The sequence below is a fragment of the Hypanus sabinus genome, chromosome 18 (genome assembly GCF_030144855.1).
Source record: "Hypanus sabinus isolate sHypSab1 chromosome 18, sHypSab1.hap1, whole genome shotgun sequence".
Lineage (NCBI taxonomy): Eukaryota > Metazoa > Chordata > Chondrichthyes > Myliobatiformes > Dasyatidae > Hypanus > Hypanus sabinus.
This window is the reverse complement of record NC_082723.1, coordinates 13,204,203-13,337,032: the sequence shown is the minus strand read 5'-3', so window position 1 is coordinate 13,337,032 and position 132,830 is coordinate 13,204,203. Positions and strand designations below refer to the sequence as shown.

The 132,830-nt window shown below is 38.8% G+C and overlaps 2 protein-coding genes across 5 annotated transcripts; both read right to left on the bottom strand.

Moving 5' to 3' along the window:
• Positions 1-11,424: 11,424 nt before the first annotated feature.
• On the bottom strand, positions 11,425-81,100 carry LOC132407334 (nucleus accumbens-associated protein 2-like). Of its 3 annotated transcripts, XM_059993677.1 has the most exons (7): positions 80,980-81,088; positions 44,832-44,914; positions 29,891-30,802; positions 20,787-20,963; positions 15,315-15,420; positions 15,107-15,204; positions 11,425-13,847 (listed from the first exon to the last, which is right to left on the bottom strand). In XM_059993677.1, exons 3-7 carry the CDS (start codon positions 30,744-30,746, stop codon positions 13,354-13,356), a joined length of 1,731 nt encoding a protein of 576 aa, XP_059849660.1. In that variant the 5' UTR covers positions 30,747-30,802; positions 44,832-44,914; positions 80,980-81,088; the 3' UTR covers positions 11,425-13,353. The 3 variants fall into 3 exon arrangements, with proteins under 3 accessions (XP_059849660.1, XP_059849661.1, XP_059849663.1); XM_059993678.1 differs by lacking the exon at positions 44,832-44,914 and having other exon boundaries at positions 80,980-81,100; XM_059993680.1 differs by lacking the exons at positions 44,832-44,914; positions 80,980-81,088 and adding an exon at positions 34,600-34,881.
• Positions 81,101-116,885: 35,785 nt separating this feature from the next.
• On the bottom strand, positions 116,886-126,609 carry LOC132407333 (transmembrane protein 250). Of its 2 annotated transcripts, XM_059993676.1 has the most exons (3): positions 126,472-126,603; positions 125,832-125,952; positions 116,886-117,546 (listed from the first exon to the last, which is right to left on the bottom strand). In XM_059993676.1, exon 3 carries the CDS (start codon positions 117,421-117,423, stop codon positions 117,004-117,006), a length of 420 nt encoding a protein of 139 aa, XP_059849659.1. In that variant the 5' UTR covers positions 117,424-117,546; positions 125,832-125,952; positions 126,472-126,603; the 3' UTR covers positions 116,886-117,003. The 2 variants fall into 2 exon arrangements, with proteins under 2 accessions (XP_059849659.1, XP_059849658.1); XM_059993675.1 differs by lacking the exon at positions 125,832-125,952 and having other exon boundaries at positions 126,472-126,609.
• Positions 126,610-132,830: the final 6,221 nt, after the last annotated feature.

Sequence of the window (132,830 nt, the reverse complement as noted above, 5' to 3'; positions counted from 1 at the left end):
GGAAGCAATCCCTGTTTTGGCCAAAATTTATCCATTAGCTGAAAGTACAACTGTTATTATCTCATTATCTGACGGAGACACAAGAGACGGGAGATGCTGAAGTCTGAAGCAACACAAAGTACTGGAGGAGTCAGAAGGCCAGGCAGTGTCTGTGGAATGAAATGGATAACCAACCAGAAATATCAACTTCCTTTCATTGGTGTTGCTTCACCCGCTGAGTTCCCCCAGCATTTTGAGTGTTAAAACACTACGATGGACATAAATCACAGACATCTGCAGATCGACAGCACTTCTCCCTATAGATGCTGCCTGGCCTGCTGTATTCCACCAGCATTTTGTGGTGTTGCTTGAATTTCCAGCATCTGCAGATTTCCTCGTGTTTGTATAACACCTTCAATCCTGCTTTCATCACACTTTTTTGATTTTGTCCCCATGTTATACTTAAACTCTTCCTACTGACAGCAATTTTGCCCTATCATCTGCCTATCTTTCTTCACAGTCTAATTAGACTCTACACCTAATTACACCCACTGCCCACTCCTCAGCTATATCAGCCTGTAACCACCATTGTTGTAATGTGCTGTTATGAGAGTTACTGTCATGTTCCTTTCAGCTTCTCCCCTGACTTTTCTCACTAACAAGGTATTTCGACCACCAAACCACTGCTCATAGGATGTTTTGTTTTTCACACCATTCTCTGTAAACTCTGAAATTGTGTGAAAATCCCACATCAACAACATCTCTGATACTCAAACCACCCCATCTGGCACCAATAATCATTCCACTCTGAGGTCACTTGGATCCCATTTCTTCCCCATTCTAAAGTTAGGTCTGAACAACAACTGAACCTCTTGACCATGCCTGCATGCTTTTATGTTGTTGCCATATGATTTGTTGATTAGATGTTTGCATTAATAAGCAGGTCTGCATGTATATCTAACAATAGACAATAGACGGTGTGGGAGTAGGCCATTTGGCCCTTCTAGCCAGCACCGCCATTCACTGTGATCATGGCTGATCATACACAATCAGTACCTCGTTCCTGCCCTCTCCCCATATCCCTTGACCCCACTATCTATAAGAGCTCTATCTAACTCTGTCTTGAATGCATCCAGAGACTTAGCCTCCACTGCCTTCTGGGACAAAGCATTCCACATATCCACCACTCTCTGGGTGAAAAAGTTTTTCCGCATCTCTGTTCTAAATGGCCTATCCTTTATTCTTAAACTGTGGCCTCTAGTTCTGGACTCGCCCATCAGCGGGAACATGCTTCCTGCCTCCAACGTGTCCAATCCCTTAATCTTATATGTTTCAATCAGATCCCCTCTCATCCTTCTAAAACAAAGTGGCCATTAGTTGTTGTATCCATCAGCAAGCCAGAGAATGATATTAGTTTGATACCCTGACGTGCACCTTTTAATACCATAGAATTCCACTTTCCATCAAGCTCTTTGACTTCATTGCAAAGAGGATTTTGCTCATTTGTGATATAGCCACTTTGCTTCTTGGTCTATGAAAGTTTTCTTTGAACATAGTTTGTAATTTGATCAGAGATTTTGCCCTGAAGCCTGAAGGTATTAGTTCCCAGCTGATCAGGGAGCAGGGGGTGGAGGCAGTTTGTAAATTACTGACGCCAGTATTGTCTGTTGGTGCAATCAAGACAGCTTTAGACTCAGTCCAGAGAATGAAGTAAACTGCTCAATAAGTATGACTGGTGGAAAAAGACTTATTTCCAAAACAAAAGCATTTCTCTTGATCTGCAGATGTCTGTGATTTATATCCATCGTAGTGCTTTAACACTCAAAATGCTTTAGACTCAGTCCAGAGAATGAAGTAAACTGCTCAATAAGTTTGACTGGTGGAAAAAGACTTATTTCCAAAACAAAAGCATTTCTCTTGTCAGGACTAACTGAAAGGAAAGATAGTAAGAGATTTGAAAGTAGGAGGGGGAGGGGAAAATGCGAAATGATAGAAGACCGGAGGGGTTGGGGTGAAGCTGAGAGCCAGAAAAGTGATTGGCAAAAGGGATACAGAGCTGGAGAAGGGAAAGGATCATGGGACAGGAGGCCTAGGGAGAAAGAAAGAGGGAGGGGAGCACCAGAGGTAGATGGAGAACAGGCAGAGTGATGGGCAGAAAGAGAAAAAAAAGGGGGGAATTAAATATATCAGGGATGGGGTAAGAAGGGGAGGAGGGGCATTAACGGAAGACATGCCATCAGGTTGGAGGAACAACACTTTATATACCAGCTGGGTAACCTCCATTTTGGGTTGAACTTACTGATTCTCTCTCACCCTGTGGGTATCTATCTGGTCTTTCTTATTGGCATTTCATGAACTGGGAGAAAGAAGAGCATGTCACTGTAAGGTTAGGTTGAGAGTACGTGGGCAGTGGGCGAATCAGCCCTCTTGTGCTTTTTGATTTCGTCACTTGAGATTCAGTTTCACACAACCCTGCCACTTTGATCTGGCCCATGCCTTCATTAACCAGGTCCAACGCTTGCCTTTGTATGATCTTGCCCCTCCTGTCACAGGACATCTGCCCATCACTCTGCCTGTTCTCCATCTCCCTCTGGTGCTTGAGTCTTTGTGCAGACTTCCCTGAAGGTTAACTTGCAAGTTGAGGCAAATGCAATATTAGCATTCATTTCCAGAAGACTACAACGTAAGAGCAAGAATGTGATGCCAAAGCATTATAAAGCTGAGGTCAGACCTCTCGGAGTATTGTGAGCAGTTTTGGGCCCCTTATCTAAGAGGAGACGTGCTGGCATTAGAGAGGGCCCAGAGGTTCATTTGAACGATTCCAGGATCAAAAGGGTGAGGAGTGTATGATGCCCCTGGGCCTGTACTGATTGGAGTTTAGAAGAATGAGAGGGGAGCTCATTGACAAATACTGAAAGGCCTCGATGGAGTGGCCGTGGAGAGGATGTTTCCTATAGTTGGTAAGCCTAGGAATGGAGGGTACAGCCTCAGAGTATGGGGATGTTGAGTATATTTAAGCAGAGATTGATAGGTTCTTGCTTAGCCAGGGTGTCATAGGTTACAGGGAAAAGGCAGGAGAATGAGATTGAGAGGGATAATACATCAGCCATGATCGAATGGTGGAGCAACTTGATGGGCCAAGTGGTCTTATTCTGCTCCCAGGTCTTAACAGTTTTATGGTGTGCAGAAGAGCATTTTTGAATGCACAACACATTGAACTTTGAAGTGGATGGGTTACAGCTGCAGAAGACCATGAACAAACACTCAGTGGCCACTTCATTCCGTACAGGAGATATCTACTAAAGTGGCCACTGTGTGTAGAAACAATCAGTTGAAACACATCTTTTAATAAAAATCATATATTTTAGGAATGCATTGCTCCATGGCTTTGAAGTGTTTGACTATAATTTATTTCCCTTATAAAATTAAATAATGTATCACATCTTTCATCACTTTAAAGTTTGTTTTACCATATTTAAGGTGTTGAGTTACACTAACAGCATTTATTATCTCTGAATTCTTTGGAACATGGACAATTGACGTCAGCAAGAGTACATAACAGGAGATGGTAATATTACGGGGGAATGATATTTTGCCCTCACCCCTACCTCTCCACATTCACACGTCAATTTTCCATTCAAGGACATTGTGTATTCAGATGATGAAATCCTGACCAATATTTCTTAAACCCATGCAACAATTGGGAGATCCTGTACACATTTTTTTTTTAAATAAGGGATAAAGCTGCTATACTCATTAGGAGTTTGAGGAGATTTGATACATTATCAAATTTCTGCTGATGTACTGTGGAGAGGATTCTAAATTGGTTGCATTGCAACGTGGTACAGAGGCTCCAATGCACAGGAACACGTAAAACAGAGGGTCGTTTACTTAGTCACCTCCATCATTGGCACTAACCTCCCCACCAGAGGACATCTTCAAAAGGCAGCATCCATCGTTAAGGACCCTAGGATATGTTCTCTTCAGGTGGTGGTACAGGAGCCTGACACTCAACTTTTTAGTAACAGCTTCTACCCCTCCATCATCAGATTTCTGAACATTCTACATGAATTTTGCCTAGCCCCAGTTCCTCCAGCATTGTGTTGCTCACAATTTTGCTCTTCTTTGACACTTTTTTACATTTCTTGTATTTTTATGTATTGCAATGCTGCTACAAAGCAATGAACTTCAAGACATATCTGTGATAATTAACCTGATTCTGAAAGCCTGCCCTCCACAGTGCAGTCACCTATTGGAAAGCAGGTTTAACAGTTCCTACTCCATTAACTGATATAAACTAATTAACGGGTTAAGAATTCAGCATGGGCAGAACTTCATTTCCATAGCTTCATTCCAAACTATGGTCTGATTTACTCTCTGAATATCACTGACACCATTTCAGTTCTATTACTCTGGGAATTTTACTTGCAGATTACATATATCTCAAACACTGCAGTGCGGTTTCACATGGCTGATAAAGCACTTTTAACTTCAAAGCAGAGGGGAAGATCCAAATAGATATCCCTCAAATGTGCCATAAGTACAGACCTGGCAGACTGACTTAGTGAAGTTATAATTTTGCGGCTTTATTTAAATAACGATCTTGCTCTGATCAAATCCAACCATCTGATATACAATCTTTAATCTTAAAGCAATTGAAAAGGAGATTAAACTACCGTGAAAGGTGATACTGAATGTAAAAGTAGGCTTGGAACTCAACTAATTTTAATGTTAAATCTGCCATGCCATTGTTCCTTCGTGCTGTGACCTGGACACTTGCCAGTCTGTATCACTGAAACAACCCATCACATACAGCTCTCACTTGATTTGCATTATACATGACATTTGCATAGCTATCAGGTGCAGAGATATTTATAAACCACATAATAGCAACATGCTGCAGGTGACAGACATCTGATATAAGCAGATGGTGAAAATATCCAGCGAGTCAGGCAGCATCAGCGAAGAAAGGAACTAATGAATTTTATAGGTCAATAACCTTTCAGCAGAACTATAAATTACACAAGACCCATTTTAGACGAGGAAGGGGCTGAGGAAAGAACAAACAGAAACACCTGCAATGAGACAAAAGATGAAGGAGACTGATGCCGAACAGGATGGTAGTCCAACATGAAAGGCAATGATAACAGGTAAAGAACCAGAAGTACACAAAATCACGAGGAGCATAGCTAAGGTGGATAATCATTCTTCTCCCAAGGATAGGACAGACTAAAGAGGGGACAGATTTAAGGCTGGGGAAAGATTTATAAGGGGTCTGTGTAGTAGGTATATGAGATGGGTACAATTACAATGTTTAAGAGACATTTAGACAGGTATGTGGATGGAAAATGCTCAGAGGGATATTGGCCTATCACTGGTGAACAGGAGTAGCCCAGGTAGACAACCTGGCATGGATAAATTAAGCTGAAGGAGGTGTCCATGCAATATAACTCTAACTTTAAGGTCTGTTAAAAGAACAGCAGAATCATAATGAGACTGTTTTCAGCGTTTGAAGATCAATTAGAGCTCTCACCCAATTGCTCTTCAGTTATGTGCATTTTTTGTTCAGGCTTGGCTCTGAACTTCTTTGGTGCCTCCTGATTCACAATAACTCCTGTAATTACATACAAAAACATGTACTAATCTCAGTGTCCCTTAAGAACTGTTTGTATTTTTTTTTAAAAACCTTTAATCTTTGTAAATATAATCTGGCACTTTCACATCTTACTGAGTTGCCACTTTCACGTTCCATTTAACCAATATGTGAGAGTACCTCTTTCCATGTGCTAGGCCATACACTGGAGATGGGGCATGGTGTGTAACATGCAGCAAGTAGTAAATTTATTTGAATAGCAGTCCATTTAAAGAGCAGTCACTGAACAGTATAATTAAGTCTGATTGACAGGTATGCCCACTCATCTTCTGACCAAATACAGCTTTTCATTTTTAAAAAAAAGTGGTGGATTCTGGCAATCGAGAATGAAATGCTGGGAAGGTGCCACACCTATTGAGAGAAACAGTTCACATCTTGATCATGGTGTGGTCTATAGATTGGGTGTTCAACAGACTAGTCAGCATACTATTCATAAAGTTTAAAAAGTACTCTAAATGTAGAGACTACAAATCAGAAGTCATAAATAGAAGTTCTAAAAATGATAAGCTCTTGACACTATCAGAAACAGAAGAGGAACTTAAGCAGAGTATTTTCTTTCATAATCTGTGTCCCTGCAATGTTATCTGTTTGAATATCTAAATGTGGCTTGGGGGTTAATTTTCCTCTGGTTATATTGCAATGATACATTTTGGGATATTTTACCACACCAAAATCAAAATTATAACAAATTGCTGTGTGAAGAATTGTAGAAAAACATTGTGGCCAATATGCATAAACACAAATAAATCACAGAATAAATATGTTCAAAGATTAGTAGTGTTTTCTTCTTCAACTTCCCTGGATCTACTTGAGTGGAAGTAGGGATTTAGCTTGAAGTCTTTTTCTATTTCCAACAGTTCAGTACTTAATATTGCAGTGGAACATTATTCTGAATTCTACCCATGTCTTTGGCATGCACTTATTGATTCAGAGATGGTGTTACCACTGATCCAAGGTCAACATTTAGTCCGTTCTAAAATTGTAGGCACTTTGTGGAAGGAAATAAAGCACCTCCAATTTTAAAAAGATTTGCAAAAACACAATGAAACTGCAAAGACTTCTTCCCCTTTGAAATCCATGCACCAATTTATAATAATCTCATGCTGAATCTGTAAAGATTAGATAAAAACAAACAGCCCAACAGTATGACAGTGACAAAAACAGTTTTCAAGTGTGTTACTTTTATTGAACACGTTAAATCTTGGCCAAATCTAGAAACAGTCCCAGAATTTAACAGTCATCTTGCTGGAGTAACAGTCGCAACAGTGCCATTTTCAGTAAGGCAGCTCTACCTAGACAATCTTTACTAGAACTCAAAGGTGCAAATGTGTTGAAATGGCTCAGACATTTTACAGTGTAATTTAAAAATAACTATTTTTCACAAACCCGCAGGTCAGGCAAATTGCATTTGTGCACAATGAATACCTTTCCCATCTTTAACCAGAGAAGTGTACAGAAACAAAACATTTCTTCCACTGTGACAAGCTTGTTAAAACAAGCTTGAAGCTTTTATTGTTTGCTTTGGTGCAAAGGGGTTTCTCTAATTATCTTGCTATTAAAGCTGCATTTTGTATTTGGATAGATCTGCTTCACAACTTCGAGGCAGGGTGAGCAAAATGAAAATAGATTTGCACAAATGCTTTCGGAAGTTTTTCAGGAATTGGGAAATGTTCCATAAAAATTGAACCCTCTTCCAAACAGTAGCACAAAATAGAAATAAAATTTCAGAATATTAAACAATGGTTTGTTTTAAAGCCTTTTCTACAAAACAGTACTTCTCATAGTCCTTTAGTATTGCACTGGAGTGTCAAAATGTTACAACAGACTATAGTTTTGTTGCCGCTCAGTTTTTTAAGTATTTTGTTTGACTGCTTTCTTGTGGCATTGCTCAGTCAGATATTGCACTATGGGCAGCAAAGAGGTTTTGGACCAGTCTGTTGAAACATACCTATAGAAGACATGTTCTGAGACCATGAGGAGTTATGATTGATTCCCAAATAGAAAAGTTAATCATATTTTTGCCGATATGATGAACATTTTCATACCAACACATTTTTATACAGGTGTATTATTACGGTCATTTAAATAAAAGAAAAAAGCAAGTTTTCAAATCAAACTTACTTTGATTAGAGGGATTGACTGCAGCATAAGGACAAAGTATTACTCAATTCACAAGGGGCAGTTATTAAACAAATGAACTGGTTTGGTTGGAGGTGTGGTGACAGGCGGCGCCCGAGTATAAACACCAGCTTAGTATTAAATAAAAACAGCTCGCAGCCTACTTCTCTACCCCATGCACCTTAAAGATTTTGGAAATTATTACTTTCCTGAATTGTTCCTTAAAATTGTTCATATTAATGATATGGCAGTTTTTCCAACTATTCTTTGCGGAACATGGAATAAGATGCATGTTTGCTAATGGACTGCATTCAATTACTCACTCAGCTATGACAGTAGGCTTGCCTTGTGTCCACATGACAGGGAGGAACAACTAGGTTAATGATGAGTGAGGATTCCTGCTGAACTCACTTCAGCAGAGAAATGATACCAGGTGGTAACAAGGATGCACCTGGAGCTTTTGATATTCAGCTCCGCACATGGATATTGGCCGTGTGAGAAGAGGCTAGCTGCCCAGAGAGGGTCAAAAGGGAGAAAAACTGTCAAATAATTCAACAGCAAACTAATCTAAGTGATTAGATTTCACAGCATATCTTCTCCTAACCATTCTAAGTCCTTCTTATTCAGCAGATCTGGAGATTTCTTAAGTTTGTCATCTTAGAAGTTTCCCTGCTCCAATGCATTTGAAAGCCACATTGAACAGATTTATGGTCACAATTTCAAGCTTTCACATCCTGACCATTCAATTAACAATTCTGACAAAATCCTTGGGACACCAATTATTTCTTTAAATCTATAGTACATTTGAAACTTTCAAATCAGTAATATTTCAGAGTTTCAAAGTCAAAAGCATCTGTACCTTGTACCTTTGAAATAGTAAAATAGAAGAATCACTAAAAAGTTTGTGTTTCACACATTAGTGATGTGAATGAAAACTAACTGCAGTCTGATGCCTGCTAACATCCAGTACAGAATTCCAGCAGTTAAGGAATTGGACCAATTTAAGGTCCAATTAGAGCAGTCAAAAATATGAAAGGTAATTTCAAAATATTAAAAAAATCTTTGTGAGTAGTGTTTCTTGATGCCAAATGAAATGGTATCATGCATACATATTCTCAAAAGGCTAGAAGTTCCCAACTGCTTGTAGGAATATAATGGTTCCCTAATGGAAGTTACTGACAAATGATGGAAACAGACCTAGGCTTGATAATTGATATAGGCAAAATTGCTATCCTACTAAAGTTAAAGATTCCTGGAAGACAAAGTCCTTAGATACAGTATATATGTGGGTTATCATCTAACACATGCATTTAATAATTTCATAAATGTCATCTACGATTTTTACTTTTTAAAAAAAATTGTAGAGCAAAAAGAGAAGCCTAAAACTGTGCACAACATTGCACCTTCCTGACAAACCAGCATGTGAAATATGATAAACTTTAGATTAAAGATATTAGTTGGTTCACATGCTTCACAAGTGCATGCAGAAAAAGCACCCTTTTTCACAGCATGTGAAAATACTTCTCTTCTGAATCAGACTTGTGAAATTTGAGTGGCGAATTCAGAAAACTAAGAGGGACAAGTTTTAGATCCTGTAAATGTCAGAATCAAAGAAGTCTTTCAACAGAATACTGACAGCAGCATTAGTCTAGTGGTAGGACAGTTAGAAAATGCTAGTTCAGGTGATTCACAATAAACTTTCTCCTAATTTTTGTTATCTTTTGAAGTCCACAGAATGCTCTTTGCTTCTTCATTCTTCATCTGCCACGTCACTCCTGCCTCCATTCCTTCCAAAATTTTATCCTTAGTATTTTATGCCAGAAATTTGAAACTGTTCAGATTTAATTTTCATCCATGATTACTGTAGTTTAATTAGTGTAATTTCACTGATTCTCTGCAGGTAACTGAAGAATTCTTATTAAAAATCAGTTTTCTTACACTTGGGATTCAAGGATACAAAAACCTTCATGTCAAAACTCAAGTCACTAAATTTAGAGCTGCATTAATTCCACTTCAATTGTTGCTTTTCTTCATCAGGCTAAAATGACTGTAGGTTAACATCTTTCCAAAACATTTCAGTATAACCACCAAAATACTTCAGTGCTATCAAATGTATTGTGATACTGATACATTTTCAAACCACCTACACCACAATTCATTCTTACTAAGTGGTACTTGTTTTGACATTTTAAATTAGTATTTCAAATTACTTGCTGTTTATGGATCAAATGATCATATCCATTCAGTCCCAACATAGTGAGGCACCATTTAAATTCAAAGCTTTTGACAACGGGAATTTCTTGGAGACAAAAGTGCTTGTAAACTATTGAGTTACATAAAAGCTCCATCCAAACCAGGACACTTTCCTTTTTCAAAATGTAATACAAGACTGCTTGCCTCAGGTTAGTAAAAGGAGGCACGTTTATAACAAAATAATTACTTTGAAAAAAGCACTTCTCTGAAAATTTCCCCAGTGAATATGTGATTATTAAGCCCAGAAGGATAAAGTATGGGGCCAAATCACCTTCCTGAACAGTGTAGCCAGAAATGACAAACTAACTGTCTTCAGCAGTTCATGCATTTTTCGGAAATACATCTTTTATGAGTTGATTTCTATTATCTCATTGCTATTCAGTATTACAGAAAACTTCAAGATTGTCAAAACAAAAGTCAAAGCAATAACAATTCCAACAAATTATCTTTTGGAAATGTGAAGGTGCCTTGTTGATCCTAGTGGTTGCACAGGCACTGTGCAAATCTGAAATTGGAAAGTACGTACTTTGTAGTTTGGAGACAATTTGTTCCTCCAGATGAAACAGCTCTTCCTTTTCCATTGAACTGAATGCAAGCACAAAGGATTAAGGCATTACATTTACTTTGAGATTTTCAGTGTCTATACTTGGTGATGTTTCTGACAAAATTTCAGACAAAGTGATATTTCTGACAAATCATTTATCCATTTTTTTTTAAATGACAAGTTCCACAAATATTATCTCCAGAGATTAAAGTTTTGTTTTTGTGCTGGGCAATTCGGCTCAAGGTTAAGGCCAGCAATTTAGTCTGAAACATGTATTTTTCATGCTGGGATTGTGGTGATGCTTGCAGGTTGGCAAGGAGAAAGGGGAGAATTTAAAGAAATGAGTTGCATCAGCTTTAGAATTATCAACATCTTATAAAAGGAACTGTGATTGTTAAACCACTGTATTGATGGCAGGAAGCTGATGTGAAATGGATAACAAACAATTCCAACAAGTTCAAAGGAAAAGTTCCGCATTGTTGAGTGCAAGTTCCTCTCTTTTGAGATTATGCAAATGGTTTATTTCAAAAGCAATTTGCTACTTGACTATTAAATTCAACTTGGCTGGAAACAAACTCTCAATTCCAAGCTTGTGCACTCATCCTATGCAAATAGGAGAAGGGTGTATAGTTGAATTGTTTACCCACAGACTTTCCAAATGGAACCTTCAGGGCTTCTCTGCAGCTCATTTAATTCAGACTTACTGTCCATTCACAATCACCGAATCAACAGTGCATACCCGGTGCTATCCCAAGTAGAAATAGTATCATTTTGAAAGATGAACACCAGAACAGAGGACTGGATAGCTTAATCACCCCAGGCAATTGAAGTGACAGAGCAGGAAGATATACGTCCCTTCTTCGATCTCTACTCCTAAGGGTGGGGGAGGGGTGTGGTGGGGCAAAAGAGAAGGGTAAGAGAAGAACTGGAGGCTGTGGCAGATTCTGACAGTTTGAAATGGAAGGATGAAACACTAGCTCAGTCTTTCCTCTCAAAAAGAGTGGCATTAAAAGTATAACATTTTTTGGAGCAGTGTTGTAGCAGCTACTGATTGTTTTTCCTTTGAACAGAAGTGCTCAGTAAGATAGGCTGAGTAACACTGAAAAGGGCAACAGCTTTTAAAGTAACAAATGATCACATGCAGTGATTTTAAGTATTTTACAGGAAAGGAACAGAGAAGCGAAGAAAATAAACTGGCCTGCCCCATGACTTTGAGTGATCTAACAACATGAACCTGGAGGGAGGAGGATCTTATTATATGTCAATGTACCACAAGCAAGAAAACCTGTGTTCTGAAGACATTTCAAGCAGTGATATCATTGCTATCCCCTTATGGAGAAATGCCAAAATCTTGTTTCAGTAATGCAAACAAAAACTATGAATTAATCAACTTGGTTTTTAGAAATAAAAGCAGAGAGGCTATGAAATATCACTATTTTAAGAAGATATTGGATTGATGAGAACTTTTGATAATTTACCATGTACAATAAAGTGCATTAAAACAGTGTAACCCAACATACAGTATTCAAGCTGTAAGGGTTATGTAGCCAAACTTTCAAATGGCACTTCTGCAATCTTTTGTTCGGGGAATGATCAGTTTCATCAAAAGAAAAACAAAATTATTTTCCACTAAGTGCATTTAGCCAACAGTCATATTAACAGCATTGTTTGTGCCAGTGCTACTTAAACAAAGTGAGGAGCTATTTGGAAAATTCACACATTGGTGAACAAATCTATATTTATACATAAATACTGTTAAGTCACTTAAATACTATGGGTGCTCTTTTACAATTAACAAAACAATCAGCAAAATATGATGAGATAATTCTTTCTCGGGAGGAAAAGTAAATCAAATGTCTAAGGCACATGGTTCCACATGTTTACAATCTAAGTAACATTTTATGACAATCTATGTCTTAAGCATGATCAATGTTCAGTCTTATCACATCATGCAAACACCCTACACAACTGATTCGTATGCTCTTTTTAAGATTCTGTTTGGCCTTCTTCCCCATCTCCCCCAATCAACCCCAAAAGCAAGTACCTCCTGAATTCAAGGAATGAGTGAAGGATTAAAGCCCAACCCGTGTTCCTGAAACAGCTGCCCTCCGAGAGGGTAAAAATGACCATAACGTTACCAGCAATCAGTGGAATCTTCAAGATTCATTCAGAGCCAAATGTCATTCAGTCATTCTTCTTACAGCATCACTTATAGCTATATATATATATATATATATTTATATATAAGTGTCTGAAAAAAATATAATCAGTCAGATTATACTAAATATTTGAACTCCAGCTAGCTAAGCTAGTGCACACTGTGGTAGTAACCTTGGCTGTCATCATTTTTGAAAGAGCAGATATTGACACATGGATGACAACATTATTTTCTTTCAAATTCTACTTTTCAATCCCATCACAGTTAGTGTGTTTTTAGGAGGTCAGTTCCATGTAAGAGTTTGTTAATGGACTAACAGTGATAAAACAATTAGGATCAGATATATATATATATCAGCAATAAGGGTAATTTTCAAATCACCCTGCTGCTCCATAATTATGGTCTTCAGTGAAGAGAGATTACATACTTGTGTCACCCCGATGAGTTGAATTAGAAACATCCATTTCACTGTTAAAAAGGTGTCTTCATTCCTTCATGGCAACTTGTATACAGGTAAGGTAAAAGTCATGTCTTCAGGCAACAGGTACAGGTCAGTGGCTTAATAACACTGCCAAATGTTGAGAGGGTTAGTATGCATGCAAGCCATTTCAATTAACATGATGCGCTTTCTTTTGACAGTGAAAACATTCACACGGTCCCAGCGTATGCTCCATCCAGTTTTCGCATTGCCGTTTCAGATCTATTATTGGAAGAAGCTTCATCTTGATCAAAAGTGGAACCTGTGTTGGGTGTGTCAGAGGCCAAATTATTAGTGCCATTGGCTTCTCTTATTACTGTCTCCGCCATTTCAGTCTGTTCACAGGACTGGTTCGAACTGGGGGACTCCACATCTATGCTTACAGGGTTTGTTCTTTCACTGAGTACAGTCCCAGGATCACTACGTTTTTCAGCTTGACTACTTTGCTCAAATGCCAGTCCAGTTCCATACAGCTCCGGGTCCAAGCTGTCTCCACCACCAGCATCTCCAATAACAGTGCGGTACACTTCCATCCCATCAGGCAGCATCGATTTAATCTTGGGCAACCAGCGCTTACGAACTCTTCGAGCATTAGTGCACATATCAGCAGCAATCACATTCATCTCGCTTTCTTTGAAATTGGGAGCAAAATTCTGACAATATACTGTTAAAACAGTAAAGGAATAGTGAATAAAAACGTAAAATATTGTCCACTAAAAACACTCTGTCTGCAGAGAATCAGCAGTTTAGTTTAATACAAAATACCTAAACTTGCAGGATTTTTAAAGTATGATTAAGGAAGCAATTTAACACTAGAAAAATAAAAATTGTTTTAAATGCAGTATTCATTTGTTTGCGAACTCCGAACCCATACTATAACTCCTTAATACTTGCTAATGGGCTCCGAGTCAAAAGATGGCTTTCTAGTACATAAAAATCACGTTTACTCAGTTCATTAGACGGCATCTTATCCACAAACTTAATAGTATCATTAGACAGGCATTCCATAGATAGAAAAGTATCCACTCTTTAAGGCGAAATACAAGAACTGTAAGCTGGTTAGCCAGACTTCAGTGGTTGATAAGATTTTAAAGTCTATTATTAAGGATGAAGTTTTGGGGTAGGTGGACACACATGATAAAATAGGCTGAAGTTATATCATTTCCTTAAGGGAAGGTCTTGGCTGACAAATCTGCTTGAACTATTTGAGAAAATAACAGGCAGGGTAAACAAAGGAGTCAGTGGATGTGGTTTACTTGGATTTTCAGAAGGCCTTTGACAAGGCTGCTACACATGACGCTACTAAAAATAGATAGGAGATCATGGTTTTGCAGGAATGGTATTAGCATAGATAGAAGATTGACTGACTGGCAAAAGACAGAGTGGGAATAAAGGGGGCCTTTTCTGGTTGACTGCTGGTGTTCTGGGGTTGACATTGGGGCTACCACTTTTCACATGTTAATGACCTGGATGGTGGAATCGATAGCTTTGTGACAGCTTGTGGATGTAGTGTTGAGGAAGCAGCGAGTTTGCAGAGAACTTTGTCAGACTGGGAGAATTAGCAAAGAATACAGTGTAGGAGTATATTGTCACACACTTTGATGGCAGGAATAAAGGTGAAGACTATTTTTTAAATGCAGAGAAAATTTAGAAATCAGAGGTGCAAAGAGACATGGGAGTCCTCGTGTTACTGTAGTCAAACCTACAGACCTTAAAAGTAGTCGTAGAAGAACATTGAAGCATCTACAACAAAAGAATAATATCTAATTCTAGTTCTTTAAGTCAATATTAATGTAAATTATATATTAAAATGAAAATATATTATGTAAATTATACTACAGCTCCAGCTTTGAGTACATTTTCTGCCTTCATTTTTAAGAATATTAATTTCATTTTAATAATAAAATATTGATTGGAACTTACACTTTACTGCATTCAAGACCCTGCTATCCAAAGGCTTTCTACTGGGGTCACTAGTGGAGGAGCGAATTCCAGTGCCACAGCTATTTGCCAATGTGTTGCTGCAAAATAATGAAAACCAACTCATTATCCTTAAAAGACCCAAAGTGTACTGGCTAAGCAAACACGGAAAGGTTAAACCAGATGGCATGGTCAGGAATCTGTTACTCACCGATCAAAGAATGAAGCAAGTAGGCGGCGGAGGAGAACCTTGTGTTTGACCCCAGCACACAGGTGACAGTTCATCAGTTGACCTCGGGTGATATAAACTCCAGAACCTGCCAAAGGAAAAATGTATTAAATCACTGTAATCCACTTTACTTGTGGTTCAATTGTTCCAGAAACAACTGACACAGATAATGTTCTACTGAAATGAAAGATTATCAGGATGTTTCATGGTATTCTATAGGAGAACTAATTACCTCAAATTAACTAAAATTTCTCTTTTTCTTTAAAAAAAAACAAGAAAACTCATCTAGGCACCTCTAAATTGTAGACAGTCAGACGACAAACCATACAATTCCCTTGAAAAATGATAACTGGGATAATGAGAGTTAGGAGTGGTATTCCCAAAGTAATAAGGCAGAATACGCTCCACCCTCATCCAACCTGAATTTAATCCCCTTCTGAATCTGTTCTATGAGGTCAAGCCTCAAAATAGATAATGAAAAGGTTACCCAATATCCACCATCATCACTTGCCTCAGGTAAAGTTAGCTACATAGGAGTCAAGGGCGCAGGAGCTGGGAGTGCCTCATGAATACCACAAACATCCAAATCAACATCCTGCATCCAGTGATTACTGAGGGCCGGTCACCTATGAAATACGGTCACTAACAATGTTTCATTGTGATTGTTACATCGCTGATTTAAAATCAACAGCAAGTGCCTCTTATTAAAATCTAAACTTGCATCACTATAATTATATAACTAATTATATAATTAAAAAGCCCTGCAAACCATTATGCACATCTACATGAAAAGCAGCTTGCATCAAAGATCTTCACCACCCAGGCCATGCTCTTTTATTGCTGCTACCATCAGGTAGAAGGTATAGATGCCTCAGGACTCTCACCACCAGGTTCAAGAACAATTACTACCCCTCAACCACCAGGCTCTTGAAGAGGATAACTATACTCATTCCCATAACCACTGATCTTACATTTTATCTTGTTATTTCATTGTCTCATTATTTATTGCTATTTATTTATATTTGCATTTGCACTGCCTGTTGTTCTGTTGTCTACAATTACTGTTCTATACATTTGATAAGTATGCCTGCAGGAAAAAGAATCTCAGGGTTGTATGTGGTGACATGTATATGCTCTGATAATAAATTTTACTTTTAACTTTGAACTAACTCTTAGTTGATTCTTAAAAGATAGCTCAACTATTTCTGTCCCCACAAAATACAGAAAGGGGTGGAGTAGCAAGGGATAAAGGAGAGAAGGGAGGTGTAAGAAACAAATGGAAGTAGAGTACAATGCATCACCATATCCAACGCCCCACAGACTAACATAACAAGTAATGAGCAAAATAATTGGCAGCCTGGCATCAGGAATCTGGGATGGGAGCTGGTCTTGGTCTTGGAAGTTGGGGGAAGAATGCAGGATGCAAATACATGTCCTGGACGAGACTCAAATAAGGACTACAATTTGGATGCACGTAAAAAAGCAGATAGGAATGCACAAGATAGTTCATTGTTAAGGCTGGCATCAAAAAATGCACATCCATTTGAAGGGTATCCAAGCTCTAGCAGTTGGTATGCTGAGCAATGACACAGAGCTCCATTCTGGATGTGATACATACTGTGGTAGGGACCAGGGAGTGTCATTCCCTTCACTCAGCACTTACTGGCTCAGAGGCCATATCACATCTTTCCTTCTGTGCATTCTTGCACTAACACAGCTGGATATCTGCCTAATCTGCAAGGGAAAGCTTTGAAGTAACAGCAATATGTCACAAGATAGCAGTTCAATGCCAGTCATAACTAAGTGGAAATGTGGATGTCACAAGAGCAACTTGTGGCTGTCTTGAAGCATACAGACGCTGCACATTAACAGGCTGTTTTCCAGAAACAAGCAGGGATATGCCACACAAGATAAATAACCTCCCATTATAGGAGGTATGCCAAATGGAAACTAGTCCCTTCTGCAGAACACATTTCTTCCACCCTCCTATCCCTTTCATCATAACCAGTGCCAACATTGGGAACTAGAGACAACAGGGAGTCAACAGGATTGGCACAGAAGCTGGAGCTAAGCAAGACTGCCAGTGCTTTTGATGCAATATTGTCCACCTTAACCCAAGAGATCACTTAAATGTGGCTCAGACATTAACAACAAATAGTTACAATACGAGCCATTGTAAACCTGTTACTACTTGATTTTAGAAAGACGAGGTATAAATAAGTAAAGGTTATCAATAAACAAAAGAAATTCTGTGGATGCTGGAAATCCAAGCATCACACGGAAAATGCTGGAGGAACTCAGCAGGCCAGGCAGCATCTATGGAAAAGAGTACAGTTGGTGTTTCGGGTTGAAACCCTTTGGCAGGACTGGAGAAAAAAAGCTGAGGAGTAGATTTTAAAAAGTCAGGACCCATGAGTCAATAGCATGAATCAAGTGTTCTCATTATGTTCCCTGTAAGTATTTGTTTGAGTAGACAAAGACCTAGTCAGTAATTGGATGGGATTTCACCTTGAAAAATCTGCAGCATCAAGGGCCTAGTGTTAAACATCTGCTCAGGATTAAATCTGACAGAGACTACTGTACACGTTTCCTGAATAACTTAGCAAACGTATATTCCAGAAAAAGGTGTGTGGTGTCATTTGCAGCATTTCCACCTTAAGACCAGATTGCAGTAATGAGAATTCAGCATGTATGAAGGACCAGGCAGGGAAGGCCAAATAGTTTTGGTTGGTTGTTCCACTGAAACATTATGTCAAATGGCTTAGATAGTCTGCTCTAGAACCTATCACCTTTTCCTGAGGACTTAAAGACATTCACTGCACACCACTGCTCAAGAACAGCAGCATTTCTTTAAAGGAATTCCAAAAGTGCTCTAAGCAAGAAATGTTGAAGAATTGTGAATCAGTAACTATGAAGCAATCTGAGTCAGCTTTTTAAAATTGAAATTATTTGTGACTTTTAGAAGTTGATGCTCCCATGCTCCCACTAACTTTTCCCTTCTTGTTGCTGGGGCTGTGGTTTGGTAAGTTATCTAAGCAACTATTACATTCTGCAGATAATATACATTGCATCACTGAGAACTAGTTGGCTTCTTTCAACATGCATGCCTTACAAATTATCTTTCAATCAAGAGAAATGTTCAGACCTGGAATAAATGAAAGAGAATGTATGCAATTCCACAATCGCAACAACTAGAAAACATTCCATTTAGCAAGTCCTTTACATGGTACTGGTGGGTGGAGGTCAGTTGAATCATGAGTTGACCTATTTGTTATTTACATGCAAATATAAAAATCTATTGTTGTAACTTGGTTTGCTAATTTAAAATATGTTAACAGGCTTAACAACCATTTAAAAATGTAAACAAGATAACACAACATTGCAATTTAGATTAAATTAATAACCTATTCACTGCACATTTTCTTCCCCCCCAAAAAAAACTTTGTTAAAAATTGCAATATTTCAAGAAGCTTCCCTCAACTTGATGTGTCTGAAAAACATGTTTTTTTCTATTAATTTTTATGACTTGGCATGTATGCTTTGTAGTATTTTTCCTTTATGTGGAATGCTTAACATCCACCAGGTCATAAATTTTGTGTGTTGCTTGAAATTCCATTACTGTTGAGGGAGCCAATAGAGAAAACAAATGTAAAGCCTTTTTTAAGCTTAGAAATTTCACTATTGAAATCCATATCCATACAAGTAAAGCAAGATAAAAGTTAAGAGGATTAAAGTGAAAGATCTGCCTGCAATTGAAAGTGTGCTGCCCCAGAAATTCCTTGAAGTAAAATCTCATCAACTGGATATTTAATAAACATCTACTACATCTATTCAAGCATGATAGTTCAGATTTTTAAAAACTGCTAAATACCAACAATGATCTCTGCTGCACCTTTCAACTAGCTAAAATACAAGGGGATTTAAAACTTACTGTACTCAGGCAACTGATTTAAATGACAAAAAAACAAATTATTGTGTAACATTTAAAAATAATTATTGCAACACACTTCTATAACATGTTTAAAATAATTATATTAAAATGATTTTTGCACAACACACTCTAGTCTGAAATGTTTTGATGCACTAAGATTGCTTGGAATCAAGAGGCACAAGAGATCTAGACAAATATGCCCATGAACTTGCAGGTGCTTGCTAATTAGTATAAAAAGATACAAGTAGCAATTATTCCAGCTTTCAAATGTTCATTTTGCTAGAGGAACCTTTTAAACTCAAAACAAAGTCAAACATTTTCATTTGCTTTTTTAACACCTCTGATGGATTATAATTTAATCAACTGAAACAAAAAAGGAGGAGCACATATACCACACTAGGGTGATACCGATCTATACTTGTATTGCACATGAACGATAATATTTCTTAATTCATCTCATCTTGAGTGGAATACAGGCTAGGATTCTCATCTCCACTTGGTAGAAACACCTGTCCCTTGAAATACTCATTGGTAAAAGAAAGTTATGAATTTTTTAAAAAAAAGTTAACCACCCAGTGTACAAAGGTCGAAGAGTTGCCCAGGATTCTTAGAACTTTGTATTCTTAGAACTTTGTATTCTTTGTGCAAACAAGAAATAGTTATTTATAGTTCTAGGAACCTTGTGCTGAAACTACAATGATAAAATTTACAAGACAAACTCCACAAAATATTCAGAAAAAGCTTCATAAGTTTGGATTAAACAGTTTGAAAGAATAACTTGCATTCATATCATAATTTTAATACGGAAAAGAATACCCTATGGATACTCAGATTTAGACCCTACGCCATAAGGAGACAAGTACGGGCAATTGAAATTCAAGTCAATGAGGTAGGTGCAGCTTATGCAGGGCAGGCAGAAAAATATGTTGATTTCTGAAAAGAGTTCTAAACCACACCTTTTGGCAACAGAAGGCATGGTTGTCAAAATACACTGAAGAAAAAAAACAAAGGACAAGGTTGAAAGAGCGATGAGAATTTAGAATCATTGTGCTCTTTTAGGGCAAGGACTTTGATAGGCAATGGAGACCTGTGTGGATTCAAATAGAATGAAATCAGCCCTCTGCAGCCAAAGAGAACTGCAAGTAGGACTGAGATGTTGAACCAAGCTGGTGAAAGTTTAGGCCACATAAATGACCAACTCAATTCCGGATTGGATCGAAAATCACTGCCTTCAAGTTAGAGGGGGAAAAGATCCAGGACAAATTTCTGATCAACGCAGACCTTGCAATCACCATTTATTTGCTCTCTCCCTCATTTGGAACTCTCAGAAGTTTATGGCAGTTCGGAACAAAAACAAAAAACAAAAGGACTCATTTGATAAAGCTAACTGATTACAGGAATGACTGTAACATAAACAAACTTCCCAAAACTTAATTAGCAGCCTAATGATAGCTTATTTTTCAATAATTTACTGAGCCCTGTACCTTCTTCACAATTGACCAATCAAGGTTTTACATTCTTACCTGAGACGAGTTCTAGTTTCTCACCAGGGTCACCCTCCGAGTACAGCTTTGGGTGACATCTGTAACCAATCTGACTGATGAGGCTAGCAGGAAGTGCAACTAAATCACGACGAACAAGCACACAAGAGCGATTTTCTACCGTCATGTGGTTTGTTAACTGTCCAACTTTCTCTTGCGCTAAAAGAAATAGAAATAAGCTGCAGAGTTAAAACTACAATACATGACAATAAAGCAGATAGGACGTTCAATTTGTTCCACAAGTGGAATGGATGTAGGAGCATATTTAAGTTTATTTTTCAATCACCTTGGAATACAAGAATTTTAAATGAACTGGAAAAGAGATACTCTTCAAGAAATTCTTAACAATAATTTGTAGTTAAATCCATTTGAAACTAATGATTAGGTGTAAGCTATTCTTTGTTTGATGATGGCATTCAACTTTATGTTCCATTGAGTCACAGCCTGTCATTCACAAATAATTTTATGATAAGCTTAAAGTTCAGGTTGAACACCTCTTGCTCAGCTATGTTCTGTCAATGCTAAAAATGTACTAAGCTTAGTCTGCCAAACCAATAAATAGTTAGCTGAAGTCAGAGATTCCCAACCTGGGGTCCTTTGGTTAATGATAGATGTTCGTGGCATAAAAATGGTTGAGAATCCCTAGCTCAAGTGAACAATCCACTGACCACATTCATTCATCAGGAATTCTAGAACTGATTTTGTGAAATTACTGTAGATGTTTAGACACAAATGAGCTGATTATTGAAAGACCAAAGTGACAAATATTGCATAAAGTTATTTTGTGATGCTTATAGCACAGGAAACATTCAGCTATGTTTCTATTACCTGTACTGTATGCAGCTCCCACAGCTTATTCTATCCACTTCACGTACTTTTCCCGTAAAATCAAATTCAATTTTGTTTTGGCAGTAGTGGATATATATTTCAATTCCTTCCATTAAGGAATTTGATTTACTTTCACCCACCCAAACATTTCTAATGTTGTTAATATGCTTGACAAAACTCCTTGGGACAATTCCCTAACTGAGATGGTGATTAGAAGCTTGGTGAAAGAGATGGATTTTAAAGCAGCACTAAGAGGAGAGGGAAAATGAAATGGAGGGAGAGAGTTCCAGTTCTCTCAGCCTAGACTACTGGAAATTACAGGAGCATAGGGTGTCAGAAACACAGGAAGGAAAACACAAATTTAAGCAGTAAGCAACTGGAGAGTTGTAAAGATACTGCAAATAAGGTATGGGTAAAAATGTGAACAAAGGTGAGCATTTCAGAATTGCATTGCTAAATTGGATCAAATGCTAACAAATCAAGGGGAAATGGATGGAGACCATACAAAGTAGGATAGAGGCCACAGACAACTAATGTGATCATGTTTAATGATGGCAGCTGAAGGGCCAGCAAGAAAACCTTGGAATAGTTAAATCTCACAAAAGCTAAAGCCTGGATAAAAACTTCAACAGATTGGAGAGTTAAGGACAGTGGAAGGGATTAAGGAGGTGATTACAGAATTGTAATAGTAGTAAAATGGAATAAGATTAGAAATTTAGCTCATGATCAGATAAAGTTTGAAAAATATGCCTTGAAATTGACTAGGAAGCCACTCACTTTGGACAAATAATAAAACACACACAAGAAAAAACCCTGGAAGGTTGTGGGAGCTGGGAACATTTTGTCTAGAAGTAAGAAGTATTACAGATATAGACAAGCATATCTATTGTCTTGACGTACATCTGAAATGCCATGGACCAAAAGCTGGAAAGGAGAATTAAACTGGATTACAATTCTGTCCTTAAGCCAATTTTTAAACCATGCTCCTTTAACACATTTAATTCAGTCCTTAATTCTGCTGACCAGCTTTTTATGGATTTATGTCAGTGCTTTTTGAAATTTACCCACAGGTGACATCTACCATATTCCCTCAGTAACCTTCTGTTATTCTCAAAAATTCATGTCAGTCAAATGTAATCCCCTTACAATTATACTGCTTCTTTTTTGACTGAAACATCTCCACAACTATATATTTAATTGACTGATTTATATATTTTTCTGGAAAAAGCAAATGCAGCATGCTGTCTCTGGGGAATTAGAAGACTACAGTAAAATCATTCTGCAATCTCCATCTTTACTTGCCTCAACAACTCAAGCACCCAATCTAGACTAATTGACTTTATCAGGTGCACAACTGCCTAACAACTTTTGACTTCATTCCTTGCTTTTCCTTCCTGAGCTTCTATTGAGATTATGGCATTGTTCTCTTTATTGACAAATAGAGTCCCAAAATATATTTTCCAGCTTTGCCTAAATTAGCTCATTTTTTCCTATTATCCACTTACTGCATACTGCAACCGTAATACTACTAATTTTGAACAAAAACTTGAAATAGAGGACTTTCATTAATAAGTTGCTATTTTTAAGCTTTTAGAAAGGGAGAAAAGTCCTTTATTTATTTTGGTCATTACCTTTTGATTAAATCCAGGGATGGCAACTAGCACTTCCAAATAAATAGCTTTAAGAAATTATGTGGTTCCCAATCTAATATTTTGCTTCTAAAACCCAATGGGATCCAAAGTGGCCATATACAATGCCAGCTCTGTGGGGGCTAGCACATGTAACGCTTAGGATAACTTCATCCTCTTAGAATACAAATCTCTCACACTGGCTTTTGAAGAGCTATTAGAAAAAAAAAGTACAGGCACAGCAAATTCCTTTTAATTACCATTCTTGCCACAACATTGCCAGTGCCAGATGCTAATAATTTACCACTCCAATGATTTCAATGGATTTACAAAATAACCTTGAAATTCTGCAGCAAGTTAACTGTGGATTGATGAAAACTTCATTATGTCCAGTTTTTTGACTGACCTAGAATTCACTGGAACAGTGATTAAAGAAAAAGATTAAATAAAGCTCATGCATTTTCTGGTGCATCAAGACCTAGCAATCCACAGCAATGAAAAGATGCCCGTGAATTAGAAATATTTTTTTTCTATTTATCCAGCTTGATTACAAATCACCATTGTTTACACCAAATTTGATTGGTTTATATCAAAATTGTTCTGGGTAGATATTAGATCTTAGAATTCATCATTGGCCTTCCTTTGTCATTGGCTGGGAGCAAACAGCTAGTTCTGAAACTTGCTGAGAATTGAAGGCACTCCCAATTATCCAAGTTACTTCTTATTCTGCTCCAGTCTATGAACATCAAACTTAAAATGAAAATTTTAGAGCTTAATAAAATGCATGTTTCCTTTATAATTTTTGATTATTTCCCAACAATTGGTTCTGATATTTTACTATGGTCAAATGGAGGATTAAAGGAAAAGGAAAGCAGCAAGATGGAACAGAGAACATAGGTCAAAAACATGTTAACTACCAAATTGTTGTGTCAAATTGATGAGAGAGTGTCTCAACTTTTACCTGTATCTCAATCTCTATTTGCATGAGACTGCAGAAATATTTGTTTTATTTAGACCACGTAATTTGGATTATATTTTTAGCCATTATACAAGAAAGTTATGTTTTAATCAGAACATGCAGTTAGTCTGGATGCATTGCAAAGAGATGTCTGATTAACTTTTTATTTCAATGACAGATTATAAAGTCAGGACTGGAAGTTTGTTAAAAGTTTTATACAAATGATTACCATTTTTGAAATTTGCTATTAATTCTAAAATCCACAGCAGCTCATTCAGTATGAAATACTGAAGTGCACAGAAATTGGCAGTACTTGCACAATTTGAACCAAAAATGTCATTGCATTTAATAAATTGCCTCTTTAGGTCAGGCTTTTCTAAGTTTTTGCCTGACACTTACTAGATCAATATCAAAGTGTTTATTTGGATTTTAAGGTGGTAATCAATTTAATAACCATCTTTCTGTGTGGCTCTAAGTCAAAGCAAATACAGTTAGGGACCGTATACTCATTTGGTTTGATGGTTAAGCAGAAAGCAAAAAGTGGGATTCAACTGAGTTTTCAGGTTGGTAGGCTGCAGTTGGTTGGATACCACAGGATCAGTGCTTGGGGCTTAGCTTTTCATAACGTATAGACATGAAAATCTCACCCCCTCTCAATTGAGATACCAAAGTACTGGCATGTGAACTGAAGTTTTGATGGACTTTGGGTCAAGTACTCTTTGGGGCTTTGCTGTTTCTGCTGGTGGGGGGGGGGGGCACCTTTGCTTTTGCTGCTGCTTTGTGCAAAAGGAAGGGGGAGGGGTCTTGATAAGTTTCTATCATTCATTCAATGAGGCTTCTTGTTTCATAGATGTCTGAAGAGTACAAACTTCAGGTTGTATACTGTATACATACTCTGATATTAAATGAACCTTTGAATTTGAAGAGTAAGTGATCACAAAGAAGATGGAATATAATGTAGAAAAAGTGGGGCAACCCAGATTGATGTACATTAGAAAACTGAAGTATTTGTTAGATGAGAAAGATTGGCTAGCAGTGATGCTAAAAACAAGCTTACTTGCTGTAAGACAGCTGCTGTAAACCAACAAGACAGATATCTCTTATTTTAAGAGGATATGAATACTAGGCCAAGCTTTATTGCAAATGTATGGAACTCATTGACATCCTACTTGGGCCAGCATGTGCAGTTTTGGTTAACTTGACTAAGAAATGATGGCATTGCCAAAGAATATGCATAGCCAAGAATCACTATATCTGTTCCAGGGATGGTAAATTTGCTGAAAGGTTTGACAGGCTAGATGCAGTACATCTCCTCTGCCTGAGGAGTCTTTTAACAGGGAGGACAATTTCAGAATAAGGGGTAGGAAAAAAAAAGGACTATTCTAGTTGGCTGCTGGTGATTTGTGGTGTTCTGCACTGAATGGCATTGGGACCATTTTGTTTTACATTATATATCAATGATTTGGATGATGGAATTGAAGGCTTTGTGGCCAAGTTTGCAAACAATAGAAAAATAGGTGGAGGGGCATTTAGTGTTCGGAAAGTAGGGAGTTTGCAGAAGGATTTTGTTTGGGAGAATGGGCAAAGAAGTGGCAGATGGAATGTAGGGAAGTGTATAGTCATGCACTTTGGTAGAAGGAAAAAAGGTACAGATTATTTTCTAAATGAGAAGAAAAATTATAAAATTAAAGGTCCAAAGGGATTTGGGAGTCCTCATGCAATATTCCCTAAAGGTTAACTTGGAGGTTGAGTTAGCGGTAAGGAAGGCAAACGCAATGTTAGCATTCATTTTGAGCGGATTAGTATACAAGAGCAAGGACGTAATGCTGAGGCTTTATGCTGAGACTGCAAGTAGAGTATTGAGAATAGTTTTGGGCTCATTATCAAAGAATAGATGTGCTGTCTTTGGATAGGGTTCAGAGGAGGTTCCCAAGAATGATTCTGGGAATAAAAGGGTTAACATTTGAGGGGCATTTGATGGCTCTGGGCCTGTACTTGCTAGAGTTTATAAGAATTTGGAGGGAGGGGGAGAGAATCTCATTAAAGCCTATCGAATATTGAAAGGCATAGAGCGGATGTGGAGAGGATGTTGCCTATAGTGGGTGAGTCTAAGACAAGAGGGCATAGCCTCAGAATATAGGGACATCCATTCAGAACAGAGATGAGAGGAGATTTCTTTAGTCAGAGGGTGGTAAATGTGTGGAATTCATGGATACAGATGGTTGCAGTGGCTAAGTCTTTGGGTATATTTAAAGTGGAGGTTGATAGGCTCTTGATTAATCAGGGCATCAAAGATTATGGGGAGAAGGCAGGAAAATAGGGTTGAGAGGAATAAAAAAATCAACTATGATGGAATGGCAGAGCAGACTCAATGGGCCGAATGGCCTGCTGCTTCAATGCCTTATGGACAGTGTAGACAAAGATGAGAAGTTTCTTCACAGAATTGTGTGTGGATTTAAAACACTGTAGCCTTTATAATTATTCATTTAAAACAAAGATGAATAGATTTTACGATGTTAAGGGAATCAAGGGTCATAGATCCAAGCTAGAAAATGACACTCGAAAACTATCAATCATGACTTTAATGACTGGTAGGTCAGGGGTGAAGAGCCAGATGGACCTTGGCTCTTATTTATTCTGTTCTTAGCATTTATTGAAGAATATAGGTATAATTTAATATTTAAGGGATATTTTATCATACAAAACTTTCACGTTCAGAAAGTACAATGTTCAAGTCAAGGTACTGAAAATCTATTCCTACTATATGCCTTAATGTAATGTAGATATATGATTAAGGCAGTAATAACTTTTCAACTTTGACTTTTCTACTTCTCTTTTTTGTACTCCACATGTCCAACCAGCCAGCTGGTGGTGCAGTGACATCAGCACTGGACTGGGTTCAAGTCCAGTTGGGCCGCTCCCGTGTACGCTTTCCATCCGTGCTGGGTTGAGTGTTGAGCTCACAACTCAACCTCGTATGATAAAGAAAAATACTGCAAAATGTCTGTGTGAGGAGTCTTTCGTTCCGCACTTTGTAAGGCATGAAAATGTCCGAGGCTGGACTCTCAGGCCCGAGTCAACGTCATCATCATCATTAACCAGTGCATATCAAAAATAAAGGCAATTTTGATAGGTTCAATTTCCACAATTGTATTGGGAAGAGTTGAGTTCAAAAGCATCTTAGCCCACAAGACTGAAATTTAAAACCCAGATCTCAAAAGCCTTCTACATCTCTCTCCACAAGAGTTTTATTTTAAAAGAATAATTAATGTTGCAATGTAATCTTATTCAGATTTAAGTATTGCATGGAATTACAGTGTAGATACGGATCATTCTGGCATTTGTACTTCAGGTGAGCCTCCTTGCCCACTTCATTTAATCCCCTCAACACGCATCTATTCTTTAAGTGTTTGGCTAAATTTTCAACTCCAAAAACTCCTTTGAGCAAATTTTGGAAACTTAATGCATTAAAAATTTCTTCAAATGTATACCAAAGATAAACATTGCAATTCCAATGAACACTTTTTTAATATAAGCCTCAACATACAATGCCTATAAAAAGTATTCACCCCCGCACCTGGAAGTTTTCATGCTTTATTATTTGACAACATTGAATCATCAGTGGGTTTAATTCGGCTTTTTTTTTTAAATACAGATCAACAGAAATAGACTTATGTGTCAAAGAGAAAACAGATCTCTACAGAGTGATCCAAATTAACTACAAATATAACACACAAAATAACTGATTGCATAAGTATTCACCCCCTTCAAGTCAGTGTTCAGAAGATGTAACTTTGGTGGCAATTACAACCTAGTCTACGTAGATCAGTCTCCATCAATTTGCACATCTGGACATTGCAATTTTTCCCCTTTTTCTTTGCAAAACTGCTCAAGCTCTGTCAGATTGCATGGGGATTGTGAATGAACAGCCCTTTTCAAGTTCAGCCACAAATTCACATTTGGATTGTGGTCTGGACTCTGACTTGGCCACTCCAGGGCATTCTTTGTTGTTTTTAAGCCATTCTTGTGTAGCTTTGGCTTTATGATTGGGGCCATTGTCTTGTTAGAAAAGAAATTCCCCAAGTTACAATTCTCTTACAGACTGCATCAGGATTTCCCTGTATCTTGCTGCATTCATTTTATCGTCTACCTTCACAAGCCTTCTGAAGCCTGCTACAGTGAAGTATCCCCACAGCGTGATGAAGCCACCACCACATTTTCATGGTAGGGACTGTGTGTTTTTGATGATGTGTGGTGTTTAGTCTGATAGGCAAAAAGCTCAATGTTGGTTTTATCAGACCACAGAACCTTCTTCCAGCTGACTTCAGAGTCTTCCACCTGCTTTCTGGCAAACTCTAGCTGAGATTTCATGTTAGTTCCCCCCACCCAATGGAGGCTTTCTCTTTGCAATTCTCCCATAAAGCTGAGACTGGTGAAGCACCCGGCTACAATTGTATGTGCAGTCTCTCCCATCTTAGCCACTGAAGGCTGTAACTCCTCCAGAGTTGGCATAGGTCTCTTGCTGATACCCCTCACTAGACCTCTTTTTGTACAATCACTCAGCTTTTGAGAATAGCCTGCTCTAGGCAGAGTTACAGCTGTGCCATATTCTTTCCTTTTCTTGATGATTGACTTAATTGTATTCCAAGGGATATTCAGTGACTTGGAAATTTTCCTGTATCCATCTCCAGACTTGTGCTTTTCAATAACTGTTTTGCGGAGTTCCTTGGAATGTTCTTTTGTCTTCACAGTGCAGTTTTTGCCAGGATACTGACTCACTAGCAGTTGGCCCTTCCAGATACAGGTGTATTTTTACTACAATTAATTGAAACTTCTTGACTGGGCACAGGTCTTCAAAACCAGATCTCAATTTAACTAATTATGTGACATCTAAAACAAATCTACACCAGTGATGATTTATTGTATCAAATTAAAGGGGGTAAATACTTATGCAATCAATTATTTTGTGTTTTATATTTGTAATTTATTTAGATCACTTTGTAGGGATCTGTTTTCATGTTGACACAAGATTCTCTTTCTGTTGATCAGTGTTTAAAAAGCCTAATTAAATCCACTGTAATTCAATGTTGTAAAACAATAAAACATGAAAACTTCCGAGGGTGTGGGGGGGGAGGGGGAATACTTTTTATAGGTACCGTTTCTCTTATCTCCCATTTCATTCCTTTCTGAGGGAGATGCATTTTCCATTCATGTTCTTTTATATGCAGGTAGCTATGCGGAATGTACATTTATAACAAGTCTTTAAGGATGTTGCTGTCATTCCATTCAGAATTTGTCCTTTCTCTGGCCATCAATCATTTCTACTGTAGAATAACAGAGTGAATTTACTTTTACCTTAAACTAATGAAGCAATTGATTTTTTGTTAATCAGATAGAAAGAACATGAAACATTTTTTCCTGCTTTCTCTCATGTGAAGCATTATGAATGCTTTTCTTATTCTACAGAAGAGCATATTCTATACTCCACATATAACAATCCATTTACTGAAAAATATTCTTCATTTTGTTTCTTATTTGTATTCCTCAGATGTGAGCCTAGTACTCTATTCCAGCCCAGCAATTATAAGAAGTTGCTAAATACAGGAAGCACTAGAAAGTTTAAATGAACAAATTAGCAACAAACGTAGTTAGTTCCAGACAGTATTTCTTACCATGGTATCCTGTTGATGCCTTGATGTACATCTGTCCATACTGATCTTCTGCCATAGTATCATATGCTTCATCCTCTTCATCCTCTTCTTCATTATGGTAAGAGGTTGGACTATCTGTCGTCTGATTACTACTTCCACCTGGGCTTGTGCGCTCTGCTGGAGCATAGTTTACTGGTTGTACAAAAGTTGTAGCACCCCATGTTCCAGGATAGGAAACTCTGGGTAACTTCAAAGGAGTGGCACAGTTTTGGTTACTGGAACTCTCACGCTGGCTAGTCTCCAGTGAACGTTTTGTTGAGAGAGCATGAATACCAGATGCCATCAGATCTGGCTCACAGTGCTCGCTCTTCACCCGGGAAAGCAGTGGAATGGGTAAAGCTGGGGACACAACAGTTAAGGTAGCAGGTGGCTGGAGGGGGCAAGGACTTTGCGGCTCAGAGCCAGTATCTTCAGTGGAGGCTGTCTGAGAGTCACAATGCGGGGAGCTCACTTTGAACATCAGTTCAGTCCCTTTCTCAACAATACGCTGTATTTGCAAGAAACCAGCTGTGTACATCACCACCAGCTGCTCACTGGCTGCCATGGTAAGTTTGCCGGTGTAACAAAAGGAAAGGATCTGCTGAAAGCAGGCAGGTGGCACTGTGGCAGGTAGCTCAAATGCATTTTTACTGTTGCCACTGAACAAGTCCCGAAAATAGAGGCTATTTGCAGCCAGCACAGCTCTATGTGCCTTGAAGGCTTGACCTTTGACCACAATGGAAACATCACAAAATAACCCCATTAACCGCTGTTCATTCAGGCATCCCAGGACATTGTTCCCAAAATTTGGAATTTCAAGATGGAGGATCTGAGCCATAGTAAAGGTGAAGTTCTAGTCCTTGTAAGACTCACAATGACAGCATCAAAACAAAACTGCAAATAAAGAGTTGGGAAGATAGGGTGGGGAAAGAGAAAATGGCAAAGGGAGAAAGAAAACCAACAGGTCAGTGCTGACACTACACCACAATTTAAGACAGACAAGTAAAAATTTCAAAATCTTGCATAGTTGTTTCAATATTAAGATAATTTAAAACTTAACATCACAAATTACCTATAATTTTATTTAAAACAGATAAAGTCCCTTCTTAGCCAGCTCAATCTATACAAGTCAAGACCCTGTACTGCTGTGCACTGAATATAAATGAGCAGGATAGCTATTAACATTCAGGCTGTACACTTGAATGAATGAACCTTTTGACTGATGCAGCTAAATGCTGACCAGATTAGAAATGAGACTTCTAATCACAGTACTGTGAACTTGTTGCAGATGTGAAGTTTTGCATTGGTACAAGCTGTAGTCTGATGACTCACCGCAATGGATGGCAATAGGCACAGTACCACAGTATGGTCAACAGAACCATTCACAATTTTTTCCAATATATTGATAAGTATTAGACCAACAGGCTTTTTATCTTTAATAGCATTAAATGTAACTGCTAACAGAGTTACAACAATATTTCAGTAATTTATCTATAAATGAATCAAAGATTACTTCCTGAACTTTTTTGGTATTAACAGACAGTAGGTGACCTAGCTAAATATCTAAACATATGCACGTCTACAGGTGTCAGGTGTCTTGTCAGACAGCAAGCTGTCAAAGAAATGCAGCAATAATTCAAAATATGCAGTACAATAAAGTTAAACTGTATTGATATTGTTGAAAAGGCAGTATAGGAATTTTAAGATTACCATAAATTCCGGACTATAAGCCGCTACTTTTTTCCCACGCTTTGAACACTGCACCAACACTGCGGCCTATACTACGGTGCAGCTAATGCATGTTTTTCATGCCGCCAAAAACATTTTGCCTCGTAACAGTAGACCAATAAAATTGATGAGTAGTTCACAGAGGTCCAATGAAATTGTATGATAAATCAAGCGGACTTTCACAATTAAATTATTGTAAATCAGTCATTTGTACTCACCCTCATCAACATGGAAAACACTCGAAGAAAAGCATATGATGCAGCTTTTAAGTTAAAGGCGATCAATCTGGCGGTTGAAGAAGGAAATCGAGCTGCTGCACATAATCTTGGCATAAATGAATCGATGGTGAGACGGTGGAGACGCCAGCGTGAAGAACTGAGTCAATGCAAAAAGACGACAAAAGCTTTCAGAGGTAATCATAGCAGATGGCCTGAACTTGAAAACTTTCTTGAAGACTGGGTTAACACACAGAGCAGGCGGCCGCGGTGTTTCCACCATGCAGATCAGACTGAAGGCTAAAGCAATCGCCACCAAAATGAAAATCGAAGATTTTAGAGGTGGGCCATCGTGGTGTTTTAGATTTATGAGACGAAAAGGCCTGTCCGTCAGGGTACGCACGACTCTGTGTCAGCAGCTCCCTTCCCACCACGAGGAAAAACTTGCTAACTTCCGCACATTCACTCAACATTGGGCCAGATGATACCATAAATATGGATGAAGTACCTTTGACGTTTGACCTGCCTCTCACTCGGACTGATAATAAAAAAGGTGATTCGTCCATCACACTGAAAACAAGTGGCCATGAGAGAACGCATTTTACTTGTGTTCTGAGCTGCACAGCATCCGGACTAAAGCTTCCACCGATGGTGATCTTTATGCGGCTGACAATGAAAGTTCAGTGAAAGCTGCCATCAAGAGTACAAACTCAATTCCAGCTGTGATTCCTGGGGGCACCACGAAGTATTTGCAGCCACTGGACATCAGCGTGAACCGGGCATTTAAAGTGGCGCTGCGCGTTGAGTGGGAGGCTTGGATGACGAGTGGCGACGCATGCGAAGAGCATCTTTAACTCAAATCTGCCAGTGGATCCTAAATGCGTGGAGCCGTGTCACAACATCCACCATCACCAACGGGTTTCGAAAGGCTGGACTGCTTTCGAAGAGGACCGCGTGCGCTCAAGTGAGAGCGACAACGAAGAGACTGAAGTGAGTGACGAGATCCTGAGGTTCTTCAATTCGGACACTGAAGAAGAGGACTTTGATGGTTTTAGTGCGCAGGAGGAAGATGAAGAAGGCGATTAATAACTTTTCCTGGTAGGCTGCAGTATATATATTTTTTTTAACCAGTCGTTAGGAGAAATTGGAATGTTGTTCAGTAAAAAAGTATACGCAACGTAATTTGTGTGTTACCGATATGTATGTATATTTAAAAGTAGCTGTGTTACACGCACTGTTCTAAGAAAAACATTTGCAATATGTATTTGTTTATGTTACCATACAGATTTAATTAAAAGTTAAAAAATCCTCATGTGTAATATCTTTCTGTGTAAATATCTCATATTACAACGTGGGACACCTGCGGCTTAAATTCCGGTGCGGCCTGTACAAGTACAAAATTGATTTTCTTTCTAAAATTAGAGCGTGCGGCTTTTAATCAGGTGCGCTCTGTAGTCCGGAATCTACGGTATGTTAGCTTTACCTCAAATGATTCACAGTATTAGGAAATTTAACTCAGCAGTTCTTGTAAAGATATCCAATCACACTTTCTTCTTGTTTTCCAAGTATATATCCAAGTAAAATTTTAATATGCTCCAGCATACTTTTGAAATACGTTCAAGATAGGTTTTAACTATTGAAATTCTTATCACTCTTCTTATTTTTGTCACTTATGTTAAACTGTTTGCTGGTGCCAAGAAGTACAAACATTTTCACTGCATCCACTTTATCAGAATGCATAACTGTGGAAGTTCTATTGAACTTCCTCTCAATTTTCTTATAAAGAACGATGGCTTTAACATATTACACTGTTTAAATTTGCATGTATCATCACATCATTAAACTGAAATGGACCAAAGGGCAGATATCAGCAACATCATCTCATTACAATCAAGAATGATATGCAATAAAACTAAATACGGTGAATTATTCTGAAATAGTTCACTATGGTTAAGTTGTCACAAATTAATTTTGGAGTTTGAAGAGATTTGGTATGTCACGAAAACCAGCAAATTTCTACAAATGTACAATGGAAAACATTCAGACTGGCTGCATCACCACCTAGTATGGAGGTTCCAATGCACAGGCTGTTGTGGTTTCTTGTGCTCCATAAACGACCAGGAGAAGCAGAAGATTCTTCAAGAAGTGTTAAACTCTAATTTGCAAATCAAAGCTGAGACAGTCAGTGAGCTAGTTGCTGATTGCCCACTGATCCTTGTGCATAGCATTTTTCATAGCAATCTCCTGGTTTAGTTGCATTAGCATATCCAATCGGTCTACAGTTGGGTATCACCAGTACATCAGCTCCCAACTTCCCACTATTGTTTCTACCCATTAACTTAATCATGTTCTAATCTACTTTTTGGGCCATGTGTTACCTCATCCCTGGCCAGTTATCTCTTAGCTAGTCTCTCATTAACAGACCATTATCTTCTTATTTGGCTACATTCTGAAGTTACTGATGTGTTCAATAGTACGGAGACAATACAGAGATTTCATTCTGGCTGATAAATTGGATACATAGTAAGTATAAGTTAGCTACATTCTCAAGGCATTGATGTGTTCAATAGTACAAAGACAATACAGAGATTTCATTCTCCTACTAAATTAGATACATACATAGCAAATAGCAAATACAAAGCTGACTACATAGTTTTGGTTACACAGCAAACAATGCAACTTTATACTCAAATAGCTGCAGAGGGTTCTAGACTCAGCCGGCTCCATCACAAGCACTGACGTACCTACCATGGAGGAGATCTTCAAAAGGTGGCATCCATCACTGCAGACCCACACCACCTGGGACATGTCTCTTTCATTACCACCAGGTACAGGAGCCTGAAGACCCACACTCTGTTAGGAACAGCTTCCTCCCCTCAGCCATCAGATTTCTGAACATACCTCACCACTGTTTGGCACTATTTTTTTGAAACTTAGTAAACTTTTTTTTAATGTCTTGCACTCTCGCTGCCACAAAACAACAAATTTCACAACACGTCAGTGTTGATTCTAATACACAGTACATTACTGGAAGAAGAACGAACAACTATAAAATAAAAACAATGCAGTGCAAATCCAATGGCCTACACAGATAGAACCTGGCTAGCTTATTAAGACTTGACAATGATTGCATGGTTTGGGCTGAATCAGAAACAGAATCAGGTTTATTATTAACAGCAGGTTGTGAAATTTGTTAACATAGCAGCCGCAGTACAGTGCAATGCATAATATATAGAAAGAAAAATAAGTAAATCAATTGAAGTATATACATGTATATTAAATAGTTAGATTAAAATAGTGCAAAACAGAAATAATACATTAAAAATAGTGAGATTGAGTTCACAGGTTCAATGTCCACTTATGAACCATACGGCAGAGGGGAAGAAGTTGTTCATAAACTTTTGAATATGTGTCTTCAAGCTTCTGTACCTCCTTCCTAATGGTAACATTGGGAAGAGGCATGCCCTGGGTGATGGGGGGTGGGGTTCCTTAATAATGGACACCGCCTTTCTGAGGTACTGTTCCTTGAAGATGTCTTGGATACTACTTGAGGCTAGTACCCAATATGGAGATGACTAATTTTACAACTCTGAGTATACACTCTGCCATAACACAGAAACATAGAAAACCTACAGGACAATAGAGGCCCTTCAGCCTACAAAGTTGTGCTAAACGTGTCCCTACCTTAGAAGTTACTAGGTTTACCCATAGCCCTCTATTTTTCTAATTTATTTTATTTTCCTTTGTTCTAAACCCTATGCACTTTTTACAATAACATTTAGGGATTGGGCCAGCTTGGGTCTTGCTGGCCTGACTCAGTCCTATCAGACCAACATTGGTACAGCATTGCAAGTTATTTCTCTACTTTACAAAATCCGCCAGGTCAAGTCAAATATGGAAGTAATTTCAAATTCAGATTGGATTATGTCAGTGATTGCACCATTTTTAATCTAATATATTGCATGTGATCATGTGGTCTTTTCTTTAAAAAAAAATCAAGCAGACTGTCTGTTTTGCAGAGTACCTCTGTTCAGTTTGCAAGGGGTGTCAATCAATCACCTGTCACTGATGTTCCATACCACTGCCTTTCTTGCATTTTTGGGCTCCAACGCTTTCTAGCCAAATACCCTCTTCCATTCATTCATATTAAAGATAAGAGGTTAACAATGAATTCAGAATCAGGTTACACAGCATATTATTGTAAAATTTGTTAAATATGTGGCAGCAGTACCTCGATGCTGGAGGACCTTGGTTATGGGCGTCACCTTTTTGAGGCACTACTCCATGAAGACACTTTGAATACGACAGAGGCTAATGCCCATGATGGGGCTGAATAATTTTACAACTTTCTGCAACTATTCCTCAGTATCTTGTGTGTGTAACTACTTCAGATAACTAGCCTTTGCTGTTTGACTAAAGTTGGTTGTGTACTCACAGCAGATGCTGCTAGATCTGCTGAGCATTTCCAGCAACTGCAGTGCCCTGCCTCTCATTTCCAGCATATTCTTGGTTATTACTTTAATTCCTTCTTTGCTTTCACTAATCAACTGGATTGTGCTAAAGGTATGGGGCAAACTTGATCTCTGTCCAATCACAGTCATTTCCTTTGTTCTTTCCACTTTTGCTAGCAATTTAAAACACTTATCTGTGCCCCTCATTTCTCTTGTTCTAATTATGGATCACTGACCCAAAATGACAATTTCTCACCTCACAAAAAGCAGAGTATTTCCAGCACTTTGCTTTCTGCATTTAAACAGCAACTTTCACGGTTAGGATAATTGCAGAGACAGAATATTCGACAGCAAATAGACCAACAGTTAGTGAACACACACAAGATTTCCAGCATCCGCAGATTTTCTCATGTTTGAACAGCTAGTGAAGTTGCCTTGCAACTCCAGTGACCCAGATTAGATCCCAATTCAGTGCTGCATGTAGTTTTCATTTCTTTCAGATGATTGCGCAAGTTGTCCCAAGCTTGTCCAGTTTCCTCTCAGATCTAAGATGTTAACTGTTAGCTTAATTGGCTTCTGAGATTTGCCTCTAAGTAGGTAGATGGCAGGAAAATTTCAGGGTAGAGTTGATGGCAAAGAATTAAAAATTGAGGGTGAGATAAATGGGGCTGTTTTGAGACCGGGCACAGTCTTGATAAGCTGAATATCTTCTTATGCCATGAGAAAACCACCTACAGAGGGTACAGTCTCAGAATACAAGGATTTCCCTTTAAAACAGATTAGGAATTTCTTTAGCCAGAGGGTGGGAATGCTGAGGATTCATTGTCACAGACAGCTGTACAGGCTAAGACATTGAATATATTTAAAGCAGAGGTTGATGGGTTCTTGATTAGTAGGGGTGTCAAAGGTTATAAGGAAAAGGAAGGAGAATGGGGTTGAGTGGGTTAATAAATCAGCCATAAATGAAAGCTCACGTCTCTAACTCAGATCCAATAATGCCTCAGAGGGCTATGGGTAAGCCTAGGTAGTTCTAAGGCAAGGACATTTTCAGCACAACTTTGTGGGCCAAATGGCCTGTATAGTGTTATAGGTTTCTATGTTTCTGTATGTATGATTAGTGAAAAATGTGAGAACTTGAAATTTGTCTGATACTTCCTAAATAATCCAGAGAAAAATTTTAAATTGAATGCACACTTTGTGTGCAGATCAGAATTAGATTACTAGTTAGTTAAATGACAAAGTTTGTGCTGTGGGAACAGTATAGTGCAAAGACAAAAGATATAAACACCAATAGATAAATAGTGCTAAAAGGGTGGATAAATGAGATAGTGTTCTTGGACTTTGCAAAAATCTGTTGGTGGAAGGGAAAAAGTTGTTTCTGAATCATTAAGTGTAGGTGTTCAGGTTCCTGTACCATGTCCTCAATGGTAGTAATAAGGTACGTTCTGGGTGGAGAGGGTCTTTGATGAGGGATGTCACCTTCAAGGAATCCCCTTTTGGAAATTTATCAGAGACAGTTGAAGAAAATATAAATTGCCATTTTGTATGGCTTAGATTTTATAAGTAGAAACACTGAATATAAAAATCAGGACAATCTTGAAATGGTATATAGTTTTAGCAAGAACACAAATAGGAAATACTGTGTGACCCACTGCAAAATGGTACAAGCTCAATGGAAACTTAAAGCATAAAAGGTCAAAGTGAGACCTTAGAAGTTAAAGATGTTTTTCAGTAGAGAATAAAATGTTGAGGGATGAAAATAGAGAAGTTTAAGAAAAAGGATGAAGAGCAATAAATAATGATTGATTCTGTCAGTTGGAAAGGCATATTAATAGAGCAAAAAGATTTAATAAAAGTGAAAGAATTTTACACAAGAGTACAATTAGAAGTAGGAACTCTTCTTTAAACAAATAGCCAAGCAAAAACTGCTTCCTAGAAAGTCGGCCACCCTAGTTTGAAATGGACAAATGTACCAAAGAGTGTGGCTAGACTGGATGCTTGTACCAATTTGGAATACAGTGGATTCTGGTTAATTGGGACATATCAGGACCAGTACATTTTGACCCAATTAGCCAAAGTTTCATGGAAACTTAAAACATAAAGGCACAAAAAAGAGAAACTACCACTTCACTGAGTAATAAACTATGTATTTAAATAAGAACTAGAACAAATAAGAATACTATCAATATTAGAGTATTATAAAACTATTAGTTCTTAATAGTTATTGGAGGGAATTGCTGCCATCTTCTTTTGACTGACCCTTTCAATGACTATATCCTCCAAATCTTGATTTTCACAATGACTTAATACCTTCAAATTCTTCTTGGTTCCCAACTTTTAGTAGTGAAATAGTTTCATTTTCACCTCCAGCTTTTTCTGGTATCTCTACGCCTGAATGCATGAAAACGCTATGAGCAAAACAGTTCAGAATTATCATACTGCTCATTTCTCAGCAACTATCAGTGACAAAAAAAGTGCTTTTTGAATGCAAACATGCACAACTGACGCTATTTAAAAACTGTTCACTCTGAGCACTGCATAGTGTCACGCAAGTGCATGCGACTGATGCTAGTTAGAAACTGCCACAATTTAGTATTTCATCCCAAGTAAACTAAGGGAATCCAGCTATTTTCTTGATTAGTATCTGTTCTTGAAAAGTTGGCCCAAATAAGCAGCTGCCCCAATTAACGGAGGGATCAATTAACTGGAATCCACTATATTGAATAAGTTGCTCCTGAGCTATTAACATTTAACGATTCTACTATATTTACTGAACATGACATGCACTGGAGAATTATTTACAGAACAACTTCTGGTTTGTTGAATGTAGTTCAGATGGCATTAACCTAGTATCAAGCACTAATGAAAAGTATTTTCAAAAATTATCACAGAAAGGCTCATGGGGAAAATAGAAATAATGCTTCATCCAAAAATGCCTCTTCCACACAACATCATTTCCATGTTATGGTGTTGCATCAGAGTAGCTACTTCAGACACCAGCAAGGCATTCAAGAGTAGCTTTCTAAACTCTGGCAAGTAAGACTGTTTTGTTATCTGAAGATAGGAGATAACATTATAAAGTCTGCTGCTTCTGGGAACATTCCATTACACTACATTTAGAAGTTCTGAAATTTTATTAAAAACTTAAATAAGGCGTAATGTTATTTTGATCTTCTTCATGGAGAGAGGCTTCTAATACTTGGCAGTCATGATATGATCTTGTGAACAGCCAAGTACTTTGCAGGAGGTTAGAAATAGATTTGTCTCCATTACGATTTGTTTGATCACATATTACATTGCATTCTGGTCTTCTATCCAATATAATGATCAAAGAAGCCACTTCTATTAATCTATACTCTGGAGCCAACTGCTACGTGGTGTAGAAAGGTTTTCTTCTACTTGATGTACAGTGCAGATTTCTTTAGTTCTCCAACTCTACAAAGGCAGTATCTGATTCTGAAGATGGAGATTTCAAACCAGCATTCTTTTCAAATTAACCACCACTGTTACACTGTATTTCTCAAAATTAATTTAATACAGGAAACTTAACATTAGCTGTATATAAGGGCAATTTTTTTTATTCTTGATTAAATAACTGTAGATATGGAAAGAGTTTCGTTTATATGACCATAAAGAGAGAGGGCTGAAATGAGAAAATGAACACCTTCATCATTAAAAGGGGGCAAAAAACACACGGCAAATTGAAGTTAATTCACCAGCACTGCATTAGATCACAAAACCTTCAGTAAATAAGGCATAGGTTTACATGCTTTTGGCATCCAAGCTTCAAAGTAAGTGTTGAAACTGAAGCAACAGCCCATAGCAAGAATCCTTGGAGGATACACTACCCTTCAAAAATATTCAGTTGAATGTAGTAATTCTTCCTTTCAGTACTCAAAATTAAATTTTGATTTTCCTAATTACCTATGACCCCCTTGCCTTCCATGTCCAAAAGTGATGAAAGTGATTAGCTATAATTGTTTGTTAGATGTTGCACAACTGTTCTGCAATACAGAGATCAGTTTAGCTTTACTTTTACATAAACTGATTTAGAGCAAGTAGGCAATCTGATCTTAATAGTAAAGCAGCTCTATATTAGTTTTTTTAAAATTTAGGTGGAAACCCATGCTACTTATCAACATAATGAATCAATAAATGGAAATAAAGCCATATGTAAGGCTTCAAATTCATGTGTAGCCTGGAATGAAACAGATTTGAAGCATCAGTGATTATTTTGGTCTAATTTTTTCATGATTTCTGCCCATATTATGCAAAAGTCCTGCTAAACAATGGATTGAATGATTTCGTACAATTTTGAGGAGGACCGGAAATCATATATATTGTATGTTTAATTTTTCATCCAGTTATATTAATCATATTTCCAGATGGGAAAATTATTATAATACATCATACATATTATAGCAACTAAAGCCAACTCTCAGTCAACTTTAAAAACCAATGAACAAGTTGTTCATACACCTTCCCTTGTTTTACATTTTTGAAAACTCTCCAACCCATTAACGTATTCAATCCAATCATGTGGTATAGACCAGTGGAAAAAAATCACTAGTTCATCAGTTTAAAAAAAAATCAATGCTTCCTCAACTTAATACAGTACATTTTGTATTACTCGGGAGACTGATTTCTTAAACTTAGCTTTAAAATGAGTCAATGAGCAACTAGTATCAGTGAATCAGATTCTGTCACTTTCATTGCTTCATTACCATTTATGGCAACACAGCCTGGCATTTTATAAGCAAATCAGCCTGAGTCAGCATTACTGGACATGAGAACATCAGGACAGAGTACCCATTTATCCTGCATTGAATGTTGTGAAAACAGAGCTTGGCTGGGACATGTGCCATGTACACATTTCCTCCTTTGTGCTCCATTGCAGATCATTTTTATCTGCCAATTTGCACAATTACTACTCAAGACATGTTGCAAAAAAACATTTCCCCTTCAATGCCTTTTCTTTTCTCAAACTATGCAGTGGTCAGCAATGCTGGGAACGAGTACTCCGAACTAAGGTTAAGTTGTAATTAACAATAAGAATACAAAGCAGCCTAAAAATACTTCATTATGCTGTATTAAGACATTTATGAGTTTTCCAGTTGTCCAAATTATATTACACTCACACAGAAATTTATAGTCAGGCAGAAACTTACAATCAGGATTTAGTAAATGACATATATTTAGTGAGCTTAAATTCTTCAAATAATTCATAACACTTATCCTATCTAGTAGCATATATAATTAGAACTTTGAGTTCCATAAAGTAACTGGGGGAGGGTGATGAATTGACACATCTGAGCTCTGGGTACGTAACATCAAAAATTGTACTTGGGTAGAGGCAAATTATATTGAATCTGTGAATGAACAATTTCCACCAGTTGAACAATAATATTTCATAATCTAAAACCAGCAAGAGCAGTCTTTATGATGTTAAATTAGCTTCCAACTACCCAAGTGAGCAGTTCACAGGGCACTTTACTGAAACTATTCCAAATCACATGAAGTACAGAAAACAGAGGGCATGGAATTTAACATCAATATTAAAAGATAGCTTTAGAAGAGCAACCTAAATTATATATTACTAAATGAATAACTTTTTCATTAATGGGATGTTGAAAATATTGATCTAAAGTAATGGAATATAATATTTTCATTCCCTGCAGAAAGTTGAGGAAACTCAAAAACTTCTATAGATGTACCGTGAAGAGCATTCTGATAGAGTGCATTACTGTCTGGTATGGGGAGGCTACTGCACAGCCCCAAAAAAAGCTGCAAAGGGTTGTAAATCTAGTCAGCTCCATCTTGGGTACCAGACTGCAAAGTATCCAGGAAAATCTTCAGGAAGCGGTGTCTCAGAAAGGCAGCATCCATTATTAAGGACCTCCAGCACCCAGGGCATGCCCTTTTTTTTACTGTTACCATCAGGTAGGAGGTACAGAAGCCTGAAAGCACACACTCAGGGAGCGATTCAGGAACAGCTTCTTCCCCTCTGCTATCAGATTCCTAAATGGACATTGAACCCTTGGACACTACTTCACTTTTTAAAAAATATATACTATTTCTGTTTTTTTCATTTTTAATTGATAAATGTAATTGATTTGTTTATTATTATTTTATGTATTTTTTCTCTTCTATATTATGTATTGCATTGAACTGCTGCTGCTAAGTTAACAAATTTCACGTCACATGCTGGTGATAATAAACCTGATTCTGAAACCTCTGGTCAACTGCTCTATTATTTCCTGATATCGGTGGATCCTAACCTTTTTTTAATGCCATGTACCCCTACCATGAGTCGAGAGGTCTGTGGACCCCAGGTTGAGAACCCCTGTCTTATATACTCAGTACAAACATTTGTTAAAGCTGCTGCACCATCCAATCACAAAACATTTCAATTTTTAATCCTCCTTTGTATGTTTTGGTCTTTTTGAAGGCAGTTACTGACTTCAAAAACAGCAAAGTTCTTTGTTCTGAGAATGCCTGCAAGAAAACAAAACTTTGGGTAAAATATGGTCACATATACGTATTATGATAACACATTTACTTTAAACTTTTTGAACATCCTGTGGTAGTTCTGTGAGGGATGGTAAAGGAGATAGTTAACACTATTGGCCAATAATGCAGAATGGATTGTGAAAGATGATATAAGCAAGATTTTCATTAAGATTTTGGCAATTTGGCAGATTCTTGGTAGCTGACAGCAGTGAGAGTAAAGGAGCAAGGGCTGCCTGAGGAATAGCTTTCATGTTTTGCTGATTTTCTGAGGCATCTCAATAAATATTCAAGGCACATTTTGAAATGTACTACCCACACTGGACAAAAAGCTGATCACTATTCCCCTCCCTGAATACCCAAGGTTCTATGACATTCTCCACGGTAAACAGACATTTGAAACATTACTCTGCACTTGCAGCTTCATATTGATCTCTCCTTAGTTAGGATTTTGCTATTAATACACTTACAGAATCTCTTGGGATTCTCCTTTACCTTATCTGCCAAAGCTATCGTGTCCTCATTTTATCCACTCCATTTCCCTCCTGTAGCCCTAGAACCCTTTTACCCAAGGGATTTGCCAATCCCAGCTGCATATATCTAACATACTAGTATATCTGAATTTTTTTTTCTCCAGAGCCTCAATATCCCTCATGAACTCGGGTTCCCTAATCCAGCCAGCCTTACACTTCACAATGCCAGGAACATGTTGGTCTTGAATTTTCCCCATCTCACTTTTAAAAGCCTCCTACAAGGATCCTATATTAAAATTGCATTACATGAAGATGGCGAACTTGACATCATTTAAAATGCTTTTGACAATAAACTCATTTCAGCTACATGTACTGCTGTATCATGTACCATGTACAGAAGTTTAAAAAAACTCAAATGTAATAATACACTGTCTACTTGTTGCACAGTGTACTTGAATTTATACCTGTCAATCTGAAAATAAATGAGCATAGAAATGGGGAGGGAGGTGTGAGTCAAAAATACCAGAACCATTTTGCCACAACTTCGTCTGGACCAGCAATTGTGGGTAAGCAGAAACTTCAGCCAAGTATGATCTACATGAAATGAAAGCATCTACAAATGAAATAAAATTATATGATGGTGCCTTATTCAATCATTCAGGAGCTGGAGGCATTTCTGGGAAAAGTTTATGCCATAAAGCAAAAAGCTCAAAATTCATTCTTAATGTTTTACACTACAATGGAGTTTTACTAGTACAACATATCAGCATACAGTCCTCTTTTCTTTTGCTACACCTATCTTGTGTAAAATAATGAACTAGTTTTGAATACCAACTCTAAGTCTGTTGTATTCAAGAAAGGTGCCACCAAGATAAATGCTTAAAAAGCTGAATTCTACTTCAGTTTTAAAGTATGTTCAGGTAGATCTACAAAAAAAATCTGCTAATAAAAATATCAAGGTCACCAAAATCCATTAAACAGTTCAAATTTTTTTTTGTAGGTATTCCACTAATTCTCAATTCGTAGCTGTTGTACTTACCTGAAATGGTCACTATACCAAAAAGCACATTAACATAGTAACACAGTAACGTATTGATGTAGCTTGAGTACTATAAATTTGAATTTTCAAAAGACTTTGGAAATGACAAGATTGCATACCCAAATAAGCTTTACTCAGAGGAAAGACTAGATATATTCTTAAAGCAGCAACATTATGGTCCATCACAGCCCAAACTGATTTTTGTCAATGGATGATTCCTGTCGACTCTATACTCGATGCTCCACCAAAGCAAGTGCCTATTCAGTGGGTCTTTTTAAAAGATGTGCAGCTGAGCTAGAATGCAATTCAGCCATTTTCATGCTGAATTTGCACCACCACAGACAAATCTGGCATGAAAAAAATCATAGGATGACAACAGGATTAACTGTCATTTTGATCATTACTGGGCTTCCTTTAGTGAAGACTGTGCTCCAATCAGACTGGCTCAGCAATGTGCAACTTCACATAGCACAGTTTCTCCCCCCCCCCCCCCCTCACCCCACACCTTACCAGCTAATTCAGTCGTCTTCTGTCAATAGCAGTATCCTTGTCAACTTGAAATTAATATTTTCCTAGCTCACATGGGAAGGTCACTAGAAAAAAAGTAAACCATTGTCGGAGCAGGAAGCAAACAAAGCAGCTAGACACAAAAGGACTTTGACAAGTAATGCTTCTTTTTAGATTATAATGTTACAGCTAACGAGGGCGATGAAGACAAGCTCAGGCATTGTGTACCTGTGGTTTCGGCAATGATTTTGATAGAACTCTTGCAAAACACTTCAATACGGAGGAAAATTAACTAAGCTACTCCAGTAATATCAAGTTACCATAATACTTTAAAATCTATTTGTCAATTAAAGCATCACACCTTAATCAATGTTCCAGTCATGGAGCTGCCTCAGAAATCTAAAGACACTCACACTCGTTAACAAGGGCTAAAATGTGTCTGCTTCAAGGCATCAATGAGGTTTAACTAAACCACTTGTTTGTACTAGGAAACCCAATAGTGCAAAGAGGGAAAAAAGTTTCCATATTCAACCATTCTGCAAATCAAATGCAACACACATGGTAACACATTCAACCACAAAACCAGAATTTCCTCTGACATTCATTGCAACATCAAGAGATGTACTGTAATTCTTGTTGATTCATAAAAGAAAAATGAGAGTCATTCATGAAGCACAAAGACTGTTAATTATGTGCAGGATATTTAACAGGCATATTTCCATTTGCTCAGCACATCATCACATTTGGGTGTTTTTAAGACAAGGATGAAATCAAGCTGAATAATCCTCTTTTTTTGAAGTGCTCTGTATTTCTTACAAGGGAAAGTCCCAATTCAATGGGGGGTGGGGGGGGGAGAGAAACTAACTTCACTGGCTGTCAAAAAATATTTTTAACACTCAAGTGCTAAACAGTGATCAGAAGCGCTACAATGCAACCCCAAATGCAGTTAAAATTTGTGCCATGTTCAGTGGCCACATGCTTACAATTTGATAATTCTGTCTTAATCCAACCTAGATTGTTGAATGTATCCTGATAATGAAAGCTGAATTGGTCCATAACAATCACAATTTAAATCATAGCTCAACAACTTTTAAGTTCCACTCTAAAGACTTGTGTAACTCAGTAAAAATACACAGGGATAAGAGAAAGGGTAACTTTTAAAAGAACTAAAAGGAGATGATTTTCATCTAACTCCACCTAGTGATGCCTGAGCAGTGTCATAAAAGCATCCAATTGAAACAGATCCCATTGATAAAAGGTGGTCACAACAAGTTCCATATCCTAAGCAGATCCTAAACAAAACTATTTTGAGAATACTACTTGGTAGGTTTATGGCAGAGCCCTTATTTAAACTCAACACCACCAGCAGATACCTACTTCTGCTTGTTGATTTATATAGAATAAATTTCACTAAATGATATTTCATAATCCATTGCTCATATAAACCATTACACATCAAAAACTGTCAATTTCAAAGTACAACATTAAGACATGGAACAGCAACTCAAAAAACTGCAGAAAGTAGTGCACTCTGCCAAATATCACACCATTGTTGGTATCTACATGAAGTTCAGTCTCAAGACAATATCCAAAGATTCCCACCATCTGGGACATGCCATCTGTTCACAACTATCATCAGCCAGAAGAAACAGAAGCCTGAAGACCCCATCAACAGGTTCAAGAACATCTACTTCCCTTTATCCATTCAGTTCTTGACCCAACTAGCAAAACTCTGAACACTGCAGGTTAGCAACACCGATGGTCTATTTCTGTTCCAATTCTGCTCTTGTGAAAATCGTGTACAATGTTTAATACATGTTTTTCTTGTGAATGCTGCTTAAATGATGCTACATGCCAGCGATACCACTGCAAGCTTTTCAATGTGTATATGATAATAAATGCAACTTTGATTTTCCAATGACAGTAAATTGAGCAGTTTAACAGATAATTGATCTGAATGTTCCTAATGAATGAATGAATCTAAAGCAATGCTGCATTTAACTTATTTTTAAATCATGCTGAACTACGGAAGCTATGACATAATCTGGTCCAATGCTAGATTTCACCAGGCATGTTATATGGAACTCTTTCAAACTAATGTCAGGTGAAGGGCACACACTAACAGTAGTTTTAACAGAGTAGTACATGCCCATTATGAGCACAGTTAATAATGCATTCTTTTCTTTCCAAGTTTTAAAGCTAAAACTAAATTCCATTAAGATTATACTTTAATTCATACATTTTTCCTCCAGTAACACAAATATATAGAATCTTGATGAAAGAGTCTTCAATAAAACTTTATTGTTGGGCAAGGCTGTAAAAGGATTCTAGTTTCTTTTATCTGAATTATTCTCAAACACAGCGGAAGGTTCCTTAATAGGCATTCCAGAATTTTGAAAGACAGGCAAAAAAAAAGGTAGTGCAAACATTTGTCATCTTTCAAAATTTCACACGTTCTGAAGGAGGGGAAAGGCAAGGAATTAGTGGGTTGATAACAGTAATAGAGAAAAAGCTAGATTCACTAATGAAGGATATGATAACAATAGAGTGACCAACTCAGCATAGAATTATAAAAGGGAAATCTTATTTCATTAATCTACTCGATTGGTAGGGAGTGTGAAACCAATGCATATGATGTACTTAGATTTTCAGGAGGATTTCGTTCAAGGTCCCACATCAGGTTGCTTGACCAAGTTACAGCACACAGAACTGGGGTAATATACCAATAGGTTGAGAGTTGGCTTAGTAACAGCGGACAAAATTGGAATAAAAGAAAATTATTCCTATTGACAGGTTGCAGCTGTTGTGGTGCCCCATCTGCAGTGATTTGCTAAAAAGACTCAGCAAATCTGATTAAATGGCATATTTTCAAATTTGCTGAAAATACCAAATTAGGTGGGATTCACAGAATAAAGGAGAATGCAAAGAATGCACATCTGCCCTCACCCCATCCACAAGCCACCCCACTCGGGATAGGGTTCCCCTTGTCCTTACCTACCACCCTACCAGCCTCCAGGTCCAACGTATAATTCTCTGTAACTTTCACCACCTCCAACGGGATCCCACTACCAAACACTTTTTTCCCTCCCCGCCTTTCTGCTTTTCGCAGGGATCGCTCCCTACGCGACTCCCTTGTCCACTCGTCCCCCCCAACCTTTCCCACCAATCTCCCTCCTGGCACTCATCCTTGTGAGCGGAACAAGTGCTACACTTGCCCTTACACTTCCTCCCTCACCACCAGGGCCCCAGACAGTCCTTCCAGGTGAGGCAACACTTCACCTGTGAGTCTGCTGGTGTGGTATACTGTGTCCGGTGCTCCAGGTGTGACCTTTATTATATTGGTGAGACCCGACGCAGACTGGGAGACCGTTTTGCTGAACACCTACGCTCGGTCCTCCAGAAAAAACAGGATCTCCCAGTGGCCACACATTTTAATTCCACGTCCCATTCCCATTCTGATATGTCTATCCATGGCCTCCTCTATTGTCAAAATGAATCCAAACTCAGTTTGGAGGAACAACACCTTATATACCAGCTGGGTAGCCTCCAACCTGATGGCATGAACATTGACTTCTCTAACTTCCATTAATGCTCCTCCTCCCCTTCTTACCCCATCCCTGACATATTAAGTTGTTTGCCTGTTCTCCATCTCCCTCTGGTGCTCCCCCCCCCCCCCGCCCTTCCTTCTCCTGAGGCCTCCTGTCCCATGATCCTTTCCCTTCTCCAGCTCTGTATCACTTTCGCCAATCACCTTTCCAGCTCTTAGCTTCATCCCACCCCCTCCAGTCTACTCCTATCATTTCGCATTTCCCCCTGCCCCCACTACTTTCAAATCTCTTACTATCTTTCCTTTCAGTTAGTCCTGACGAAGGGTCTCGGTCTGAAACGTCAACAGTGCTTCTCCCTATAGATGCTGCCTGGCCTGCTGTGTTCCACCAGCATTTTGTGTGTGTTGTTGTTTGAATTTCCAGCATCTGCAGATTTCCTCGCGTATGCAAAGTCTTCAAATGGACATGGGCTACGCAAATCAACAGAACATCAAACATATAGCACAGTGTGGGAAAATGTGCCCACTTTTGTGCACCAAAGAGTGAAAAGTTCTTAAAATTGACAAGATTAGAAATGTTGATGTTCAATAGGGCCCTTGGCGATTTTGTACATAAACAGCAAAGCCAGTGTGTACGTGCAGCATGTTGGTTTTCACTGTAGGAGGTCTCAAGTAAAGAGGTCCTACTGTAATTTTACAGGGTCTTAGTGAGACTGCAGCCAGAGTATTATACAATTTTGTATTCTAAAATTGACATGTGAACAACACAAATTGCTGGGAGAACTCATTGGGTCAGATGCATCTAAGGAGGGAAATAGACCCTCAATGATTCAGGTCAAGACACTGGATTCAAATGCTGCCAGCATGCATCACGGAAATGTTGCATTGTGAAGATCACCAAGCCAATAAGAATTTGAAAAAAAATAACTTTCCTTCTGGAAAGCAGGGAAATCTCTCTATAGCTATTGTAGGCAGGTTTGGTATTTCCTGTCTTGAATTGAATCTTCATTACAGGATCTCTTAAGTCACCAGGAATACCTACCTACCTCTTCTCAGATGTGGAGCATGAGGTTATCAATTTGTGCTCTAAATGCTTAATACTCGAGTTTTAGGATTTCATGATGGAAACATTCAGGCCTTAGTTTTTGTTTCAGCTTCTCAGTGAGGAGCAATGGCCCAGATAGGCAATGATGAGACGGAATACACACAGTCTCTCTCTCTCTCTCTCTCTCACTCTACAGGAACTGTATCCTGAAGTCCTAAATAGAGTCCATAAAGTACTCTGATTTACAGAATGCAAGTACACTTGAGGGAAATAGAGAAATTACTTACAGATAAAAGTAGGGATGGGAAAGAGGAGACAAATCATGCTCAATGTTAGGGATGCTAATAGGGTGGGAAGAAACAGTACAAAGTTCTTTGGAAAAAAAACAATTACACTTGTCATCAATACTAGGGATTTGCCAGAATGGACGGAAGTGAACTTGAAGGACAAAGAACACAAATCCATAAATTCAATCAAATGATCAAATCAACTGTGCAGTCTTAAAGAAATTCAAGGCAGCTAAACTCCATTACTTTATTAAAGTTAATGACTCGATAAGGCATTCAAAAATTAAACTTCAAATGCAATCCAGTCTATTTACAAATAATGAATCCACTGCAGCAGAGTCCAGTATACAAATCAGACACAATTACAGCCTCAATTCAATTTATCAGTTGGAAATATTAGAAAATTGGTCAGAAGTTTGATGAACATTTAAAGCTAATGCACCTAACAGCCAACGGCTGTCGCTTGGGTTCAGAAAAATTATTACCCTGATAAAAAGTACTATGGTTACATTTGATACATATGAACATCACTCACAGCAGCAGAACACATTTCAAAAACAACTTCCCTTCAGCAAAAGCTGGCAAAATAAAATGTTCATACCAAAGGTGTTTTTGGTGTTCTGTACACTGGGAATTTAGTGTCACAGCCCAGGAGATCACAGCTGTGTTGCTTTCACTCCAGTTTTGTGTGTTTAGAGGTACCTCGCCAGTGAACGGGAAATTTGTAATGAACACTTCCTGCTGTTTAGCATTTTAGGTGCCCCTAATATATAATACACTAAAGCTCTCACATCCACCTTTTTCCAAACACACATTCCCCCCCCCCCCCCACTTCCAACCCATCCATTACCCAGTTTCATTTTCCTCCTCCATTTATTCCATCTGCCAATCATATCTTCCTTCTGTTTTCATTTTTTACCCACCTTCCTTATGAGATTTCATTATCGTCAGACTCTTGTGTCTCCACTTATCACTCACTAACAGTCATCTCTCACTCCACCAGAACACCAACCCCTCCTCACCTGGTTCCACTTGCCTGCCTCCCTCAGTTCCTTAAACCTGGCAAATTAGTTAAAGATAGAAAGAAAGTCACACTGGTTGGGATGGAATCAGCCATTTCCAGTCACACCCTCTTCACTTACAACTTTCTCATTGATGCATTGCATCCTACAGCAAACTATTCAGGCCAGCTCTGCTACCACTCCTAACTGAGAAGATGGTCACATCCCAACTTGAAATAAGTCAGAAAACCACTATCTCATCATTTATACCTGAAAAGAACACATAAAATTTCACAGTAAATTTATTATCAAAGTACATATGTCATCACATAGAAACCTGAGATTCATTTTTTGTAGGCATACTCAATAAATCTGCAATAGAATAATAACCATAATAGAATCAATGAAAAACCGCACAAATCCTGGACGTTCAGCCGGGTTGAGGGGTAATAACTGTTCCTAAAACTAGTGGTGTGAGTTCTGACGTTCCTGTGCTTTCTTCTTGATGGTAGAAGCAAGAAAAAAATTACCTGTGTGATGGGGGTCCCCGATGATGTTTTCCCGCAACAACACTTTGGGTGCAATGGTGGGGAGGGCATTACTTGTGATGGTTTGGGCTGTATCCACTACTTCTTTTGTAGGATTTTCTGTATCAGGAAACTTTAGAAATACCATAATTATGAACATCAAGGCTATCAGAGGTACTGTGGAAATTACACAAGCTTTTCTGCTGGGAAAATCTGCACATGGAATATCTGCATGGTACCCAATTGGATCTTCATCTTGCTACAACTTGTAAAAAAAAAGTACCAGCCACTATACACTACTTCCCCTAACCTCACTAAAGACTTTGATTTCACTGGGCAAGAGAGGGGCAGGGGTGGGAAGAACTGCACAACCTAAAATAAGCTGTCCACAGAAATTTGTTTCTACTTTGCATTTTTCCACAACAGAAGGCAAGCTATAATACTAACCAATGGGTCAGTAGTGCAACAAAATCTTTATGCAGACCAATGTCAAATAAAGCGGCATCGTTGTAGAAACGTAGAAAACCTACAGCACAATACAGGCTGTTTGGCCCACAAAGCCGTGCCGAACATGTCCTTTCCTTAGAAATTACCTAGGGTTACCCATAGCCCTCTATTCTTCTAAGCTCCATGTATCTATCCAGAAGACTCTTAATTGACCCTATCGTATCCGCCTCTACCTCCGTCGCTGGCAGACCATTCTGTGCACTCACCTCTCTGCAAAAAAAAAAACTTACTCCTGACTTCTCCTCTGTACCCACTTCCAAGCACCTTAAAACTGTGCCCGTTCATGCTAGCTATTTCAGACCTGGGAAAAAGCCTCTGACCATCCACACGATCTAATTATCTTAATACAATTTTTCAATGTTTTATCAATCTTGTCTCCACAAACTTTCCTTGGAAGTGGATAGAATTCTTCAGGGCTAAGAGGAAGCTGCACAACCTACCACTAGAACAAAGGCAATTTGAACCTCAGCACTCAAAATACAGATAATATTAATATTGTGCATGCTTGAATGGAGAGTTCCAAGACATCTGTGATTTGTTAAAGTATAAGATGATAGGTCTTGCACTCAACAAAACTAAAGGTCCTCTATTCAGGCCCTTAATTTTGGCTGCCAGCATGTGATAGTCATTTTGTAAACCTCAAGATTACATAAACAAGATGAATGTTTACTTTGGAACTGATTGAGTATATTAACCTGGTTAACAGAAAAACATATGACAATAATTCAATACATTCATGCCAAGCAACATATATAAAATATTGGAGAACTCAGCAGGGCAGGCAGCATCTATGGAAAAGAGTACAGTTGACTTTTTGGGCTGAGACCATTCATCAGGACTGTAGAAAAAAAGTGAAGAGTCAGAATAAGGTGGCGGGGGCAGGGAAGCACATTCACGCCAATACATTTCTTGAACCACTACTTCAGGTCAACGTAAGCAAGGCTGTTCAGCTATAGGCTTCCAGTGAAGCAATATATTAGGAATGTTGTTGATGGTCACTTTTACCACAAATCCAGACCTCCTCAACAGCAACTTTCAAACAAGGGCAAGTTACATGGGTGAGCAACTCTTCCCCAAAAGAACAAGCCGACATCAATGCTCAAAAGCTATTCAATGTCCTTCAACTAACTTTGAATTTTTCCAGACAAATCATCATCGTGTTTCTAGGAATATTCTGTGAAGCTACAGGAAACCCTCTCCAAATTTTAAGAATGTTAGGTAAGCAAATATTTCAGAGTTGATGTCACTTTTCTATTCTACTCAATTTATACATTGTTTATCTGATCTGATGTGAATTTTGCAGTCTTATAGGTTTAGCAAGGTCTTTAATCTTTTGAAAGGGAAGTAGTAACACTTTATTTCTGCATTCACTTGTCTTCACAATGGTTGATTTTTTAATTTCTTTTCATTGAATATTCCACTTAAAGTATCTATTGATTTTTTTAAAAAACACTTATTCTCAAAATGCAAACAGCAGTCTTGCCAAGGGCATTAAGGTTTAAACATTGTACAAACTGGGTCATATGAATTGAGTGGAAGAACAAGAGTGAACCAATTGGGTTTATGGACTCTGGTTATCTAGCAACTTGGTTAACTCATAAATTACCAGGATTACAATAATTGTTAGTCCAGAGTTATAACCATCAAATCAGGGTACACTAATACTTTTAAAGTGAAACACGGGGGATAAATAGGTTTGAGGAAATGCATAGCAGGGAATAAATAAGTACATGGTCTTGCCAAGAAAAATATTACGAAATTAAACAGATCAAGATTCATGTTTTCTGCTGCAGGTTTAACAGAAAAAGCTTTCCAAATAACTGAAGAATCAGAGGGCAAAGGCAAGCTATTATCTGGAATGTACTTTCTTAAGGGGGGGGTAAAAATAATTAAGTACTTTCAAAGGGAATGGGACACTTATTGAGGAAAAAAGTTGGCAATATGGCCTAATGCGCTGAGGAATTTTAGGCAGCAGCTTTCATGAATTTCAGACGACCTACAGTATTCAACAAATGTTACAAGCACAAAGAGAGCCAACTGAATGCAACGCATTAAAATTTTCATTAGCCTGAAATAGGCTGGGCTGATCAGACCCAAACTACTTGTGTTCAGAAAATCAAAATCAGGTTTATCATCACCGTCATGTGCTGTGAAATTTGTTAACTTTGCAGCAGTAGTTCAATGAAATACATGATATCAAAATAAACAAATAAATCTATATCTATATAGAGAATAGATTAAAAATAGCGCAAAACAGAAACAATATAAAAACCAAAGTGAGGTAGTGTTCATGGGTTCAATGTCCATTTAGGATTCAGATGACAGCAAGGAAGAATTGCTCAGTGTGCACCTTCAGACTTCTGTACCTTTTTCCTGAAAGTAAGATAAGAAAAGAGCACATCCTGGGTGATGAGGTCCTTAATAATGGACGTCACCCTTCTGAGGCACCGCTCCTTGAAGATGTCATGGAGGCTAGTGCCTAAGATGGAGATGTGGTAATAAGTAACTTAAACCTAATTTTTCATAAAATAGAGAGCACAATAAACTACACAGAATATTACATAGCAAGCCAAACAGATTTCCACAGATTTCAGGGCTCATGACTCTTAGTCACCACTTGATTGGGAACTCCAAATTCCGACTCACTCATGAAACCATACATGGGCCCCTGGCATTGATTCAATCCTTGGTCTATGCAAAACCAGGAAAGACAGCTCAATACATTTACAAGCAACACAAGGCAGAGAGACCCAGAAACAGACAATTTGATCTTCTGTTCTCATACCATTAACTCAATCTGGTTTATTTCATTCAAACGTGGCAATCACAGTGATCAGCATTCCCTTATAAATCAATTAGACACTTCAATGATCACTCCTCATCCACAAGTCCAATGTTTTAGACACAACTTTCCTCAGACTCACAAAAGGACATTACATATAAACAGTAAGCCTGAATCCTAAAAAGAATCCATCAAGCCAACTTGACTGACACCAAGAATCCATCGACCTAGTTTTAAACCGACCAGACATTTAGTCATCAACAGATATCCTCATGTTAATGGTACATGAGACCAAGAAAGAATCCAGCTGCTAATAGCAAACATTCTACAGACATTACGTGTTTACCTTGTCCAGATATTCTGCAAACATTATTCACCAACAGATCCACATGCTAAGGGTTCAGAAAGAGTTAAATTATTCATTCATCCAATGCTTTATAAAATTTAAAGCCTTATAACAATACGTGGCTTATGAAAACTCAAATTGCATCAAAACATTAATGCCAGAAATCAAAAGGTATATTTACCTAAAGTCCAGAGAATTTATATTTTAGTAGCTGTTAATGAAATGCTCTCTTAATTGCTACGAATGATTGAAATTATGAGTTTACCAGCACTTCACTTTCTCTGTGGCTGTTAAACTTTATTCTGCATTCTGTTATTATTTTACTTTGCACGACCTCAATGAAGTAAAGAGAAGGTGCCTTGTGAAATTGAAAGATCTGAAGGTAGATAAATCACCTGGGTCTGATGGACTACATCCCAGGATTCTGAATTATGAAGTTGAAGAAACTGTGGAGGCATTAGTAGTGATCTTTCAAGAATCATAAGATTCTGGAATGGTTCTGGAGGACTGGAATTTCACTCCACTCTCAGGGCAGGTGGCAAAAGACATGAAATTATAGGTTAGTTAGCTTGACCTCACAGGAGGCACATGATAAAAATAGGCCAAAGTCAGCCAGGTTTAATGGGAAATCTTGCCTGTCAAATCTATTGGAATTCATTAAGGAAGTAACAGGCAGGATAAACAAAAGATGTTGTTTACTTGGATTTTCAGAAGACCTATATCATGGTGCCACACAAGAGCTTACTAAGATTAGAATGGACAGAAGATTGGTTGACTGGCAGAAAGCAATGAGCGAGAATAAAGGGAGTCTTTTCCGATTGGTTGCTGGTGTCTATTGGTGTTCCATAGGAGTCAGTGTTGGGGCCACTACTTTTCATGTTATATGTTAATGATCTGGATGACAAAATTGATGGATTTGTGGCCAAGTTTGCAGATACTACAATGATAGGTAGAGCTAAGGAAGCAGCAAGTTTACAGAAGCACTTGGACAGATTAAGAGAATGGGTGAATTGGCAGATGAAGTACAGTGTAGGAAAGAGTAAGGAAACTGGATTAAAAGTGTGGACTATTTTCTAAGCGGGAAGCAAATTCTGAAACCGAAAGTGCAAAAGAACTTGGGAGGCCTATTGCACGCTTCCCTGGAGATTAACTTACAAATTGAGTCAGTAGTTAGAAAGGCAAGTACAATGTTAGCATTCATTTTGAGGGGACTAGAATATAAGGATGTCATTCTGAAATTTAAAAGGAATTAATCAGACCAAATTTGGAGTATTGTGAGCAGTTTTAGACCCCATATTTAAGAATGAATCTGTTGGCATTGAAGTGAATACAGAGGTTTACAAGAATGATCCCAGGAATGAAAAGGCTAACATATTAGAAGTGCCTGATGGCTCTGGGCTTGTACTCACTGAAGTTTAGAAGAATGAAAGATGATTTCATTGAAACCTACCAAATGCAGAAAGGTCCACTAGATAGTGTAGACATGCAGAGGATGTTTCCAATAGTTGGAGTCTAGGACCAGAGGGCACAGTCTCAATAAAAGAATGTCCTTTTAGGATAGATGACAAGGAATTTCTTTAGCAAGAGGGTGGTGAATCTGTGGAATTCACTGCAACAGACAGCTATGAAAACCAAGTCACAGTATATTTAAAGTGCAGATTGGAAAATATTTAATTAGTAAGATCATTTAAGGTTAAATGGGATTGAGGGGTAAAATACATCAGCCATGATCACAAGGCAGAGCAGACTCAAAGGGCCAAATGGCCTAATTCTATTCCTACAGTAGGTCTCATGGATCTTTATGAACAGTATGCAAAACAAGCTCACTGTATCTTGGTACATGTAACAATATTAAACCAACTTCCATCATAACATGTTGGAAAAAATACCTTGCAATTCATCACGCATGACCACAAAGTAGTCTTTATAATAATTTGGATTTTGAAGCAATCATACTAGGGTAAATCTCACAAAGATCACACAGCATCACTCAGGTCCAATTCAACCTAGGCTTTAATCTATTAAAGAAACTCTACAAGACATTAGGACATGTTTAAAAACAAAGATGAGTTTGACCTAGTAATTACTGATTACAGATCATATTGTTAATCAGGATAAGAAGTTGAATTTATGCTAAAAATTTGAGATATGCCAACAGAAATCCCAGAAGCTGCCAATCGCAGAAAGACAATAAGAAAGGACAGAGCAGGCTGAAACATATTCAATGTTAAGCCAACACAAATGAGGAGCTCCATACTTCTAAACTTAATTTAAAATTAATACATGGTACTTTATTAATATTAGTTAAATGTAGCAGAGCAAATGGTCCCCAATATCAATGATCTCATTTGTAACTTTACCTGTCTAGCCACCTAAACAAATAAAAGGCATGCATCTGAATGCAGAGGAAAGCAGGAAAGGGGAGGAAGGAGAGAAACCAATTAGTGTATACTTGTACATGCCAATGGGTTAAATGGAACAGCAACACTGACATCTTTACCTTTGTTTTCTGTAGGAAATAAAACTTTAATAAGCTGCCAGTAGCAATTTTAAGGAAAGTCACTATGCAAATCATGGAGCACCTAGAAAGTCAACCATCTGCAATGACATTCAGCTCCAAAATTAACTGACCTTCCAAAATGGACTTTTCTAACTGTTTAATGCAGACCAAACCCCTCTCAAGGTTGGGTGGCCTGATAAACTTGACCCATTCTTCTCCACAGAGGAACCAAAACAAGCACCAGGAACACAGCTGTGTTTTTGTGAACCTGGATGCAAGGCTACAGATCTCAATTTCCTCCACTTTGTCCTGTCCCATCTGGAAAATGCAGTCTCATATGACAGGGTGCTGTTTATAGACTCCAGTGTTTAACACCATCATGCCCCAGAAACCGGTAGGGAAACAGTCTTCGCTGGGTCTCAACACCTCATCTGCAACTGGATATTGGACTTAACAATATGCCACCGTCACAGATATGTGGACAGCCACGTCTCTAGTTCCATTACACTGCCCTGGAGCTGCCCAGGGCCATGTGCTCAGCCCACTGCTGACACATGACTATGTCACAGGATTTATCTCAAACCCTGTCATCAAGTTTGTGGATGACACAACAGTGGTTGAGCTCATCAGCAACGATGACGAGACAGAATACAATGAGGAAGTGCAGTGGATGGCAAATTGGTCTGAGAAGAACAACACAAGTCTGAACGTGGAGAAGATGAGGAAATCATCATGGACTCCAGGGAAGTGCAGATGAACCACCCCCTCTAAAAATACATGGCTCCTCTGTAGAGAGACAAGTGCTCCAAGTTTCCGGGAGTTCACATTTCGATGACCTCACCTGGTCCTTTAATATCACCTCCCTGTACAAGGCAAAGCAGCACTGTTACTTCCTAAGGAGATTGAGGCAAGTGGGGCTCCCCTGCCCCACCACCCATCTTCACTGCACTTTACAGGAGCACCTTTGAAAGTGTCCTGATAAGTTGCACCTCCATCTGGTATGGGAGCAGCCAAGCATTGGATCAGAAGTCCCTAAAAAGGACTGTGAGAATGGCTGAGGGGATTATAGGAATATCCCTAACATCCATCAGGGATGCTTATCAGGAAAGTTGTGTATGCAAGGCCCTTAGTATTATTCAGGATCCTACCCATCCACCCATCATCCTCTGATTTTTTTTACCATCAGACAGGAGACTCCAATGCATAAAAACAAGAACAGGCCATTCAGCTTCTGAACTCCCTGCTGTATTGCATTAGAAATGCCACTGGTCAATCTGCTTTGTACTCTGCAGTATTTAATTTACGCACTTTGGCTTGTTATTTATGTGAGATTCATTTGTAGATTTTATCCTTAATTTCATAAGTTATCATGTGCTATGTGTACTTCTGTGCTATGTGTACTTCTGTGCTTTACACCTTTGTTTGGAGAAACATTGTCTTGTTTAATGGTATATATGTATATAGTGATAAACTAGACTTGACAACCCGGTTTCCTTTCCTGTTTCAAATCCACATTTTCTTACCCCCACAGCTAAGGATTTCCCTGTAGTTGATGACTACACTGCCCAGTTTTGTCTCAGTGTCTACCTTGAATCACTGCCTCCAAAATGGTAGATGATTTTCTATTATTCTTGCTAACTCCTGCATGATGCACTTCAATTCTTCATCTCTCCTTTTGTGGCTTCCTGTATTTCGGTGATACCTGAAGTAGATTAGGAGACCACTTCACTGAGCACCTACACCAGAAAAAGTGGGATCTCTTGGTGGCCATCCATTTCAACTCTACCTCCCAATCTCATTCTGACATGTCAGTTCATGGGCTCCTCTTCTGCTGCAATGAGGTCACAGTCAGGTTGGAGGAGAAACACCTTATGTTCTGTTTGGGTAGCCTCCAAACTGATGGCATGAACATCAATTTCTCAAACTTCCAGTAATTGCTCCAACTACTTTGTCATTTCCATTGCCCTCTCTCACTTTATCTCCTTACCTGCGCATCACCTCCCTCTGGTGCTACTCACTCTTCCCTTTCTTTCATGGCCTTCTGTGCTCCCCAATCAAATTTCCCCTTCTCCAGTCCTTTATCTCTTTCACCAATCAACTACCCTGTTCTTTACTTCACCCCTCCTCCTCTCCCGATTTCACCTCTCACCTAACTTGTTCTACTTCCTCCCCTCTTCCTACCTAACTCTAGCATCTCTTTTTTCCAGTCCTGATGTAGGACCTCAGCTGGAAACATCTACTGTTTTACTCTTTTCCATAGATACTGCCTGCCCTGCTAAGTTCCTCCAGCACTTCTTATGTATTACTTTTGATTTCAAGTATCTGCAGATTTTCTCGTTTGTATTTCAAGTACTTTCTGCTTCTGTCTGAAACCGGTTTGGAAGAAGCCCACAAGGCTTATTAAAATCTAAACTTGTACTAGATCGAAAACACTCAAACTGAGAAAGTAGGTTACAGTAAATCAATTGCATACAGTGCACCCGACTAACAGAAATATCTTAATAAAATTCAAACATTTTGCTGATCAACTGAGCAAAATCCCATTTTAAATTACCATTCATCTTTCTTTGAAATTGAAGACTATAAAAGTTATGAACTACATAGAACTTTTCATATTTGTGTTTCAAATGGAAAATGGGATCCTCTTCCATAGCCATCAAGAAATATTTAGATTCCTTTATTCAAACTACTTACCAAGCAAAAACTTCACTATTCTATAAACTTGTACTTTTAGTCTTTTTCAAAATGACCAATTCTCATTGTATATTGAGATACATTTTGAACAGAAGTGAAAATGCTCTTATTTTTCATGTTTATAAATGAAGACACAGGAAGACAAAGGTCTCTGTTGGCTCCCAGGACAGCAATCAACTCTTATTCCACCCCCCCCCTTTTATTTTGTCATCAATGACTCCTTGATTCATCTTGTCACTTACCAACACCCAATGTCAACTTACAAAGGCCAACTAAACTACAAACAACTAGTTAGGATACTGGAGGAAACCAGAGGAAACTACGATGAGCTGCCAAGGTCTGGACTGAATCTGAGACACTGGAGTTGTGAAGTAACAGCATTGACTGCTAAAGTCACATGGAGATCAAAAGAAATTTCTAATGTTTATGGAATAGAAAAAAAATAGATCAAGGAAGCTTTACCTGGTATTATATTTCCTAAAAAAAAACTTATTCTGGATGACAAGGAAGTCCAACCCACACAAGAGAGCAACTGACATGAGAAGAACTCTGCAGAAACAATCCCCATAAAGCAGCTGGGCTAGACAACAATGCTAAACTGAGTATTCAGGGGTATGCACACCAGCTCACTGACATCTTTTCGGACATCTTCAACACTTCACTTATCCATGCTGCTGACCACACATACTTCAAATTATACTTCATCTCTGTACCAAAGAACTAAACAACCAATGCCAAGTGGCAGTGTCACCAATCATCAAGTGCTTTAAATGCTGGTAATGCACATATCAAAAACTCCATTCCTGCCACAGTGCACACTTACCATTCTGCTTACCGACAGAATTGCTCCGCGACAGAAGATGATATAGCATCTGTCATGCAGCTGACCCTGACACATTTCAAAAACAAGGACACTTGTGTCAGAATGCTGTTTCTGGATTTCAATTCTACATTGAACACTTGTCCCATGGACCTTGGCGAACAAATTCCTATTCCTTGGTCTAAATACACCACTGTGCAACTGGGTGCTGGACTTCCTAACCAACATACTTCAGATAGTTAGTACAACTGCTCCTCCCTCCCCAACACTTTCAACATGGGTGCTCCCCAGGTCTGTGTACTGAGCCCATTGCTGTACACTCTCCTCACACATGACTGCATAACCAAAACACGAGTAATCACATTGTCAAGTTTGCCGATGACGTGACAGTGGTGGGGCTCAGCATCAATGGTGAGATGGCCCAAGAGGAGATCTTGACACAAAGAAACTTGAAATTGCTCATTCTCTCCACTTCTGATAACTTTATAAGGACTGGTTCGTGTCCTCTTGTCTTACCCATCCTGAAGTCCACAATCAGCTCTTTTGTCTTACTGATACTGAGTGCAAGGTTGTTGCTGCGACACCACTCAACTAGCTGGTACATCTCTCTCCTGTATGCCCTTTCATCCCCTTCTGAGATTCTACCCACAATGCTTGTATCATCAGCAAATTTATAGATGGTATTTGAGCTATAGCTAGCCACACAGTTATGGTTAGAGAGAGAGCAGAGCAGTGAGCTAAGCACACACCCAAGGTGCACCAGTGTTGATCGTAAGCAAGGTGGAGATATTATCACCAATCCGCACAGATTGTGCTCTTCTGGTTAGGAAGTCGAGGATCCAATTGCAGAGAGGTACAGAGGCTCTGTAACTTATCAATCAGAACTGTGGTGAGATTGCATCTGCAGAGAACCTATTGTGGCAACAGGCAAATTGGGTCCAGGTCCTTGCTGAAGCAGATTTGTAATGTAATATTCCAGGTACAATCTTGCAAAGGCCTAAAAGTAATCCATTCCGGTTCTTAAATTCTCTTACAATATACCATGATAGTTAAAATAAGAGAAAGAGCAAGAGGTTTATTAGTTATTAAATAGTGCCACCATGTCCACTGCAAAAATACTGTCTCAGATATACAATGCACAGGGTTTTCCAAACCACATGGAAATGATCCCAAAGATGGTTAAAAATCAAGCATGTCCCAGGGTGCTGAAAGAACAGGAAACTATTTGACTACAATTGAAGAGTCTGCACTTTCAGTTTTTGGCTGTTTATTTGCTTGCTCCACAGCATGTTAATACTCACAAAACACGTAGACACCAACTCTTTTTAATCTCTCAGCATTTAAACAAAATGCTTTGTTTTTTCTCCCCCAGTTTAGCCAGAGAACTATCCTTCCATTCACAATCTTTAAAAATTATAAATTGGTCAAAGATCTCCCTTTATAAATCCTTGCTTCCACTGCACAATCCTTTAAGTACCTATTATTGTATACTGTATAGTAGATTCTAGTGTTTCGTACTACTAATAACTGGTCAGTAATCCCCACTTTGCTCTCTGTCCTTTCTTAAATAGTGGCATTGCATATGCTATCTTCCAATGATAAACAAACTTGTATTTCCTCCTCCAGGGTCCTTCCAAAAAAACACTCCATATAATTCCATTAGTTAAAAATCTCTATTTTGTGTTTGTGAATGAATACCAAACCCAAGTCCAATAGCACAATCATTGAACTATGCAATTTCACATGTCAACAAAAAGAAAAAAAAATCGAAATATTATAATTCAGGCGGGTGGTCACGAAATCAGCATGTCAAACTAAAAGATTTCAAGGAATGCAAATACTATTAAAATACAGTGCAAATGAAAATAGACTAAAATTTAACAAAAAAAGTCACAGTAATAAAACAGCTAGTCATCAAACTCCAAGTGATGGGAGAAAATTCAATAAAATGCAACAAAGCATTTATGAGAAGGGAACTTAAGAACTAAACCATAGGTACAGTAATAAACCATGCAAAGTTCAGGAACTTAAAGATGCAGTTTTTAAAAAAATTGGTGAAGATTAATGTCAAACTGGTTTAGTTTATAAGGATAGTCAAATGGCTGAAAGCAAGTTTAATGGTGGCAATACTGAAGGCCTGCATCATTGTTTATGCTTTTATTGTTGAATTAGATAAATCGATTTTATGGGGATCCTGGCACAGATTGCCATTTTCCAGCCCATCCACAGTGTGAAGGGAACTAACTGTCTTTATTCAGAAAACACTAATGCACTTTTACGGAAATACTCCAAAATGAATGTTAGACTCTACCAATACAGTCAGATCAAGATACATGTCAACATAATTTAAGTGTTTTATAGCTGCAAACAGAAATTGAGAAAAATGTGCAACATACATTAGATATAATAGCCTACATGCATACAAAATGTAAATGTTTTGATTACTAAAATAAATCAGATATATAGTAAGCAGTTTTGCTTGCAGTAGAATGGATAGAGCAACTGGCACCATGCCATCAGATTCCCTTCTCAACCAACATTCAATGCAGGCAAGAAAAAAATTCTCAAGTCACAGAATTATTCATGAACTAGGCACTTTTTCTAAATTATAAACTTGGGCAAAAGTCCAAAACACCACAACTAAAAGGAGTTGAGGAAATAAATCAAAGCACAGAGCTTTGGTGACATAGAGATGAAGCTTTAAAGTGCAGGCTGTTTCAGGAAGGAAAGAGGGGAGTTAGAAATTGTGTCCTAACAATAGTTAAATTTTTCATAATTATCAACGTGAAATCAAATTATTTTAAAGTTTAATGACTAAATCAGATTTCTTAGAGGCTGGTAAATGGATAGTTCCATTCTATGGAAATTTCAAATTAGTTATTTAGGCATTGCCTAAAAGTATGTTACGGAGGAGTTGCCAGAGTTTTTAGAAACACAAGGTTGTGTTGGATTAAATACTATCAAATGGATTCATACTATTCCTTCAGAGGCTTTGCAAACTAATGCCTTTTAGACAGCCAAACATACTTTATTGATCCTGAGGGAAATTGGGTTTCATTACAGTAGCACCAACCAAGAATAGTGTAGAAATATTGGAATATAAAACCCTAAATAATAAGTTAATCATGCCAAGTGGAAATAAGTCCAGGACCAGCCTATTGGCTCAGGGTGTCTGACACTCCGAGGGAGGAGCTGTAAAGTTTGATGGCCACAGGCAGGAGTGACTTCCTATGACGCTCAGTGTTGCATCTCGGTAAAATGAGTCCCTGGCTGAATGTACTCCTGTGCCTAACCAGTACATTATGAAGTGGATGGGAGACATTGTCCAAGATGGCATGCAACTTGGACAGCATCCTATTTAAACCATTCTGTAAATGTTATACATGTTCAAAGGTCATTAGAACTAGACCCCTTATCAGTTGTGGTGAAATTAACACTGCACAACAAAAACACTAGTTTTCTAATTAATTAGAAAGCAATTTGTACAACCCACATGGTCAATATGTTCTGAAGTGGGTGAATCAAAAAAGACTCTTGTACACTCAATAGACCCTTTATTAGGTTACAGAGTGGAACCTAATGTGGTCACTTGCTGTTGTAGCCCATCAGCTTCAAAAGTTCAATGTGTTGTGTGTCCAGAGAAGCTCTTTTGCACACCACTGTTGTAAAGTGTGGTGAGTTACTGTCGTCTCCTGTCAGCTTGAACCAGTCTGGGCATTCTCCTCTGAACTCCCTCATTATCAAGACTTTTTCACCCACAGAACTGCCACTCACTGGATTTTTTTTTGTTGTTCTCTGCAAACTCTAGAGAAAATCCCAAAAATCAGCAGTTTCTAAGATACTCAAACCACCCCACCTGGCACAATAAATTATTCCATAGTCAAAGTCATTTAGATCACACTTCTTCCCCATTCTGATGTTTGGTCCGAAAAACAACTGAACCTTTTGATTCTGTCTGCAGGCTTTGATGCATTGAGTTGCTGTCACGTGATTGGTTGATTAGATATTTGCATTAATGAACAGGTGTACTTAATAAAGAGGCGACTGAGTGTGTGTAATATGTAAAAGGGTAAACAGAGCAACAAAATCATGGCACAATTTTATTCTCATAATCAAGGGAAATGTAGGCTCCAATGGGAAAGTTCCTTCCAATTTACCACATATTCTAAACCTGGGATATGGAGCCATTGAACAACTCATATAGAATTGTAATTTTAAATTGATAATAACATGTTTGTAGGTTCATTGAGGAGAAAACAAAAATGTAGAACTCCTTAATTTTTATTGTATTCTTTGATAGAAATACCAGAAAAATATCCAGAAAAGGTGTTTATACTAAAGATTAGCTTTATGTGTCACATTTACGTCAAAACATAGTGAAATGCAGCATTTGCATCCAATCAAATCAGTGAGGATTGTGCTGGACAGCCTGCAAGTGCCAACACCCTTCCACAATCAACATAGCAGGCTTACTAGCCCTTACAGAAAGTCTTTTGGAATGTGGGACGAAACTCATGACAAGAACATGCAATGATCACTGGCACTGTAAAGCAATACACTAATTTATAGAATCTGAAGGCATATTATATTTTGTGTGCATGTGCATATCAAGATACTGAAATACCCCTGAACTTAAATGGCCGCCTAACAATAAGAATCAATTGCTTGGTTAGGGGCAAGACATAGTACAGGAGTAGAACATTAAGGATTTTAAAACTTTAGTACAGATATGTAATTTCCAATGCTAATTCAATCACAATAAAGTTATTTCAGTGTCAAATTCACCATTCTATAAAATAAATGGAAGCAGTAGTTGCACAACCCCTGAAGCTTGTTCTACCTTTTATAATGCAGGCACGAGGAAATTTGCAGACGCTGGAAATTCAAGCAACACAAAATGCTGGTGGAACGCAGCAGGCCAGGCAGCATCTATAGGGAGAAGTGCTGTTGACGTTTCGGGCCGAGACCCTTCGTCAGGACTAACTGAAAGGAAAGATAGCAAGAGGTTTGAAAGTAGGAGGGGGAGGGGAAAATGCGAAATGATAGGAGAAGACCGGAGGGGGTGGGGTGAACCTAACAGCCAGACAGGTGATTGGCAAAAGAGATGCTGAGCTAGAGAAGGGAAAAGATCATGGGACGGGAGGCCTCGGGAGAAAGAAAGGGGGAGGGGAGCACCAGAGGGAGATGGAGAACAGGCAGAGTGATGGGCAGAGAGAGAAAAAAAACTAAATATATCAGGGATGTGGTAAGAAGGGGAGGGGCATTAACAGAAATTAGAGGTCAATGTTCATGCCATCAGGTTGGAGGCTACCCAGCCTGTATATAAGGTGTTTTTCCTCCTACCTGAGTGTGGCTTCATCTTGACAGTAGAGGAGGCCATAGATATATCAGAATGGGAATGGGATGCGGAATTAAAATGTGTGGCCAATGGGAGATCCTGCTTTCTCTGGCGGACCGAGCATAGGTGTTCAGCGAAACTGTCTCCCAGTCTGCGTTGGGTCTCACCAATATATAAAAGGCCGCACCGGGAGCGCCGGACGCAGTATACCACACCAGCCAATTCACACGTGAAGTGTTGCCTCACCTGGAAGGACTGTCTGGGGCCCTGAATGGTGGTGAGGGAGGAAGTGTAAGGGCAGGTATAGCATTTGTTCTGCTTACAAGGTTAAGTGCCAGGAGGGAGATCGGTGGGAAGGGATGGGGGGGGGGGGGGAATGAATGGACAAGGGAGTCGTGTAGGGAGCAATCCCTGCGGAAGACGAGGGGGGGGGGGGAGAGAGGGAAGTTCTGCCACCTCCAGTGGGATTGCTCTACCAAGCACATCTTTCCCTCCCCCCTTCTCCCAACTACACTATGGGAGAAAAGTCTCAGCCTTGAATTGGTTGGACAACTGGAAAGATACTTAAACCCTTGAGGAAGGGCTGATCTTTTCTTAAATACAGTCTTTTCTCTGAAACTACACTTCTAGCTTAACAAGGGGAAAACATTCCCTCAACAAAGTGTTATATTTGAATACCTGAGCAAGGCATTAACAAAAATTTTAAATACAGCTTCAAGATGGCAAAACTCATACAGCAATTTACACGAGTGCATCCCAAACCAAAGGATGCTGAATCATACAGGGAAATACGAGGGCAGATCACCAAAAGCTTGATCAAAAAGATTACTTTTAAAAGTTACTAGAGAAAGGTGGAGAAGTTTAGAAAGGGAATTCCAACATTTAAAACCTTGCAGCTGATGGCAAATTTATCAATGGTGGAGCAATTAATTTCACCAATGAATCAGAATTAGAATGATGCTTTGCAAATAAAAGCAAAACTTTGAAACTTTTTGACATTTACTGGGGGAAAAAAAAAGCAGAAGCAAAAGCCCCTCGTCATAAACACTGGTGCTAAAGAACTTACTGAGACAAGCATTCACCACATTTTCACCCCATGTGAAGTGTCCAGCATATAAATTACAAAATTGCGTAAAAAGAACTCAGGTTTCTCAAGATTATAGAAAATGTCATTTCCTGCTCAATCTTAACAGAAAATGTACATTTAAAGTACTTACTGTGATAGCCACAAGTCAAATTACTGCTTAAAATGTGAAGTTTTAAAATTATTTGAGGCAGTGGCTTAATCACGTGATTAACATTAACTCTTCAGACATTATCTTTCAGAAGAGCATTATCTTTAAGGGTATTTTTCAGGACAGACTTAGCACTGCCAAATTCCCATACATAATACAACATTTCTCGACCAAAAAGAACCACATTTGAAGTTTACAACTTTTATCACTTCTAAATTGAGAAGTGGAATTGTTACATCTAATATATTTGAAAACTTAGTTTTGAGGACATATAGCTAAAAAAAGACCTTTTTGTTCACCATGTACATGTCAAATACTTGTAACTAAGCTCCATTTTTAATATTATATTTCCCCAGTGTAAACTAAAATTATAAATTTTATCTTAAAAGAGAACACTGTGTAGGGAAAAAAGAATTGGTCAACAAGTACCACAGATTTTATGAGCAATGCAATATTTTAAACTAAAGCTGCAGTGGATCTCATGCAGAAAGGTTTTTAAAATATACAGCCTATAACCAAAAGATTCAAAATTCATAACAGAAGACTGCCAGGACTATGAGGGAACATAAAACAGATTGACAAGTGATAATATGGCAATAACACACCCAGTGGTAACAAAAGATTAAGGGATTCCAGTTGTCAGAAAATATATAGACATGAAGTAAAGTTGATTTTGCCTCAGTCATATAACACTGAATAGCCTTAAGAAAATGCCTCTTAGGCAGAATACTGGATGGAAGCTGTTCACTGAGCATTCACTTTAATAATAGAAAAACAAATTTCTATCTTGGAAGAGCAGGAATAAAATTTCACAGATTTTGTTGACCCATACGGGCAGCATGGACATAGTGGGTCAAAGGGCCGGTTTCTGTGCTGTATGACTCTTCACTCCATGAATTTAGTGTCCATTTTGAGAGCTTTAAAAAAGTCAACAACATGTACACAACAGCTTTTTCCGGCTCATTTTCATCCCAATTTAAATTGGCTCAAATGTCTTAAATTTCACACTTCTGGCTTGAAACCAGTCTATTCTAATTTGGTCATCTGCAAAAGCCTTAATTTCTATGAGTCCTTTAAATCATTATCTTAACAATCCAATGATTCTAGGACCCATCTTTGACAACCCATTAAAACTAAATTTCAGTCACTAAATCTAAAATATGGTGTCCTCTATCAGAAGCCAGTCTGTCCAATCTCAGTTCAGTTTTTTTGAAACATGGACTACTTTAGGTTAATTTCACTTCCCCATCTTGGTTTGCAATCCCTAAAAGATACTTGCAGGATACCTTAAACTATAAGAAAGGTCTCCATCATGACTACTCCTCCAGGCAACAAATGTCAGGCACCAGCTAGTCTTCTGGCTGATATCATTTTTTTGCACTCAACTCTAATACTTCCAGCAAATAACAAAATGTTCCCTATTTATCAACTTCCCTGCATTTTTTTAAAAACTTGTTTTAGGCAAAACAGTTGAGTGAATGGATTTAAGTTCCCAAACAATATAGCAGGTGCTTTCCCCTTGCTCCAAGCATTCAAATAATTGAGGCAATGAAGAAAATGTATGGACATTACCAGTCAAACAACACTGATCAACATTAAGAAAGTGCTTCTGAGGCAGAATACTGGATGGAAGCTAGAATTCATGTAGTCATGACAATTTCGCCTAACTTAGCTCCAAACTGTGCAAGAACTTTTCTATGTTGTGGGAATCTCATATATACAGATTACAATTGATTTTGATTGTGTGATGGGGTGAGTATAGATATATAGTTAACTTATGAAAGTATTCATGCTGCAGTAATTACCTGCCAGTGAAGACAGTGGTATTCTTTACAGAATAGTCGTTTAAAAAAATATATATAAAACAGAATCTACAGCATTGTAAAGAAGTAGAGATGGGATTAGAGTGGGGTGAACAGGTTGGTGAAAAAATTTCCCCAGATAAAAGGATGGCCAAGATGGCCTGTGAAAGTTTTATTTTAGTATTAACTGTTCTAGATTTAAGTATAAATTAGAGCAATTGGATGCATTTTCCATTACTGGGAAGAGCAAACTTAATTGGTTTCATCACATTACAGGATCCCTTTCACAAACTTCCTAGAGGGTTATTTTGTAAACAACACATATTTTCAAAAGTTAAAACTCAAGGAAAATATGAACTGATTTTGCATTAATATTTATTGGAAGTTGGTGGCAAAAGCCAGAAAATGACTAACTAGAACTGAAAAGTTCAAAGTACATTATCAAGTATATATTCATCCTTGAGATGCATCTTCTTGCACACAGCCACAAAACAAAGAAACACTACAGAACCCACTTTCAAAAATAGCACACACAAAGACAGTCAAACATCAAATGTGCGGGGAAAAAAACAAATTGTGCAAACAGTAAGTAAACAAATAACACAGAACATTAACCGCAGAGTCCTCAAAAGTGAGTTTGCAGCCACACAGCTAGTTCAGTGTTGAGGTGAGTGAAGCCAGTCCAGGAAACAGGTCAGCATTGAGCAGGTCAGCCGATAGTTACAGAGTCAATTCAGTGATGAAGCACCTTGATCAAATCATGCAAATAGTTTAAAATACAACAAAAAGTCACAGAACGTGAACTGCAGAATCTCCGAAAGTGAGCCCACAGCTGCGGTGCCTGTCCAGCGAAGTGAGTGATGCCCACCTAGGAGCCCAATGGTGACATACTGCCAAACTTGGTAGCGTGGGATCCATGACTTCTGCACTTCCTACCAAATATTAGTAGAGGGAGACTGGTAAACACAGGCAGACAATGCTGAACACGTTCGCTTTTGCTCTCATCCTTCACTATTTTAATTGTGCTCAACACTTGAATCACCATGTAGTAATGGAGCCAACCGTGGGTCCGTGTTCAACCATTGGGCATCAATACAGCATACACCCCCTCCCCCCAGCTGTACTTGCACTCCTGAGATTCTAGCTTGCCAAATCCCCCAGGAAATCACAGAAGCACCATATAGTTGGCTCAAAAGTACATTCTTAAAAGGTTAATTACAGGCTGCAATCAATTGCAGATCAGAAGTATACCTAGAAACACAGTATCTCGTGGTTTGTGAGCTGTCTGCAACACATTGTCATTGGTCACTGGTGCCATCTTGAAAAGGGAGCACGCATTATGTGTTTAGGCAATGTCTGGAGTACCGAGCTTAATACTAATTATTAAACTGTAAAAGTGATACAGAAACATAGGAAATGCAACAACATTCAAGAAGGTGTCAGAACTTTAAAGATCATCAGAAAAGTTGGATAGGTCAAGACATCTCGAAAAACAAACTTCAACCATCAGGCTGCTGAACCAGTGTGGATAACTTCACTCACCTCAACACTGAATTGAGTTCACAACCTACAGACTTACATTCAAGAACTCTGTAACTCATGTTCTCTGTAATATTATTTCTTTTGTAATTTCACTTCATTTTCTTTTGCATACTATTTGCATGTCAACCTTTGTGTGTAGTTTTTCATTGATTCTATTATATTACTTTGTTCTAATGTGAATACCTGCAATAAAATGAATTTCAGGGTAGTATATGGTGACATATACATACATAGCAAATAAGTTTACTTTGATCTTTTAGTTGAAGGATGATATTACTGAAGTCCTTCATAATTACAGGGGATTTTAGGGGGAAGATAACTAGGGAACTTCCGGTCAATTTAGCACCAGTGAACAATGCTCCCTTGGTTGACATCTTCCAGATAGCCCACAAAAAAATGTCTTCTTTTTAAAACTTCTTTTACATTTGTTTTCACCTTAAATGTGTTTCTGGGTCTGCCAGAGCCTGTGATTTACAGTTTAGAGATAGACCGAGTGATCCAGCGCCTTGTTGTCTCAGGAAACCAGCGCAAAACTCAGACTACCCTCAAGCTTCGAAACGGGGTGCAAGCCAATGTTCCACTCCATTTTGCCAATTAAAGCATCCAATAAACACTGATTAAAGCATCAAGGAAGATTGAGACATCAAGACGACCGCCTTACTTTTGATCGCTGCCACAGAATGAGTCTGCGAGCTGCCAATCGCCATGTGGCTCACTGTAGCAAGTGGGCATGCCTCTGCCTCATGGGGTCTCTCTTTCGATGAATATTGCAGTTCTGTGTTTATGGATTGGACGATTGAGTTTATGGACTGTGGAATTTTTCAGAGTTATGGTTTCAATAGTTGTGTTTTTTTGAAGTCGCCTGTTCCTTTTCCGTTTTGTTGTGTGAGGGGATGATGTTAATTGGTTGTTTTGTTTTGTGTTCTGTTAGGTTATTTTTGTGTGGGGGGGAGAGTTGTTTTTTGGGTTGATGGTTGATCCGTTTTTGCAGGAGGGGGGTATTTTTGGCTGTTGATAATTGAGATGCCGTTCTTTTTAGTGCGGGGGAGGGAGTTGATGTTTCTTTCTGGACAACTTTCATGGTCTCAGAGTAGTGCTTTGATAATAAAAGAAATCTGAAACTTGGATGGATAAAATAAATTACCAGCAAGAGGATACTTATGAATTTTTTTTAATGTTGAAGTTTTTTTTAAAATAGCACTTAACTTCCAGAATGGACATGCTGAAAAACAGATGCAATTAAGGGCTATTAATTTAACATTCAAAAGAAACTGGGTTACACACATATGCTGAGAGGAGCAGCAGATAAAGTATTGGGGGGTGGTGGTGGTGCTTGTGTGGAACATAAACTCTGAAATGGACCAACTAGGCAGAATGGTCAAATACCATGCTGCATATTCTCTGGAAAACTGATTACCTGGAAACATCATATATAAAATCCACGTTATAGCTCTTCAGCCATTTTACTAAATGGATACTTCCATTACTGTAGTATATATCCTTCCCATGTGTACATGGGATTCCTCAAGTGCTCCGATTTCCTCCCACAGTCTGGTTAGCAGGCTAATAGGTCTACTTAGGCCAAGGTTAAATAGGTGAGTTGCTAGGCCTTGCGGCTCCTGGAGCTGGAAGGACCTGCACCGTACGGTATCTCTAAATAAAAGCTTTAAAAATGCATAGAGTTGCTTTGCCGGCTGTTCTTTCCCACACACTATTTCAACATGGTACTGATCAGCATCTCATTTGAAAAACATTAAAAACATATTCCTAGACCATCACCCATGGTTGATGTTGTACACCATGACTGCTTTACTACCTTCTCTTCAAAAACATTAAGATTTTTGGGCAGTATATGTCCAATGATCAATATGAATTGACAAAAGTAATGACAAGTTAAAAGAGATGCAATTTTTGTTTTGAAAGGACTGTTTATGAAAAGGACATGTCAAATACAACTCAACATATTAACTGTACATTTCCTTCCACAGATGCTGCTTGACCTGCCCAAGTCCCTCTATCATTTTGTGTGAATCTTAAATACAAATTCCTGTTAATTAATAGTCAACAATGAACCCTACTTTTGCTATGCTGGAAGTGCTTACAAAAGATCTAAACAGATCACACTGTACTTTTTAAAAAAAAATAACAGAACCAGCAGCAAAAAATATTTTCAGCTCAAACTAAAACCATCTTCTTACTTTTCATTGATTTGAGAAGTTGCGAATTGATTCAGGAGGGCAGACATTGTCACCTTTTTAAATCATCCTAGCCAGTTGTTATAACTTCCTGGATCTATACATTTTATTTAACCTTTTATTCCAGGTTAGTCAAATAAAAGACTGCATGCTTTATCTGCAGCAAAACAGACTGTCACTTCAAGAGAGTCAGATGATTCTCATACTGCTCAGAATGAACAGCAATTTATAGACAAGACCAAATAGAGCAGTCACACAAGAAAAACATGTCATTTTAGCTTCTCTAACTCTGACTATAAAGTAACCCTTCTAGTGATACATTAAATTTAAAATCCATCATTCAAATTAGCTTGTGATTACAATTTTGTAAAGCCTCTTCTTAGGAGTCTGCAGAGATTCAGCATGCCATCAAAAACCTTGACAAATTCACAAACTTCAACAGGTGTGTGTGGGAAAGTGTGCATTATGGGCTGGTATGGGAACACCAATGCCTTTGAGTGGAAAATCTTACAAAAGACAGTGGACTCAGCCCAGCACATCACTAGTAAAGCCTTCCCCAAACACCCTGTTCAGCATCTATCAAAGATCCTCACCACCCAGCCCAGCTCTTTTAAAGTACAAGAGCCTCAGGACTCACACCACCACGCTCAAGAACAGTTACTACTCCTCAACCATTAGGCTCTTGAACAAGAGGATAACTACACTAATTCTGGTGTTCAAACAACCAATGACCTCATTTTAAGGTCTCTATCTTGTTATTTCATACTCTCGTTAATTATTGCTGTTTACTTATATTTGTATTTGCACAATGTGTTGTTCATTGATCCTGTTTACAGCTACTGTTCTATAGATTTGTTGATTATGCCTGCAGGAAAAAAAATCTCAGTGTTGTATGTATGTACCCTAATAATAAATTTTATTTTGAACTTTGAAGAGATTTACCTTAGCTGACAGAGAGACAGACATACTTTATTACACAAAGTACACTGCAGATGCTATGGTCAAAGCAACACGTACAACGCGCTGGAGGAACTCAGCAGGTCGAGCAGCATCCGTGGAAACGAGCAATCAACGTTCCGGGCCAAGACCTAATGAAAGGTCTCGGCCCGAAACATTGACTGCTCGTTTCCACGGATGATCCCTGACCTGCTGAGTTCCTCCAGCTTGTTGTACGTCTTACCTCAGTTGATTTTCTTGGAATTCAGTCATTTTAATTTCTCCATAAAACTTAAAAGCAACTTCTTGCTAAAAACTGGATCTTAATTTGTATGCTCATATCTAAATCAGCTGAAGTAGGGCATAAATTTTTAATAAATTTTGAATTATAACGGTTTAACAAAATCACAACCTGCTCTTCCAATTATGACAGTGCCCTGATGTCAATGTGCATATTGTTCTAAGACTCCTACATTTCTGACTGTCCACGCAAACAAAAGAAATCATGTTTAATATGTCAGAGCCAGGTCACTGGGGAGAAAGGTGACTTTTCTTCAAAAGAATGGCAAAGGACTTATTATATCCACATAAGAGGTCACACTAACTACTCTTCCAAAAGGTGTGCAATGCAGTGTTGAATGCCGACGCAGAGAGGTAACCAAGCAAGTCACCCAGTGATCGCCTGAGAATATGAAAGACAACCACCAAATACCTGATATTGCAACCAAGTAGCTAGAATAATCCCCATTACCTGAGCTAATCTTTTTCACAAGGACACAGCCAGTATAAGGAAATAAAAACTACCATACCATCAAGCTCAATCTCACATAAAAACATTAGATCTGGCTCTACTAAAAATATACACATTAAAATTGATACTGCCTAACGTTCTCACACACCAGGATCAGGGAAGATTTGTACTTCTTTAAGAGAGATCCACAATCACTGAAGCATTCTTTTACTGTATGGTAACTTAAGACATTATAAATTTATCACAGGCTAATTCAAAATATATCACAAAATACTTTGCAGTGTGCATTGTGTTTTTTCTGCATATGATGCAAAAATACACTTTCATGAGGAATGTTAATGATTGCTGTGAGTACAAGCCAGGACACAACAGAATCAACAATTGCCCATTGAATACATTGGATCTTAAATCTCTACCAGAAGTCAGCAGAATGAAGAATACATACAGCTTATTCATCAAAGACTACTGCTGGACAGTAGAATTTCTGGCTACTTTATAGCTCCTGAATAGGATATTCTTATTAATGGCAAATATTCCTAAATTTATGATGAAATACCTTTACTTAAGACTTTGGATTACATAACCTATATAACAGCTGACAATAAATACCATTCAATGTATAGATTATTCAAAGAATGGAAGAATTCCAATATTGAAAACAAAATCAAATCTAAGTAATGTTGGGGTACTGGGAAATCCCCTGACCTAAATTTGACCTTACAGACTTTACAAGACTGTACCCAAAGTTTGACGCATTTTAAATTCAGAATAAAATTCACAAAAATAGACCTGGTTAAGCCAGACTTGCTCAAACAACTCTTCTTCACACCGGTGGTGGGTGGGCGGGGGGGGGGGGGGGGGAGAAAGACAGACAATAATCAGAATAAGACTTTTCTCAGGAATACATCACCTCACCCACATAATGTGGGGTTGCCCATTGTCAAATTTGCTGCTAAAACAAAATAGACGTTTAGCATCCTGTGAAGAGGATGTAAAGCTGTTTGTAAAGGAATAGTGATATAGTGAGTGTCAAAGCAATGAGAACAGAATATCCACTTTAGATAAAGTTATTATTTACCCTGAGTGAGATCACAGAACCTTGTTATACAAAGGAATGTGGTGGCCCTACCACAAACAAAAAGTTAACATGCTTCTGTATCAAGTTATAAGGTTAATGGTATGCTGGCCTCTATTGCCATGTGTGTGGAGTAAAGAAAGATTAAACTCCACAGAAAAGATATTTCTAATCAAGGCAATGCAGAGAAGTTTCAGTAAACTGATTCCTAGGATTAAAGGTTGACATTCAAAAGGAGGTTGAATATATTAGGCCCAAGTTCATTTCTGTTTAGGAGACCGTGATTGTTTAGAAAAAGATTCAGAGGGGAACTGATAATAGGTAATGAGGGGATGCTTTCTCCAGATGGGCCATCTAAAAATAGGTAGGCAAAGTTTCAGAAATAGGAGTTGTCCATTTCAGATGGAGAGGGGCAATTTTAAAGGCTCATGATTTGTTAGAATTCTTCACTCCAGAGAGCTGTGGAGTGAGTCATTAATATATTTAAGGCTGAGATCAATACATAATGAACATACAAAGTAGTCACAGAGTAAGTGATATTGAGGCCAAGGATGGATCAGCTTTATTCTTACTGAATGGCAGAGAATGTAGAAGCCCAGGTGGCATAAACCTGCTGTTTCTTGAGTTTACCATTCTTTCTATCCTCTTGGCTACAAGCTGAAGCTTCATAATCATCCATGAATCATAGTTCAATGATCAAATGAGGCATGACTGGACTATCCTTCCCTAACCTTAGTCTCCAGCAATACCTGGATAACTAAACAATTTCTCTGTCCTGAATTTGAGTACTTTCATGACTGGATGACTGCAGCTCCATCAACACTCAAGAAGCTTGACACCATCAAGTACGGGGGAGCCTATTTGATTGGTACCCCTTCCACAAGCATCCAATCCTCCATCAATGTCGAACAGTTGCAGCAGCGTGTACTAGCAACAAGATGCACTGCAACAACAGTTGGGAAGTTCCTAAGGCAGCACCTTCCAGACCCACAACCACTACCATTTAGAAGGACAAGAACAGCAGTTATCTGGGAATACCACCACTTGGAAATCTCCCTCCAAGTCACCCTGACTTGGAAATATATTGCCATTCCTTCATTGTCACTGGGTCAAAATAAGACCAGAAGATATAGGAGCAGAATTAGGCCATTTGGCCCATCAGGTCTGCTCTGCCATTTCATTGTGGCTTATCCAATTTTCCTTTCAGCTCCAAACTTCTGCCTTCTCCACATATCCCCTCCTGCCCAGACCAATCAAGAATCTATCAACTTCTGCCTTAAATATACATTATGACTGGGCCTCCACAGTTCATGGAATTCACTCCCCAACAGCACTGTGGGTGTGCCTATACCTCAGGAACTGCAGTGGTTCAAGACAGCAGCTCATCACTACCTTCTCAAAGGCATGGCTTAACTGGCAACACCCACATCCCACAGAAATGTAGAAACATAGAAAACCTACAGCACAATGCAGGCCCTTCAGCCCACAAAGCGGTGCCGAACATGTCCCTACCTTAGAAATTATTAGCCTTACCTATAGCCCTCTATTTTACTAAGCTCCATGTACCTATCTAAAGGTCTCTTAAAAGACCCTATTATATCCGCCTCCACCACTGTCCCCATAAAAATAATTTTTTTTTAAAAAAAAGTTGGTACTTCAAAGATAAAACTTCACCAGACAACCTGAAATGTAGATTTCTCTTTAATCTAAAATCGAGCTTTACAATGCCCATTCTGCCAACCTGAGCAAACAAGACTTCAGCTCTCCTTCTTTGCAGTTCTGTATGGCCCTCAAGTCTTACAAAGTAACCATTCAGAATTGTATTCCATGTGGTCAAACACCTTTCAAGGAGTTTTACCACTTGAATTTTTCTTGATGCAAGTTCAACAGAATTATGCAGCATGTATAGGCAGAGGCCAACAACAATCTTCAGAACATCCCAACACCTGCTCTTTATAGTTAAACTATGCTAATTCTGTACTAACATGAAATATTGTATGTACAATAAACAACTCCAATGATCAGCATTTCTAATAGCCTAGGTCAGAAAGCAGATGAATGAGAAAAATAAAAGAAGCGTTTCTCAAAACAGAGTGTTTGCCTCTGCCAGTTACACATTTCGCTAAACTTGGTTTCTGGAATTGGTCAGCATATTCTCTGAGTACAGAATACAGCAAGCATACAGCAACACAGCCACATAAACATAGTGCAGTTAACCACTCTTCCTACTGATAATGGGTTCCATCTATCATTACATTCAGAGATGTTTTGTAGGATTCAGACATTTAAAAAAAAGTGTCTTTGCAACAGAATTAGCTGTAGATCATTGTATCAGCACTTTGCTCTCTAAATATAGGAGTATTATGACTAAATTCCTGCAGCTGATCTGCTGAAACAACGATTTTACTGAAATGCATGCCAAAATTTTATGAAAAATATTATACTTCCAAGTGGAAAACAGTACAGAAAATACTTGCATCATCTCATGTAATACAATTTGAGATTTATTCTGGAAAAACTTCAGGGAACTTGTAGGATTTAATAAGGAAATAAGATAAATTTCATATCATTCAAATTATTTACATATCAACTTTCATAAGATCAAGAGGTCAACATAATTTGCACTGTTTTTTCTTTGAAGTCCAAACAAGGGCAGGAAAGTATCATTGCCCTGTGTAATGTAACCTGTTTTGCATGTAGTGTGCCTGCAAAATTTCAACCCAACACATCAGGAATAGCTTAATCTGAAGGGTTCCAGCATACAGATAACCCTTTACAGGAGGATAGACAACTGCAAGACAAATTATTCACATCCGGAGACAATCTTGGAACTGCTAAACATAAAACTATGGGGATGTGATTAAAACAGTAAAATAATAGTTGGTGGTACACAGATGGAAATATCAAGACATATTTGCTACATCTTAAAAAAGTGTGTGTTCATTGGAAGAACAGCAGCAAGAATGATCCCAAAGACTTAAAACTGTGGTTAACATTTGAAAGAAAGCCTGATAAAGGAAATACATGGAATGCCTAAAAGAATAATTTTTTTGAAATATTTAGGCACACACTTTCAACTAGGAGCCTTGAAGTTGGTGCCAGCAGTTTATGCAAATTTTTATATTAGGAAAAACAATGCTCGCCACTGTTAAAATACTAACTGAATAAATTAATTTATTTTTAAAACTTCACATTTCCAACTACACCACCCCCACAAGGAACTGAAATCTAACATTATACTGTCTTTTGCATGTTTGAATGACTCCTAAAATAAATTCATTTTAAGGCTTCAAGAGATTCATGAATTCTAGAACGAAGACCCGCAGTTCCAAACATATTTAAACACTGTGTTTATACGGTTTTGGTGGATTTCAATTTTCAATTCTCGGCTATAACACGTGCAGAGATATTTAAATTGGAAAGCCATCTCTAGTGTAGGCTGCTTAGTCAGAAACACCTGTGATCAGCAGCTTTTGGAACTGCAGCTTCCTTATTAATAAAAATGTTATGGTACAAATTCTTAAATCACTAATCCACAGAGGAGAAAATTCATTTAAAATAGCTAACACCTGAGGCTTTTAAAATGGTGCTCAAAATGTAGAAATGTCAACATGCAGATAACTTGCATACCAATCCTATTCAAACTGCAATTAGACTAAAACCTGCCCTTTTATTACCTTTAAGATTTCTTATATTCCTGAGATTTGATAGTAACTCAAGGTACTATCATCTTTCAAGCAGTCCCATTCATATCTCCAAGGCATATGCTTTTAAACAATATACTGATTTACAGTCTTGGTACCAATCTGTCTAGTCAATGCAACTTCCTTCCCTTCCAGGAAAAAAAAAACTCAAGCCGCAGTATCAAAACTGAACTGCAAAACTGTATTTTGTAAAAATTGATAGCTCAGTTACCATTCTGCCAAGGAAATTCACTGTGACCTCCAGTTGCACCTTTTAGATCCACTAGAAGTATTGAACCCAATTCTATGGCAACATGCCCACAGCAGCATTACATACAAAACTGAAGAGATAATATCAGTAAACTGAAAGGAATAATTCACAAGCGAATTCTGATACCAGTTTATAGCAAAGATGTCCCAAGTTTTATCTTTTTATTAGTTACTTAAGGTAAACACAATGAAAGCTATGGCAAGGAGTCACAACCAGCTTAGTGTTCACATTTTGGTTTTAAGTGGAAATATTTAAAGGAAGACAGAAGAAGTGGACTTTGAAGTGCAGAATGTCATGACCCACTGATAATGTGATTTACTGGTGGTATTACAGGAAGAACTAACTAAAATGATGTTACAACAGTAATACCTTGATGAATTTACTTTAAACAAATGGAACGTAACACAAAAGTGATAATTTAATGTCTGAGCAATAAAGGAATGAACAGATCATCACGGTATACCGTATACTGGTAAAAGGAAATTCCAACATTTTACGTTAATAATGTCAGTTTTCCTCCTTAATTCATTAGCACAAATCAAGTCACAGTCATTTATAAAAGAGACCTTACCAGATACTACAATAAAACATGGTTCAATAGCTAAAGTATGTGCACTGGAACATGCGCATTCTTTTTGAGCTTGATACAAAATTAGAATCTTTTCTATCATAATAATTACAGAAATACTAGTTCCTCCGTATGGCGCCGTAAGCGTGCGTTATGATGGTTGGTCTTTCAAGATGAAAAACCACTAATACTTCGATTCATAAGCCAAATATCACTGCCACTTTTAAGAAGTCCAAGATAAAGGACTTTAAAAGCTGACAACAATAAATACTTCGCCTCAAAATTAGCATTGATCAGGCACATACAAATGCCCAGATTTTGAACAAGTGCGTTTCACAGAGCAGGAAGCACTTGGGTAACTTCTGAAGCGAGGGCAGGGTGGGAGGTGATAGCAAGATCAACAGCAGAAATATTTACAGCAGCCCTAAAACAGGAGGTTAGGCGCATTTATAGAGGAAACTTTTGTTGAAGTTCATCGTATTACAAACTTCAAGGTTCGCCAGTTGGTCGGACAGGGCGCTCGTTCGTTGTAGCAATGCCCACACCCGAGCGCGTCCGATCCGTGGAGAAAAGTCCCGTCTGCACGTCGCTAGGTGACTGCCCGGCAACTCCCCCGGCCTACAGCACCAACCCCTTAACCTCCTCCTCCTCGACCAGCACCCCGTGGCCGACGCCGCCAAGTCATGAACCCTCCTTTACCTTCTTTGCGCCTGTAAAGTGCCGTTGCCCGTCCCTCTTGCCCTTCCTCCTTCCCTCTCACTGTCTGCCTGAGCGCTAGAGAAACAAGCGCAGCTAGCACCGCACCGGAAGCCAATGCGCTTAACAACGGACATGATGTCACCACCACCGACGGGTGATGCGAGTATCCGAGCAACAGGCCCCGCCCATTGGTAAACAAAAGACCCGAACTTGTTCCGCGTCGCTTCATTATTATTTCCAGCCAGGTACGGACAGGAGATGTCGGTAAGGGGAGAAAGCGGTGTCATCGTATCGCAGGAATATGAGAAATGGGGCAGTAGTTGGCCATACTGCCCCTCTAGTTCTGTCCCCACCACAGCATGATTATGGCCGAATTTCCACCACATTATCGTTTTCCAGGCCCCTACTTTTCTCTAAATTTAACAGACTCTGGCTGGATGCCTTTGTTGCTGGGGCAAGTGTTTTTTCATTACACCTTATGTGTATATGCTCTTGTGCATATGACCGTAACCTTAACTTTGAAATGCTAGAGGCACTCAGCAGATCAGTCAGTCAGACTCAGAGTTCCTCCAGCATTTTGTGCATTATTCCAGATTCCAGTGCTTGCAGTCTCTTGTTTCTCTCGTTGGAATGTGTTCAGTGATTGGGCCATCACTGCAATCCATGGTCATAAATTATGAGATTCACCAACATTTCAGCAAATAAATTTCTCTTCATTTCAATCATAAATGAATCTTTGCCATGGGAAACATCCCTTCCACATGTACCCTGTAGGCCTCAATAAATTTACCTTATTCTAATCATGAGTGACCTACCCTACTCAATTTCTCCGATAGACCTGCCAAACAGGGAACCAATCTAGTGAATCTTCAGTGAATTTGAAACTGGCTGGGTTTGAACCTGTGACCACTTGCCCTTGAAGTTTGTTGTGGATGCCGCTCCCTCATTGGCCAAAGAATGAAATCATTGGGACTAAAATACAAGCAGAGAAACATCTGGACAAGATGATTTCCAAATAAAGATTTAAAGAAAGTAGATGAATAAACTGCAAATGTTGGAACTAATTTTCTGAAGTTCCTTCAATTTGAGAAATGTTCTTCTAATTTGTGAAACTGCATTGCACGTCATTTATTAAGAAAAGTGAGAGATAGAAACCAAGGAAATATATATACCAGTTAGCTTAATGCTTATCCTTAGTAATTTATTAGGCTATACTATTAATAACAGGGAGACCAACCATCAGGTACATTTAGAGTTAATCACGGAGAATGTGAACCAGTTTTTAATGGTTAGGTCACATGTGACAAACCAAAGTGAAGTTTTCTAAAGAGATGAATAATCACACTGACTGAACAGGGTAATATTTATAAACATTGTTTATATGAAGTTCCAGCAGATATTTGATAAAGCACCTTGTTAAAGAATATTTATTGCACTTGAAACTAAATGGAACTGAAGGAAAAGTATCAACTTAACTACAAAATTGGCTGAGCAGCAGGATATGAGAGTATGGATAATAGGCAGATAATCAAATTGCCGTGCATTTGACCTGCAGTAGGCCAAAGGATGCATGTTTAAGATGCATTGATTCACTGTATTTATAAATAACATTGCATGCATTTACATATGGTTAAAATAATATTCATTGTTGCCAAGGTTGTCAGTTATTTCCATCTCCAAAGACTGCTTTGCTTCTTCTGAACACATTTTGATTTGAGACCAGAGTGACATCTCGGGTAAGAATAGCAGATATTCATTCCCAAAGACATTCGTGGATCTTAGGGCTTTTACAAGTGAACTGACAGCTTTGTGTCTACATTTTAGTGATAGTAATCGTCATCGTTGTGTGCAGTGTCGTATGACATGATCATGGTCTTGACCATGATTGTTCTTGGCAAATTTTTCTACAGAAGCGGTTTGCCATTGCCTTCTTCTGGACAGGGTCTTTACAAGACAGGTGACACTCAGCCATTATCAGTACTCTTCAGAGATTAGTCTGCCTGGCGTCAGTGGTCAGATAACCAGGACTTATGACATGCACCATCTTCTCCCATGGCTACGTGACCCTGTTCAGCAAGCAAAGCAGATGCTACACCTTACTCAAGGCCACCCTAACATCCTTTAGTGACACCAGCTTTTACATTTACAGATTTCATGAAATACAAGTTCTCAGAATTACCACTGAGATGTAATATCAAACGGCTTTTCCTGTCTCCAGGTGTATTGTTTCTGAGGAAGGTATAAACACCTGACATGGCAAAAAAAACTCCAAAAAAATCGAGAAAAGTACTGTTTGGAACTTATCTTCGGACACTACCCTCACTATGAGCAAGATAAGCTCCTTTTATGTAATTTGAAGATTTTCTCCATAAGCATGACATTCCTATCATATACTTGCCCATTGAATGAATGGGAAGGGGGATATAATACAGAACTTCAAATTATTATATATATGGAACATAGAAACATAGAAAACCTACAGCACAATACAGGCCCTTCAGCCCACAAAGCTGCGCTGAACATGTCCTTATCTTAGAAATTACCTAGGATTACCCATAGCCTTCTATTTTTCTGAGCTCCATGTAGTGTCCAGGAGTCTCTTAAAGGACCCTATCGTATCTGTCTCCACCACCATCGCTGGCAGCCCATTTCACACATTCACCACTCTTTGCGTAAAAAACTTACCCCTGACATTTCCTCTCCTGGTTTTAAAATCTTAATTATCCAGGAAGTGGCTTTAATCGTAAATTGAGACATTTCCCTTTCCTGGTCATAAAGGGATGTGTACATAAAACACTTGGGGTTTATTGGTATGGAGTTAGTCAAAGGTCTGTATGAAGCTGTAACTGTCTTTCATAACTGTTGACATTATTTCAGACAATACATAGCTCATGTAAAAAAGTAAAGGGATATTTATTTGTTCCTGTTAGAAACAGATCTGCTCTCATTGCTTAATATTTACTTCCAGCAGTCTTAAAATAGCTGCCATGCTAATAAGTTGCTTAATATCAATTACACGAAAAGAATCAGGGAGCAAACTGCTGTGCTTATTAGCAGCCTTAGAAATAGCAGCTATCGGAAAACTTGTCACTTCGGAGCTGCTTTGTGCAATATAAATGTTTCATTCTCCAACGTTGCACCATAAAGCTCAGTATCTATGAGGGCTGACAACTCAAAGAACAGTCATATGATGAACTCACAAAACAGTTTCACATGAATTCATCTTTTAAGTGCCATATCCAGTTAATTGAGTAAGACCAGAGAATTTGTATTTGTGAGCAGCCACTGTCAGAACATCACTTTTTCACACATTCCTGAGGAAATTACAAGTGGGAAGTGGGAATTTATTTATAATTCATGTTTGAAAACAGGTTTTCTTAATTTAGAGAAAAGCAATTAAAATGAATTCGACAGAGCGGAAATCACCAAAGAAGATAATAACTAGACAAGGCCTTTTTATCCAACCACTGTATTAATGAGAATTGGGTTGCTCAGTTCTGAAATGTTTCAATATTCATTGTACAATGTGTTCTATCCACCTACTATAATGTCAAAAGGGAAAATATTCCCTGTAAGATCCATTAGCCTGTTTTTAGCATTGTTTTAACCTTTCTTTCTGATAGGATGTCCCAGTCTATGTTGGGGGATTGATGGTGGACAGAGTTGGCATCTTAGGAGGTTAAGGTAGGTTCAAGCTTGTCACCGAACACTCTAACAAACATCCACAGATGTATCTTTGAAAGTATTCTGACCAGTTGCATCACAATCTGGTACAGCAATTTGTATGTGTAGGAACACAAGAAGCTAGAAAGGAGAGTGGACTCTGCCCAATACTGGACATGCACATTCTTCCCAACCAACAGTAGAATCAAGAGCAGAGAGTACCTCGAGAAGGCATCAAAGTTCCCCACTATCCACGCCATGCCATGAGGTATAGAAGCCTGAAGGCTCATACCACCAGATTCTCAAACAGCTCCTTTTCTTCAACTCTTCAGTTCTTGAACCAGCTGGCCAAAGCCTAATCATCACTACAATTTATGTATACTGTGACCACTCTGATTATTTTACACTAAAATGGACTTAGTTTTCTTTTGTTCTAATTGTATTTTTTCTTGTAAAGTTTGCGTATAATTTATTTTTTTCTTGTGAATGCTATGTATATGATATATATGCCTGTGATGCTGCTGCAAACAAGTTTCTTTTGTTCTAATTGTATTTTATCCTTGTAAAGTTTGTGTATCATTTATGCTTTTTTCTTTCAAATGCTGCTTATATGATGCTGTGTGCCTGTGATGCTGCTGCAAGTAAGTTTTTCATTGCATTTGTACTTGTGCAGAAAACAATAAACTCAACTTTGACTTTGACCTTCAGGAGAATTCTGCTTTCATAGTACGTAATCACAAATATATAGAAGGTTCATGCACAAGAGGTATGACACATAGACATAGCACATTACAGGCCCTTTGGCCCACAATGTTGTGCTGACCCTTAACCCTCCACCTTAAATTCCTCTGTATACCTGTCTGGTAGTCTCTTAATCTTCACTAGTGTATCTGCCACTGACTCAGGCAGTGCATTCCATGCACCAACCACTCTCTGAGTAATATCCGCCTTGAACTTCCCAGCCCTTCCCAACTTCTAATATCCGCCTTGAACTTCCCAGCCCTTCCCAACTCTGGATAATATGGATATGAAGGGCTTTACAGGGACACTATTCAAGTTTAGTCTCTGCTACCTGCTGTGAGTAGTCCATGTTTCAAGATTTTAGAGATTATTTGTCACATGTACATTGAAATATCAGAACACAGTGAAATCTGTCACTTGCGTCAAATCAAATCAGTGAGGATTGTTCAGGGGGCAGTCCACAAGTGTCGCCACACTTCCAGTGCCAACGTAACATGCCAACAACTTACTAATCCTAATATAACTGCATGTGTTTGGAATGTGGGAAGAAACTGGAGCACTCAGAGGAGTCCCTTACAGTCACTGGGAGAATGTAAAGGTTCCTTACAGGCAGTGGCAAACCCTGATCAGTGATTCCTGGTGGTGTAAAGCGATTGTGCTAACCACTACGCCACCGTGGCGCCCTGTTTCAGAAGCCAGGCCACTACTGTCTAATATACCAGGAACTTTGTGCCAAGTCTGAGGCCTTGATCTTTAAACACCCTTTCCTTTAGTCACACAAAGACGATGTTGCCACATTATAGACTGTGGTGCATCTGATTTGCAGAGAGTTGGCTCTCATTCTGAATGCTGATTATTGATATTACACAGTGGGAGTCAGTGGCCGGGGACCTTGCTTTGCGGCTGTATTGTGCTTGTATCCAGTAATCAGACAACTGTGGCTCTAAATATGCACAGTGTGAAGATCATGTCCACAGGACCTGTAATGAATAGAATTGATCAGGGGCAGGATGCAGCTCTTTGATTACACAGAGCTGACATTTGAGGATCCTTAATATGACTTCCCCAGGAGAACTCCCTGTGATTACAATCAAATGATTCTTTATTTGAAGATGGCTACAGTTATAATTTCTTTGAGACCCCCTGGAATATCACCTCTTCCTAAATAAGGCAGAGGAGGGCTGTGAATTTGCATCCAGAAGTTTCAGTATGTCAAGTTTTGTAACTTGTAGGGAACCCCTGTGCACTTGTAATCCTGTTTTACGTTCAACATAAGGCCTTGTAAACCTCAGGGGTCTAGGCTTTTGGTCAGACTGGAATGAATAGTTAGTTGTGGCTTAAAGTCAACAATACCAATATCTAGAGCAGATCCTTGATTGAGGAGTTCCTTGAGGTGCTCATTAATAAGCAAGTCATTCTCATCAAACCAATCTTGTCTCTCTGGGACAGAAGCTAATCATTATTGACTTGAGGATTGATGATCAGGAAGATTATGGGTTGATCAAAGTGAATGTTAGGAGACAAGAAGAAGATGAGTGCAATGAAGAGTTTAACAGAAGCGGCTGGAAAATCATAGAGTGGTGTGTCAGAGAATGGGAGCATTAGAGAGTTCAAGAAAGGAAAGGAGAATATTGTCAGAGACAGTGAAGGTTTGGCAGGCAGTATGATTGTTTGCACAATTTAAGCACCGAGCCAAATTGAGAAGGTCAGGGAGTTCAGGCTCATGGTGAGGGACAGGCCATTTCAGTTCTCTGCTCCACTCTGCACTGAACTAAGGTTCTATGGGCAGGACTGTCTTTTTGGATCAGTTTGGAATGATATTTGCTTGCGTTCATTGTTTGCATGATTCAGTTAATTTTCTCCACACATTGGATGTTTGACAGTTTTTTTATGGCTTTTTTGGGTTTTGTTCTGCAGCTGCCTTTTAGGAGACAGAACTCCAGGTTGTGTAATGTATACATACTTTGCTAATAAATGCACTTTGAACTTTGATGGAAGAAAACTGATGGGATGATGGCGATAGCAAAAAAGAAAAGATTGAAGGTAAGGAGATTTGGTGGAGGAGTGGGAGAGAGAGAAGATTACAGGATTCAGATAGATCATGATATAAATGACAACATGAAGGGCTTAGTAAGTCCAGACAAGCAGTGGTCTCAATCGTGGGCAGGGTACGGGAAGCTTTGAAATGATCAGGGAAATAAAGCATAGGTGGTGCTTATATGTAAAAGTAAGGAGGGGACACATGAGAAAGTAGTAAAGAACTACCCCTCACCCACAACCCTTCAAATATTAATAATCTAAGTACATGGCCCCACTAGGTCCGTATGCAACACCAATATTTAGAATATCATCCATTCTGTTTTTAGTGTTGATATTTAATGCCTTTACATTTGTCACCTTATGTATTCTTTCAGTATTTCTGTTTTAAAAAATCCAGCTAGAAATATCAAAATGTCACTTATCTTGCATTATTTTAAAATTTGTACATTTGGATTTCTATCCCTTAATCACAGTCTTTAAAACAGATGGCAAAGAGTTGAGCTGGATATTTGCATTGAACTTACATAATTATCTTGGCAGGAAGACATTGGCCAGGAGGAATGTGGGCCCTATTTAAAATGGTAGTAGTGACAATATAAATGAAATGTCTTGTCAGTTTGAGTACTTGTTCATTTCTCCCCACGCTCAGAGGGAATGTTGCCAGTTTCATAACCAGACCAATAATTGGTCTTTAATTCCACAAGTTTAAACTTTAACTACAAGCCTTCTGTGTAGTATTTCATCAAGTGCTTTTGATAGTCCATGTGAACGATCCTAATTAACTCTGCTAAAAATAATCAATCAAGTTTAGGTTAAAGATCTGATGGTGCTCCTTCTTATTCAACTAAAAACATTCAAGGTGCTTAGCTATAGTATCCCTCAGTATGCATCAAATACATTCAGTGGCCACTTTATTAGCTACCTCCTGTGCATAATAAAGTGGCCATTGAATGTATGTTTGTGGTCATTTGCTACTGTAGTCCATCCGCTTCAAGGTTTGACATTTTGTGCTTTCAGAGATGCTCTTTTGCACTCCACTGTTGTAATGCATAGTTAGTTGAGTTACTGTGGCCTTCCCATCAGCTTGAACTTGTCTGGCCATTCTCCTCTAACCTCTCACATCAATAAGGTGCTTTTAACCACAGAACTGCCATTCACTGGATGCTGCTTTTAATTTTTTGTTCCATTCTCTGTCAACTCTAAGACTGTTGTACATGAAAATGCCAGGTGTTCAGCAGTTTCTGAGATTCTCAAACCGCTCTGTCTGGGACCAACAATCATTCCATGGTCAAATTACAGTACTTAGATCACGTTTCTTCCCCATTCTAATGCTTGGTCTGAAAAACTGACCTCTTGACCATGTCTGCATGCTTTTATGCACTGAGCTGCTGCCACGTGATTGGCTGATTAGATAGTTACATTAATGATCAGGTGCACTTAATAAAGTGGCCACTGAGGGTAACTATCTAGCAAAAGGAGTAGGCTATAAGTGTCCTGGCTTTCCCTCCACTTTCTTAATTTGTGGAGCATCACGTGCATCTTTCCAATCTGAAATGCCTCATTCCAAATCAAGAAAATGTTTTGAAGATTATAGTTGCAGCACATCCATTATTTTCGCCTACTTCCTTTAAAAGCTGGAAAGAGCACCATCTGCTCCAAGGCAACTGTCACTGTTTTCTGGCAATATTTCTTTTCATTGTTGTTACTTTGCTTATGTTAATTTTGGCAAGTCCACATCCCCAATTCAATTTTAGCTTCCTTGGAAAGTTATCTGCTGTCTTCACTATAAATACAGGTACAAACTAATCACACAGTATGTCTGTTTATTAATTTACATGATAATTATCATCAGTATATATAGGTACACATTACTCTTGACCACTCCCTTCTTTCAAATATAATTATGAAAGTTACAGTGCAAATGTCCAATTCCTTAAGTAGAGGGCACTTGCTATGGATCTCTGTTGAACTTTTCCTGTAAGCAAGACAATAATGTGTACAAAATCGGAGATGCCCCAAAATCTTCACTGAATTGTTAACCAATAGCATGTGTCTCTGTGTAATGTATAAAGAGATATTTGGTAAAGGGAGAATTAATAATGATTTTAAAGGAAGAAAGAGAAGTTGACAGTGGAAAAAATTTGCAGATGGAACTTAAGTCCGGGTGAACGTGGGCTTGATGAACAAAGGAGGTGTGATTAAAATCAGGATGGCTGAGGTGCGTAGAACCCAAAGGAAATTAAGATAAGCTGTGGGTCATGGAGGAATTTTAAAATGAGGATGACAATTTTTAGATCACTGAATTAGATTATTAAACCCAGATTGACTGAACAGACCTTGGTTCAGATTAGGACTTGAATATTAAAATGATGATTTAAAGTATGGTAGTACAGATACTTCCAAGAACTATTGATCCCTGCATTACAGCTGTTAGGTTTATGAAATTCACAAATGACAACCAAAAAATGTAATCAGAAAAAAAATCACTCTCATGGAATTTCTGTTAAAAAAAAATAGCATTTTTTTAAACTCACATATCTCAGCACGTGTGCAGATGATGCACTTCATTTTATGGAAAATTGCAATAAAGACTGTTTTCTAGTAATGCAACACTCGGCAATCTGTGGCTTGCCTTTACCTAATTTTTTTAAAAAATTGCATAACTCTGAAATCAAACAAGCATTCCAAAGCCATTAGATATAAGACAATGATTTTACTCCGCCCTAACAGGTTTGAATTTACCCCATGCACTGATGTATTTAAATTACAGTTAATAATTATACAAATACTGTAGCTTGCCTTTGCAGGATTTGAGAATACATATTAATTCAGATGAATAACAATGATGTACACTTTGTAGACATCAATGTGTTCAGAGCATTCCCATTAACTGACGTGCTTAGTAAACCTAAACCTTCTTAAACACAAGGATTCATTATTCACTCTGTTTCTAATTAAAGTCGGAGCAATATCTTCCGAATCAAAGATAAAAGTGATTTTATTGACTTTTCTGAGGAGTGGTCTTATAAAAATGTGAATGGATCTCTATTTATTAAAATCTACCAAACAGTTCAGGTATTCTTTTGCTGTTGATTCAGCTGAATACTTTATTTCTCCTCCGAGTTAGTTTCAAGAAATCATACAGTATTGGAGGTGGCAATTTGATCCTTCAGACTTGTGCCAATTCATCTAAAAGCAATCCAATTAATCCTACATCCCTTTGCTCTTTTCCCATTGCCTTGCAGTTCTTCCTTCACGTATATGTCTAATTCTACAACCCTTTCAGCTACTACATGTCAGATAATAACAACACAGTGCACAAAAATACATCTTCTCATCTCCCTTGTGGTTCTTCTGGCAAGCACCTTAAAGCTGACGCTCCTGTCTATAGGGACAATTTCTCTGTTTGCCTGAATAACATTGTGTGCACAGAAATAACATACTTTGAAATTGAAAGTGATGTGAAATAATTAAATCTCTTGACTTGCTGCACAGAAATAATGACATTTTTGAATAAATAATTGAAAATATTTTTGCGTTTCCTCGGAATCAATGAAAAGCAATTGGTCCATTATAGAATGGACCAATTATAGAAATTTTATTGGTTATAAGTTCAGATTGATGGTGTTTTTAGACATAGAGTTTCACAGGATGTAAATGTGCTGATCAAGATACCCATCTGAGCTCGTCTCACTTGCCTGCATTTGGCCACTATCCATCTTGGCCATTTCAATCCATGCACCAAAGGTCTCTTAGACATTGTAATTGTACCTCCCTCCATAGCTTCCTCTGTATGAAAAAGTTGCCAGCCAGGTGTCATCTGAAATCTGTGCTCTCAAGTTTTACACTCCTCTACTATGGGATAAAGACGGTAAACTTCCACCTTATATGCCTCTCATGCTTTTATATATCATTATAAGGTCACTCTTCAACCTCCTATAATCTAGACAAAAGAAAAGTCCTGGTCTATCCAGCCTCTCCTTATAACACAAGCTTTCCATTCCAAGCACGGTAACTTCCTTGTGAACCTTTTCTGCAGCTTTCCCAGCTTAACTGTATCCTCCCTACAGCTTGGCAGCCAGAACTGCACACAATACTCCACGTTGTCTCACTAGCAACTTGTACTGATGTCCCAACTCCAACTCGGTGCCTTGACGGCAGTGCTGGCCAGTGCATTCTTCACCACCCTGTCTCCCTGTGTCTCCACTTTCAGGAAATTAGATACCTGTCATTCCTAGGTCTCTCTGTTCTGCCACACTCAACAGGCCCTACCACTTACTGTGCAAGCCCTACCCTGTTTTAACTTAACAAAATACAAAAGCTCAATTGTCCAAGTTAAATTCCATCTACCATTGCCTGGTCCACTTCTCCAGTTCATCCAGATCTGGCTCGAAGGCAAATAACCTTCTCAGTGTTCACTACACCATCAACATGAACTTGCCAATCTTGCTAACAAAATAGTCATCTAAATCATCAATATAGGTGACAAACAACAGTGGACTCAGTATTGAATTGTAACATGAGGAAATCTGCAGATGCTGGAAATTCAAGCAACGCACACAAAATGCTGGTGGAACAGTGCCTGGCCTGCTGCGTTCCACCAGCAGTTTGTGTGTGTTGATTTAATTGTAACAAATACTTTAGTTGTCTTTGTGAAATAAATATATCTGCCCTTGTGTATGATCACTGTAATTTTCAGACATCATTATTATCATGGGAATTACACTCAACCAAGGGGGATACAGATATAGATGATCCCATGTGGCAGAAGACTCCACCAAATCATAAATGGAAACATTAAGTGATACCTTATTGAGGGATCTGTAGTGGAAAAGGTGAGAAGCTTCAAGTTCTTGGGCATGAACAGCTCAGAGGATTTATCCTGGGCCTAACATATTAATACAATTTGAAAGAGGGCATGCCAGTAGCTATATTTCATAGTAGTTCGAGTGATTTGGTATGCTACCAAAGACTCTAGCAAATTTCTACAAATGTACCATGGAGAGCATTCCGACTGGTTGCATTGTCACCAGGTATGGAGGTCCAATGCACAGGGTTGATAAAAGTTGCAGAGGGCTGTAAACTCAGCCAGCTACATCCCGGGCAATAGCCTCCCCACCATCGAGGACATCTTCAATACGTGACGCCTCAAGAAAGCAGCATCCATCATTAAGGATCTTCAACATCCATGACATACCTTCTTACCACCAAAGAGGATAGACAAGAGCCTGAAGAAATACACTCAATGTTTTAAGAAAAAGCTTCTTCTCCCTCCCCACCATCAGATTTCTTAACTGTCCATGAACCTCTTTATTTTGCTCACTTTTTGCACTTTTATTTATTTTTAATACATTTCTTATTGAAACAGAGTAATTTTGATGTGTTGCACTGTACTGCTGCCACAAAACAAATTTCACGTCAGTGATAGTAAACCTGATTCTGAACAACGGTTTCCCGCACAGAAATCCAATTTTCTGAATAAATTAGCAGTTATTAGATATTCTGATAGCTCGAATGTTTGAATAAATAAAATGTATTCCCTACATGTTAACGGCAAATGCTGTTTCAGAGCCCTAAGATTGAGATTGTTAATTTAGCTGTAGTACTCTCAGTTGATCAATTATTTTAATGTGAAATGGAGACTCCTCTTTCTCCCTTATTAGGGAGAGAGAGAGCCTGTGCTATGCCAAATACCGGGTGAACGAGTAGTCTTTGGGGTACTGCAAGTCTGTGTCTTTGCTGTGTGCTTGAGTGCTCAGTGGGTGCCATTGCTTTTTTTGCTGGTGGGGGGAGGGGGAGTCATTGCTGTGCTGCTACTTACACGTGGGAGGGTGGGGAGCCTGGGGGTTCGAACATCTAACTGTCATTCATTCTTTGGGGGCACTCCTTTGTTTTCGTGGATGGTTGCGAAGAAAAAGCATTTCAGGATGTATATAGTATACATTTCCCTGACATTAAATATACCTTTGAAATCTTTGAAACCTTTTATTTCAAAGGGAGAAGGATTGAAATTCAGGTCCAACCGTGAAAAATTCTGATTTTACAAAACTAATCTTGCTTCCATTAGAATCACAAAAAGAAATATTTATCTAATCAGGAAAACTGCAAAACTGCATTCCTCAAGGAATACACAAATACTTACACAGAGTAAACTGCTTAATGAATTAAGTGCCTTGTATTATACTGTCATACCTGCTCTGTAATGGCAAAGGTTAAAATGAACTCTGATGGGCTGATGGACTACATTAAATAAAATGTATTTAAAATGCCACGAATAGAAATCCTTCAGCAAAGTAATAATGGACACTATATAAACAAAATTCAGAAACTCCTAATGGACACTATATAAACACAATTTAGAAACCCCTAATGGATTACTTGCTACATGTCCGAATGCATCAGCAGAATCAACCTCTTGGATTTCATAAAAGTCACTGGTTCCCGAAGAAACTGATCCAAAAGACTTGCCTCTTTCTAACACCATCATCTTTAACATAATAAAATGGTTTTTTAACTGAGAAACCAGTTAAAAGTCAACTTCCAAGGTCTGAAATAAGTAGAATTTCAATATTTTTCCTCTGTGGTGTTTTCAAGCAACCACTTAAGTGAAATTCCCAGTCAGTTTAAGAATACACTCTGTGGCTACTTTATTAGGTACAGGAGTGGTCTTCTGCATCTGTAGCACATCTGCTTCAAGGTTTAATGTGCTGGGCATTCAGAGATATTCTTCTGCACCCCACTGTTATAACACATGGTTATTTGTTGCCTTCCTCTCAGCTTGAACCAGTCTGGCCATTCTCCTCATTAGCAAGGCATTTTCACCCACAGAACTGCCACTCACTGGATGCTTTTCTCTTGCATTTTGCACCATTCTCTGTAAAATCCAGAGACAGTTCTGTGTGAAAATCCCAGGAGATCAGTAGTTTCTGAGACAAACCATCCCACCTGGCACAAACAATCATTTCACAGTCAAAGTCACTTGTATCACATTTCTTCCCTATTCTGACGTTTGGTCTGAACAACAACTGAACACCTTGATCATTTCTGCATGCTTTTGTGCATTAAGTTGCTGCCACATGATTGGGTGATAAGATATTTGCATTAATGAGCAGGTGTACAGGTTTACCTCCTAAGTGACTACTGAGTGTACTTCTTATTCAGGCTAATGAGAAGGTAAGTAGGAGAATAGGACAGATGACATTTTTAATCTTGGATGCAGCATGGACCTAATTAGCTGTATGACCCCCTTCTGTACTGAGATAATTCTATGATTATGCACTTTTAAAAGCTGCAACAACAATTTGACTTCTTGAATACACTACCACCATTTAATAAGCATAAAATGCCTTTTTTTTAGCCGGTTGTCTTTGGTTGATAAATATATTTCTAAGTATTCACAATAGAAACACCATTAGTTAATCAGACACTCAGGAAAGCTAATGTAATTTACATCAATGCAATCACTAGCAATTTCAATCAGAGAAGTAGTCTGATCTTAAGATCAAGAGACATGTTTTGCCACACTAATATAGCATGATGACATTTGTTGCACTTTAATCAACAATGTTTTTATAAAATCTGGCAGATAAAAGTCTTGATTGTAAAACTGAGCAACATAAACAAAAATCTGGAAGACCTCAGCAGGCCAGGCAACGTCTCAGCCCGAAATGTCGACTGTACTCTTTTCCACAGATGCTGCCTGGCCTACTGAGTTCCTCCAGCATTTTGTGTGTTTTGCTTGGATTTCCAATATCTGCAGATTTTCTTTTGTTTATAATTGTAAAACTATTTCATTTATCTTCTAAACTAATTGCAGAGTTAGAGCAGAGAGTGGTGTAGATTGTCGAGCTGCACTGGTGACCCTAACCTCCTGGAGAGTTTGTATGTTCTTCCTGTAACCATACGGGTTTTCTTTGGACACCCTGCTCTCTTCCCACATTCCGAAAACATGCAGATTGGTGGGTTAATTGCTCCTAGTGTAGTAAGTGAGTGGTAGAATCTGGGCAAAGCTGATGGGAATGTGGGGCTAAAACAGGATTCATGTAGAAGAGAGCTTGAGTTCTGAGCATGTACATGGTGGGTTGAAAGGCCCATTTCTGTGCTCTGTGAATCAATGAACTCTGTATCCAGCTAAAACTGCACCGTGTATTAAAGTGAATCATATTTACTTCTGTATATAGAGTAATACTAGCCAATAGAAATTGCAAACAAACCAGAAGCATTGCTGTCTCAACACGCACCTATATAAGTATAAAGTATTATTTCAACCACCAAATGATGTAAGTTAACGAATAGCTTATATACATTACATTCACCACCAAAAATTGGATCTACAATAATCAAAATACTGACATTTTTTAAAAAAACTTTATATCTTACCACTTCAACAAATAGGGAAGGAGATTAATGTTTACCTTCATACAATGTGTAAATAAGAGCATAAATGACATATGTTCAAATAATACCTTTTTTAAAAAATTAGTGATGACTCATGTGGTGGCATTTTGGTTATGTATCAGGCAGCACTGCCTTGGAGCATTTACCCTTGGTTTTTATTTTAACAATATCTTCCAGTTTAAGATGGTGCTGCTGAAGCACAGCAATGACTTGCTGGTAGCATACAAAACTACGAATTACTTTATTAATCACATATTTTCTCAAAAATGATCACTGACTGTAACTTCCCATTCAGAGTTGAGGTTCCGAACTGCCTGTGTGACTTGGCATTTTTGCAGTGTGAACTGAAGTCTAGAAGATGCAGGACCTTTGCAGCGTGGCATGTGTGTGCTGAATTGAGTGGTGGGGCCCAGGCCTGAGAATGGAATTGGGCCAATTTTTGACTGACTTAGCTCTGGGCCAGATTGGAAACGTCAGGTATGGGCAGAATTGAGCCACAGGTTAAGGGCCCGAGAGCATATCAAAGCAGCAGGGTCTGGGTCCAAGAGTGACTGATGATCCATTGTCTGACCAATTTAAATGCTGGACCAGATTGAAAAGGTCATGGTGTTAGGGTCAGAGGTGAGGGTTGGGTCCATCTTTAGCTTGCTGCTCCACAAAGTTTACTCATCTCTGTGAGGAAGTGAGACTGTAGCTGCAACTAACTGACTCCTGGATTGACTGTGACTGGCTTTGTGGCTGTGAACTCATTTTTGTGAACTTTAGTTCTGAATGATGTTTGCTTACTTTTATTGTTTGCTCAATTTTTATCTGCACATTGGATGTATGATAGCAAACATGAGGAAATCTGCAGATGCTGGAAATTCAAACAACACACACAAAATGCTGGCGGAACACAGCAGGACAGACAGCATCTATAAGGAGAAGCACTGTCGACGTTTTGGGCCGAGACCCTTCGTCAGGATGTATGATAGTCTTCTTTTCTTAATAGGATCTGTTGGTTTTCTTTGTTTTATGGCTGCCTGTAAGAAGATGAATTTCAATGCTGCATAGTTTGATAATAAATATACTTTAAACAAGAATGTATTGTATCACATCTACAGAAATCAAATGATGCTAACTGATGGTCACCAGTGACTCTAGAAAATTTCTACAGAAGTACCACGTGGAGCATTTCAACTGGTTGCATCACCATCTGGTATGGAGGGGTCCCTGCACAGGATTGATAAAAGCCTCAGAAGGTTGCAAGCTCGGCCAGTTCCATCATGGGCACTAGCCTCCCCAGGATCGAAGGCATCTTTAAAAGGTGATGCCTCAAACAGGCAGCATTTGTCGTTAAATGCCTCATCTCCCAGGCCATTGCCATCTTCTCATTGCTACCATCAAGGAGGAGGTATTGGAGTTTGAAGACACACTGGCAATGTTTTAGGAACAGCTTCTTCCCATCTGCCATCATATTTCTGAATGGACAACGAACCAACTCATGAACACTACCTCATTATTTTTTGCTCTCTTTTTTCATTAATTCCTCTAAGAGGACCACAACCTTGTCATAGTTTGGAGACTGGCGTACCTCAATGATCTGTAGAGCCATGCTGGCTGGAATCAAGTCTTTATACTTTGGATTTTGGTAGGGTCACCCATGCTAAACAGGTCAAAGGGTAGAGGTCAGTCTAAGAGTGGTCCACCAGCCCTCCAGGTTCAGGAGCTCAGTTCAGAGCTAACAACCCTGAATGGTCAAACAAAACTTTTATGGAAACAAAGATGTAGAATCTGTCTACATCTGTGTGCAACGATATTCCAGAGTCTCCACCCTAGTCTTGCATGGTTGACAGTAGTGAAAACTGTGAGGAAGCTACTAGCACGATGAAGGATGCCCTGAACCCTGCCAAGATCAAGACCAGACAGATAGAGAAGACCTTCATTGCTGCCAGCAGATGTAATAGGCAGTAAGTAAGTAAGTAAGTTAGTTTTGCACTGTTTATTTAATTTAATTTGTTTTTATATACAGTATTTTTATTGCTTTTTATAGCTTTTTATGTATTGCACTGTACTGCTGCTGCAAAACAACAATTTCACAACATACTTAACAGTTTGCCAATGATATTTAATCTGATTCTGATTCTGTTTGTCACACCATTAAAGATCAGGCCTTTATTTTCTCAGGAGCTTTTTGTACAGATGCGATCATTAAAGGCAAGTATATTTTTTGCAATCACTCATGTTATAAGACAAAACACAAGTACTGATACAAGATCTTCAACAGCCTTATTTTATGCCTTAAACTTTTTCAACAGCAGCAGTTCAGTGTAAAAAAGCCACAGCCAAATTTTCTTAATGAGATATCAAGAAACTGCTCCAGAGAGATCATGAACAGGAACAGAAGGCTAAGCTAGTTTTGATGGAATTCAGCAAACTGAATTATTAAATGTTTCTTTTTCCACTTATGTTGCTTAACCAGCTAAGTATTTCTACTTTTATTCTCAGATTCCTATCATTTGCGATATTTTCCTTAGGAAGGAAATTTGTACATTCCATATATTAGAAAGTAAAATGTTCTCCTTTGATATAAAAGAGCAATTCTGCATTTGTTCTTGGGCTGCTTCTGTTGGCACTCAGATCCAGATTTATTTATCACATGTACAGAGAAACATAGAGTGAAGTGCATCTTTTTTGGCAACAAGTAACACACCCAAGGATGTACTGGTGGCAGCCTATGCAAGTGACATCACCTATTCAGGTGCCAACATGACATGCCCAAAATGTTCAACAGAACAACACAAACAACAAAAACAGCAAAACAAGCCCCTTTCCCTCTCAATGTAACATTGTGGCTAAAGACACAAGGAGATGATTAGCCTTCTAAATATTCTGTGATTTAGGGGAGTGCGAAGCAACAGAGTCAAGATAACTTTTCACTTAACTCAAATCATTGTAGTGATGTTCATGTTCTAACTGTGGTTGCTCATCTAGTTCTTTGAATTAATGGGATTCAGTCAACTTCCTTCAACGATGTATGTATGAAAAAATGGATTTTCTTTTAAAACAGGCAAAATAGCAAATCCTTCCCTTATCCATAGGGAATCAGCCTATCCACCAGCAAGGACATCTATACAGAAAGTTGCCAGAGAAAGGTCAGCAATATCATAAGTGATTCTATCCACCTTGCTCATGGACTGTTTGTCCCATTCCCATCAGGGAAGAGGTCACACCAGGACCACCAGACTCAAAAATAGTTACTTCCCCAAGCCATCAGGCTGATCAGCTCCTTCACCCATTAATCCACCCCACCACCAATCCCTTTTCATCCCCTATCAGCTACCTTATGTACAGATATTCCTGTACCTAACATCGCTTTCATTCTACATACATGTCAATCTTATGTATCTATATTCATATTTAAATGAGTCCTGACGAAGAGTCTCAGCCCAAAACATCCACTGTTTATTCATTTCCATAGATGCTGCCTGACCTGCTGAATTCCTCTAGCATTTCGTGTGTGTTGCTCTGGATTTCCAGCATTTGCAGAGTATCTTGCATTTATTATTCATATTTTTATGTCCTTTGAACATACTGTGTTTCTTTTTATGCTGCATCAAATTTGGAGTAACAATCACTTTTCCTCCTTTACACTTGAGCACCGAAGGACAATAAACCTTGAATCTTGAACCCTAACTTCTCAGCATTGGTGACCAATGCCAAGGCTGACTTCACTATTGTGCTGGTGTGGCCATGTGGAATAGAGTGGCTTCCTTCTGACTTTCTTCCCTTTCACTTATAGAAAGCAGCTCCACACGTGTTACAGTGATCCAAATGGAATCAGGAACATGCCCGACAGAGATTCACAAGCATAAGCCTGCACCCTGCAATTGAATTGTGAGGTTTTCTGTTACTCCAACATGCTGAACCACAACACAGCCCCAGGGCAAGGCAGTCTGCAATAAAATGTTATCAGCACAATAGATTATGAATAAATTATTACCATAGGATACACAGTTCAATTAAACTTAACTAGTTGGATTTTCAACCTCAATACATGATTAAAAATTGTCTCTAGAAATTATTTTCAATGTCTATATGTAGTAAATTATTATCAATTGGGATCAATAAATGTTCTGGTGCAGATGGGGTTATGTAAACCAAATGATCTACTTCCATGACAGTTTGGCAAACACTGGAATTCCAACTCGTGCTATTTATTTCAGTTTCAAGAGAAAACACTTTGGACTGTATATTTAAGACATTAAGCACATAATATGCCTGAAAAATCACCAGTAAAACCTTCTTTTAAGGTTTTAATCTTTTACTGAGGGCAGCATAATTGCAGTTTGAGCCAGACCAGTTCAGAGTTTTCAGTGCTAAACCAACATACTTCAGTCCCATGATTCACAGATCAAAAGACTCTTGGAGTCATGGATAGATACTGTAGGGAAATGGGCTCTTTTGCCCATGAGTTCATGCTGGCCACCAAGCACTTACTTGTACACCAATCCTACCATAACCTATTTTATTCACCACGCATTTCCAACAATTCATTCCTCCCACCAGAATGTTAACATTCTTCTACATTGAAGGGGCAATTTACAATGGCCAATTACTTTACTTTATTGTCACCAAACAATTGATACTAGAGCGTACAATCATCACAGCGATATTTGATTCTGCGTCTTGTGCTCCCTGAAGTACAAATTGAAGTAAATATTTAAAAAATTTAAATTATAAATCATAATTAGAAAATAGAAAAGGGAAAGTAAGGTAGTGCAAGTCAGGTCTGGATATTTGGAAGGTACAGCCCAGATCCGGGCCAGGATCCGTTCAGCAGTCTTATCACAGTTGGAAAGAAGCTGTTCCCAAATCTGGCCGTACGAGTTTTCAAGCTCCTGAACCTTCTCTCAGAGGGAAGAGGGACAACAAGTGTGTTGGCTGGGTGGGTCGTGTCCTTGATTATCCTGGCAGCACTGCTCTGACAGCGTGCAGTGTAAAGTGAGTCCAAGGATGGAAGATTGGTTTGTGTGATGTGCTGGGCTATGTTCATGATCTTCTGCAGCTTCTTCTGGTCTTGGACAGGACAACTTCCATACCAGGTTGTGATGCACCCTAGAAGAATGCTTTCTACGGTGCTTCTATAAAAATTAGTGAGGGTTTTAGGGGACAGGCCAGATTTCTTCAGCTTTCTCAGGAAGTAAATGCACTGGTGGGCCTTCTTGGCAGTGGACTCTGCTTGGTTAGACCAAGTCAGGTCATTTGTGATATTCACCCCAAGGAACTTAAAGCTTTTGACCTGTTCCACCTGCACACCACCGATGTAGATGGAGTTGAGCAGTCCACTACTCCTTCTGGAGTCATCAACCAATTCCTTCATCTTGCTGACGTTGAGGGATAGATAATTTATAAATAATGATTAATAATAATATTAATTAATAATAATTAATAAATAATTAATCTCCTAACCTCCAGAATTTTAGGATGTGGGAGAAAACCAGAGTGCCCAGAGGAAATCCACATGATCAAGTATGTGCAAGTTCCATATAAACAGCACCTGAGATCAGGACTGAACTTGTGCAATTACTCAACTAACTGCATGACTATGGTACCGTTGACCTAAATGTTTTCACCATCCTGCAGATAACCATTAGACCATAAGATATAAGCGCAGAATTAGGCCATTTGACCCATCGAGTCTGCTCCGCCATTTCATTGTAGCTGATCTATTTTTCTTCTCAATTCCAATCTCCTGCCTTCCCCCCATATCCCTTCATGCTCTGCCCAATCAAGAATCTATCAACCTCTGCCTTAAATATACATAAAGACTTGGCTTCTGCTGCTGCCTGTGGTAATGAATTTCACAGATTCACCACTCCCTGGCTAAAGAAATTCCTCCAACTCCTTTTTAAAAGGAGTTCTATTCTGAGGCTGTGTCCTCTGGTCTTAAATTTTCCCACCATAGGAAACATCCTCTCCACATCCACTCTATCAAGACCTTTGACCATTTGATAGGTTTCAATAAGGTCAGCCCTCATTCTTCTGAATTCTAGTGAATACAGATCCAGAGCCATCAAACACTCTTCATATGACAAGCTGTTCAATCCTAGGATCATTTTCGTGAACCCCCTTTGAACCCTCTCCATAATTGCTTCTTACACGCTATAGGCTCCCCTACCTCAAACTATATGTGAACTAACTGAAATCTAAACAATATTTAAAATTTTAAGTTAATTTATTGTCAAAGTACATATATGTCATCATACACAACCCTGAGATTCTCTCTCTTTCTCTATACTCATTAAATCCATAGAATAATAACCATAACAGTATCAATGAAATACCTTCCAACTTTGGTATAAATGGTAATACAAATCAATCCATGTGCCATTAACCATTACTCTGACATTTTTGTTTGAATATTCATATTTATTCTAATTAAACTTTGAATAAAAAATCAATTTGGAATGGTGGGTATTTTTGTATTCCTGTTCCAAAATGCAAAAGGAAGATCTTGAAATTTCATTAATATATCCCGTAAATGTGCAGATTTGTCAGTACTGGTTAAAGGTGCCATTCATTATTCATGGAATCAGAAATGAAATTCTTCACATTTTCCTTACTGAGTGTTATGAAATGTAATTAGATGAAATGGATATGACAAAAGCTTCAATCTATCCCCAAGCTTCTGTTCCTTTGACCACATTATTAGTTGAAGGGGACATCTCAGGACGTGAGTTACAGCAACATGAAATCAGTAACATGAGAAACACAATAAATTTTCAGTCAGGATGGTGATAAAACAATCATCTTGCTGGCAGGTTTAGTTACCTTGAACAGCTCAGGAAGAAAGCATGCTCACGTGAATATTGGGAAGGGTTCATGGAGCTGAGTCAAATCAAGCTAGCTGAGCAACAACTCATATTCCACTTGGATACCTTACTTCACAATGGTATGAAGGCTGAATTTTTTCCAATTTCAGATAACCCACAGTCCTGATTATTCTCCACGCACCTAGTTTCCTTTTCTTACTGCTGTATACTAGCAGTATTTCCTCTAACCTTTCAGCCATGATGCAAGGTCTCAACCTGAAATAAGGACATACATCTTTTGCCTCCATGGATGCTGTTTTCCTGCTGAGTTCTTCCAGTGTTCTCTTTTTTTAAAGCAAATAACCATATTTACATATTTACTTGGTGGTTATTGGGAAGGTCTCCTCATCCTGGTTTGGAACTTTTTATTGTGCCCCAGATAGTATCTATCACATCCAATACCAAATGTTGTGCATTTCAAAGCACCAATGCTGTTCATCCATGGAAGGATCAACAAATGTCTCTTAATCTGCGAATTGTTTAAAATACAATGGATTCTGATTAATTGGGACACAGAAGGGGCAGTACATTTTGGCCCAATTAAGCAGCTGTCCAAATTAGCCGATTTCATGGAAATAGTTTAAAACATATAAAAAGACCAACTACCATTTAAATGAGTAATAAATTATGCACTTAAATGAAATACAGAACAAATTAGAGCACTACCATTACTACCACAATCCTGTAAAACCTAGTATTAGTTCCAATGGGGGAGTTTACCCAGTGTATACTGCTGTGTTCATTGATTGACCGTAAGTGAACAAAATCAGTCCATACATCTATTGCAGATAATAGACTGCTTTCATTCAATACTTTGGGTGATTGTATTCTCCAAATTTTCATTTTCATTGTAACATTCAAAATGATTCTCTGTACCTTCACATTCTTCATAGTTCCTAGCTTGTTGAAGTAGTGAAATCATTACATTTTCATTCTCAGCCGTTTTTGGTATCACCAAGCGGGAATATTTGAAAGCGCTGTGAACAAAACAGTTCTGAATTGTCCTACTAATTATTTCTTGTACCTATTGTATAAGTGACAAAAATCTTTTGCTTTTTGAACACAAGCACATGCAAATGGCACCACTTAAAAACTGTTCTCTTTAAGCATGGTGTGGAGTCTATCAACCACACAAGTGCAGGTGACTGATGCTAATTAGAAGCTGGTTGGTAACAGTCTCCTGTCCCAATTAAGAAGCATAGTGTCCCAAATAAACAAAAGGAATCCCAGCTATTTTCTCAATTAGTTTTTGTTCTTTAAGAATAGTCCCAAGTAAGCACCTGCACCAATTAACTGTAATCCATTGTTTTAGAATCGTTTCCCCTTCATAATTTGCAGAAAGAATTCTGCACCACAATAGGCAGCTCAGTCAGATTGATAGGTGCTGTGATCAGATTTAGCCCCCCATTCTTTCAAGGGACTAATTTTTAATTTTAATACCAATACAGGGGGAAATATGAAAGTGACATATGACCAACTTCTAAATGTAGTCTGTGTTTAATAAACAATAGCTCATTTATCATAAACATTAGCCAATAGTTGTGGCTGCAATACAGTATCACAAAACCACCATCCATTGCTGTTAATATATTGTGAAACTGACAGCAATTTCTGGCAACAGCACGTGCACATGCAACACCACAAAACCCAGAAGCTGCTGTCAGTGATACCTTGCTCTACTACAACATGGAATAATTTGGAATTCACTGATTAGACAAATATTTCAAATACTTCTGAACTATTCTTGCTAAATGAGATTGCTAGTTAAAATGGCATGCTTTGTCGGACACCTCCAAGAGGACCACAACCTTGTCATTTGGTTTGGAGGCTTTCATACTGCAAAGACCCAGAGAGCTAGGTTGGGTGGAGTCAAGGCTCTTGGTTGGATCACCCAGGCCAAACAGGTCAAAGGGTAGAGGACAGGCTACGAGCGGTCCTCCAGGTTCCGGGGATCAGCTCGGGGCTAACAACCCAGACAGGTAAAACAAAATTGTTATGGAAACAGCAATAAAAGATCCGTCTACATCTGAGTGTTATGGTATTCCTGAGTCTCCACCCGGGACTTGCATGACTGAGAGGAAGCTACTGATATGATGAAGGAAGCCCTGAACATCAGTAGGGATGGAGGGCCTTCATTGCTGCCCTAAACACCAGTAGCGTAATGGACAGTAAGTTTGTTGTACAAGATGTAAATAAGGTTAGTTGACATACTAATTGCTGTTGAACAAGTTTTCTGGCCTTAAAATAATCAATTATGAATGCACCTCAAAACAATTATTTCCAAATTCATTGATTTATTTATCTTTCATATATTTATTTTTCTACTTGATCTCATATTCACTTTCACAATTCATTTTCTGCAGAAATGTTTGTTGAAGACTGGAATTCATTTTCAGGTTAGCGATATGTGAGAATTCTTTAATGTGATTGGACCCTCATACTGTTATATGATATCATGGTTGCTGGTTGATGGGGACTCCTTTTTGCTGATGCCAGGATAAAATTGACATCCTTGGAAATCCTTGCTAAAGACATCGCCAGTTTATTGTGGGCAGCTGTCTTAAAGATCCACATGAGTGCCATCACTTTGTCGCTGAATTCAAGTCTAGGACCACGGCACTGACTCTCCAAAGACATTACTAATCATTCTTTAAACCTCAAGTCATTCAGCCAATGTAAGACTCTTTCCAATGAATCTCAAGGTAGTTAGTACACGGTGACCTAATTGTATTTTGATAATAAATTTACTTTGAACTTATCACCTATCAACACACGTTTAAGATTCCATTTCCCCATGACAGAAAGTGTGATTTAACTATATTGCCAAAGCAAGGGTCCTTTTTCTAGGTGTATAATCTATACACAAAGTATAATTATGATGGACATTCCTGCCATGAGTTTTGCATGAATTAGACAAAAATATAAATATTTAGGTTTATCTATTTTTAAGACAATGTGCAGAAAAATACTTCCTCCTTTCTGCCTTTAGCATTTTTTCTAAACTGAAGACAACTTTTAAGTTTCAATGGGTCTAAAAATGTTGAAGGCAAATCAGTAGAGTTTAGCTCAATGGCCAAGGTATTAATCTGTCTCAATATAACCTCAAAATAACACGTAAGTCCATATGTCAAAGTCTGATGGCTAAACCTCTGGATCTGTGAGTCTGTGAGTCCAATGGGGAAAATCAGAGGCTCAACGTCTATGAGTCTAATGGAGGCTGGAGGCCTGGAGGTGGCCTGTGCTGGGTTTGGAGGTGTATCTGTTGTGAGAGTGGGTGGTTGTGTGGGAGGGAGGGAGGTAAGGGGCTTGCTTTACTGTTGTTTTATTGCTGTTGCTCTGCCAGGCATGATAATATTGGCGCCAATATGTGGGGTGACATTTTTGGTCTGCTCCCAACAAGTCCTTAGGTTGCATTAGCAAATGACACGATTCACTATATATTTTGATGGACACATGATAAAGAAATTAATCTAAGTAAGAATAATTATTACAATTTTTGCTCCCTTGCAAATGCTGTTTCCCAAAATGAAAGAAATATTTAAGAGAAAGTAATGAGGGGTTGCATCGTGAAAGCTCTCCTGTAGTTACTGTTCTATGTGGCCCCAAAAACAGATTTGGCAACTTGCATGTTCTTGATTTTCATCAATCACTCATTGGCAGTTGTGCCTTTAGATGCATTATTCCAAACTTTGGCACTGTAGAACAATTACTACTCACAGTGCTAAGTGAGCTAAGGAGGCATCAGCTTAAATTAAAACAGAGGTAAACTAGAACACAATAGCAACACCCACTTCGTTCAACCCATCTTATGGAGGACGGAAGACCACCAAGGAATAAAAAGAGAAATAAAGTTTAAAGAAGATCTAAGTGTGAATGAGGAGGTTCGTTAGAGATCCAGCATATCAAACAATACAGCACGTGGCCACTTTATTAAGTACACTTGTACACCTGCTAGTTAATGTAAATATCTAATCAGCCAATCATGTGGCAGCAACTCACTGCATAAAAGCATGCAGACATGTTCAAGAGGTTCAGTTATTCTTCAGACCAAACATTAGAATGGGGAAGAAACGTGATTTAATGACTTTGACTATGGAATGGTGACAGAAGGGGTGGTTTGAGTATTTCAGAAACTGCTGATCTTGTGGGATTTTCACGTATGTCAGTCTCTGGAATTTACAGAGAATGGTGTGAAAAACAAAAATCAAAACATCTATTATTAGGTACCGGAGAATACAGGAGGGTGGTTGTGGAGGATAAATTCTGTAATGTCAATACTGTATGTCTGTTCTATGTGAAAGAATAACTTTAGTGCTGAGAAGGTTAAGAAATAGAGATCTAGAAAGAGATAAGGGAATGTGAATTTTGCAGAGTTGGACACATTTCAGATCCTCTGAAATAAAGAGAAGCAGAAGATAGAATGACATTTGGCAAACAACAAAAGGTTGCTATTTTCTTGAGAAGGATGTGTTACAAAATTAGAAATGTGAGGTGCTTTGTGAATAAATATTTAAAAAAACACCTCTTATCACATCTTGCAGAAGGTTAGGTGTGTCATTAATGAATAGGAGGGACATAATCAAACAACAACTGGTAAAAGTACTCTGAATTCTATTTGCAATGTCTACTGATTATACACTTAATGCTTAATCTCACATCTTGTGTGACAATCTATTAGTTACTACTGGCAATTCCCAATCACACATATCCTATGGAAAATCTTGCAACTTTTCACTCCACATCTTATAAAAATAAAATCTCTAAATTATATGTTGAGCAAAAAGATCATAAGCATGGTAGCATAGCAGTTAGCATAACACTATTACAGTGCCAGTGACCTGGGCTCAGTTCCTGCTTGCTGTCTGTGAGGAGTTTGCACTTACTCCCTGTGTCTGAGTGGGTTTCCTCTGGATGCTCCAGATTCCTCCCACAGTGCAAAGACGTACCTGTTGGTAGGATAATTGATCACATGGTTGTAATGGGGGGTGTGCTAGTTTGGCAGGATCACCCTATCATTGTACTGTATCACTAAATAAATAAAAATAACAACAATCAGCACAGGGTTTGCAAATATTTCAGGTATAATGTATCATTACATAGTGTAATCCTGAGCTTTGTCCAGGGATGTTGCCTGATCTGCTGCCTATTTAGAGAAATTTCAATTATTATTTCAAATTTTCTGCATTCTTTTCTCTTCATTGTGACATATTGCATCTTGTCTATGTACGTCTGTTTAAAAGACAAATCATAAAATATAACATTTGGAGCTGGATAGGACCACCATCTTATGAAATGCAATCTCAAGCATTAAAACATTGTAAGACAATCTTGTTTTAAGTAACAATGTCACCAATCAAGGAAGTCAATCATTAGCTCTACTGATATTGAACAATGAGATTAGATTAGTCTAATGGGCCATAAATCAACTTGCACTACCCAAGTAGACTCCACATGCATAAAGCAAACAGCTAAAGTCAGCTACCTGTAGATGATTCAAATGCTACACACATACATTGTATATTTTGGTATGCAGCGTTATTAACACAAAGTGGTTTTGGATTGGATCGTCAATATATGGAACAGACACAAAAGATTACAACCCATAAATTACAAGGGTTCGACTCAGTACAGATCGAAATATTGTGAGCCACAATTGCACGAGATCATCAATCACATATTGTTGTATTATGTTACACTATAGTAAGGAATGAAATTTTGCTGAAAATCATTCAAGTCATCTTTGATCCCAAGGGATCTCCTAAGAGGAAAAAGATTGAGTTGATGCCAGATAAAGAAGGCAGAAAGGCAAACGAATGCAATGCAGCTGGTCATCTCACACACCTTCTAAAATAACTTTAAGGAAAGCTGAGCAAAACAGATACACTAAGAAGGAAAAGAGATTGCATTCAAAGAAGCACATCAAACAATATCAATGAGTTATAAATCACTATGTTCTTAATAGAACAGGGCAACTGCACATAGATTAAAGTTAGTGGGACACAGTATTCACACATCTGGCATTCATCTTGATGAACTGTTACCTTGTACCTTGTGTTGAAAAGGTACCTTCCACCCCCAATCAAATTGCTCAAAAGACAATGACTTCACATGGTATAAATATCACATGTAACAGAACCATGTCTGGGAGGAAGAAATCACCTAAACATTTGGTGGCGGAGTTATATGTCCATGATTAATACTTGTTTTTATCATGTACAAAGAAGCAATGAAATGGCAGATTACCAATAGAAACCACGAAGGCAAAGGTTGCTGGTTAAAGAGAGTTACATTGGGGGACATTCACAACTTATTAGAAAGGTCCTCAGATTAAAAAGCAGTAAATAAATGTAACTGTTGCCATAAAGTTTAATGAGAGCAAATATTCAGCATTCAGAGAAGGGATGTCTAGACCGAATATGCTTGAACTTTAAAGGATTTCAAGAAGGCCAGTGAAAGATGATCATAAAATACTAAATAAACTAGCTTTCACTAGTTATGGTAGAAACCTAAAATCTCCTATAATTAATTAAAAATTAGTTTGACTGAAAGGTCCCAGTCATAGACAGGCTAAACAACATTTTTGTGAATGATACACAAAGTACCGGAGCATTCAGTGTCTGTGGAGGGGAAAGGAAAGTCGATGTTTCAGGTCGAGACCCTTCATCTGGACTGCTGCCAGATTTCCGGTGTCTGCAATCTATTGTCGCTGTATTTTACCATAACAAGATATTTTGCTGATATTTATTTTGTGAGTTCTGAATGACGGCCTGCAAAATTGCAAAACTGTTGTTGCTTTTATTGGAATGAAAGGAAACCTTACATTAGTAAATTTATCACTCAACAGATCTGAACATTGCATGGCAGCTAAGCCAATAAAATTCTGCACTGTGTCAGCAAAACTATAAAACATTGGTGAGAGAAATTAAGCATAATCAGTATTTTGAAGTAAATGAATTATCAAAGTATGAATTGTATGTGTCATATACCAAGATTCAGTTTCTTGCAGACATCACAGTAGACGCCAGCTGATAGCGAATGACATCTGCACCTGACCTTGAGACAAGTGGTCCAGGGTTATCTGGTTGAGTTGAGTTTCAAGCTAGCAACTCAGCCTTGTAAAGACAGACAAATGCTAAAGAAACAGCAAGGTTGTCACCCGACATGCCAAAAGGTGTGGAGAGGAACAACAATTCACAGAGGAACAAAGAAATACAATAGAATAGATGAAAAACTATGTACAAAGATGGACGAACAACAAATGTGCAGAGAACAAAAGTGCAAAACAAATAAACAAACAAGTGAAGAAGAATACTGAGAAAATGAGTTGTAAAGTGCTTAAAAGTGAGCCCATAGGTGTGGAATCAGTTCTGAATTGAGGTAAGGGTCATACATGGAGGTCTGCTTTATCTGTTCATAAGCACAAGCACAGATGGGGATTCCTTTGAGAGTATTGGACTTGGGGGGGGGGGGTCAATAGCCTCCTTCCATGTCGAAGGAAATAAGAAAAGGGGTCAGTGAAGTGGCACTTCAGTTAATGCTGCTGCCATACTGCTCTGGGAACTCGGGTTCAATCCTGATATAGAACCATAGCATATTACAGCACACAGAGAGTGGTGGAAGTGTGGAATGAGCTGCTAGATGAAGTGGTAAATGTGGGCTCACTTTTAACGTTTAAGAAAATCTTGGACAGGTACATGGATGAGAGGAGTATGGAGGTATATGGTCCAGGTGCAGGTCAGTGGGACTAAGCAGAAAAATGGTTTGGCACAGCCTGTTTCTGTGCTGTAACGTTCAATGTCAGGATTGAACCTGAGTCCCCCGATATCTGGGCGGAGTTTGCACATTCTCCCTGTGATCATCTAGATTTCCCCCATGTGGTCCCAAATACATGCTGAGTAGTAGAGTTAATTTAAGTTACCCCTAAGCTGGGTAGTTGGTTGGAAAATCAAGGTGAAGTTGATGGGAAGATGAGAGGAAAGGAGACATTCGTGGTGCTCCAGAAAGAAAAAAACATGAGAAATTTGACATATCAAGTGACTAGAAAGGGGAGAATAAGACAAAAACACCTACACATTAATGTGCACATTCCTTTCAAGAAATGTCAGTATTTTACAACCAGTGAAATACTTCCGAAATACAGTCATTGTTTTAACATGTGGGTTGTTATACTGCTAATTTCTACAAAGCAGCAGTCAGGAATTCGATGAGGTTTAGATAATTTAGCAGTGTTGAGCATGGCAAGTATAATTTAAGTGTCCCAGAGCACTACAGCACAGAAAGTGCTCAACTTTGGTCCATGCTGAAATGTTATTCTGCCTAGTCCCATCAGCCAACACCTGAACCATAGCCCTCCATACCCCTCTCGTTCATGTACTTATCCAAGCTTCTCTTAAATGTTGTAATTGAACCTGTATCCACTACTTTCACTTGCAGCTCGTTCCACATTTGGACCACTCTCTGAGGTAAGTTCCCCTTTAAATATTTCACCTTTCACCATCAACCTATGACCTCTACATCTAGTCTCACCGAACCTCAGTGGAAAAAAGCCTGCTAGCATTAACCCTATCTGTACCTCTCATGATTTCGTATACCACTATAAATTCTACCCTCAATCTCCTACTTTACAGGGAATAAAGCCCGAATCTATTCAATCTTGAAAAGACTACAACTTTGTAGTCTTCCAACCTTATTGATGGCTTGTCTGCATTTTTCTAGAATGCCACAATGGAAGCTTTCATATTCTTCTAAGCAGATTTCAGCAGGTTAGCAGTGAACAACTCAAACTTGAAAATGGCTACGCAACTAGACAGGGGGTAAGCATGCTTGCCTTTAATAGTTGAGGAACTGAGTTCAAGAATTAAGAACTAATATTCAAATCAAATGGTTCCAATGGTTCAATTTAACTATATAATCAATGCAATTATATAAAACTCTAGTTAGGCTACATCTGGAGTATTGTATTCAGTTCTGGTTGCCTCATTATAGGAAGGATGCTGAGGCTTTGGAGATGGTGTTTTAGAAGTTTACCTGGATTAGAGGACATGTGTTTTGAGGGGTTGGACAAACTTGGGTTGGTTTCCCTGGAGTGGCAGAAACTGAAGGGAGATCTGATAAGAGTTTATAAGATTATGCGGGGCATGGAGAGAGTAAACAGTTAGTATCTTTTCCCCAGAGTGAAATGTCTAATACCAGAGGGCATGCATTTAATATGAAAAGGGGTATGTTCAATATAGAGATCTGCATGACAAGTGTTTCTTCCCCCAAGAGTGGTGGGTGCTTGGAATGCGCTGCCTGAGGTGGTGCAAGTACACACGAATGTGCAGAAAATTGAAGGATGTGATGATTGTGTAGGAAAATGGGATTTGTTTACTTGAGCATCTTGATTACCAATTTAAGTAGTTTGGCACGACATCGTAGACTGAAGGGACTGTTCCATGTCCTTCTGACTTAGAAATTTAAAGTGCTATCAACTGTGACATAGATCACATCACATTGTAAACATTTTTTAAATTATTCCTTCATGTTGATGTCACTGCCAAGGACAGTGAACATTAAAAATGCTGCACATTGTCTGCAAGTGAGGGAACATCCATGAAGAGAAACAGGAATTTATTTCAGCCTGAATGTTATAAAAGTTTAACAAAAGGTCATTGAATGGGGTTCCAGAATATTTCCAGCATTTTGTTTTCAGATTTACAGCTTTTGAAGCTTTTTGTTGATGAGTTGGTAGCAATGTCAATGCCTTCCTGTGTCCTAAACTGAGTAACTTTACAGGCCATTCCATAGGACAGTTAAGGGTGAATCACATTGGTGTGTCTGGAGGTACTTCTAGGTTAGACCCAATTAAAGATGGTAGGTTTTCTTCATTGAATAACTTAATTAAACTAGAGAAAATTGTTACATCAACCTTACATCATTGTGACATTAGCTTTTTATTTCAAACTTAATTACATACTCTTGATGGCCACTTTATTAGATACTTCCTGTAATTTTTTGCCAAAACTTCTGCCAACGTTGAGTTCACTGAAATGACAATTTGAGTGACAATACTACCTGGATATGAGCATTTAATATCAACTCGAATTCATTCAAATTACTTTTATTTAACAAAATGTGAGCTAGCATGAAATATCTGGATTCCTAATGTATGCCAGTGCTGATCACTATTTAAATTTATATATATTTATAATTCCAGAACTACACAGGATTGGAAAAAGCTGCAGAAGGTTGTAAACTCAGCCAGCTCCATCATGGACGCCAGCCTCCTCACTCTTGAGGACATCTTCAAAAGGGGCCTTAAAATGGAGACATCCATCACTAAGTACCCACACGATACCTTAATGATGCATGCCTCCTTTCTAAGGCATCACCTTTTGAAGATGTCCTCAAGAGTGAGGATGCTAGCATCCATGATGAAGCTGGCTGAGTTTGTAACTCTGTACCATTTAAAAATATTTAGTATATCTCTTAATTACATTAAGTATATACTGTATGTCTAATAGTTAAATTAAAAGTAGTGCAAAAACAGAAATAATAATAAGTGAGGTAGTGTTTGTGAGCTTAATGTCCATTTAGAAATCAGACGGCAGAAAGGAAGAAGTTGTTCCTTAATCACTTTTGTACCTCCTTCCAGACTGTAACTATGAAAAGAGGGCATACCGTGGGTGATGGGTGTCATTAATAATGTCGCAGCCTTTCTAAGGTACGCCCCTTTAAGATGTCTTGGATATCTAGTACCAATGAGGGAGTTGGCTGGCTAGGTAATTTCACAACTTTCTGTAGCTTCTTTTGATCCTGTGTAGTAGCCCCTCTCCCCACCCATCATACCAGACATTGATGCAGCCTGTCAAAATGCTCTCCGTGGTACATCTGTAGAAGTTTTCAAATGTTTTAGGTGGCAAATCAAACCTCCTCAGACTAATAATGAAATATAGTTGTTGTTTTGCCTTCTTTATAGCTGTATTGATATTTGGAGCCCAGTTAGATCTTCAGAGATTTTGACACCCAGGAACTTGAAATTTCTCCACTTCTGATCCCTCTATGAGGATTGGTTCATATTCCCTCATCCTACCTTTTTTGAAGTCCACAATCAGCTCTTTAGTCTTACTGATGTTAAATGCAAAATTGTTGCTGCAACACCACTCAACTAGCTTGCTCCTGTACGCCCTTTTGTCTCCATCTGAGATTCTGCCAACAATGGTCGTATCATCAGCAAATTTATAGATGGTGTTTGAGCTATGCCTAGCCATACAGACATGGGTATATCGAGAGAAGAGCAGTGGGCTAAGCACACATCCCAGAAGTACACCAGTGTTAATAGTCAGCATGGAGAAAATGTTATTACCAATCTACAGAGACTGTGGTCTTCCAGTTAGGAAGTCAACGATCTAATTGCAGAGGGAGATATGGAGGCCCATTTTCTGTAGCTTTTTGATCAGGACTGTAGAAATTATGGTGTTAAATGCTGAGCTATAGTTAACGAACAGCATCCTGACATAGGTGCTTGTGTTGTCCAGATGATCTCAGGCCGCGTGAAGTGCTACTGAGCTTGTGTCTGCCATAACCTATTATGGCATTAGGCAAATTGCAGTGGGTCAGGTCCTTGCTGAGGCGGGAGTTGATTCCAGCCATGGCCAACCTCTCAAAGCATTTTATCGCGACATTGGTATAATTGTTACCCTTTTGAATATGGTCAGTATAGAAAATACTAGCAAATAGATCAACCTAGAGTGATCACATTTGTTTTCATTCCAAGAGAATGTGGCACTGGAGAGTTTTCCAGTGTTTGTTTAAAATGTCTTACGATGTGTAACCAAAGAGAGTGGCCTAAAGTTGACAGATGAATGGACTAGTAAAAAAATAATCATACAACATAAGGAAGTCATATGCATTTACAACTCTTTAAAAAGGATTTTCAATGAATTTCACTGACATACACTTTCACTAAAATTCTTGCAAATTTTATAAGACCATAAGACATTGCAGCAGAATTAGGCTAATTGGCCCATCAAGGTTATTCTCCCATTCAATCATGGCCGATTTATTTTTCCTCTCAATGCCATTTGCCTGCCTTTGCTCCAAAGTCTTCAACACTTCAACAGATGATCAACCTCTGCTTTAAATATACCAAAATGGTTTGGCCTCCAAAGCTGGCTGGGAAAATGAATTCCACAGAATCACCACACTCTGGCTAAAGAAATTCCTCATCTTTGTCAAAGGGATGTTCTTTTATTCTGAAGCTGTGTCCTCGCATCCTAGATTCTCCCACTATTTGAAACATTCTTTCCCCGTTCACTCTGTCTAGGCCTTTCAATATTTGGTAGTTTCAATGAAATCCTCCTCATTCTTCTAAACTACATTTGAGTACAGGCCATGTGCCATCAAATGCTCCATATACACTAATTTTTTCCATTGCTGGGATCATTCTCTTTAGCCTCCTCCAGACTCTGCCATATGCCAGCATATTCTTTCTTAGATATGGGACTTAAACCTGTTCACAATAATCTAAATATGGTCTGACCAATATCTTCTAAAGCCTCAGCATTACATCCTTGCTTTTATATTCTGATTCTCTCAAAATGCATTTGCTTTCTTTACTAGCAAACTAACCTTCAGGGAATTCTGCACAAGAACTCCCAAGTCCCTTTCCACTTGAAATTTCTGAATTCACTCAACTTCTAGAAAATAGTCTATGCCTTTATTCTTTCTAACAAAATGCATGATCATACACTTCCCTACACTATATTCAATTGGCCATCAGCACAATAGTTCATATTTAACTTCAAGTATTTAAACTTTGATTTGAAAGAAACCATCGAATCTGATTCCAGAAGACAAATATACGAAAAAAATCCCCAAATTCCCCTAAAGACACCAATAACCAGTTAGAAAATCCAACAAGCAACTTACTGATATTTTCTATTTTCCCGTCATTAATGCTGTCATTGTTGCTAGTGTCACAACATAACCATAAGACAATTGTATTCATGTTTTGCACTTCTATATTATCATTTCAAAATATTTCTGACTGTGCCTTCTTTCATCTTTAATGTTTTTAAAACGCATCCAATGCAAACTTTGGTAACAGTACTTAATCTTCTGCCCAGATTCTTTCTACATGCTCAAATTTTCCTATTTCTCTTAATCACATATTACTTTGAATTCTTCTCACTTGGTTTATTCCACTTTCATTTTCAATCTCTTTAAGAGCTTAGCTCTTATAATCTAAATAGCATTTATACCAGTTATTTTTAAGGAGATATTTTTCTTCCGGTGTTCATAACAATTCACTGCTAGCCTTTCCTTCCTTACCAGGGCTAGACCACGGCTGCTAAAAAGACTATCTGAATTAGAAGAGTATCCCTCTCAATTTCACTCAATGCGTAGTCATTTACTGAAATGCATTTAGATTGGGAGGCTTTGATTGATTACGTCTTCCCTTTGTCAAATCATAGATTATCAAGTACATTTGGATCTGTATTGTCTCCCAGGCTGTAAGATTAGATCATTTAATTTGAGCTAAGTGTCACCCAAGTCAATGGAGCTCAACTCCAGACAGAGTGATGGGTTTGCAACCCAAACAAAAACAGAAATAGGAGTCAACTACCTAGCTTCCTCAAGTTGCCCAATATTCAAAAGTCACAACTAATGACTTCAACTCCATTTTCCTGCGCAAATCCTATATTTCTTGATTCTCCAGGAATCCAAAATTCTGTAACCTTCAACCTAGCCCGATATACTATCTGTACACACCCAACGTACAAAATGTTCACTATTCTGGATGAAAGCATGTTTCAAATATTCAACCCTGTTGCTCTTAGACTGAGCTCCCCAGTTCAGACTCCCCACCAGAGTAAACTGCCCCTCAGTATCATGCCCGATCAGAACCTTGTGGGATACAATTACCTCTCTTTCTTCAAACCTCTGAACAACTTAGCCTATTTTATTCTAACTTCATTCACTGGGCAACTCCCTCTATCATATACTAATCCAATTAATGAACTTCTGCGGCACCATTTCTAAAACATGTATGGAGTCTAAAATAGTACATGGTACTTTGGATGTATATAACTGCAGTAAGACTTCTCTACTCCCGTAATTTTACTGTTGGCTTGTGTAATGCTTCATCAAAATGATGCAGACATACCATGGATGGGGAGAAGAGAGTGAGAGAGAGGTGGGAAAAGAAACAAAGCAATGATTGATGATTCATATATTTTAACATAGCAAGATTTAGTTTTAAATAAAAATCAAATAATCTTTTTGCATGATTGTAAACAATATATTTTACAATATAATGCACAAAACCATTTCTCACATGCACTCTTATTTACATATCAACAAACACCATAAAACACCAGCCCAGTCCTCCAACTAGCAGCATTGTCACATGGATCCCATAGATAAAGAGTTCATTCATTGTGTTAAAGTCAACACGCCTACGCCCCAGCAACAGAAGCACTATGGAAAGCTTGTATTGAAAGCGCAGTGACACACGTATGAAGAAGTACTGGATACAGAAGAGGATGGACAGTGCCACCCAGAGTATGGACGTAAAGAGGCTGCAGCTGAAGTACAACAGGAAGCGGATGAAACAAAACAGCCACCGTGATTTCAAGTAAAGGTCGAAGCTACTGTATTTGGTCCGGACGAGGTGCGTTGTCCGAACTGGGCCACATGCCGAATGTAGACATGTAGAATGGGGGCCATGGAAGGAACGCACCCGACGGGGGATTGGGAATATCGGCATCAAGGCAGCTTGCTGCAATGTTCTCTCAGTGACAGGAGTCCGAGAAAATGTGGCTTCGCAAACAACAAACAAATCATCGTCTGTTAATGGTCAACAGCTCCCCACTGTTTCCTGTTCAAAGGTCTGGAAAAGAAGGGGTAAAAAAATTAAAATGCATCAACCAAGTAACAACTTAATTTCCATTACTCTCCTGATCTTTCTGGTTTATGCTGGGACATAAGGAGGGGAAAGAAAAGAAATTTCAGCAAAATTTCAAAATTCAGAAATTTCAGTTCACAATTGCAATATTCTCAAATCAAGAGGACATTGTTTCTGTACACCACTGATCCACCATAACCCATCTTTCCTCCTGCTGGTCTTATGAAAATGCATCACATCAGGAGTGAGTCCCTAATATCATAAAAGGAAAGAAAATCAGCAAAAAAGCTTACTTCACAAATGAAACTGATAACTATAAATAAATTAGAGCTATAATATCTCTGTGCATAGTTCATTTGTTCCTCAATCGTTGGTGCAATAATGTGAAATTTAGTACTTCTGTTGACATTTTCGTAAACCAATGCTTACTTTGGTTATATGGTTCGAATGGAGAACTAGACTGGATTGCATCAAAGAAGGTTGAAATAGAAGATTTGACAGAAGTATACAGGATAGAACAAAATGTTTCAGTGCAAGTACCTGGGGCACAGACTTAACATTTTGAACAAAGGATACAAAAAGTGATTTTTTTAAAAATTACATAAAAAGCAGTTATGATCTGAAAGCCATTACCCAAAAGGCTAATGGAAAGAGAAACAAATCTTCCAAAAGGGAACTTGACAGATTAATTTGCAGGGCTTTGGGAAAGTGCGGAAGAATGGCTCTGTAAGGATCAGTCTGCTAGGAACAAATGAAAGACTCAGCAGGCTGAATAACACATTCAAATTGCCAGATGCACTAAGTACCATCAGGCAACATCTATTGAAATGAATATATAGTCAATAGGCTGAGAGAAAGGTTTTGGCCCAAAACGTTGAGTGTTTATTCATATCCATAGATGCTGCCTGACTTAGAGTTCCTCAAGCATTGTGTGTATGTTGCTCTGGATCACCAGTATCTGTTGAACTTCTTGTTTACGATCAAGAATAACCTCCTTTTGGTTACTACAATTTGGATTGCATCATTCAGATTTTATTTTATGGTTTACTCACACACTGCTAAGTTGTTTTTATTAAAACGTGAACAATTTGGTTTGTTAATTGTGATGAAGGTGGCAGAAAAGGGGAATGTACTCATCCCCTGAAGTTACAGTCTGGATTAATTTCAATTTTAAGGTTAAACTTAAACATCACACATTAAGTCTGCAGATGCCAGTGAGAGCATCAGTAGTACTTTAATAATATTTTGACCCATTTCTTTCTTACCTACCACAAATTATTGCATGATATCACATAACTTTGATTTTACATATTTTAAAACATTAAGTTTAAGTATCTGAATTTGATCCTCAGTTATGCTCACTTTCTAACTCGTGTACTTAGCCAATCACTTTGATTCTCTCCTAAAAACAGTTAAAATTAGAGGCTCACCAGTGCGAAGAACCACATAGTAGATTTTACAGGAAATGCAAAAAACATTCCTTAAAATTACAAAATATTACTAGAACACTGATTAAAACTGCATTTGGAAAGACCGTTAAGTGACAGTAGTTACGATTCCAAACACCTTTCCTTTAATGCCCATTGTTTTCAGTTTTAATGACCCTCCCTGATGCCACCACACCCCTGATGCTACCTCATGCAGCCAAATCATGCTTTGCCGACAGGGCAGGCAGATTCATCTCAACTGATCTCTGAAGCTCAATTCTTTGGTCCAAACTATGACCAGCTTGTGATGAGTTCGGAGCCAAGAAGTCCCAGTAGTGAGAGGTGGGCTACACTTCTCATCACTTTGATGACGTTTCCACATTTATTGAACACATGCCAGTGTTATCATATTAGAACAAGGCAGTTAATGATATGACTGGAGCATACATTCAGAGGCCACCTTATTAGTTAAAAGAGTGTACCTAATAAAGTGGCCAAAGGAATGGAACACTGTGTGGACTTCTGCTGCTGCAGGCCACCCATTTCAAAGTTCAATGCTCTTCTGCACACCACTGTTGTAACCTATGGCTTTCTGAGTTACTGTTGGCTTCCTGTCAGCTTGAACCACTCTGGCCATTCTCTTCTGACCTCGCTCATTAACAAGGTGCTTTTGCCTACAGAACTACCACTCACTGATTTTTTGTTTTGTCGCACCATTCTCTGTAAACTCTAGAGATCATTGTATGTGAAAATCACAGATGATCAGCAGTTTCTGAGATACAGCAGTGTCTGGCACCAATTATCATTCCATGGTCAAAGTCACTTTGATCACATTTTTTCACCATTCTGATATTTGGTCTAAACAACAACTGAACCTTTTGATGATGTCTGCATGTTTATATGCATAGAATTGCAGCCACATGATTGGCTGATTAGATATTTGCATTAACGAGCAGGTGTACAAGTCTACCTAATAAAGTCACCATTGAGTGTCTGTCTCTAGTAATGTTGCAAGGAAGTTATCTGTTTCTGTAATTTTTGTTGTACTTTTATTCATATTTAATTACTCAGCAGCTGGAGGAAACTGCATGCACCTTTAGGATCTTAATTTCAAGCACGAGTTAAGGTAGAGCATCCCAGTGCACCACTAGGTTTATCTCAAGTCATAGCTAATAAAACAAAGTTGCTAATTCACTACCACCCCTCCATAAGACTAAAGACAGAATTATATCATTCATCCATCAGAACTGTTCAGCATTTCCTTCATGGCTGATTTATTGTCCCTCTCAACTTTATTCTCCAGCCTTCTCCTTGTAATCTGACTAGTCAATAAATTATCAATTTCTGCTTTAAATATACCCAATGACTTGGCTTCCACAGCTGCCTGGGGCAATGAATTCCACAGATTCACCATCCTCTGGTTAAAGAAATTCCTCCTCATCTCTGTCTAGATCAGGGGTGGGCAAACTTTTTGACTTGTGGGCCACAAAGGGTTCTAAAATTTGACAGGGGGACCGGACCAGGAGCAGATGGATGGAGTGTTTTGGTAATACACCTCATAAGAGAAAATAAAATATCATGGGATACGTAGAAAACATGTGCTTTAATTTCAATTGAAAATGAACAAATGCATTACAACAAAATATCTGTCTTTGAAGTCCCATGGTATTTAGCTATTTATTGAAATGACTTTTAAAACACTGAAAATTAAATGAATAAAATACAGCTTTTTTTTATAGTAACAGTTATTATTTTAAAGCACTGAAAATTCTGTTATCCTTCAAGATATTATCATCATCACTCTCCTCCTGACTGTCTTTGTTTCAAAAACGGTAGGAGATGCAGGTCTACTTGTCCTGCTCCTTCTTATTCAATTGTCCCCTGTGCCAAAACTCAACAACGACCAGCACAGGGACAGAACAGTGACAGCGCGCCAGTATGCGGAGCGCATTTTTTATTTTGAGAACGTACGTGCACCTGCGCACTACTCATGTCCATCACTTAACAGAAATGACATGTAACATGTAAGGCTTATTGAAAAAAATATTTTCAAATGCATTTTTTACATAACACAACGAAGAAACTTATTTTTAATTTCAGTGGGAACATTGTTGTTGGTCTCCCTTTTTAGCCAGCGCATCAAAGTCTGGATTTAGTTTTGTTGTAGCGATTCTCAGGATGGATCTGAGGTGTTGGTCAGTTAACTTGGATCGGTGGCTGGCTCTTTTGATGTTCATGACGCTGAACGACTGTTCACACAAATAGGTCGAGCCGGACAAAGAGTAAAGCGCAAATGTGGAGTAATACGCTGCACCTCAACAAAGGTCAATGTGTAGCGGTGTGCTACATGCAGCGCTAAAATTACGACACGGAGTCGGTAACTGCAGTTGAAGAAAAAAACTTTATTCGAAATCCCTTGCCTCACTTTTAAGCCTCCCTCAACCTGCCCCCCGTGGCGCAGAGGCTCCAAAGCTCTGTGCTCGCAAACCCCCGCAGGCTATCTCCCTTAGCCGGAACGCTGGCTAATTGTGAGCCGGTTCGGATGTGCCAGGAAATGGGTCACCACAAATGTATATAGAGTGCGTCATCTATTGTGAAAACGCCAGAATTGCGGGGAGAAAACGTTAACAAGGTTTATTAATATAATTTCATCAAGTTCTGCGGGCCGGATTAAAAAGCTTAACGGGCCGCATATGGCCCGCGGGCCGTAGTTTGCCCATGCCTGGTCTAGATCGATGTCCCTCTATTCTAAAGCTGTGCCCTCTGGTCCTGGATGCCCCCACTATAGGAAACACCCTTTCTATATCCACTCGATTTATGCCTTTCAGTAAGATCCTCTCCCCACCAACCCATTCCTCTAAACTCCAGTTAGTACAGGCCCAGAGCCAGCAAATACTCTTTATACAGTACACGATTAACACTTTTCTTCCTGGAATCGATCTTGTGACTCTCCTCTTGGCCTATCCAACATCAGCACATTTTTATTTAAAGGGGCTCAAAACTGCTGACAATACTCCAAGTGTGGTCTGACCAATGCTTTATAATGCTTCAGCATTATACCCTTGGTCTTGTATTCTAGTTCACCTCAATCAAATGCCAACATTACATTTGCTTTCCATACCACCAACTGAATTTGCAAGTTAACCATGAGGGAATCTTGCACAAGGATTCCCAAGTCCTTTTACAGCTCTGATTTTTTTTTTGAATTTACTTCCTGCTCCGAAAATAATCTATGCCTTCTTTCCTGTGACCATTGTGCATGAGTACATACTTCATACACTATATTCCATCTCCTACTTTTTTGCCCATTTTCCAATCTGTCTGAGTCCTTCTGTAGACTCACTGCTTCCGCAACACGACTTGCCTCTCCATTTATCACTGGATCGTTCTGCAAAGTTGGTCACAAAGCTGTCACCTTCTGACCCTATGTCATTTTTTTCCCCTAAGGATTTAACTTCGTTTTTTTTTACCAACAAAGCCACCCCACCTCCTCTGTCTACCTATCTGTCAAATATAGAAGCCACACTCAGGGATATGTCTGGCACAGCTTTGTGGGCTGAAGGGCCTGTACTGTGCTGTATGTTTTCTATGTTTCTAACAAATAACTTCTCACTAAAGTTATTATTTTATTAAAAGTAAGTAAATATGTGTGAATAAAATGAAAAACCCTGACTCTGCAGGTGCTGGAAATCCAGAAAAACACACACAAAATGCTGGAGGAAATAAGCAAAACAGGAATCATACTTGGAAAGGAACAAGCAGTCAACACTCCAGGCTGAGATCCTTCATCAGGACTCGACTGTTCATTTTCTGTTGGTGCTTCCTGACCTGCTGAGTTTTTCCAGCATTTTGTGTGTTGAGCCTGATTTTTGAAGTGCATTAAACTTCATTCTGCGCTGGAAAATGTGGTAACAAATTGGCAAGCACTACAGAACCACAAGCTGTAATAACAATAAAAAATGCTAAACATTTTCAGTAGGTTGGGCAGCATCTCTGAAGATAAAGCTTACGGAATGATAGCTAATGTGTTCTTCACTGGACTAGATACAGTTGTGTTGTCTAATCTAATTGGGATTCCTCAGTAATGTGCTTAGGTGAGGACAGGAGCAGAGGGGGAGAAAAATAGATACTTCTAAAAAATACTTCTCCAATCCTTCTCCAGGCCATTTTCTTCAATGAGCATTTTCAATATGCAGAATGTGAAAGTAAAGTTTTCCTTGAAGAAAATTGTAGCCAGATTAATAGTTTCTGAATATTTTAATGTGATAGCAAAAAAGATTTTATTTGCTCAATTCTAGATTTATTTAAAAATTGTTTAAAAATGTCAGTTTTTCTCCTCACAGGCTTCTATTCCATCTCTCACTTTATCTCCTTACCTTCCTCTGGTGCTCCTCTCCCTTCCCTTTTCCCCCAAAGTTCTTCTACCTTCTCCTATCTGATTCCCCCTTCTCTAGACCTTTACCTTTTTCAGCTGTCAGCTTCCCACCTCTTTAGTTCACCCCTTCCCGGTTTCACCTATCTACCACCTTGTACTTCTTCCCCCCATTCCCCCACCTTCTTGCTCTCATTTCTCATCTTTTTTCCAGTCCTGATAAAGGGTCACAGCCTGAAACATCAACTGTTTACTCTTTTCCATAGATGCTGCCTGGCCTGCTAAGTTCCTCCAACAATATATGTGTTTTGCTTTGGATTTCTAGCATCTGCACAGTATGTGAAGTGCTGAATTTCATGAAAAGTTGCAAAAAAACGTGAACTAAACATGTGGAAGCAAATCTGGCAGTGTAATCTCTGTACACAATTAATGAAGATCTCCAGTATCTTCAACGTGTCTGGATTAACAGTTTATATTTCAAGGGTCTATTGCCAGCTGATGGTGTAGTGGCATTTGCATCAAACTTTGAGGTGAGTGGTCCTGGGTTTGAATCTGGCTGGCTCCTTGCACACTTTCCATCCGTGCTGGGTTGAGCATTGAGCTAGCAACTCGGCTTCATAAAAATAAATGCTAATGAAATGGCAAGGTTGCCACCCGGTGTGCCATTAAGCATGAAGAGGAACAACAATTTCAAGGATCTACCTGAAGTAGAAAATAGGATTTCAATAGGATTTGCCTTGCAAGTACAGTACCTGCATATCAAAAGAAGGCCCTAACTGCAAGTATTTTTTTCTGTACTATCTAACTTCCCCTTTCCCTTATTGATTCTTGATATTATTAACAGGGGGACAGGGGCAGCAGTGCACTTGGAGACAAAAGTGGGACATAAGCCACAATTACATCCATTAATACATTTGAGTACAGGAGATTCAAGATATGCTGAGAGCAGTGAACTGACTTACTTCACTTGACCAGAGCTCTGGGTGTGAGCTTCTCTGCTATCCAGCTGGCTAATCTTAAATGAATCAAATATTGGGTATTATGCTCAAGAGAATAAACCTGAGCAATTATTTCAAGCATATTTCAACATTGTTTTGAATGCAAGTCTAAACCAAAACCATGTTGATGATGCCAGCTGTCCTCCACAGGGACCTTTACTATCATATAGAATGTTATCCTAATGTATGCCAAGACTTAAATATTAATTTGTGCTAATGGTCAAAAGAAATTGTGGATAAACATAATATTGGTAATAAAATTGCAGCCTAACTTAGTTTTTAGAACCATTTCTAAACCTACTGTATATTTTGAAAATTATTTAAATAGGCAATTTCATGAGCCCCCCCCCCCCACACACTTCTACATTAGCTGTTTTGTTCTCCCTCTCCAGGTGAAAAAGGACAGGAAGAGCAAGTATGTTGTGAAATTGCAATCACAACAGTTTTATGTTGCATATAAAGAACTGTATTTAGAAAAGGACAAAGACAAAAATATCAAAACATAACAGGTCCATCAAGTTTGTATTATTTGGGATTGATGGGTGGTATCAGCGAAATAAAAAAAACTCAGAAAATTTGCTGCTGGTTTGAATGAAGATCATCGTTTGCTTTTTAGAACAATTTCCCACGCAGTGTTAATCTGATTACAGAATTTTACGAACATCCAATCATCTCCTACAACAACCTGAATTTGAAAAATGGAAAATGCCCCAAGCCATGAGAAACATTATTTGAACAACCACTCCAGATTTAGGGTCTGGACTCAAACATAATGGCCCACTCTTTATCACTGATTCTACCTGACTTGCTGAGTTCCTCCAGCACTTCGTATATTGCCACCAATTCCAGCATCTGCAGTCTTGTGTCTCTTTTCTGGAAATCCACTTTGGTCAGCCTTTCATCTTTCACCTTGCAAAATTCTGTGCTTATCCCCTGATATACTGTACACAAAGTTACTGGGGGGGGGGGGAGGGAGGAAAGATTCCAGTTTATCCTGTGCTTTCTTGGGGGAGGGGTGAAAAAAATATTTAGCAGCAATGCAGCAGACTTGGAAGTCTGCTGACTTCTTGTCTCCATCACTGAAGGCAATGGTGGAGAGACCAGGGGACAGGAGCTTAAGAGGAGGTGTCTGGAACAGAGAAAGGTATCTCTTATGGACAAATATTTTTTCTGTTTTCCTCAGCTCTTGCAATCAACCTTAAGTTTTACCCTTATATTCTCTAACAGCTTTGAGGGCCATCTGGCCCACTGAATTTTCAGAGTAATCATATTCTCCTTGTAACCCCTTCTCTTGGACATATACATTCCCAAATCTTGTACCACACAATCATATTATGAGCAACTTAAACATGTCAATTAATAACCGCCAGATTTCTGGGATGAGGGAAGAAGTCCAAGCATTAACATAAAATAGTACCAGAAGTCAAATTTGATCACTTTGGGTGACATGACATTTGTCAGCCAAATATGTACCTTCATTTCCTAATAGCCAGGCATATCTGCTAGCAGCATCACTGGTTTGGCTTCTTCATTCCAATCGAAATTTTACAATTTTAACAATATTTCTTTAACATCTCTTATTCTTCACAAAACACTATCACATAAAGAAATATTAAAAAAATAATTAATATAAAACCACAAGATTATCACAGACACAAAATACAATGTCATCAAGGGCAGTGGGGGAGGGGTGAATAAACTATATGCAAATATCACTTTAAAAACAAAATTCACATTTGTCCTGTTAACTGGGGGTGCCAGCCCTCAAAGGCATGTTCAAAGGGCAAAGACTAGCAACGTTCACATCAAATAAATTATTAAACAGCTTCAAAATAAAGAACTAGAATTAAATCTAATGAACCGCGTGAACAAGGGATGCCTTTCTCCGAACGTGAGGATATTTTGCAAGGATAATTCTAATTGGAGCCAAGGAATGACTAGGGTTGGCGGAGCCCTGGGCCCACCCGGGCCGGGCCGGGCCGCTCTTCCACCTCCACTTCCATCCCGCTCCGAATTCCGCCTGCCAATTAGTAAGCAGTTTTCACGCCCTGTGAGAAAGGACGGAGGGAGGATGACGAAGAGAAACCTGCTACCCCGGCCCGTTTTTACTTACATGTTGCGCTCAACAACTGAGAACATCCGCACCACGGAAGAAGAGGCTTCTTACCGTCTCCTCAGCGACCGCTCACATTTTACGGCATGTCGCCAAGCAGCGGCGGCAGCCCGGCAGACCCATGGAACCCCAATTGCAAAATGTCATTCAGTTTTATAAATATTTTATATACAAGTGCGCAGACGATGACATTCATATGTCTGGATATATAAACGCAGACGTTTGCGTCTATTCATTTTCACACACGTGTAAGTATGTTTTCATGCACGTATGAGTAATGTATATTTTGGGGACCATGGGCAATATCAGCAAAATTATCATTTATTGTCCATCCGTAAAAGTCCTTTGGAAGCTGAGCCCCTCCTCTTTGAACCACAGTCCGTCTGCTGAAGATGTTCCTATCAAGTCACTGAGGAGGGAGCTCCAGGATTGTCCCAATGACCATGAAGCAATGTCAATATATTTCCAAAGCAGGATAATGGGGAGGTTTCAAAGGTACATTTAATGCCAGAGAAATGTATACAATATACGTTGTGGAATTCCTTTTTCTTGGCAAACATCCATGAAAACATAGGAGTGCCCTGAAGAATGAATGATAATTAAACGTTAGAACCCTAACGATTCCCCCAAACCCTCACCAGCAAAAAAGCATCAGCGCCCTCCACCAAGCACTGAAATGTGGAGCAAAGCATCAATAAAGGTACAGACTTGCAGTAACGCAAAGACTATTCGTTCACCTGGTAATGCGACAAACCACGGGCTCTCTCTCTCTCTCCCTAATAAGGGAAAAAGAGGTGTATCTGTTTCACAGCAAGAGGAGAGACGTAACAAACAACTCGCTGATTTACGGTGTTAGAAGTCTGTTGTGTTGCTTCTTCTGAGCTCTGTGCCCAAAGAACTCAGGTCTCTGGAAACACAGCCCACGGCAGCTAGCCTGCTGCTTCTGATCTAACGTGTTCTCCCGCAATGCCTTAGTCCGGGGCACCAGCCTGTCTCCAGAGCCATGAAATCTGGCACCTTGAAGGTGCATGCTAGTTTTCCAAGCCGCATCCTTGGCATATCAAAAGTGACTGGTCGTGAGGCCCTGACAGCAGGTTCCATTCCCGCAAAGAACCAAAGCCAGACTGTAACTACAGGTCAGGGTCTTCAAAAGAACCTTGAAAAGGGAGCAACATGAATTGATAATACTCCCATGGACCTGCTGTCCTTGTGTATTAGAGACGATCGGTTGGGGAGCTGTTGAAAACCATTCCTTGAGAAGGTAGACACATTGGTGCTTTCACATTTAAGAAGCATTAAGACAAGCACTTAAGTCACAAACATGAGGAAAATCTGCAGATGCTGGAAGTCCAAAGCAACACACACAAAACACTGGAGGAACTCAGCAGGTCAGGCAACATGTATGGAAAAGAGTAAGTTGACATTCTGGGCCGAGACCCTTCATCAGGATTAAATCAGGACATCAAATCACCAAGGAATAGTACGCCACTGACCAACTGTTGGAAAATGAAATTAGTATGTCAAAGATCAACATAGGTATGGTGTGCTATAGGGCGTATTACTGAGTTGTATGACTCTTTGAATACATAAGAACAGAAGCGAAGGATGAAGGGTAGGCCGTCAGGCTTGTTGAGCCTGCTCTGCCATTCAGTATGATCGTGGCTGATCTGGCCACGGGACTCAGCTGCACCCACCTGCCTTTTCCCCATAACTCTTAATTCTTCTGCTATGTGAATCTATATATCTTGAATAGACATCCATTAGTCTCAAGAGACCATGGATTTGCGCCTTGGAAAGTTTCCAGGGCGCAGGCCTGGGCAGGGTTGTACAGGAGACCAGCAGTTGCCCAAGCTGCAAGTCTCCCCTCTCCACGCCACCGATGTGGTCCAAGGGAAGGGCAAGGATGCGCGTGGCACCGGTGTTGTCACAGAGCAATGTGTGGTTAAGCGCCTTGCTCAAGGACACAACATGCTGCCTTAGCTGAGGCTCGAACTGGCGATGTTCAGATCACTAGACCAACGCCTTAATCACTTGGCCACGTGCCTAACCGTGTCTTAAATATATTTCATGAGTTAGCCTGCACTGTTTCCTTGGGCAGAGAATTCCACAGATTCACTTCTCTCTGGGAAAAGCAGTTTTTCCTCATCAAGTGGAAAGATTTTTTCTGCCTCTAATCAGTCTCTTTCATAAATTTAAATATTTCTATAAGATCCCCTCTCATTCTTTGGAATTCTAGTTAGTAAAATCCCAGGTCAATCTCTCCTTGTAGGCCAGCCCCCTCAGAGCTGAAAGCAATCTTGTAAAAGCAGCACACCTGTAAAAGTTCAGGCAAATGGCAACTCTGATTCATTGACAGATAGAAGACACAATCCCTTTCAGACTCTGCCCATTTGTGCCAACGTCATGGCTAATTTTGAGGAGAAATGAAGACTGGAGGCAGGATTTTGCTAACCGGTAGATCCCAGTGTCAGCTAACCGCACAATATACAGAAAAAAATACATAAGCGGCAAGATGGCCAGATTGAAAGAACCTTTCTACACCTTTGGCTCTGCCACATCGAAGATGGCTGGTGGTGTAGGCAAGTGGGTAATCTGCAAGTGGCATGCATCCTCCACCATCTACACAGACCTTCAGTACGTTAACAATGCTTGGCCTTGAGATTCTCAATGGATTCTCCTTCTCTATTTTGTGCAGTCTTGAACAAAGATGCCCAGGAGTCACTGGGGAAGAGTCTCCACTTCCTGAGGAGATAAAGGTGATTGAGTCTCCACCCCCCATTCTAACCAATTTTTACAGGAGCACCATCGAGAGTGTCCTGCATCACCATCTGACAGCAAGGCATCTGACCGCTAGATCCTACAGAAGATTGCAAGGACAGCTCACAGGATCATTGGGGTCTCTCTTCCACCTATCTGAGATATTTATCAGGAAAGCTGCATAAGTAGAGTCTTTAGTTTTATCAAGGATCCCCCCCATACATCCAACAACCTTTTTGACTCCTATCATCAGGCAGGAGGTACCATAGCATTAGGACAAGAACTGTCAGGATGGCAAATAGCTTCTTCTCCCAGGCTGTGAGTATTGAACTCCCTGCCACCACCCAGGTCTCATCACATATGGAGCACCAGTAGTGTTACACTCACAAACAAGAGAAAATCCAAGCAACACACACACACACACACACACACACACACACACACACACACACACACACACACACACACACACACACACACACACACACACACACACACACACACACACACACACCTACCTACCTGGTGGAACTCAGCAGGCCAGGCAGCGTCTAAGGAAAAGAGTACAGTTGATGTTTCGGGCCAAGACCCTTCATCAGGATTGGAAAAGAAAGATGGGGAGTTACAGTCAGAAGGTGCGGGGAGCTGACGAAGAAACACAAGGTGATAGGTGAAACCAGGGAGGGGGGAGTGGTGAAGTAAAGAGCTGGGAATTTGATTGGCTAAAGAGGTACAGGGCTGGAGAAGGAGGAATCTGATAGGAGTAGACAGAAGGCCATGGAAGAGATGGAAGGGGGAAGAGCACCAGAGGGAGGTGATGGGCAGGTAAGGAGATAAGCTGAGAGAGGGAATTGGAATGGGGAATCGTGAAGGGGGACATTACTGGAAGTTTGTGAAATCGATATTCACGCCAGACGGAATCTGAGGTGTTGGAGTAGCATGACGCAGTTTACTTTTTAACATGTGTCATAAATGTACCTTATGCCTAAATGTCAATCTTCTGGAATATATTCTATTATTTGTAATTTATCTGTGGTGATATTACTTTATGTCTTGGTTCGGAGGAACATTGTTTCGTATACCTGGATATGGTTGAATGACAATAAGCTTGAACAGTATGTTGCACTTCAACCTTGAATCTTCTCTCTCTGTGTGGCTTGCACTACTATGCTGGCTGATTTTGCTGTTTGAGACATTAATATTGGACTTTATGGGCTGTTGGGCTCTCCAATTAACCTCAGGGTCATATCAGACTGAAAGGATACCATATATTGAGCTAAAGAACCTACCTGACCTAGGTACATGGTTCCACTGTTTTAATGTACTCATTGCTTGGAACTGGCTGCAGACTCCACTGTTTGTTTGCTTCCATCAGGCTAAGCTGAAAAAGTACCTCCAAAAGAGCATAATTTTAAAATGTTATATTTATCATCTGCATAAGTACAATTTGATCTGCTAAGTGTTTCCGAGATTATTAGAAAGTTTTGTTTCAGACTGCTAGCACGCATATCTTTTATTTGAATAATCTATGAAGATCTATTCCCCGGAGAATACAGAAAAAAATTATAAAGAGGCTAACTAACAATAGATTTTAGAATTAACATTATATTTGTAATGTTAATATTTGTATTTATAATCTACATTTAAAAGAAAACCTTTCCCTATTTCCACCCTATCAAATCTATTAACACTTTTAGAGAGTCCCTTTCAGTCTGCCCTGGACTTGTCTTTTCCAGCTTTCCCTCATAGTTGTCCCTTCTTCTGACATTTTCCTTTCAAACATCTATTGCTGTTTCTCCTGTCAGTCTGAAAATATGGAGTCCCAAATTACTCAGAAACCCAAAAAAAAGGCTCTAAGACATTTTAACAGAACTTTATGCCTTTGAAGTTTAAGCATCAATGGATAAATAACAAAACAAAAATAAGGATTTACAGCACACACAAAATGCTGGTGGAACATAGCAGGCCAGGCAGCATCTATAAGGAGAAGCACCGTCGACGTTTCAGGCTGAGACCCTTCATCAGGACTAACTGAAAGGAAAGGTACTAAGAGATTTGAAAGTAATGGGGGGGAGGGGGAAATTAGGGAAGTTAAAGTCACCCATGATAACAACCCTGTTATTTTAGCACCTTTCCAAAATCTGCCTCCCAATCTGCTCCTTAGTATCTCTGCTGCTACCAGGGGGCTTATTAGAATACCCCCAGTAGAGTAACTGCTCCCTTCCTGTTCCTGACTTCCACCCGTACTGACTCAAAAGAGGATCCTGCTACATAACCCACTCTTTCTGCCGCTGTAATAGTATCCCTGACCAGTAATGCCACACCTCCTCCCCTTCCCCCCACCCCCCATCCCTGTTAAAGCACTGAAATCCAGGAATATTGAGAATCCATTCCTGCCCTGGTGCCAGCCAAATCTCCGTAATGGCCAGTACATCATAATTCCATGTATGTATCCAAGCTCTCAGTTCATCACCTTTGTTCCTGATGCTTCTTGCATTGAAGTACACACACTTTAGCCCTTCTACCTTACTACTTTTACACCCTTTATTCTGCTGCTCTTTCCTCAAAGCCTCTCTATTTGTTAGATCTGGCTTTACTCCATGCACTTCTTTCACTGCTCTATCGCTCCGGGTCCCATCCCCCTTGCAAATTAGTTTAAACCCCCCCGAACCATGCTATCAAACCTACCAGCAAGGATATTGCTCCCCCTCGAGTTCAGGTGCAACCCATCCAATCTGTACAGGTCAATTATACCGGTGCCTAAGAAGATGGTAACCTGCCTCAATGACTTACATCTAAAGTGATGAAGTGTTTTGAGAGGTTTGTGATAGAACTTATCAACTTCTGCTCCAATTTGCCTACCAGACATACAGATCCACAGCAGGAGACATTTCACTGGCTCTTCACTCAACACTGGAGCAACTAGACAGCAAAATGCTGCCTTTCTGACTACAGATTAATATTTAATATTATCATCCCCTCAAAACTAATGCATAAGCTTCAAGGCTTTGGCCTCAATACCTCTTTGTGCATTTGGATCCTTAATTTCCTCACTTGCAGACCCCAGTCAGTTGAAATTGGCAACAACATCTTCACCATGGTCTGTGTGCTTAGCCCCTGTTCTACTCGCTGTACACTTATGACTGTGTGGCTGATGACACCACAGTTGTAGGCCAAATCAAAAGCAGTGACGAACTAGCAAATGGGAGGGAAATTGAAAATCTGGCTGAGTGGTGCCATAACAACAACCTCTCACTCAATGTCAGCAAAACTTATGGGAAGATTATTGACGTCAGGAGAAGGAAACCAGAGGTCCATGAGCTAGTCCTCATCAGAGGTGGAGTGAGTCAGCAACATTAAATTCCTCTGAGTTATTTCAGAGGACCTGCCCTGAGCCCAGCATGTAAGTGCAATTACAAAGAAAGCACAGCAGCACCTCTGCTTCCTTAGGAGTTTGCGAAGATATTGCATGACGCCTAAAACTTTGACAAACTTCAATGGGTATGTGGTGCAGAGAAAATTGACTAGCTGCAACACAGCCTGGTTTGGGAACACCAAAGTTTTCCAATTGAAAATCTGACAAAAGAAGTAGTGGATACAGC

What these genes read in the sequence shown, in the direction of transcription:
- LOC132407334 (XM_059993678.1), bottom strand. Translation starts at nt 30,746, where the DNA reads ATGGCTCAGATCCTCCATCTTGAAATTCCAAATTTTGGGAACAATGTC. An exon ending in GAAACTAGAACTCGTCTCAG is followed by an intron (nt 15,421 to 20,786) that starts GTAAGAATGTAA and finishes TTCCTTTGGCAG; the next exon opens with GTTCTGGAGTTTATATCACC. An exon ending in CTTGCTTCATTCTTTGATCG is followed by an intron (nt 15,205 to 15,314) that starts GTGAGTAACAGA and finishes ATTATTTTGCAG; the next exon opens with CAACACATTGGCAAATAGCT.
- LOC132407333 (XM_059993675.1), bottom strand. Translation starts at nt 117,423, where the DNA reads ATGCCGATATTCCCAATCCCCCGTCGGGTGCGTTCCTTCCATGGCCCC.